We start from the raw sequence: 144,179 nt of genomic DNA on the forward strand, positions 1-144,179 counted from the left end.
ACAGTGTATCAGATGTTTGCCTGCCAGAAAATTGTCACTTTTGCAGCAAGTTCCTAAATTGTAAGGCAATTTAAAATGTGACTCTCCTGTTTACTTACTGAAAGTTCCAGTTTTCCTCTATTCCAGTTAAATAGCAATTACATTTCTTCATATGGTTTATAAAGATCAGAAATACACTTTATGGTAAATGCAAATCCATGTAATCCTGTCTATGCATTTTGTATTTGTGAATTATCAAATTCTGGCCAACAGTGCACTTCATGATGTAACCTGTCATACACTGTGCTTTCCTACCCAAGAACACACACAGCACAATTTCAATTTCTTTTACATTTAATTGGTAACTAGAAACTATTTTCAGTACTTCAAATGCACATTTCTAAGAAAATTATGGTATATAGCAGGATTCCACTTGGATAAAACCACTTAAATTTAAAATCCATAAATAAAACCTAGGAATAGCTATCACTCCTAGTAATTAGTTGAAATACTTCACCATGTGGACAAGTGTATTCCTGGTCCAAGGTCCACCTGTGGAACAGAAACCACAGGACACTGCAGACCTGTTGATGACAGCCAGAAGTGACTGAAGTCACAGACCAAACTGACTGAAAACATCTGCTCAAAGGATTTCAATAACGGTATCAGAAGAAATCTTTGAATGTTTGGCACACCTATTCTAATGGTTCTGTGGCCTTTTAGCATAAAGCAGAGACTAGAATGTCATTCTCTTGTGATTTCATTAACAGCATCACTGTGAATGTGAGACAAGTGTCTATTTGTTTCCAGTTTGATACAGACATTGCAAACAGCCTTGAAGAGAATGTAGGTTTATACTGGGAAGATTGGTGAACAACAGCATGTTTTAGTAGTTGGAGGTCAATCTTCATTATGTTGGTGGGTTTCCTTAGACATCTGAGTTTCATGATAATGTGCTCTGGAATTCCTGTGAAGAAAATGCTTTGGAGCTCTTGAATTGAGAAAGACTTGTGAAGAGAAGATATTGTGCACAGTAATTTTTAATAGCCTATGCCTCTCAGGATGTCTGGTGCTTACTAATCTTTCTGATCATCAGGAATTAATTTCAGGCAGAAAGCAACAAGAAGCATAACTGTGGTATAGCTTCTCTGAGGCATCCTAAATCTCAGAAGGATTTTGCTCTATCTCAAAGTGCACTGAAATACAACATTGACAGAGATAACAAGCAGGGATAAGCAAATTCAAAGAAACCATCTTATTCAGCAGTTGCCTGGAGATACAGGATATAGACCCACCAATCTGAGTTAGTTATTTCAGATAGGGAGAGAACTGCAGCTGGATTCCCAGAGAATTAGGCCATGCTCCCATCTGGAAGGATTTTGGAATTCAAATTTTGAATTGATTTCAGAAACTTAGGGAGCTAAAGTACAGTTCTAAAGGTTAGATGGCTGGCTTGAGTGTCTGGACAACTGTACCTCAGTTCTAATTTGCTTACAAATACTGAAAATTCTTCATGGCCCACAGCCTAGCATGAATTCTCCTCTTTTTAGTGCACTAGGCTACACATCAGGAAGAAGGAGAAGAGATATCAGTGAGAATGCTAAAATGCATGGGATAAAGAGATTTAAAGATGCTAACAATGCTGGGTATTCAGTTACTTCCCTGGGAAAGTCTCAAGCACCACACCAAGTTGGCTAGTTCACACATAAGCAGGGAGGACTTCCTTGGTGCCAATCCTGTTTTACCACTTGCCCTTAGTACCAGTAATATTTGGCAATATAAAGACACACTCAGGATAGTTTTTAGGAAAGAAGTAAACATAAGCCAATAAGTACTCCAGTCATTTAAAAGACATATTGCTGCCACAAAGCCAAATATATTTCACATGCTTCCCTGTTCACATTTTATGCCATCACAGGACATAGAGTTTCAAGATTTTAAGCCCATCAAGACATAGCAAAAGCATGTTAACTCTGAACAGATATTAAGCACTTCAACAGTAATGAATAATGTTAATGAAGAGGATAACTTACCATAAAACATACCTAATATTTAATCAGAAAAAAACACTTGAAACTAAAATCCCAGGAACTAAAACAGCACAACATTTTTTGTGGTGTGATGCTACAAGTGAGAAATGAGACCTAGAATCACAGAATGGGGTGACTTGGAAGGGACCACGAAGATCATCTAGTTCCAACCCCCTGACACAGGCAGGGACACACTCTACTAGACCAGGTCTTAGAGTCCTATCCAACTTGAGCCTGAACACTCCCTGGGATGAGGAGTCCATAACTTCTCTGGCACCCTGTTCTAGTGCCTCATCAGTTTTTCCTAACATCTAACCTAAACCTACCCTCCTTCAGTTTGAGACCATTCCCCCTTGTCCTTCTCCTCAGGGCTCATCTCATTCCATTCTCTGCCCAGCCTGTGTTTGTGCTCAGGATTGCCCCAAACCAGGTCCAAGACCTTCGACTCAGCCTTGTTGAACTTCATGAGGTTCTTGCAGGCCCATCTCTCACACCTGTCCAGGTTCCTCTGGATGGCATCCCTTCCCCCCAGCACACTGACCACACCACACAGCTTGGTGTCACCTGCAAACTTGCTGAGATGCACTCCATCCCACTGTCCATGTCTCCAGCAAGGATGTTAAACTGCACCAGCCCCTGAGGAACCCCATTCCACCCGCCCAATTACAGTTGTCACAAAAATAGGCTTGCAGATTTTAGCACTGCACTGACCTGTAGAATATTAATGTTGCACACACACCCTGCATATACTCTTATTCCTCCATCTAAGAACAAGTTTCAACCCTAAGAAAGATGAATAAAACACTGAACCTGTTAGGGAATGCATTGCTGTGCCACAAACAGAATCAGGCAAATGCCTGATGGAAAGCAGGTATCTCCTCTGTTCCTTAGGGAGCACAGCAAAATAATGGTCTGTCACACTGAAAGAAAATGGAGATTCTTTCCTATCAAAAGACTTCTTCAAATTTAGGATACAGTTTTCTTTATGGGAGAACTTCTGGCAATAACCATGAAGAAAAGTGGTTTTATTCATCTTGATTACTGTCAGGGATTTTTCCACTGTGTAAACAATAACTCATAGGTATTCAGGCACCCAGAGCTTTGAAACAGCTTTGAGAGCAGACAGCAACTGACTTTGCTTGAATCCAAACTCATCATATAAACCTCTTGATAGTTATTATTCTAAGAAGCACATTGCCTGGTTTTGCCTGCATAGACTACAAAGTGCATGAAAAGTACTGAAAGAACCTGAGAAGCTGCTGGGGGAAGGAATGCAAATTTATTCAGACCCTTTTAAAACAGTAGACAAGCACTAGTGCTAATCCTAGAGATGTGCTTGTTTTTCTAAACTGTTGCAAATGTTCTCTTAAGATAGTAATAAAAATTCATCTTTGAATTTACCTAGCATCACACACATATCACATAAAATTAACACTAGTCTGTATACCCTTTGCAACTTCAACTGTTTTCAGATTAAACCAGACAGAGCTTGCTCAAATGAATATTTTTGGGCCATAAAAAGGTACTTTCAAGCCCTTGTTTTCAGGGGAAAACTATGCTTGCTTTGTTTAAACATCATATATGCCCAGTTTTTAGAATTTGGTCCAAAAAAGAAGAGACTCATAACAGAAAAAAGGCAATTTCTTCCCCAAGTATACTTTTTCAACAGCACATAAGATAGGGATGACAACACTAACACTTCAGTAACAATTAGTCATCCTGTCTTAGCAGAACATAATATAACAAAATCTATTTTTCTAGGATTTTTGTTCACCTTTTTTCTTTTTAACATCATGTACTTTACAGTGCCTTTTTATATCAGATATTATTGGTTTCTTACTTCCAGATGCTTAGAGGTTAGGAAACGATTTTCTTTCTTTTGATTCCTCTCCTGGGAAAAAAATTCAGCAGCTTGTTAGTTTCCTCAGTACTCTCTGTATAACAAAAGGTAGCATATATGGAAGCCCTCGTTTTCCTCTTAGCTCTACTGCTCCAGACCAGCAGCTTCGATTAATTTCCTTGGGCACTGAAGATGTTCAGCAGCTCTAGGGATTGAATATACTCAGACCAAACAAATATCAGAATCTCATACTGGAACCATGGACTTAAGGACTGGAGTTCTAAAACAGATAGCAGTGATTTTAGACAGATATAAAAACAAAATATTTCGTCCAAGTGAATGAATATATCAAGAAAGATGAGGCGTGTTAGAAAATTACATAACTTCTCTTTTCTTGAGTGGTCATGTCCACAGGCTTTCATAATATTTCACAAAGTGCATCAGAGTAAAAAGCCATTCCACATCTCAGTCTCATTACTGTCATTATACAATTAATACAAAAATATTTTTTGTTATTCTTATCTTCCATGTGTATCCTCCTTTCTTCTTTCCCCCCTTTTTCTTTACTGCTGTATTTTATTACTTATTTGTTGTCCTTTTTTTCTGTGCGCTAGTAGTTAATTATATTTTACATATGCTAGAAAATTCTAGTAAAAGCACTAGGACTTAGAAAACAAACTTTTTTCTTTTTTAATTGATGGGAGATCTGCAAGTTTAATTAGGCAACCCATTGAGATAAATGCATCAACAAATAAATTTCCCACTCATGAACACAGCACAGCTAAAAAGAAACTGCCTGGGAAGTTTTAATTCATTTGGGTACCAAAGTATTTATACCCAACAGATTTGGGCCAAATAATAGCTTTCCAACACAACCCCAAGATTACAGACTGAACCCCAGCAGGGCAGCTGATTCTTAAGCACTGGGAAATCTCCCACAGGATTAGAGCACACATATTTTACTTTCAGAGTGACAGGCAAGCAAGTGCGCGCCAGGAAAATGCCTGAATGAAGAAGGGGTCGATATAAAACTGTCCTCTGCAGGTAGCCACTACTTAGGCTCTTCTATAAATAAGCTGGTCCTGATGACCAGAAGAAGATGCAGTACAGAGATCCTATTAGCCTATGAGCCTCTGCCACAGCATATGGCACAGCACACGCCACAGTTGAGATGGCCACAACACACAGAGTACCCTCATACAACTTCAGAGGCTTTAAGCATTCACCCCCACAGAGGAACACCATACCCCATCAGAAGGCTTCAGGCACATGCCCATACAGACTGACAACACTCCAGAAGGCTGCAAGCAGCTGCTCTTCTTGTCCTTTAGCCCAACCTTTTATACCCCTGATGTTGATGCAGTGCACCTGTGTGCCCTCTGCTCCCTTTGGTGGTTGCTCAGTGCCCCTGGGCACTCCATGGCTCATTGCTGTCAGTGCTGCTCACCTGCTTTCCACAGCTGCAGCCCACTGGGGATGAGCCTTGGCCCCAGCCCCACTCCCAGTTACCACAAACTGAGTGCCTACAAGCCTCTTGTTTACAGTGCAGGGTTTTTTTCTGTTGATACTCTGCACCATCTGAATCCAGAAAAGAAAAATTGAGCCTAGTCCGAGACTGCTGATGCCAGCCACAAGTAAAAATTGAGGTTATCTTGAGATTAGAAGTTTCAAGAGAAAGAATATACAAGCATAATACCTTAAAAAGAAGAAATATAAATGCTATTTAAAATAATAATCACATTTATAACATAACATTTATAGCTAAGTCAGATGTTCAACATTAATAAATGACATAAGGAAGCAATCATATTTATAAAGGAGATATTTATTTCTGAAGATTCAAAGAAGCATTGCACTTTTTTCTTTTGCATCTGAAAAGCAAACATTTTACTTGAGGAATCAATAAAAAATAGCAGAATAAAAGGGAGGAAACAGCACTACCAGTTCAGAATTTCCAATCTCTTTGCAATTTGCTTCCACTTAAGAACAAGGCTGGTTCTTCAGGGCAATAACTGCATAGCATCTCGGGGACTTCACAGGATCAAATAACTTCACAAGTCCAGACCAGGCAATGTTTTCCTGCAAATGACACATGACTGAAGTGCATAAAAATTTGTTTGACTTATAAGCTAAAATATTGTAATAAGTCCACATTTTGAAATACAAAATTGAAAATAAATAGAATGATCCTAATGCAAAGCAGGAAAACCACTTATATAATAAGAAAATGAGGGAAAGTTTGTGGTGAAAAAAGGACGCCCATAACAGGATCAATTTTAAAGTAATTTAATTCTTTCTGGTGCTATCAAGTGACAGCTTCCCACCTGCTTCATAAATAAAGCTCTGCTTCTTGGTTGAATTAGAGCAAAGAAATTAAGGATCACATCATACTCATTTTATGTTGCACATTCTACTGCTGAAGCTAAGTAACTGACTTTTCAAATGAATCAGGCTGGCTGGATCTGGTCATCATGCTGCATTTGGCTTTTATAACTTTTATTTTTCTTCCTAAACACATTTTGGGAATCATTCAATACAAGATAAAATCCATGCATAAATTACATTTAGAAAAGGTGAATTAGTGCTATATGCAGCACGTTTGATCTCCCACCTTGGAAATCATACATATTTCTATGCAATTTTTGACCAGTTGGCATTTGGGAAAATACATCATTATTTAACTATTTCAAATTGCCTCTCTGTAACAATACCAGTTAGAACAAAGGCATACATTTACTACAATTCAGTTGTTCCAAGTGCACCGTGACAGAGAATAAAGTGAGTTTTCACTTATGATAAAATGGAGTTGTTAAAATGAAAGGTTTATGGGGGAAAACCACAGCTATTCATATGAATGAGTTTAAACTTTATTTTAAAATTTCACTTTGACCATGGCCCAGAACAGAAGCTGGAAGATGCTGCCATTTCCTCTTAGGAAATTATTAGTTGTGTGAAAAATGTTTACTGGCGCAGAAAAAGTATTACCAGTGCTTTCAAGTTAACCAGGCCAAGCTCCAAATCAGTGTTAGAACAGTGTAATAAGGGAAATCATTGTGGAGTAAATGTAGTAGCATTTGCTTATTATATCCCAGATCTATACTTGTAAAATATATCCAGGCTGTATGTTAGTCAAATGTACCTCAGCTGACCCATACAGTTAGAAAAAGCACACTCTCTCTCATTATTGATCTTAATTAAGAAACAGTAAAAGAAAGTCATAAACATTTTGGATCTAATTCAAAATTTTTTTCGAATATGTTCCAAAGCACATTAATTGACAGTTCGAGTATTAACAGCACAGTATTTGTTTAGCATTTCAAAAAAATTTAAATTATTAAATATCTCATTATGGCGTATAAAATGAGATTTGATACATCTTTAATTAATTGATTTTTTACTATCTATTGACTAGTAATTACCATATAATTAAAAGAGCATAAACTTTACTGTTGCTGCTTTGTTGAAAATAAAAACATCTGCTGGGCATATGTTTATACTAAATGGAATGAATGCTTATACTTTTGCAAATATGATGAGAATAATAATTCTGCAACAGAGACTTTTTGTCTGCACAGTAATAAATTGACTGAAATGGCCTCATTTCTGTGATGTAGCCTTTAGGTATCATAAAAGAGAATGCAAAAATACCTGCTCCTTGAGGTAGCAAAGACGATCCAGAAGTATCAAAACTTCTATGCAAGGAGCCAGAACAACCTTCAACTGAGAGAAAGATTAGATGCTACAATCCTTTTGGGAAAGACAGGCAATACACTTCCAAATGGCTACATTTCCTCACAAGAATTCCAGGAAGGTCAGTCATTTTTTAGGGGTTCTGTTGTATAAATGTCACCTTGCTAGTTCTCCCTATGGGATGGCCATCTTCAAAACAGTTTATATTAAAGATCAAAAATACATGGAATGCCATAAAGTCAGGGAACTATGTTATTTAGTTGTTTTTCAGACATTGTCCAACAAGAAAATAATATTAAATGTAGCAGAACAATTTTAAAGAGGGAAATAATGAATTTCAATAAAAAGAGTTTTTTATGAAATAACTGCATGGAGACCAGTCTAGATTTAAAAAGGAGACTGACATTCCATTTTCCAGTGCAATAATCCCTCTTGAAAAAGAATCTACCATGTGTTCACTTTATTACTTTACTTACACCTAATATAGTTCTGGAATAGGATATGCTCCAAAGTATGGAAGGGGGAACTGCTTTGTTTTTTGAGATTGCATACCACAGTGTGAGACAGTCCACCTCCACATAAAACTTAACAGGGTTTTTTTCTAGACTAGAACATATATATGCAAGGTAGAAGTAATAATCCTACAACTTTACCATATTAAATGCTTCAAGCTCATTCATTCTGTCCTTGTACTTTTCATAGTAATCCATTATACAGCTGTCTGGGAGCTGCAAGGGATTAAAAAAGAGATATCAGAGTTATTGTCGTTACTTTTTCAAGGGAACTTCAGAATTAAATATTGTCGCACTACAAAATGAAATCTGTGTTTCATTTTTTAAATTAGCACTTTGCTAATCTTTCTAATAATTTTACAATAGCAGTTTCTCAGTTTTTGTTTAGAGTAACTGTTCTTCACACAGCATTTTCCACTGACATGAAATACTGAGATATATCCATTATTCAGAAAACTCCAGTCATCCTTAAATGAGAATTACACAGTGAAGTGGAGAGTAGCCAGCACTGCTGCTATGACTGTAAATGCCACAGTTTGGGCCTGAATTTCATACACAGACAGTCCAGGAACTTGACCAAGCCTTTCCAGCCCTTGCTGGCCAGTGCAGCAGAGCAGCTGCGACCATGAGTGCTCTTCACAAAGCATGTTCTCTAAAGGGCAGCCAGACCACCACATCTCCTGGCTTTTGAAGGTCATGATGTGTCTGCTCTGCTGGCCACAGTCCTGGACACTGAACAACACACTTGAGCTGGCCAAAGAAGTGGGAGGTAGGATTGCAGCATTATTGCTGATGGAGGCTGCTGGGAAGAGCAGAGCTGGAAGAGCCTGATGCAGTACTGGGAGTTTTGCAGGATGGCTGTTCTGTCATGGCTATGGAATGAGGGAGTCCAAACTTAGCAGAAAAGTAACAGCTCTGACAGACATGGAGATGCACTGAGGGACATGGCTTAGTGGTGGACTTACAGTGCTGAGTTAACAGTTGGAATAGCTGCTCTTAAAAGTCTTTTTCAGCCTAAATGGTTCTATGGCAAAGGACTAGGACAGCTGAAGTGATAATAAATTTTTGCACATTTTGTCAGAAGAATCAGATGATCTGAGAGCATGTAGCTAATACAGTTGTAAAGAAGTAAAATCTTTGTCTAAAATAGGGGAACAAACCAGGAAACATTTAAAAAATATATAAGTTTTCAAATCAGGTGAGTATTATAAACTTTATCCTGGGACAGCCAAGAAGGGATTGAAGTGACCTCAGAACTATTACTCATTGTCACTGAGAAGTTCTCAAAGAGAGTATGTCAGACAGATAGCAGATATATATGTCTATTATAGAGCAGACACTTCAGATCCAATGCACTGATGAAAAAATGGAACGAATAGAGAATTAAACCAGTGAAAGATGAGCAAATGAGTAATAATCAACACAAATTCATCAAGAATAAATCACAAGTCAGTCTACTTCACTTGTAAGGAGGGTAAAAGGATTCATGACAGACAAAAACAACTGGTTCTCATCTATTTTGACTTCAAAAAGATTTTTGATAACATTTCCCATATAATTTTATAGGCAAATTTGGGAAACAAACTTCAGTATAAAGTACAAAAAAGTCAGCAAGACTGTTTGAACGACCATAACCAGAATGTGGCTCTTAATGAGTCTTTGAGCAACTGGAACGACCTGCTGACTGGAGGTCCATTAAGGAATGCAATATTTTCATTAAGAATTCAGACAATAGAACAGAAACCACATTAGCTAAGTCTGCAAATGTGCAACAGGAAGGCATTGCCAGAACTTAAAATAACTTTTGAAAACTGGAGCATTGCTTAGTGCAGAAGTTTGAAATGCTGTGCAGAAAAGCAGAAGGCAGAAATAATCAGCTGTTCAGGATGGGGAGCACCAAAGGACAGTCTGGAAGATAGAGCAGATCATAAGCTGAGTGCGAGTCACAGTTGTGCTACTGCAAAAAAAAAATCCAAAGAAAACCAATCACCATTCTGTGACATGTATGAGAGAACAGCCTGCAAAGTGCAGGAAGTAATCCTTCAACTCTGGCAGTGGAAAAGCTCTAGCTGGAACACTGCATCCATTTTTGGGCATCAGATTTCAAAGAAAGAAATGAACTGTCTGAAAAAGCCCTGAGAGGGAAAATAGATCAGAGATCTAGAAAACATGACCTATGAAAAAAGACTCAGAGAACTAGAACTGATGAGGCTAAATGAGACAAAATTGAGAATGGGGATAATAACAGTTCTTACAAGGCTATCACCAAGAAGTTGGGAACAGTTTGTTCACAGTGTCTGTAGTGGATAGGGCATGAACTAATGGGCTTGGATTGCAGTGAAAAAAACCCCAAACAAACCAGTCAGCCAAAAACATGAAGAAACATTTTCTCTTACAGGTTAATTAAGGACTGACAAGGTTGTCAGTCTCAATCACAAGAAGCTTTTAAAAGATCCAACAAATACTATTTTCAGGAATAATGCATAATTCTAACTCTGCTTTAAAACAAGAGATCAGAAAAAACTTTTGTAGTATTTCAGTCTTATTTTTTTAATTTAGAAATTACATTCTCCCAGTTGCAAAGGCAAGGCTGAGTAGCTTATCCAGCAGTACTAACGTGGACTAACAAGAATTTTTTTGGTCTTGTTGCTATTTTATTTCCTGTGAAGCTGTGCAAATATTTTAGAGTTCTTTTTGTTTTTCTCTTCCCCTCTAAACAGTCAAACCAACTAAAATATACTGGTCATGAAATAAACAAAATAGTTTATTTAACCTCTGCCCTATAAGCTTTTCATTTCAACTGAGTATTAATAGGGTTTTAGTATAATGGATTTTTGAAGTTACAGGCTATTTGGAATTAAAATACAAAGATCTGTATTTGGAAAAATGTGATCTTGGAACCTTTCTGCTTTTGCTTCCTTTATTTTCTCCATTTTTCAAGATGAAGCATTCAAATTAAAAGAAAACAAGCTGTGAAATGTTTGGCAAATAAAAAGTGGGTCAAAAATGTCTCTTGCACACTGCTGTACTCAAGTATGTGCTTTTCCATTCCTTCCCTGCCTACCACACATTCTGACTGAACACATCCTGCTGCATTGGACATAGACTAGGTACTATTCCAAACTGTGCCTCAGATAACAGTTTGGTGAGCAAACCAATTCAATGCAACAGCTCAGCTGGAAAAGAGAGAAAGTGTCCATTGGCTGAAACTGCAACAGCTTTCCACCTGCCTTCGGTAGCTAACACAAACTTCAGCTCTCCTTCTAAGGTGAGGTGGGAGTAGTTTACTCTTGGCATTTTTGAAGAGGAATTGTACTTCCACATGCAAAGCAAGCCCCATTCAGCCACTGAAGTTGTCCAAGCAACTGTTCTCTGTGTTGTCACTCATTTGTGTATCAAAAAAAAATTCTGCATATACATGCATTGAACTTTTTTCTTACATTTTGATGTTGATACTATAAACATGAAAAAACTCAAATATATACATTTATCTTAATAATGACTCTGCACTCAAAGATCTAGCTTTTGTTACTGACACTGAAGTGACCTTCATTTCATTTTGGCCAGTATTTCCTCCCCGATACAGCTACAATGTCTCCTGGTCTTTATCAGGTTGTCAACAAAAGGGCCTCGTCTCTTTGCATTGTGATGGTGGCGCAAGCTTTGTTTGGAACTGATTTCTTTGTGGATTGATGTGGTCACTTCAACAGCCAGAACAAGCAGGACAACCTGGCAAGGTCTCCAGTGACCTACATGTTACAATACCATATAGGTATACCATATATACCTTAAATGCCATGAGGTGCAGATGGCACTAAGCATGAGCCATAGGGCTGACTGATCCTTTGTGAATGCAGTGATCTGTTGTGAAAGCAGCAGAGCTCTGAGAGCATGTGAGATACCACACACCTGAGCACAGCCACCTTGGACTGCAGTCTCACAGGCATGCTGATAGAGCACAGGCTGAAAAGAAGATGTTCAGGCACAAGGTGTGGGGCAATTACTGATACCACACTTCATGTTTGTTCAGAGAGGATTTTTTCAGCTCTGTATCCTTTTCTAGACTAAGAGTATTTTCACTGAATCAAAGTCTCTTTTACTGTCCAATGCTGCACATGTCCTCCAGAGAAGAAACAGCCTAAGGATGCTATTCCACAGTCTGTTAGATGCAATTCCTCTTTGCTACCTCAAAGGGACTGCTTCTTCCTGCACTGACTGCACAATTCCATGCTTCCTCTCTCTACTTGCACCAGCACTATCAGGAACACTAACGAGAGTACAAGAGAGCTGTAAGGCAATCCTTCTAGCAGAGCAGTGACTTAGATCAGTTCAAAACATTTGGGAGAACATACCTAACAGGAAATTGTATAATTTTTCCATGACTAAGGTAGTTAAAAATAACGTAATGTTATATATTGTAAAACAACATAAAACGGATAATGAAATTACTGAAAGACTTAAGTTTATTTAGAACTTTGTTTAAAATGCACTTCAAATGAATGGAATCTATATTATTTATAATTATGCCTAATTGAGATACAAGTCACATCTCTCAGGACTCCTTGTCAGAGTAAAATGCTACAGTGCCACAACTGGGATAATATTTTGTCTATGTGAAAAACAGTTATGCTTAAAAACAGCATTACACTTTATAGAGTGCTATGCAAGTTTAGTACTTCCCTAACTAACAAAGGACACAGGAAGTCTGTGAGATGGAATTCCTTCTGTCCAAGAAAACAGTGAAGAAAGTCAACTCTTCAACAATTGTAAAATGCATTAAGTGTGTAAATCCATGTAGTACTTTCATTTTTTGACTGCTTTGACTGTCTCAGTTAATTGCTGTTTCAGGATGCAGGGGAAAGTGGAGAGCATTGTTTTGGCTTTGGCTCCGTGTTTGCGCAACAGCTGAACACAATAAAACATACCAAATTACAAATATTCTTAGCAAAGACCAACCAGTTTCAGATATTCACTGTCATTTCAAGATATCCACACTGATACTGGTTGTGGGGTAGACATTAAGATAGTAAGAAATCTTAAGCTAAAAGTCCCCATTTCTTGCAAAAATTCTTGTTAGTTCCCACTACAGCTGCATATATTCAGGTTAGCTCATGTCTTAATGTATTACACAATTCCACTACTGACAGTTTCCCAGTCTTAAGTGAGTGGCTTTCCAACACTTTTTAAAGCAAGAGAAAATTAAACCACACAGTAAGCTTCATGCTATCTCCACTTGCAAACTGCATTTCATGATATTCCATGAGTCACTGCTGAGGAGAATTTACAAGTCAAGGACAGCCTGTAGTAAGCTAAGAGTAACCAATCTCCACTTATCAAATGTAAAAAACCCCCAAACTTGTCTGATAAAAAGTAAGCAATTACTGGGAAAAAAAAGTATTTTTGCACAAATTCTTATTTCAATATTGAGCTTTAACACTCAAAATTAAATAGTCTGGAGTTTGTAAAAGCACCAAGTCAATAGATTCCAAAGGCTGTCAGACACATATCCAGGCCTTAGCTTTGTAAGCACTTTCTCCATTTAATCAACTTAAGCTAGTCCCCTTGAAAGATCTTTTCCAAATCTACCCCAGTAAGAACGGGACACCAGGAAACCTAAAGAGTTTTGAGTTTTCTTTCTTAAAAACTCTAGAAGTACATAAATACTTATATGAGGACTTTTTGCCTTGGCAATGCTATTTGTAGCACTTATTGCCTTAAGCAGCAATCAGATCTGTTAATAAAGAGGCTTCATTTTAAATGAATTTTCAAAGCAGCTACAAACAGCTGAAACATGTTCCGATCTGAAGAGTAAGGAATTGCTCTTGTTGCTTGAAAGCAAAAAGGCTAACAAGTATCAGAGGGGCCAGCTACTCTAGGAGAGAGCACAGGGATGAATGTTCCATTCTCCCAAAAGAGAGTTCTCCATTCACATTAATTAGGTAAAACAGTGAACAAAAGGAAAAAGAAATCTTGGGATAGAAAGAATGTCTCCAAAATCTATGTGACCCTTAATGCTTTGTCTGTACAACACAGAGTCTGTAGGAACAGAGTGAACTATGACAAAGAAAACAACCAGGAACAAAACACTGCTTTGGTATGTATCCAATTACTGCAGCCCTGTGCAGACATCCCTAGATATGGCCCTCTACAAGCACAAAGGAGCAGCCTCACTTTCACAAGCCCATGGGGCACTTCAACCACACCAGTATCTGCTGGAGGGACAACACAGCAGGGCATAAGCAACCCAGGAGGTTCCTGGAATGCATTGATAGGTACTTCCTTCCCACAGAAGGAATGGGGAGCCAATGCTCTCAGTTCTCACCAATAAGGAATGCCTGGTGGGGAATGTGAAGCTCAAGGGGAAGCCCTGGCTGCAGTGACCATGAAATGGTGGAATTCAAGGTCCTTGGGGCAGCAAGAAGAGCACACAGTAAACTAAATATCCTGGACTTCAGGAGGCCAAACTTCTGGGATCAGCTTGACAGAGTACCATGGCATAAAGCCCTGGAGGGAAAAGAGGCCCATTAAAGCTGGTTAATACTCCAAGCTTAAAGAGGAAGTAAGGCAAAAATACCTGAGGGCAGCAGGGAGGAACAATGATCTTCTACCCAGACTAAACAGCAAAAGGGAAGGCTATCAAGAGTGGAAGCAAGAGCAAGTAGCTGGGGAGGAACACAGAGATATTGTCCAAGCACCAAGGGATCAGGTTAGGAAAGACAAAGCTCTCATAGAATTAAACTTGACCGACATCAAGAGCAACAAGTAAAGCTTTTATAGGTACATGTGCACACTCTCCAGAACAGGAGACTGGTTACACAGCTTAGGGAGAATGCTGAGATAACAGCCTTTTTTTGACTGAGTCTTCACCAGCAAGACTTTCAGCCGCACCACCTGAGCTTCAGAATACAAAGGCAGGGACTGACTAAATGAAGAACTGCTCACTGTAGGAGAAGATGAGGCTCAAGAACATCTTAGGAGCCTGAAGATGCACAAGTCCATAGGACCTGATGAGATACATCTGTAGGCCCTCAAGGAACTGGCAGAAGTTGCTAAGACACTATCCAGCATATTTGAGAAGTCATGTCAGCCTAGTAAAGTTCCCATGGAAAAAGGGGAACATAATCCATAACTCATTTTCAAAAAGGAAAAAACCGAAGGCCTAGGTAACTACAGGTCAGTCAGTCTCACCTTGATGCCTAAGATCATGCATCAGATCCTCCTGAAAACTGTGCTACGACACATAGAAAATAAAGAGGTGATTGGTGACACCAACATGGTCATTGACAGCAAATTGTGCCTTCAAATCTGGTGGCCTTCTATGAAGGGGTTACAGCATTTGTAGATAAGGAAAGAGCAACTGACATCATTACCTGGACTTGCGCAAAACATTTCCCATTATACCACATGACATCCTCGTCTCTAAACTGGAGACCACTGGGTGGGTAAGGAACTTGCAGAATGGCTGCACTAAAAGAGTTGTGGCCAGCAGGCTAAGAGTGCTGGGGCTGTGCAGCCTGGAGAAATGAAGGCTCCAAGGAGACCTAAAAGCACCTAAAGGGGACCTACAAGATAGGTGGAGAGGCACTTTTCACAAAGGCATGTAGTGACAGGACAAGGAGAAATGCCTTTCAAATGAATGAGGATAGGTTTAGATTACATAAGGAAGAAATTCTTTACTATGGGGGTGCTGAGACATGGCAGAGGTGGTGCAGAGAAGCTGTGGATGCCCCATCTCTGGCAATGTGCAAAGCCAGGCTGGATGGGGCTTTCAGCAACCAGTGAAAGGTGTCCCTGCCCACAGCAGGGGGGTTGGAACTAGATGATCATTAACATCATTTTATGATCCATGGCTCAGACAGCAATTCCATTAATTCTGAAGCTATAAGCAATATAACCATACCTGTGAAGCATCATGCTCACTCTACAAGACCTTTCCCTGCCCTCACAGAATGAGAATGTTTTGTCAGAAATTCAGTAGTCATGGTTTAAACCTCATTTTTACTACTGAAGTGATGTGTGAAGGGAATGGTCCTGTACCAAGACAGAAAAAAGGATTTCATTTGCATCTACGTGTTTAATTGACAGACTCTCCCGCACTAAAAAAGAAACACCATGGATGGAGGAAATTATTTTGGCTCACTTAATAGGAAACTTCAGCCCTTGAACAGTAATTCTTAACAATGAATGGTGCTAGGTTATTGATAAATGCCTTTTTTTTTTGGTAGAGAAACTGTTATACTATGTTGTCTCACTCTAACTCATTTTTGACTGAGACTCTTTATAAAGAGTCTAATTCTTGCTTCACATAAACAAAAACTTCATATCTATTTCACAAAGGAAAGACACAGAGGGTTTTCTTCACATGAATTATTGGCAGGATTCAAGAACTTATCTTTACTTAAAATCAACAGCCAAAAAAACCTTAGTATTTGGATAATTATGCCTGGTGTGTCTTTACCAGTGTAACATTTAGCAAAGGGCACACACTTACAAAAATGAGTATCAAGGCAGGTTAGGTGTTCTATATACTTGCACTCTTTATCCTGCCTCCTCAACTGTCCACACTGGAAAATGACTGGATTGCCCATGGCTACCTTTTGATCAGAAACAAAGGTATTGGTGTGTATAAAGGAAGCAGCTGTGAGGCTTATCATGAACCATTAAGTTTAGAAGAGTGTTTACATCCCACAGTACAGATTCAGCTTCAGTGATAAAAACCATGCAAGATTTTACCATACATGACAAGCTACCAAACGCTGGCAGGGACTCCTAAAAACAGTGCCTCTACTCCTCTATTTTCCTTTCCAGTACTTTTATTATCATACAGAGATGAAATTCTGTTTAATATTCTGATAAGCCTAGTAAAAGACTGGAGACTCACAGTTTCTTGACTTCTGTATTTTAGAAAACATCATTGCACATGTGAAACAGAGACCCATATGGAAACAATTTTTTCTCATAGTTCTCTGGTTGTATTACACAACGTCACTAAGTTTTAGCTGCTTTTTAAATATAACCTAAATACATTTATGCATTAAGAAAATGATTGCCTCCCTTTTTTTTTGGTGAATGACAAGGACATTTTTGATTGTTTTGGAAGTGTGCTTCATATATGCTTGCTCCCACCTTATACTCTTCCCAATGCATTGGTTTTTGTCCACTGCCAGAGACAAAGTACACATTTGGTCTGTGCAGTACAGCTGCTCCTTTGTTCATTTCTAAATAGAGCTAAAAACCCAAATTCCACATAAATTTCTCTTTGATTTTGTTGTCTTTCAGATCAAATGTTTAGGCTTCATCACATTTCTAGCTATGTAAGTATTTTTTTTTTTTCTGAAGAGAGGCATTTAACACATTCTCCAATATTGTGTAGATACAGTGCTGACTCCACCATGAAAACTGCAGGGTCAGAACCAGTGTTAAGGGAGCAGTAACAACTTTCCTCTCAATAGTATCAAAATAGCACTGGTTTTGTGCTGCTGCAGATTTCAATATAGCTGGGAAATAAAAAATAATATTGTTTACATCAGCATAAAATCCAGTCTTCAGTATGCAGCCAGCTGCACATAAAATGAGGAGAAACATGAGCAAAAGTAAGCATTTATTTGAATCAGGTCTTTAGCAACCACATAAATGTGTAGCTTGAAGTAGTGTTGACAGACATCTTTGTCTCAGGGCAACCTGCATTTGTCCAGACCCTTCTTAGCAAAAGGCAACATATCTAAAATCAGACCTCTTGACACAAACTTTCTATGCTTACTGGTTTTAAAGAAAACAGCGAACAAATCTGCAGTAGCAGAGTTCAATCAATGATCTTGTGAACTGATTATTACACAAACAGTCCACTATTGCTTTTGGGTGACTGTACACACATGAAGAAAGACATAATTTTATTTCTAGCTGGGGTGAATGCACCTTGTTAGTACTATTCATACAGAAAAGCAAACAGGTAACTACATTCTCTAGTTGTGATTTGCTAACTACAGAATTAAATATAATCCTTTTAAAATACAGCACACTTCAGGCATAAGTCCTTTTCTTAATGCTGTCAGGATGATTCCAATGTCATTGAATTTACTCGCTTATTTGGTTTTGCCTGTTTCTCCTAGCTCATGCTTTGATGTGCCTGGCAGCTTTTAAGTGATTTGACATTTTGACTGGAGGTTTTAAACCTTACCAGAGACTGCAACAACATTTACCTTAAATATTTTACATGCTTGCCGCTCCCACTTTTCCTTTGATTGTACTTAATTTGTTAACAATCTGTCTAGTACTCTCTAGTGTCTCCTTTGCACAATTTGTTCTCACAACATGGTTGTGATCTTCACACAGTCATATTCTGTGCCTAATGCTATACTGCCATCTGTTGACCAATTGAGCAGTTGTAGGACTAAGAATAAGACAAGATACTCAGGGACATAAATAAAATCTCAAAATTATTTTAAATCTCTACTTCATATTTACTTCTTTTTCTCTAACAAAGTGATTTAAAATCTTCATCTGTTTCCCTAACATTTACTAATTTAAAGGTATTAAGTCTTCAAATATAATGTTCACACAGCAATATATGACATAAATCAACTCAATGGCTCACACACTGCATTGTGGTGCTGACTTAAGAAATTATATGGATATAACAATTTCATACAGTCACTAGTGACTCACCTTTGAATCATCCAGTTCCAGCTTTTTCAGAGAACGTCTAACATAATCTATGAAGGAGGATGATTTGGAGAAGGTTTTTCCAACATGTCGATCACTGCAAACACATTACTGAGGTGTAGGCTTTATACATCCAACAACAAAGTTCAGATATTTTTAACAGGAGAAATGAATCAGTTGGATGGCTACTACTGCCAAGTTAGTAACAACTTTTCTTTTTCCTCCTTCCACTTAAAGCAATCTAGCTAATACTTGAAGTAACTTCTAGACACAGCAACTGTGTAATTGTATTACGGTTATAATACAGTTATTATTTTACCTAAAACTCTGAGAGAGTTGAAGTTTCTTTTTAATTTCTTCACTAACATTTTTTATTTCCTTACATGAATGAGAAAATTATTATTTCCAATGACACATTTCCTTCTATACTTCTAAATTACTTCCATAATCTACCATGATCCTGCTGCAATTTATTTAATAGCAACTACTGAACTGAAAAAATGTCACTTTTGCTTGTTACCCGGTGTTCTTATCCTTTCAATTTTTATTGCACTAAATGATGCCAGAACTCTGTCCTGTTCACAACTCAATAGCTTGCACTTCAAGCCAGACAAAAATGTGTGTTGTTTCAAAAAATACGCTAAAATAATTCACAAAAACTTAAAAAAACATATAGGAAGAACGAATCCTAGCAGACCACTCATATTTGCTCTCTTCTCTGTGCTTAAAATATCTTGGAGAAAAAACACACAAAGTTTTTTTTTTAAGTCTGAATTCACTTTCTTGACTGAGTCTAACATTTCTCTTCTAGAGTAGGGGTGAAATATTCAGGTACAGAATTTTCAGCTACTGAATAACTTAACAAGAAATACACTCTCCCCGCACCCTCTCAGTGAAAAACTGAACAGAAGTATCTTAGTATCTTACTTTTCTCCCTCTTTGTTCTTAGTAAAACCTATCTCCTTACCTAAAACCCAGAACAAACAGCTGAAGCCAATAGAAAGATTTCAAAAGATTTCACTCAGTGGCAGTTCTAATGCTGTTTAGCTGTCAAGGACCCTCATTCATTGAAAAGAATTTTTGCTGTCATATTTAATATTCAAATGCACCTAAACATTTAGGCTGATGAAGACTGAGAATCAGTTAATAATTATGTTGTTACATCATTCCTAGGAAGATGGGCATTAAACATCTTGCTCAGAAAAAAACCCAAAACATGGGGGTGAGACAGGTCTTTCCAAGGTAGCCATTGTGTTCATTACAGACATATAATCTTAATTATTTCCTCCAAATTATACTTCCTTCAAAAATTGAAAAATCTACCACACAGTTTTTCTTTTCTCTGCAATTTAGCAGCCATGACTTTTTTTGTTATATTGTATACAATTTTAAAATAAAGAAGCATTTCTTCTTTCAGGAATTTGACCTTCTGAAGGGTAAGCTGTCTGACTGACTCTACATCCAGCAAAAGTTTTAAGAGTATTTGCATTAGCACTTATTTTAGATCAGGAGTATACTTCTGAAGTGAATTTTCTGTTTTTTCCCACCTCTCATGCCTTGGCTCACACCGTGAAATAGTATCAGAGCTCAAAAAATGGGTTATTTTCAAACTAAATTAAACTGGAAGGTGTGATTCTGGATGTGCTCCAAGTGCTAACAGGCATACATCCCACAGAATAAGATAAAATCTAATCCAACTGCAACCACAGAAGAGTATAATATAGATGTCAGATCCTCAGCAGCAGCTCTCCAAATCCCATTTCTACAAGGAAGCAGCATTTGCCAGTGTAGGCACAGGCAGTGAGTAGCTCTTTAGAGCCATGATGGCCATCAAGCTGTCAGCAGTTTTACTCAGGACAAACAGAAATGCCTTTTTCCATCTGCAGTATCAAAGCTGCCAGGACTTCTGCGTGACAGGGTAGCCCAGGACTGCGCTGACTTTTCAGTGCATTGGCTGAGTGTTCTCAGGTGAAGATGTGCTTTACCTGTGTACCCAATACCAAAGGGGGCCTATTTCAGCTACAGGTAAAGGAAGGGCAATACATTTGTGAGGTGGATCGAGGATGAGCAAATCTATCTTGCATTTTAATACCAATGTGTATATACAACCTGATGAGACTGATTCCTACGTCCTGCTTTCCAAAACATACTTTCTATACAACACAGAGATGGAAGAGAATCAGATCAATCTTTGGTTGGTATTCTGTGAATTCAGAGCTTCCTACCTTTTGGTGACACCATAAATTTCTTCTATAATAACCTGAAGAACAGCTCGATAAAACAATGATTCTGTAGGCAGCTGCAAAAAGTTTTACAACAGCAAGGATTTAAAACTGGCACTGAAATTAGGATCAGAGTAACAAAACCAGTATTGGCTTCCCTAACTATTTATTGAGTTATATACTTTACAACTGGTCATATCAGATTTAAGAGGATAATTTACTAATGTTCTTGCATCCAGTTAAAATGATGTTTTTAAGTCAGATTCAAACATAACCATAAATGCAAGAAAGAAAAAAAAAACACAAACCCAGACTCTCTTGATGGAAAGAAAGACAACAGAGGAAAATGCACAGTTCATGATCTGAATTCTAATATGCAAAATAAACAACAATTATCTACATTGTTTTGAAGACAAAAGAAGTAATTACCTAGCTGAATGATCTGCAATCAGACTGCAGCCTGAACCATGTAGAAAGTACTATGCTAAAAAAAAATAATACTAAGAATTTCATACATTTGTCTATGGAAAATATGTTTGCATAAAACCAGTTAAGGATTGCCAATTAAAAATACACAGAAAAAGACTGCTGGGGTCAGTGGGCTTACTGAATATGGAAAGAAGTCTTTCAGTCTGGCCTTTTAAATACTTGCACAGTTGGTGCCCACCATCCCTTAAGGGTAACTTGCACAACAATAAATCAAAATATTCACAGACAAAAAATATACAGGGATTAAAAATGAGAATGATGATGTTTCTAACAGGTTCAAGCTTTTGTCATAACAATGTCTATTTTTACATTAGTTGATAAAACATTGGGATAGAGTGATCCAAACCAGGAATATAAGAAGGACATTTGCACTGAATTTATGCATTAGCTGAAAGATAGCAAAGGAAGTTAGGAAGGGTAGTTTGATGCCTTAAATTTTAAACTGTGCTTTTTTTTCCTCTGACTCTTAATTGTAAAAAGAAAACAGATTCACTAAGTACAAGCACAGCAATAAAAATGTGATTTTGTGATGACACATGCTATCTATCAGGATTTGACATAGTGTAGGCCAGTATTTCAGATTCCAGATATGCAGAAGTTCAATAAAAGGCCATGGATTAAGAACATTCAAGGGGGAAAAACACATTTTATCTTAGAATGGCTAAAATAAACAGTATTACTTACCATTTGGCCAACTGCAACTCTCTCCAAAGCCTTTAAGAGTCAAGGAATTAAATTGCTGATATGTTTATTCTTTATCATAACATTTTATAAACACATTGTATAAAAGTCAGAGGAGATGACATTTAAAAAGATTAATGGTGTGACATAACATGAGCTTGCACACTTTAAAGTGTTAATACCTTTAGGCACTCATAAGCAGCTACTCCTGTTATTTTACAGGTTTATTTATAGGAGAAGCAATGACATCCAACTGTGTGGAAATATATACATGGAAAATTGGCTTGTTTTTCTTTCTATTGTGCAAGAGTTTCAGAGGATTACTTTCTATGAAAGTGTTAAAAGCAAATGCATTTTTCTTGAATATATTTCTACTGAAGTACAAGTAATACATTTTGCGTATTTAATTCTTTAAAAGTAAATACTAGTTCAATGGATAATATTAGTTTTAATCACTACTACTCAGACTGCTGATATACAGGCAAATAAAGTAACTTCAGAGAGACTGCAGTTTAAAATACTGTGCATTATTTTTCACTAGAGTCTTCATACTGTAAATGCTGACATAGATGTGAGACTACTTGATTTTTTTCATGCATAGTGATAAAGAACAACAGATATTTAGAAGCATGTAATACTCCTTCACAGTTGAAAAGATAGTGTGCCCACAAAATTTTCAACAGAGTTTTAAAGATCATAGCAGAAATGAAGACAAAACCTCAGTATCTGATTATCTGATGCTACATCAAAATAGGTAGCAAACCAAAAATGCCTCATCATTTACAGATTATTATCACCTTTATTCCCAAACTTCACTACAGTAAGTAAGACTGCCTGTTACACAATCACCCACACTTCCTGCTCCTTGTGGTAGAACTGATCTGGTATTTCACACTGCTCTTCAAACAAAGTCCACATAGTTGCAGCTCCTCCATTCACAGCTTTGGCCAGCTATCAGGTTTGCCTTCTGCTGCATAAGCTCTTGCAGCAGCATCCATCTGCTGCTGCTGAGGAGATGGAGATGGCTTCCAAGATATATTATTGTAAGGCTCTGAAGCTGGAAACTCTTGCCCAACACCTCTGGCCCTTGGTAATTCAACCTATTTGAACTCTGAGTGTCATTGCTCAGCAGACTTTCTGCTAACCAGCCATTAGCCCAAGAAATGTGGGTGCTTAGTGGCTCTGTGCTGGCTCCCTTGTACATTCTACATGGCAAGGAAAATCCTAGTCATGAAAAATGCATATGGACAACTACAAACATAACAGGAGAAGTATCTAGTTACACAGGAGAACTCTTTGCCTTTTGTGAATATTCAAACAAAAAGTTTTTAATTGCCAAATTTCTGTGATTTGTTAGAAATCTAAAATAGATATATACAGGAAGATCAGTACTCTCTTGGGGGCCATTTGCTTTTAAAATTTATCTTCCTACCACTGCTGAAAAACAGCCCAACCTTTTTCTTTCCAAAAGAAATGGAATAGGAAACAACTAATGTATCAGCTGAGGAAGGACTGGTATTGTATGACACTGACAAGAAAAAGAGAAAAGGCAAATCCCTTTAGAAAGCACTTCTGCTGAGTTTTACAGCTACATCTCTAAAATGAACAATTCTTTTACTTTGCCAAGGGTAACACATTTAAGCCTTATGGATCCTTAACAACTGTCCTCCTATATTTTCTCCTGACAGCATTTAATTATCATGGTAGTTCAAGTTTACATAACCTCAATACATTAGTCCACACTGAGTCTTTAGTCTATACTCTTCTCTGTAATGGAGGTACAGACCTAGCAGCAGAGCTTAGCTAGAACCTGATGTGATTTATCTGGGTACCATAAATTAAAAATTAATAGAGGGAAGGAATAGTAGTCTTCTAAATGAAACAGTGGTGAAAATTTTCAGTACCTACCTGTTTTTTCAAATTAGACAACAGCTCATCATTCTATCTTGATGAGGCTAAGCCTTTAAAATAGTACTTCTTCTCTTGGTGCAATGTTAAAAAGAAGTTTCCAGACTCTTAAAATACATGGATTTTTAGAGCTCCTCTAGTTTTTGGAACAGGCAGGGTTGTTCATGTTTTAAACAGCTAGAACATTCAATATTGTGAATCATGAAGGCATTGAGGGAGTTACTGATTGCAATCCTTCTAAAATTACCTTGTTTCTCCCTAAGTCCTTGGCCAAGAACTATAATCCTGAGGGGTTACCTTGTTTAGGTTTCAGCAAAGCTTTGGCCTTTCTGTCCACTCTTAAAATACATTTCTATCAATACTCATTTTTTCATGCCTCCAGCAAGTATAAAATTTATAAAGCTGGAAGGTCAATACTATAGTTTTTTAGATATAATTCATCATGCTTACAACATTAATGATGTTATCCTGTAGATTCTTGGAGTAAAGTCATGGCTTCAGGATCAGAAGCCAAAAACAATGAATCCTGTAACATCTGGACAAAGCTCTCAGTAGAAAAAGAAAGGAGGGGGAATCATACCAAGCATGCTGACATCCGAGCATTGCGACCACAGCACCAGCCTTTGTCCTTCAAGTACTGACACATGGGAAATCCCCAGACTTGGTCGTGGCATTCTGCAATATGGAGGAAAAAAACAAAGGCACAGCTTTTCCTCTTTCAGACTACACAATGGATTCAGCAAGATGAACAGTAGGTAATGTAGTAGAAACACTTAACTGCTCTCATCCAGTACCAAAACTTGTGGTGGTGCTACAAAAAACATGTTTTCCCTGCAACAGATGTTTTTGCTTTATGCTGTATTGCTGATAATTTCACATTTTCCAAAACAATTTTAAGTGAATGCCCTTTACAAAAATCCTCTAAAAAAACAGTCAAAGGGACAAGAGAAAAGTCTGCAGATACTCATGGCAACCTACACCATGCCATGAATCACAAGATGTAGGCCAAGCAGTCATTCCATGCAGCAGGGCTTCAGTACCACTTCTCATTGTCTTCTTATTCTATCCCAAACGTCTTTCAAACATCACACAGAACAATATGTATTTGTTTATTCTAGTTCTGAAACAACATTCTGCTGTAAGGCAGAATGTTTGTTTTCCAGAAAAGAGCAGCTGCAAAGACTCTTGCTGTTTCTTCAAAACACCAAGAAGCATTTGCCTCACAATATGTGCTCAGTTTCAGTATCATTTGTATTTTGAGTAACAAGACAATTATTCATGTTTAGCCCTAATGCAAATGTGGGAAAACTGGTACAGAGATTACTTTATAGATGTTCTTAATAGTCACGTCTAAATATACACAAACTCTAAATGTTTAGAGTTTTCATTATTACATTGTCAGCTGATTTTTAGAATAGTGAATAAGATTTACTGCTTTCTTAAAAAAAAAACCCAACACAAATTGGCCTAGATCCTGGCTTTTTAGCACAGGAAGGGAACTGGGGCATATTTCAGAATAAATCATATAATGGGGTTAAAAAGAGGGGACAGCAGAAAATTTACCAACAGTCGGAGATATATAATTCACTCCATAAAAGTCAAGCAAAGAAAAAAAAAAAAAAACCAACTATAAAGAACCCTCCCCACAACTCATGGGAGGGAGGGAAAGCCTTTGGCTTTCTGGCAGTAGTGCCCAGTCTCAGCTGACCATCAGAGAGTAACGGCAGGCAGGCAAGAAACCTCTGCAGGCAACCCCACACTTTGCTCTCCTTTTAACCCTGAGGGATACCAGAGGCTCTTAGGGGCTGAATATTGGTTTGAGAACCATGATTTAGAATAGGATTTTAATTATTAGCATGATTAGCAGAACGAGAAAGAAGACTTTTTAGAAATAAAGATGAAATTTGACCAAACAGATTGTAAGTGGTTTCAGCACTAGAAATGTAATAAGAATTTTTAAGTGCCTCATGACAAGCTCTAAAATATTAATTAACTTCAAGTCTAATTATGGAGTACATGGAATACGTGGATATTTCTACTACAGAGATGTCAGTAAGAACTTATTGAGTGCAAGAAAACAATGACTGACATGGTTCCTATTGTATGTCTTTCCAATATCATTGTTAAAATATTTCAAAATAAAAATTTGCAAACTGAGTTAGAAAGATTAAATCCTTGATCTTTTCAAGCAAATCTCTTCCAATTTATACCCTGTCCTCCAGGCAAATTAATCATTCATTCAAGTTAAAGTTACTACCCTGTCAGCTACAATCTCAGTATCAGTGCACTGTTCATGCATAATTCAGATAATCTTTGGAAAAGATTATCAGTCAAAACATCATCTTCTTTTAAATTATTGAAACTGTAAAGTAGGAGGAAAAGAGAGGGAAACTAATGCTTCAAGTTAGAAATAAATTTTTCCCATATATCAAAAGCTGACCACACATCTACAATATTGCTTTAAGTTCTACTTATTTTTTCACATCCAGTCTGCTCTCAAGCACACTTTAAAAAATTTTAGGATTAAAGTATTGCTATAAAGTTCATATATTTACAAGCTATATTTTAAAAAACTGGAATTTGTTTTAATGCCTGCAATTATTTCAGATATACTTAATACTATATACCTCATATATATTGTGCTTCTATCTATCACAACAGCAGTTCTAAACTGTATAAATCTCAAAAAATATTCAAGAAACATTTTAAGTATATTTTAAGTATTCCATGGAACATTTCACAGGAAACAGCTCAAGTGTCCAACAATGCATGAAGCAACCACATTATAATTCAGTACAGAGTAGCCAATCAGACAGAATTCCTTCTACGAAAATCCTTTTTTCATAAAATCCTTTTCACATTTGCCAACTCTGTATGTGCACAAATGATGACAAGGAAGTTCAAGAGAATGGGACAAGCTTCTCCAATACCTTTAATATTAGTCCATCCATCAATTTGCATTTCTAAGAATAATACTGCAATTTTTAGTGCGCTAATATTCAAATTTTACTTCACAAAGCTTTACAGTAAAATGTGGTCATTATAAAACAACAGGACCAACAAGCTTTAATGTTACTGGAAAAAATAAGCCTGACTTAGGTTCTGTGGGATAAGCCAGATCAGAAAGCTGTGGAGCCAGCAATGCTGGTGCAGCATCGTGTTCCCATTGGCATGCCTTTTCCTGCCCGGGTGTCCCTGGAGCTGTAAGCTTTGTCAGAATCTCTGAATCCCAACCCTAAACCTAATTGCTCTTTTGGCTGATTATGTAATTCAATGGATTGAAATGGCATTTTTTCTTCTGAGATTTTTCAGTGGAAATTAATCTTTATTACCCTCCTCAGTTTTTTTCACATACACCATACTTTGTGTCTTTGTATATATTGTGTACTTCATCAAAGTTGTACTAAAACACAAATAACCTTTTTCAGATCCTCCACAGCCTCTATCTTCCACAACATCTACTTCTGTTATTCCCAAAAAAATAGATAACTACTAACCTGCCTTTTTCCTGCTTGGAAAAGACTAAATCTTCCTTGGCCATGTAATTCACTGTTCCTTGAGTTTGCATTTTTCAAAAAAAGTCCCCTGACTAAGCAGGATTTTGCTAGGAGAAGCAGAGGACAGTGGGGAAGAAAAATGCTCTCTAATTCCAGGAAACAGAATCAGCTGTCACCAAAATAATTTCCAACACCCAAACCTAGAGTATGTTTTAATTATGTGCATTAAAACTTTGGCATTCTCAATTCTAACCTCATACTTTGTACACACTGAGAAAAGTACAAATATAAGATGGTTTCAGGTTTTAATATATTCTTGCTACACTAATTAATGAAAAATACAATAATAACTTCAATAGGTAATACAGTCATTTAACATTTGTAAAGCTTACCTTGTTAGTATTTTTTCAAGTTTCATATTTTTTTCAGAATCAATTTTTATAGAAAACATCTGGGGTTCAGTGACTAGTTAGCTGTGTCACAAATACATGGAAAGGTTCCCTATGCAGCAATATCTAAAAATGCCTTGGGAAGGAAATTAAGCTTTTTGATCTGTTGCTTGGAAGTGTTTTCCTGTGTTGCCATGGTATCAGTGCTAGCTATTTTAAGACATTGGCTGTGGAATATCTTTGAAAATATACCTAGGCTACACATAAATCATCTGTACTCTAATACCCTGAAACAGTGAGTAATCTTTTATATTTGAGTGGAACAGAGTGATACCAAGCCATTATATTTATGTAAGTAATCCTTTAGAAAATTCAGTTTCCTAGTATTTGTCCTCTGAATCCACCTTACTCAAGGCTTTCCCATGTTTCACAAGTCTAATAAAATTCTGTATGTGAATTTTGACTACCCTTTGCAACCCTTTTGGTTCTCTTAATTATGTTCAATAGCTTTTAATAGTCAAAGTTTATTCTGCAAAAGCTTTGCTGACTTCTTTCAGAGTGCCTGATTAAGAAGCTACTTTCCACAGCTTCCTGGAGGGCTTTAGAACTCCTCTACTCAGCAGTGACCCGACTTTGGAAATCCTTACACAATATGGAGTTTGTTTTGTCATACTTAAGCCAACCTCAAAAGAGCTTCTATCAGACAGCTATCACTGAAAGCATCTATACAACTACACCTATCTCTTATTTCAAATTGCAGAATCTAAGAATATGCTGAGTTGGAAGGGACCCAAAGGATCATCAAGATCACCTCTTAGCCCTGCACAGCACCATTCCCAAGGATCACACCATGTGCCTGAGAGCACTGCCCAAACACTTCTTGAACTCTGTCAGGCTTGGTGCTGTGACCACACTTGCTGAGGACTGCACATGATACAAAGTGTGAAAACTTCCCCCCACAGGGGAGGTACCTGGGCATTTCCAACCTGAGCCTATATTAACCCTTGAAGTCTTTGTTTCATGGCTTGCCCCATCCCTGACAGATCAAGATTGTGACCATCACTTCAACCAATGGACATCTGAGGTGCAAAGTGCTCCTGAAGTGCAAAAATGATGGGTGATGGTATCTTTCCTCTCTGCTAGCTACTCTAATAATTTCTTTCTCTTCTTTGTATATTTTCTACAGTGATATTTTCATGCCTTTATAATGTCGTATTACTATAGATAACAACCAAAATGGCTACATTTCTATTGCAACCCAATTGTTCTAAAATATATATATCCACACACCCACACACATACATTTATATATATACCTGTCATTTGTTTCACTTTATTCCGCCCCAAGGGATATATTAAAAAAAATCTCAGTTACCCCATCTCTGTGGTGCGTCTTAACAGTAGCTCCAAAGCAAGAGCAACATTCATGTGTTTTTTCCTCAAAACAGACTGGTACTGATGTATTTGGTGATATGGAGGATGGAAAGAAGAGAATCAGAACACAGAAACCCAAATTCCTTTTCAAGTAAAAAAATCTTTTAAAAAATATGTTAAATTTCAGTTCTTCTCTGTTTAGGGATAATCATAGACCAGCTGGTACATTGCCCCAAAAACATGTTAGCTGAATGTAAGATAAAACAGCTCCCAAAAATCCTAAGACTATCTCCTGAACAGAGACACAGAGTTTGTTTTAACCTAAAAATCATTAGCAAACTGATTTTTTTCCCAGAAAAACTGACATAATGGCTCACTATGTAAATAGGTTTATGTAAAATGTCTCTGATAAATAGTAAAATATTTTCTACTCTGATGTAATTGACTACCCAATGCAGTAACAGAGAAGAAAACCCCCAAAGGAATCAATTATACTAATGGCTACGTATATTTTATCCATACAAGAATCTCTATATAAACAGACAATTCTCCTTAGAGAGAGCCAAAGTAAAACTACTTAGAATTTTCCAAGAGCTGTCATATTATTCCTTATTAACTGAAACTTAGAATTTCATACTGCTTATAACAGCAGTGAAATTTAAAGACAGGTGTTAAAAGACATTGGCTTCAACTTCTTAAAACTGAGTTGAAATTTGATGTTACATAACAGCTCTTGGTTGTTTTAGCCGCTAATAAATCAAAGCAAAGACTTTCATGATCTTAACAGTTCAAAATTATTCCCAGCACAATTGGAAATGTGGTCCCATTACAAAAATTTCCAGCTGAATTCAGCTTATTTAGAGACACACAGAAGGACACTATGTACTGATTGCATTATTATTCAAGATTGTGACTGCTGGCACCTACTTTCATCAGAAATGCTCACAAAGTATTCATAGCAGGTCCAACACCAAACTGAATCAGCCAATCTTGCAATATCTGTACTATTTTTAGAGTGTGTGAGAAATGTAATGCATTATTCCCTGAAGTCATCTCAGAAACAAAAAAAATCCCTAGCTTGTGATAAGCAAGGTAATTCAGTAGTCCAACAAAAACACCATAATAACATTTTGTTGATATTTTGTCAACTCAACACCTCAGACTTATAAACACTATGTTAGGCATCATAACAGGTAAATTTTATTCCTATGAATACCAGTTAATTCCAGTTAATATAAACTGTAATATGAACTGGAAAAGTAATTTTTCATTGACCTCAAACAAGACTGATCTTGGTATTAAATCTTAAGTGCCAAAGAACATACTGTCCAGCCATACCAATTTATGGCAACCAGAAGTCCACTGCAGCTCCTCTGTGAGGTGGCTCCTCTGCTTCAACTGTGCTTACAAGCACAGCCCTCTGAGTTTACATTAAAGAAACAGCAAAGATGGAAAATGTGCTACTTTGGGGGCAAGAGCTTTGAGGCGGACTTGCCACAACCTTGACTTTAACGGTGCACACCTCAAGAAAATAAAAAAGTTTTTAAAGAGAACAAATGACATTTTAAAAACAGATTTTGAAAAACTTCGAGGCTACTCAGTCAAGATAAAAGCAATGTAGAATGCTTTCTAACAGAACTTCCCACTGCATCCTTGCAGGCAAGCCCTTGCTTACTGAACTCATTTCCAATGAGTAAGTAAATTCCTGTATTGCATCAAGTTCTGCCCAATTCTCTGCTTCTTGGGAAGATCTGTCACTGCAGAGATATAGCTCTCAACCTGCTTGTTAACACCCAAACTAGTCTCTCCACACAAAGCATCTGCGTGTCTCTGCCATCTCTGATTGATGGCCTAGAGTAGCCAGTAGCTCTCCTGAGTTCAGTGTCAGAGCCTGGACAAGCAAAGGATTACCTACAGCAGAGATCATACTGGCTGAGGTACCACACAGGCCAACCAGAAACACACAAAATCTGCATGTGGCCACACGGGATGCATTGCAGGACCACGTAACTCACCGGTGTCCCACGAAGGCCATACTCTATAGTCTTTTACAGATCATGCCCATCCTGATTACAGGAAACAGGTGAAAACCACACTCATCTTCCCCTAAATAAGCTCAGATAGTCTCAACAAGTTTATGGAGCACTTTTTCCTGGAAACCATGTCCAGGCCCACGAAGAGTAAGAAGAAGGTTGACACTAGCTGGCAGGAATTCACCAGGCACTGACAAACTACTGCCTTCTGTGAGGCAGTGACCGGCTCCACGAACTAGGGGACAGCAGAGTCATAGTTTATCTTGATCTTATGAAGTCTTTCAGCAAAGTTTCCTTAGTATCTTTATAGACAAAATTGAAAGATATGACTCAAACCTATTCAAACCTCTACCTATTCAAAAATAGGTAGAAAATCAATAGTAATCTGAAGCTTGACAGTGAAGCCTGCAGATTAAGGGATGTGATTATTCTCCCTTTTTAGCACTTGTGTGAGTATCTGGAGCGCTCCTCTGGGCTCTTCAGCCCAGTATAATGACTGAAATGAATTTATTGGTGGCAAAAGCACTAAAGGGCTGCAGCCAAGAAGGGATCTAACTGCTGTTTTCCTAAAGGAAAGACAACAAAAAGGATTAAGCTGGACTATTCTTGGCAGTGCAAAATGAAAAAGACAATAGATAGTGCACAATAACTACAAAGTCTGAATGGATATGAAGGAAAGAAATTCATGGTGAGGCCAAACACTGAAATGGGCCACTGTATCACTGTCCTTGGAGATAGTCAAAACATGACCCTGAGTGAAACAATCTAAGCTGGCCCTGCTTTGTGGCATGATCTGGTCCAGATGACCTTCAGAAGTTACTTGCTACTTAAATGCTATTATTTGGCCCATTCTGGAAGCAGTATTAAAATCCACTTGCTTCTGCTAGCTACAAGAGGAGCTCTTTTACTGCTTGAATTGTTGGACCAATACCATCTGATAAGAGACAGAGTCCCCCAGCATCCTCCAGAATGCTTTGTCAGTTTGAAGTCCATGCACAGGAAATGCAGACACAAGATAGAGTCTGAATTCTTTCCCATTTTCCATTTGAAGAAATCTTAAATCTTAGATATTGTCAGTCCTTGTTCTCTTAGCCCTCCACTGCACATTTAAGAACAAGCCATATGGTAGATGACTTAGTAGGGGAATACAACAGCATTATACATTTTAGAATATGCAGTCTCATAGTAATAGTAAAAAAATAAATTATTTTTGAGCATTATTAAAACAATATATATATTCTTTCCCAAAAAAAGTATACTGTAATTTCCTTTTGTTCTGTCCAAATGTTCTCCTTTGAGAATAATTTTGTCCTTCAAGCAGAGTAAAATCAATTCAACATGCAATTTGACTTCATTTTCATACTGCTATGAAACTGCAGTATCTCTTCTAACCATGTACACATATCTGTTTATTTGAACTTTGAAAGGTTATCATGCCTGATCCTTTGGGGGTGTCTGAGTTTATGCACTGGTCTGCAAAAAGTAATCCTATATAGCTAGCACAGGAAGCTGCGTCCTCTTTGCAATAAGAAAGAACCAAATGTTTCAGACACTCAGACTTAATGAGAAGTACCTGAAAAGTTTTTAATGTCTTAAAACTCTGATGTAAAAGTAATTGTGTATTTTTTCTCTAACTGCTTTTTTGTAGCATAGAAATTTCAATTGTATTTTCTTTTCCTTTGCTTTTGGAGTGAGCTGAAGTATTTTGAAATTACTAAGACTAATACACTGAAAAACCTCTTAAAAGACTTGCAGAGTTAATCAAAATCAACATGAAAAGATTATTAAAGCAAGAAAGCTAGCATGTGTCATGGTCAGTGTGGAGCTGTGCTTGTGACTACTTAAGCAGCTAACTCCTTAAGAGCAATAGCTGAGTCCCACGTGCCTTTGTGTCTGTGAAGTTCCCTGAAAGAGCTGAAGTACACCTTGCCAAGCCAAGCCTTTTTCAGATTTACTGATATGATGATCAGGTTGTAGCATGTCAGCAGATGGTCATTTAGACATATCACCTATGTACCACTTGTCTCAAGAAAGCCAAGTGGTCTCAAGAAAGATTTAAGTTCCTTAAATCTTTTTCATTATACACAATTTCAAGTAAAAATACCAACTTTCTCTCAAAAATGAAACCCCCTCCTTCCATTTGTAGGAAAATATATTCTGGATCCACAAATAATTTTCATGTTATCTTCCCAAGAAAAAATCTTATATATGTACTGTTTTATGATGGGCAAAGACTGGCACAGCACCCAGATGACTGTTTTGTTGAGTATTACCTTACTTTACAAAATCTTAACTCTGCTCATTGTTGTATATATACAAATTAACATAACCGGATGTTGCACACAGATAGCCGAGGATAAAATCTGGTACAAAATATTTCAAAAGGATGGAAACATACTGGACTAAAACAGTCTATACATTTATAGTTCATTTAATGAAAAAAACCAGCTGTAGTTATAATCATATAAAAACACTATGCACTTATGTCCCTAATCTCAGTAAAAATTTTAGGAACCTTGGCATAATGGAAAAGCAACAACGCATCTGGCAGTGAATGACCCTCATAAAACAAATAAAACCAGTACTAAATAAGCCACTGGAAAGGAACAAACACAAGGAGATTATTAATTGAAAGGTATAATACTCTCAACATGCAAACTGGCAGCCACATGTTAAGCTCAGAATTACCTTCTTGGTTTTCAAACTGTTCTGACAGCAGATGGTAGCAGCAGCCCACACTGCAAACGGCTTTGATTTCAGGCTTGGCAGTAAAAATTCGTAGCGTATTTGCAGCAAGATCTCCACATGTATGTAGACCCACCATCATACAGTCCTAAGAAGAAAAAGAAAAAAAAAGGCAACAATAAATCATCTCGTTCATCAGCTGATAGAGCACAAACAAAAACAAACTCCAAAACCTGAATGTGCTGCAAATAGTGAGCTGTAAGGTAGAAATACCCAACTCCACAAGGACTCCTGCTGTTCTATTCTAGAATTTTTCAATGCTAATCAAAGCTCTTCAGTGCTAAGAAAATATGGTGAAAACTGGCCATGATGCAGAAGTTCAAGACTATGAGTAACATAGCTGCAGGGAAGGGAATATCTACATGTTTACTGGGCACATACCATTTTCTCTAGTCTTTCCTAGGTTTCCTGTTCTTGTTATTAGCACCACTGCTACTTTTCTTAGCAAAGATTCCTTGCTGTAAATCTGGCTGCACCTATTTAAGGCATTTCTGCTAGTTTAAGTTGTTGAAATCAAGGCAACTTCCTAAATACAGGTTTAAGGTGAAGAGCAGCTTTGTCATTTCCCAAACACCATCACTGACAGTTTCTCAGTATGCCCGCTGCTATTCAACAACAAATGGGCATTCTCCTTCACAGCACAAAGTAAGAACTTCAGCTTCAGATGCTCTGCTCTTCTGCCCATTCTATTTCCTACTTTCCTGTTTTCCTTTGCTTTTGCCTCCATTTCTCCATGAAAATTCTCTCTCTTCTAACTATTCATAACAAGATATTTCCCTTCTGATATTACCGGTTGGGATCCACACGGCAAACATGGTGTTGCTTTGAATTACAGACAGATTTATTAGTCATAGAACCAAAAAATCATTAGGGTTGGAAAGGACCTTAGAGATCACCTAGTTCCAACCCCCCTGCCCCACAAGACCAGGTTGCTCAAAGCTTCATCTAACCTGGCCTTCAACACTTCTAGTGGCATACACAACCTCTTTGGGCAATTTTTTGTGGGTGTCTCATCACCCTTACAGTAAAGCATTTCCTTTTAGTGTCTACCTAATCTAAATCTATCCTCCTTCATCTTAAGGCTTGTTATATCATTACATGCCCTCTTAAAATTATCTCTCCAGCCTTCTTGTAAGGTCCCATTTAGGTACTATAATGGAATGTGCTATAAAGTCTCCCCAGAGCCTTCACTTTTACAGGTTATCAACAAGAAATTAGGCCAGGGTCACTCAGTTGAGATACCATTCTATAATCATTCTGATTTTATCTGATTATCACACCCAGCTGTATTACATAGTGCATTCATGTCTGAAACAGGAAAACTTCTGCTTTCCTCTTTCATGTTCCCTGACAGTATTTTTTTAATATCAAAAAAGGCAGTGATATAGGATTTCTTCCACCTCCAATATTGTACAAATTACACACTAAGAGGACGCACAATCCAGCTGTGCAAATGTATAGGCATATGCTTCATCAACAAACCCTGCTGCTCAGGGTGTTTTCTGCAGACAGACATGAGTTTGCTCCACATGTTCTCAGATACTCAGCTGCATTTATAGCTCAAGTTATAGGATTGTTAGCACAAACTAATGGTCTTGAATCAGAGATTGTTACACCCTGGAATAAAATAGCTTGATCACTACTGAACACAGAGAAGTTTTTATCATTCAATAAAAGACTGAATGCATCTACTCAATCAATGTATGTTAGTTCAGGCATAGAAACTAAACATACAACCTCAGAGTTTCTAGACTTGTGCCACTGGCAGCTGAACTTGAGCTTGTTTGTCTAAACACAAACCCTGCCAGCTAGTAAATTACTAAATGAAATTAAAGTAATTATGTAAAGTCAAAATATAATAATTCTTAACAAATTCTTCATCTTGAATACTATACACAATAAATTCTCCTATGCCTTCCCAGTGTGAATGAAGGTATAAAAATATGTAACTTGAAAAAGTAACTTTTAGGAGAATTGAAACTCCAATGCTTAATATATGCATCTCCCTGGTAAATAATAACAAATTCATAATAATTAGACTTTATCTATAATGAGAGTTGTAAAATAACTGAATAAGCTGTTAACTTTGCCAGCTGATTATTATCTACCACATAAATTCTAAAGACTGATTCAAGAACATCCCAACACATGTAGCAAAATAGGAATACAATCTTTATATGGTAGACATACTTCTACTATCTGGTTAAAAACCATTATTGGGCCAGAATATTCATTTACACCGGACATAGTACTCTATGTACACTCAGCAAACATACACATATTAAAATGGCAATATAAAGACAACAGACAATCTAAATACAGTAAATATTTAAAGTAAAATAACCTCCAGATCTGTTATGATGTCACTGAGTTCTGTTTCTGCAGTGATGCAAGAGGTCAGTGGAAGATAGAGGTTCGATTCACTTGACTTTCTTGCTTTAGTGTTGAGAGATGTCATTTTTCTTTGCACTTTTTCCTCTTCACAGAGTTCCCCACAGTTACAATGAGATGAAGAAAAATCTTCTACGGCATCAACAGGAAGAACATTTAGAACAGCAAGAACCTCTTCAGAAAGTTTGGTCTCATGAGATTGTGTCCCACTGACTAAATCAGCTTCAGTTTCTGTGTTGGTTTCGAGTGCAGTCATTTCTGTGAAACCACAAGAAGGAACTACATCTTGAATAATCACTTGGCCCTGATTTTGAAGACTATTGGCATTATTTAAGAGCTCTTCATTGATTTTTTTACAATTAAGTTCATGTTCCACTGGCCTGTCATTTGCCATTTCCAAACTCTGGCTTTTGAGGCTTACTTTTCCTCGACTCTGATATGCTCTCCAGTGTTTCTTCAATTTTCTGTTTCTTTCATGAGCACCATTTGTGTTGGAGCTTGAGGAGTCAATGCCATAAACCTTTAAGTTATATTGCATGGACAGAAATGAACTCAGGTAGCCTTTCCCAGAACCTATATCAATCACCTAGATAATGGAGAACAAATAAAGGAAAATTGCTATATTAATGAGCAACAAGGCACACTTTAAGTGTAAAATTATTCCCTAAAAATTTAAGCATGGATTGAATAGTTACCTTATTAGCATCATACTTCTCAATGCACTTAGTTCTTTTGCTTTTTTTGATTTTTTTTCCTGACTTTAAAACACAGAATTAAGTCTTAACTGACGTGCTCCAGAAAATAGACATTGCAATGTTTTTGCAATTCACATGCCCTGCTTCTTGTAAAGACTTTCAGTACATTTTTTGATACAGACCTTTCTTCTGCCAAAAAAAAAAACAAACCATAAACTACCAGCAATTCCACCTGCCCTTGCTGAACTGGGTCAGAGTTAGCAAATATACAGTTCACAGTATTCAGCTTTAGGCACCTAATTCCCACACTGAGGAGGCTACAACCAGTGGGTGTACAGCAAAAAGCATCTCTAGTTTCAGTGCTTAATTTAATCCCTTCAGATCTGACCTAAAGATGAGTGATATTGATACTCTTTTATGCCAGAATGCTTGTTTATTCTGCTTTCCCATTCTGTGAAAACAACCCATACAGTTTTCTTTTTAACATGAGGATGCTTTTCTAATAAACAAAGGGGCTCACAATCCACATGTACTTTCCACTGCCCATTCTGAAGGAAGGAGTGATAGGTACCAGTTTAATTTGTATTACAGCTGATATCGTGCTAGTTCAGTGACTGATGTAACTCAGGAAGAAAATACCCTTAAAAAGCATTAGCAAAAACAAGAGTAACCTGAGACCTTTCAGTACGTAATCACAGCTTTATATAATGTATGCTTTAATATGTAATAAATACATAACACAATATTTTATAAGAATTGGCAGAGTGACAAATCTCTAAGGAAAGAAAATTATAACATTCACTTCTATGCAGTTATCTACTAAAAATAGTATTGACTAGATATAATGACTTCTTTGTAGAAGCTCCTGGAAGTGTTTGATTCAAGAACTTCTATGTTTTGTCCTTGGTCTGTTACATGCTCATAAGAAATCTTACACTGCTACTGCTAAACCTAAATTGCAGTATGCACTACATGGATGCATCTTAAACTCAACTGCATAGTTATTTACCAGGTAAAAATCTTCAATACAGCAGTATTTTTACTCAATGAGAAAGAAAGATTTATTCATTATCTTAATGAAAAGATTTGGACAGCCATGGAATTAGAAAGAAAAATCTGAGACAATGTCACTAAGGACTACGGACAACAGTGGAGAATACTATTAGGTACAAATTGTTTACTCAGTAGCACATGGCATTCTCATGAGTAGTCATCATGTGATATTGATGAATATTTGCAATCTAGACAAGCTACAACCATACCATTTTTTGAAATAAATCTGTACAGGAATGAATTTAGTGAAATGGAATCTATATAACCTAGGCATACTTTTTAAAATGTCATTTGTTTGTCACATTTGTCCTATTGCGCTCTACTGAGGCCCCAGTGAGGCCACACCTGGAGCACTGTGCCCAGTTCTGGGCACCTCAGCACAGGAGAGACTTGGAGCTCCTGGAGCACGTCAAGCAGAGGGCAACAAAGATCATGAGGGGACTGGAGCACCTCTCTTGTGAGGAAAGGCTGAGGGAGCTGGGCCTGTTCAGTTTTGAAGGGAGACAACTGAGAGTACAAGTATGTGAAGGGAGTGTGTCAGAGGAGGTTTCCAGGCTCTTCTCGGTGGTGCCAAGCAATAGGACAAGAGGCAACAGGTGGGAACAGCTGCACAGGAAATTCCACCTGAATATGAGGAAGAATTTCTTTACTGTGCAGGTGACTGAGCACTGGAATATTAAGATATTAAGGAATAATCTGGGCACCATCCTGTGCCACGTGCTCTAGGATGACCCTGCTTGAGCAGGGAGGTTGGACCACGTGAGCCACTGTGGTCCCTTGCAACCTGACCCATTCTGTGTTTCTGTCATTTGAAATGAAAAAGAAGTCTTGAAGGAATAATTTTACCACCCTTTTGTTTAACAGCTATTACAATTGTGTAGAATATGCACACCCTCACTTCAAGTTTTGAATTTTTTCTGTGAAACGCAGCTTTTGGTTACCCAAGAGAGGGGTAGTGAATCATTCCTAAGTGTGACCCCTAGTGGCTGTAGGGACCAGCTGCAGCTCGGGAAAGTTTCTCAAGTAAATAGAAAATAGCAACACATTGTTAAATTAGCACTGGGATTTAGAAACAAAAGGAAAAGTTGACTAAAAATAGCAAGCAACGATCTTGCACTAAACAAATAAACTGAATTAAATTAGTCCCTGCTTTACTTTCCATTGATTACATAGGGAAAGGTAATAAGCAATCCATAGCATATCTGTCAAGCATGAACCTTCAAAATGAAATTTCCACGATATAATAAACTCCAAAGGTCTTGTCCACAGTGAGTTGGGTCCTATGTTTAAACACAGTTTCTGGCACAATCAAGCATTCCAACATTTCCCAGCACGAAATCACAAATGTAATGGATGCTGAATGCAGAATTATATCATCCTTACATTATACACTCCAAGTCTTGCTGCACATGCTGCAATTTCCAAGGAAAACTTTGACCAATACATTAAATAAAACAAATGTGTGCTTAAGCAAAGAGGAGTCAACACTGGCTTCTTTTCAGAGTTTAATCAAGAATTTCTTAAAAAAAAAAAGTTCCACTTATATGATAGGAACAGTGCTTAAAAGGGTCAGCAAACTACTGGAAAAAAAATGCTCTTTAGTTATTTTGCTTTAACGTTTAAATTAAAATCATAAACCTAGAAGTGATTAAAGTGGTAATAAAATTTTTGCTTTTACTCTTATTTTGCTATTTACTATTGTACATTATAAAACACCAACAGAGGGCAATTTCCTCTACCACCCATTATACAACGTGGGTATGGAGGTGAAATGGAGGGCATTTTCCAAGCTGTCAGTGATCTGTAATATCTGAAAGAAACACCCTGAGGACATGTGCTGTTGTAAAACATGTGGTGTGTTTTCATGCTTCTAGATTTTTAAATTAAATTCTACATGTATTTTCTTTTGCAAAAAGGATAGGAAAAAATCAATAAGGAAAAACTCCTAAAAATTTATAATTGCAACTTTTTTTTTTTTAAGTTTAAAGAAAACAAAAACAAAAGGAGTTGCTTTTTAAAGACTAAGAAGGAGGCTTTTCTTTATTTTCTAAAGTAACAGGAAAGCTCTTCTCATATATTAGAGATTTGGAACTTTGCAGAAATAAATATTTTTATAGTGCACAACTAAAATGGAAAAAAGTTATTATAGAGCAGTCAGCATTTCATATTTAGTGATACACTGCAATAATAATTTTCATTTAATGTTATAATTTTTTTAAAAAGTAAATAGAAAATAACCCTATGTATAGAGATACTCCAAGCCACCTGATAAAAGTATTAATCCCTGGATGAAACTGCAGCATTTTGACAAATACTTAGTAAGGACTGGTTTGTGTAACCAGCTACATCGAAACTTTGGTTAAGTTATTAAGATGGCTTTACTTTTTTACTTTCTGAACAGGGTTTTTGCTTTCCTTTCATTCCTGAATCTAACATGAACTATTTAAATCTGAATGAAAACGCTATATGAAACCTCACTTTCCAGCAAATGCAGAGACCACTTACTATTGCACTGTAAGCAAACTATACCCTCCTACAGCTTTTTCAAGTGCATGAAAGGACTGAACAACTAATATTTGCCTGAAACAAAAGGTAAACAAGGCAAAATAACATGCTCATGAGAGAACAAAAGACATTCACAAGTGTGCTGCTGGTGTATTTCTGTTCTCTACAGAGCACCCCCACTTTGGGGCTGTGGAGGGCACCCACCCTTGTCACTGTGGTGGCTCCTCAAGGGCTGCAGGAGAGCCTGCCTTCCATCGCTGTAAGTGACTGCAGATGCCCACAAACTGATTGCGTCTCACCCACAAATGTTTGGCCTTAATTAAAGCTCTCTATTTACTTGACAATCCCAGTTGTAAGAACACTGCCTAAAACTTTGTCTCCATCAGCTGTTCCTCACAAAACAGATGGTCAGGACTGAAAATTTTGATCTCTGTTTCCAAGGATGCCACAAAGGCCTGACCCAAATCTAGCAAGAGTACAGCATCATTTACTTATCTAAATTAAATTCAGCCTGAGCCAAATAACCTCCTAACCAAAGTTCAGCTTCAGCAATTCAGAGCTGAATCCAAGTTTTGGGGTTTTCCCTGTGGTGGGAGCAACAGCAACCTGGGATGCTGCAGGTACATTCATTTAAAACTATACTCATACATATTTACTTACAAGAAAAGAATACTCAGAGAAAATACCCTCATCATAAAATCTGGGCAGGTACCTTATTAACTTTTGGTTTTAAACAAATATAATTTATTCTCCACAAATCTTTCTGGGAATGAATATTAGCCTGGAGGAAATAAGTCTCCATTTATAGTTACAGCCCTTTGCATGGAAAGCAAGCGCAGCTCAGATGTAGAAAGGAATCAAATATCTGTTGAGAGTCCCATGTCACCTCCAGTTTAAAGCAAGGATGAAGCTACATTGGCCAGTTACCAGCATTACAGAGATTAAAATGAATAAACAAACTCAGCTCTCCTGAAAAATTTAGCCTTACCACAACGCAGGCCTAAAGTATGGAATTTAGCATAAGGCTTACCACTGAAAAAGCTTACAAAAAAGCATATGCATGTAAACTGAGGAAATGGTATTGGTGCACTTTGTCTAACAAAATGTGAAACATACTACTCAAAAATGCCAAGTATTGCTGGGGTGCTTGTGTTTTGTCAACAGATACATAAATAAACCTCTACAAGGTTTTACTAAAACAGTGATCTAGTGCACTGTGCAGTCATAGTTACATGTATATTAAAAAAAAGGTTTAAGCTACAATCAAATTTGAGAAAGGAATCCTGCAATTCTTCACCATCCAAAGACAAACCTAGCATCTGATGAACATAACAGCCAACTGAGGCAGTAATTGTTTGGTGATAATGGTGTTGGGTGTCTAGGCCTCAAACATGTTCTACCAAATGTATTTCACACACACATAAATCTCTGCTTAATTTGGTCTCTCTTCAAACTAAAAACATCATAACTAGATTTCCAATTTATAGATCTCAATCCATGTTAAACAAAGGTGAACAGCATTATACAATAGGAAATTATTTAAATCTTGTGTCAGAATAAGAGGAGCTTTCAAAATTGCCCAAGATATTCAGCCTTGTCTCTGTGTGACACTTGTGTGCATGACACAAGGCAGCTCTCCTACTGACACATGTGCAACACTGCCAGCAATATAATACTGACAAACAAGGCAGTACTGCTCCAAAAAGCAGAACAGTTTTTAGCTGCTCAACACATAGAGGATGATCTTAACTTTTTAAAATTACTCATGAGTGATTATGAGTCACTGAAAGGCAGTTCCTTTGGAACAGTACATTTGTAAACAAAACTGTCCTTCAGTTTGGTCCCAACAGCTCTCCTTTAGCTCCAGTTTGGTACAGGAAAAATAAGAACAGCAGTGACAGAATATCAAAGTGGTGTATTGGCACAAAAAAAGGAGAATAACTCAGAAGGTGCCTGGTAACACAAAGTAAGAAATGCTTTCTTACCTGCTTTATCCCACAATAATTTGCTATGCTGTCTACCAGCTCTGACATCACCTGCACTTCATGTGATTTCTTATTATTCATAAACTCATCTGGTTTGATACCTGCATCAGATTAGGAAAATAAATACATATTAACACAACTTGTAATAATAAGGATTCATGATCAATCAGGGAAAAAAAAGCTAATATAGACTTCACTGTTTACATATTTTCAGGGTAGTAATTTTTAATTAAAAACTCACTAAATTATTACAAGAGTAAACTTCTGAACTATGGATGAATTAGCAACATTCAACACTGTGTAAAAGTCAGGTGTTTTTAAGATGTAGCATATTTAATACCTGACCAGGTATTAGACAATGGCTACAACTATAAAATGGTACTATTTCTTCCTTTTTATTGAAAAATATTTATTTTTGTCTAATTTATCACATTTACCTTTTGATAAATGAAATATAAGAGCAGGGACAATAAATAATCACATTGTACAGCTTGTTAATGCTGCAGATTTGCTGACAGTATCAAGAGGGAGACATCTCTACTAAAAGCTATGAGTGACCCTAGGAAGATTCAGAGGAAGATGAACTTTTCTTTATTTACCCTATGGATTGGTTATAGAGCTGTTACACCTCTATGGCAGAAAATCACTCATTTCAGTGTTGCTGGAGAATGTGTTAATGAGATGGAGTCAACCTCCATCATGGGCTAACAGCTTGTGGAAAACATCAAGCACTCCCTTGCCAGCCTCTGTGCAGGAGCTCAGAGTCACTCCCCAGGGAAGAACCCACATGTTTCTCTTAGGGGTCCAATGCTGCAGTGCACTTGGATCCAGTGAAATTGATGGTAAGTCTGAGTGATGGCAGAAGAAACTGGATCATTACTGACGAGCATGCTGCTAGGAAACAGGACTTTTCTACATGACTAGGCAGATTAATATACTTTCCCATTTTCTGCTTCATGCACAGTATGTATTCATCTGTCCAGAAACTAATCATTAGGCAAAAACCATGCTCATTTCTTGAATCAGATCATGCTGGGAGCAGAACCAAGTGTGTTACTTCTTTAAAGAGAGTGGGGAATTGAACTGAGCTCATAAGAAACCCAGTGCTTTCTCTATTTTTCCCAAACCCCAAGGGATCTGTCTATTTTTTAAACATCTGGGGTTTTTATAATAAACTGTTATGACAATACTTAAAATCTAATATAGACTCTATGAACTGACAAAAGGAAAAATAGACTAAAAGACTTAAACAATACAAATAGCAGAAACAAGTGTTTGTCATCTCATTGAAGAATTTCCTTAACTTTAAAATTGTTAAGGTCTATCCAGCATCCTAAAAAGCTCTTAATTTGTAACATATCAGGTTAAAGAAAAACAGACAGGAAAAAATTAAAAAAGAAAAGAAGTATCTCTTTTTGTTTATGTTTCAATATTTTTGTGTCTGGATAGGTTCATCAAAAAAAGAAGCAGAATTGGTATGAGAAGAAACAGACATTTAACTTCTTGACAGAAATAAAAGTTGTTTTTTCTCCAAAGCAGCACTGTCACTTTGGACAATGACCACATACTGCACCTTTACTCTTTTCTCTATTATGAACTCAAAAGACTCAATGGGGTAATGCTAGCTGAAGCACTATGTCAGAGAGTACTTAATCCAAATTAAGCATTTCAAACATGGTAGAAATCCAGAACAATTACCTAACTTACAAAAGCTGAGGTTCCAGATATAAAAGGCATAATTTGTTTATATCTACATATATAGTTTATTTATCACCTTAGCTACGAAAGCTTCTTAAGCACTTTTTGACTTCTTTCCCTACTTCCTGCAGGATAACACACTGTTTATATTTCAGCTCAGGGAAAACTCTATCTTTTGGAGAAAATTATGGTTTTTAACATAAATTTTTCCCTGCTTTTTATGCAAAATTCTGATAGGTTTTTACATTATTCTGAAAAACAAGCACATATTTCAAACTAATGCAAACAAATGTATCTAGGGACTGTTCTATATTGCCTAGACAACTGAAAATCTGAATTAAAAAAAAATATTAGTTTGACTCAAACTGTGTAAATTCTTTCTGCTATCACAAAATTACACATGTACATTATACATGTACATTTCCTGATTATGTATAAAACTGATCCAGGCAGAACAAATACTAATTTCAAAAAACATCAGAAATTTAGAGAACCATCTCCCTTTGTGATGAAAAAAATAGAGTGTGGTTTCAAATGCTTTACAGAAGTAGCTTGGATATGATAGAGAACAGAAAGCTTCGTGTTACCAGTTTTGGTTGGTAATGAAATGCTGCTCATTTCCACTGGGAATCCCTAGCATGAGTACCTGTATTCCATTTGAAGAACTGCTTTAACTCTGTAGCGCTGTTTACAGCTGCACCTTGAGTTGTGAAGCTGAGCAAATTGAGGAGAGACTGTTTTTATATACAGCTAACACAGATGTTTTTAAGATCTCCTATGGCAGGGTACAGGGGTTTTACACCCCAGAGATGTGTGGAAATTCAGATACACCAGATACAGAAGTATAAATCCATAGTCCACACCACAAAACACCATCTATACAGAAGTTTACTATGGTGATCTAACTCCATGATCCAGAGTGAGGAACTGGACTAACCATATACTCAAAAAAACCTATTCTGAGGAGAGTGATATTCCAGCACATGGAATCTGAAGATGGATTCATTAGTATTCACTGCATGGCATGATTATTACCTTGGCCCTGAACACACTGCAAAGGTGGAGTACTCTCAATCCAACCTTCTTTTGTGGGTGGTTGTCACAGACATCTTTTGTGAAAAATCCTTTCTTTAGGATTTTTCCCCTTTCTGAGAAGCTGTGGCCTCAGCAACACAGTGTAAACAATGGTTATCTGCTGCTGTGGAATGCAACAGGTCTGTCCATGATTGGTCTCGGGTGGGTGTTTGGATTTACTGACCACTTACAGCAGAGCTGTTCTTGCTTTCTGCCTGGACACAGAACTTTGTTATTCATTCCTTTTCTATTCTTAGCATAGCAAGCTTCTGAGAACTTTTCTGTCTATTCCTATTAGCATAGTAATAATGTAATATATATCATAAAATAATAAATCAAGCCTTCTGAACACGAGGTCAACGTTCTCGCCTCTCTCTCACCCTGAAAAACCCTTGCAAGCCCTGTAACAGGTGGTTATGAAGCAAAGGGAACACCCTTCAGACTCAGAACTCCATTCTGAGTAGCTGTGTCCACAGCATGCTTAAAATATTTGTGCTTCCCAGTTATTCTCAGGAAGGACAGCAATATATCTACATTAAGATTGCAAAGGAGCTAGAGAACTATGTAAGTATGCAAACTGTGGGAATAGGCTCAAAAGTCTGTTTGACTTGGAGGAAGAAAACAAACTAAAAACATCTGAAACATAAACAGAATTATCCTGATGTATATTTTTCAGAATATAAACAACACCATCATAAAGTTGCCGGTTTTCTCAGATTTACATTTCTTTCAACTTGCAAGCTTTAGCATGTCAGGGAACAAACATATCTTCTGAAATACAGAAATTAGTTCAAAATATCTAAAATACCTCAAGGATCTCAACTTTCATTTGGCAACTTCCACACTATGAATCCCTTAGTTGGTATTTTGCCTCTGCCAAATGATTACCAGGAACTTCAATTAAGTTAATTTAACTGATATTTACTGCCAATTCAGCACAAAGGTTCTGAATTATAATTCTATTGTACACATTTGGAACACATTTTATTTTTCCCAAGAAGTACAACTCAGAAGTACTGCAAAAATAGAAATGCAGGCCCCAGTAACCCAACCAAGCCTCATTCCTGCAACACAGAAATCAAGATATTCAGTAACTCCCTTATTCCTGATGCTCCATTCTGCATGACAAGAAAATGAAAGAATCCTCAAAGTTTTGGCTAAAAAAGGTAATCCAGGTATGAAATCAAGTACAAGAATGTAGAACTAGAGAATTACAGAAAATTAAGAGGAACATAGAGAATGAAATATAGTAAAAATGAAAATAATGAAAAAGCTAGTGGGAAAGAAAAGAAGCATACAGTTGTCAAGGAAGAAAAAACGGTTTCCAATGAACTAAGGGCATAAGGAAAGAAGCCAGAAAGGAAGAGGAGTGCACTACAAATCATTAGGAGTAGCTCAGCAATGGCATTCTAGTACTTCTAAAACAACCTGAGGAGCCAGCCACGAAAAATGGCAAAATTGGAAAGAGATCACTGTAGAAAATGGGAGAGATGCACAACATTTGTGTAATGGTGCTATCACTTAGGATAAGAAATGTCAGTAGTTTTTAATGCATCCCAGAGATAAAAGGCACTAGAAGGCAAAGGCAGAGAGCTGCTCAGTCTGTCTCTTGAAAACTAATGAGAAATTTCAAAATATAGCGAGGCTGAGGACTCCATGAATAGCACATTTGCAGTGAAATGACAGCAGTCCAAGTAAGGATAAATGTTAGTTTATCATCTGATTCAAAAATTATAATCAGGTAAGATTCCCAGTGTCCAACTTGATGTTAATTTAAGAGTGTTTTAATTCAATTTCTTTAACTACAGAAAATGAAATTACTCTTATCACATATAATTGGTGTTAGTCCCAAAAATACAGAATTAGTAAAATCTTTTTTTTGTTCCTAAGACATCATATATTTGTCATATTTTAGGGTGATACTTCTAAGAAAGCCATGAATAGCAACTATGATTCTTGCCACCTGGGGACAAGACACAAAAAGAGAATAACAAGGTATCTCATATAGTGATGTGCCCTCTTCTCTGTCCCATCCCCTTTAAAACTGAATCCCATGATGGGTCTACAGACACCAAATGCTCAAATTTTAGAAAGAGAATGCATTTCATAAACAAAGGCAATAAAGAAACTATCCAAGAACAAATTAAAATGGAGGTGAGGATTATAAATAATGTAGGAAAAAATCCTCAAACAACAAACTACCCTCCAAAAGCAAAACTCTTGTATAGTCCTAGAGTGAATAAGTAAACATTAAAATACAAATGTAAATATACCTGTTGCTCCTTCACTGTCTCCTTTCAGTGCTTCAAGCACATCTTCTAATGGGGTGCACACTCCAAGGTTGGACAAAGAATAATATTTAGCAGCCAGGGCAAACAAATGTACATTGGTAAGCTTCTCAGAGTTCTCACAAAATGCACTGGAAAAGATGTCATCATCTGCACATAAAAGAAAAGGAAAAGATTTTTGTAAGCAGTGCTCAACAGCTCTCTAATACTGCTGACAGAGAATTACAGGTAATAAATACTTAGTATCACACACAACTGGCCATTTATCTTGCTTCCCTAAGTGGGAAAACTCATTTCTTCAGCTGCATTCCCCCTCCAGAACTGAGGTCAAAATTTGCTCTTAGTTGAACCAGTGTAAATGTGACAAAATCTGTTGTTTCAGCAGCCCTACTTCAGTATAACTGACAAGCTAATTCAGTCAACATTATCACTTCTCTTCTGTTTACAGACTTGCTCATTATACATGTCCTAGTCAGCCCAATACATGCTGCGAGATTTTTTTAAAGAAATGCAGCTGCTTAATGTATGAAATGTTTGGATTTACAGTCACTCAATTCGTGTACTTTCCAAGCTGCTTTGTAACTGATGAATACTGGGAGAATTAAATTCATTTTTTATTTCCAACCAGGTGTGGGCCAAAGTTAGATCCCAATGTGTATTTTGTTAGAGTCATGATGAAATACCTAATTTTGGTATTGCTTACTACTGAGTTTCAAAAATGTACATCTATTTTTAAGTGAAACATATTTGTATGAATAATTTATTAATTCTGAGATTGTTTTGAATAGTCTAATTCCTCTCTATTTTGCATGAAACTATTGTGAATTCTACATAGTTTTGCTAATAATTTTTATATATTTGAAATTCTTTTCAACATATAAAAGGCATCCAGTTCAGCAGTCAAACAATTGCAAAACTTTGGAAAAAGTCTCCTGGTTTGTCTTTTGTGTCATAGGTACATTATGAGGAAGTACATACCTAGCACAGTGGCTTTCCTGAATCTGGCATGACAATGGATACAGCTGTTTGGATTGACCTCAACTTGAATGTTCCTAATTTCCTTGCATGACTACAATGAAAGGTCATGCATATATTCCAGTCCACTGAAAACAGTCCCAAATCATGTTAATTTTCATTATATGACACTACAAAGGCACAGGCACAGCAAACAAATTTTGTATCTAAGAAAGCATAAATATTAACATGGTTTCATTGTCTGCACAGCACTTCTCACTCCTCTCTACTACAAAACCTAAAAAGAAAGCCACATTTCTCCATAAACAGCTTCCTTGTCTGAACAAATTTTAGTTAGTACAGGCTTTATGAAGGGTAAGATTGTAACAGGATATTAGAGATGAGAAATAAAGACCGCAGCTTTCAAAAAGAAGGGGCAACTTTGCTTTACAATGTGTCCTCTGTAAGATTTATTACAGAAAGATACGAAAATAGACGTGCTTTCACTTTTTCAGCAGCTGACATAAAGTATAATTACTGTTCTTACAAATCTCACTTAACTGAAATCCAATGCAGCAATGTCCATGTTCTACAACACTCTTTAACTTGGTTAAGAACATGACAGAACTAGCAGACTCTGATATAAGATCACCCATAGTAACACTCACCTAACTTAAATTGTTGTCCCACCTTGGTAACTAAAACAGAGGAACCAACTGCATTAAGACAACTGAAGCCTAACTTCAAGCTGCAGAATGGCAGTTGGTGAACTTTGCATTATTTATGAATATTAAAAATGTTAGGTCTTTGGACACATTTCTGCTTTGGATGCTCACAAGAGGAAATCCAGCTTGTCTTTTAACCAGTCAGTCTATACATTTGCAAACAAATCTTGAGAAGAAAGAAATACATGCCCCAAAGTTGGAATCACAGTACAAACAGTAATTTACAGTAAATTATGAAAATATTTAAACACAGATTTGTCTGTGCCTGCATCCAATTTACAGCAATGACGTAATAAACAAAATGCAATATGGCAAGTGTCAGCTTTTTGATGTATTCAAGCCAGTTTCTGAACCTACAAAGGGATCTTACATTTTTCTGCAGAGTACAAGTGAAAACAAGGGTTCCACCCTTCACATGGTCATTAAAAGGAAATGACTTTGAACAAGGAAGAGTAATTTCTGTTTACACTGGGTTTCAGGATTTCTAATGGTCGTTTTCTGATCCCCAATGTTATTGAATTGCATTAATGCACTCAAGTGAGCTATGATGCTACATTTCTGTCTCTCCTTCCTAATTTTAACACAGGCTAGCAGTGCATTGATTTGAAAATGTAAGTAGACACTTGCAGGTATCTTCACTGAAAAACTCATATTCTACTATGAAGCATTTTCATCACATGACAGGATGGACAGATACCATGCAGTCAAATGAGTAAGGCATGAACCAACAAATCAGCAAGCATATCAGCCCACTCTGCTACAGTGCATTCTGTTAACTAGCATACTAGAATGTTAAAGTCAGAAAAAAGGGGCAATTCTTCCTTTTTTATTTTAATTAGCAGAAACAATTCCTGCAGAAACCAATGAAGAAATTTCATATTTTAGTCACAGCATGAAAGCTTCATACTCTTCAAAAGCAATGCTTGTCTTTTTGTTACAGTAATCTCTGCAGCAGATTCTATAACATGCATTTTGAATGCAGATTATTAAATTATTATCCAATTTTGAAATCTACCAAACAATACTCTGCCTTCCTGATTCTCAGGCTGCTCTACAGGCCACCACTTCAGTGTTTGAATCATTCCATGGACTTTCCCATAGAAACAAGTTTCTTTGCTGTTTTCTTTATGATGACCACATCTGATAATTAGCTTTGTTCCAGCCTCTATTTACATTCAATTTTATGTCCTATTGCTCTGAATCAGTTCTGACTCTGACATTACCTGTCAAGAACATTAAGCCTGTCCTTGCTGCTTCCCAGCACTTTTGCTGGCTGACCAGACCACTGTCTTATTTCCATCTGGCTCTTGAAAGTAATTCATAATCCAGTGTCTTTTCCATACACAAATAAACTCTGTGGGATTTTTCCCAAATAACTCAGCCCTTTAAAAATGAGTCTTACAGTTAATATTTTGAGAGGTCTTCAGCTCCAACTGAGAAATGTTGCTAGTGATGTAGCAATTCACAGCTCTTCAATCTCTTTCTGAGTCCAAATCATTATCTTAGCTGGTGTGCTATGCCAAGAAGCACATGCTACTTTCTGTGGAGCCTCCTCTCACACTGCACACACTTTCCTGCCTCGTGTGCCATTTACCGCAGCATTTCAGAGCTAACGCAATGTGACAGCTATCTACACTCCGTATGCTTTGGCACGACACTGGCTTTTCTCAGCTAAGTGTGCTTCGTCAGAGATTTCACCTTGGATTTGAAAGTGATCTCCCTGCTTGGGCTCAGTCCCCCCGAACACCACAGCTTTCAGATGCTTTATCTTCATTTCGTGCCCTGCCTGAAGCAGCATTACTGCCACGTTCCCCTCCTCCTTGCACTGCAGCACATTCAGCAACACAGCAGCCAAGCTGGCTTCCTCTCCAGTTTCGTGAAAATCACTAAATATATGGAGTGCTTCTTAAACAGATCTCGTCAGAAATAAAGCAGCTGCCTTCCTGTGCCAGACACTGGCTATTACACACACACAGGAAAGCGGCGTTCGAGCCTTTTCCAGCTGTCCTCCGCATCTCCAGTCCCAACACTCTTTTCACTTTTAACGTTACATCTTTGCACTCGTGGAGGTTTCTTGGATGTTTTGTTTGATTTGGAGTTTCTTTTAATTATAATTGAGTTCCTCAGGGCTCAGTCAGAGTGCAGGAATCTGCCAGTTTGGAGTTTCGTTTCCAAACGAACAGGATGAAATTGATGGGACCGTCACGAGCGGCGCTACCGCGAGCCCCGGCAGTGGAATTCCCGGGCCGGCTCCGAGCGCGTCCCGCTCCCCGGCACGGCCGCGCCCCCCGCTGCCCCGGGCCCGGCCCCACTCACCGCACGGAGCCGCCGCGGTGCCCGAGCCCGCCGCCAGGGGGCGCGCCAGCGGCCCGGCCGCGCGCAGCGCCTCGAGCACGGCGTCGGGGGGCGGCGCCACGAGGCGCTGCCAGAGCCCGCGCGTGAAGAACTCCACGGTGTGCGCGCGGCACAGCGGCAGCGCGCGCCCCACGAACCGCGCCACGCACCGCAGCGCCCGCTCCGCCGCCGCCGGGGGCAGCTGCGCCGGGAGCGCGCGCGACGGCCGCGACATGGCCCCGCGCGCGGCCCGTCCGCGCCGCGGTGACGTCATCTCGGTGCGCGGCGCCGGAAGCGCGATGGCGGCGGCGAGGCGCGACGGGCCCGGGCCGGCGGCGGCCAAGGCCAAGGCGGGGGCGGCGCCCCGCGGGCCCGGCCGAAAGCGGCGGTGGAGGCCCGTCCTGCTGAGCAGCGTGGTCGGCAGCGTCCAGGAGGGTGAGTCGGGGCCGCCGGTGGGTATGAGGGGGCGCTGAAGAAGGCCGGAGTCCCTTGCCCAGCTACGAGCTGGCTCGACCCTAGCGTCCCGGCTGGGACCAACCCTGCCGGGCCTGGCGGGGGGTTTGGGCTGGCGGAGCCCGCAGCCCCGCCTCGCCCCCGGTGCTCGTGGCCGTGGGCTCGGGGCTGGGGGCTGCAGGGCTCGCTGGGGCAGCCTGTGGCGGCCTGTGTGGGCTGGAGCTCCCGGGACTCGGGTTGCAGCCCCTGGGACACGTGGCGATGGTCTTCGGCTTGAGGACTCACTTTGAGTTTTCTCCATAAAAAAGCGCACATTTAAACAGAAGCATGTTTGAGGAGAGGTTCAGATTATTGATAGGTAGTTATGCGGATGTAAAAACGAATAGGAAAGAGAGCATGGCCTTCAGCAGCACTTTGCTGAAGTGGCAGCTTTGGAGAAAGAATAAAAGGAGAAGTCGGGACTAATTTGACTTCCCTTTGGAACTTGTTTTGTTAGTGAATGTTGTGCAAGTCAGTAGATCTTAAGATTATTGCAATAAAAAATAAAGCATTAGGATAAAAGCATCTTCAGCTTTGATAAGTTTTCTTTAATGGTTGAGCCTGAAACAGCCAAAGTTTGGGCTTTCCTTTAAGCAGAAATGACTCTGTAATGTAGCTGTAGAAAAGCTCTTCCTAGACATGTGTAGAGAGAAAATAGGAGCAATAAATACTGTTTAAGTGAAAAGACTTAGTGGATCATTAATGTAGAGTGATAGGACGGTTTAGTCACTTTTTTCCTGTGTCACAGCTGCTGCTGCCAGCGTTATTACCAGTGTTTTCTTGAGACCACCTTCAGGAGCTTAGTTTAGAATCTATCTTGATATCTAATTTTAGAATCTATTTTCGTGTTGCTTTAGAAGCTGTCAGAAGTAGGAGTGAAGTGAAATGGTAACACACCTTTTCACTGGATTCAGAAGCATTGGCAGAGGTGCAGTGGTGGGTGGGCATTAAGCAGCAGTGTTTGCAGAGCTCTCCCAGGGCTTTGGGCAGGCATTTTCCGTGAATCTGTGCAAGCTGCAATGCTGCAGTAGGGAACAACCTTATCATCGTGGTTTCTTCCTTGAGCTTATGATTGATCCTTATTGAAATTGTGGCTTTTTTCAGTGTGGGAAGAAGACAGATGGCAAGGGTCCTGAAACTGAAAGCTTTGGTGCTGTTTTAGTGCAGGAGCGTTTCACTGCCTTCTCCTTGCGCCTTCAGGACGGGGATTTGCATTTCGGAGGAAGCAAAAGATTGAACGGCAGTACAGGAAGTTGCTGAAAAAGAGAAGGCAGGTGCATTCCCAGCAGGATGATCAGTTTGCAGATACCTACCCAGAGCACTTGAAGCATCTTTACCTGGCAGAGGAAGAAAAGCTTAAGAAGCGGCGCAGGACTCCAGAGGATTCGGTGTCATCAGAAGAAAAGCTTAATAAAGCAGCAGAGTAAGTTTTCAAAGCATGTCTTTTAAAAAAAGTAGTTTTTTTCATCACTAAAGAAATATTTTAGATCTTAAAAGTTTGCATGGACTTTAGTGAGGTGATTTGCTTTACTAAAAATGCTGTTATGTCTTAAATATTTTTTCCTGCTTGTTAGAAAAATAAATGGCAGCGTAACAGTTTTGTACCTGAGACAGTGAGGTGTCATTGCACAGTATTGCCAGCAGATGGAGGTGAGAATAAAGGAAAAATTTTTCATTGTTTTTCCATAAGAGAGTGATATTGAGTGATATTTCTAAATGAATGTTCTCATCTCTCTGCACTTGCTTCCATGTGTTGGAACTGGATAGAGAGAATGCAGCTCTAAGCTAGTATGTTCAGGTTTTCTAGCTCTGAGGAGCTTGAATGATGGGGAAAACTGATTTAGGCAGTCTTTAAGCTTAAGGAAAATCATCCCTGTGAAGATGCAGCAGATAAGGTGTCTGCATTTCTAACAGTTGTGTGCACTCTGGTCTTTGGTACATTTGGCATTGAAGACATTCAGTTTGTTATGTTTTCTTGCTGACTGCTCGTGTATGGCCTGGCATGGTGTTGGTGTAATGTAAGAGTAGTGCAAAGAATCCATTCAGTGTAGAAGGATGAGTGTTCTGAAACCTGTATTTGTAGTTAACTTCCCTGAGTGTGCAAAAAGCAGTGGAAGGCTGTGCTGTGATTCTGCTGTGGTTATGTCTGCTTGATGATACTCAGTGTCTCAAGGACGTGTACTTTTTCCCCCAGGTCAGTTGGGACTCAAGAGAAGTTTAAAAATAAAACATCCAATCAGAAGGCAAAAGAAGAATATGAGAAAATAAAGGCTGAGCATGCTAGAAAGAAAGAGGTAAATCTTAAGCAGAGTTCTTACTTGATGTTAAACAAAATCCAGAAAAATACCATTCCCACCTCCCTGTCTTCCATCTGAACCCAGGGAAGACCACAGGAGGTATTGGAACTCTTTCAGTCTTTTTCAACTTGACAGTGGTATTCAGGCACATGGGTGTTCAAAGGATCATTCTCTTTGTTCTTAGTATTTTCATCTTGCAGTTGCCTGTAGCAGGATTTTATTATGTCAGTTGGTACATGAAAAAAAGCTTAGAACTTGATCTGCATACCCCAGTGGATTATATTAGACCTCTTAAATTTTGTAGAAGGGGAAGTAATAGCAATACCATCATCTTATGATGAAAAATGAAATACTCATCCTGTTTCTTATGGCATTATCATAATGCAGTCTTCATTTTACTTTTTTATGAACTTTGACCAACAGTGGAACAATTAAATTTAATAGTATTCATAGTTAAAATTTTTAGTCATTCCCTTCGTTTGAATTTAATTGGAATTATTTTATTGAAATTATTACAGGACATATTTTAATATCATCATTGTCGATCAGCTCACTTGAATTATTAATTTGAGTGGTCCTTATTTAGTTTTTTTCTCTCCCAGGACACTGTTCATTGTACTGTAAAATTGCACACAGTGTAACATTGTAGAAGTTGTGTAACTTCCTGATGACATACTAAATTTCAGTAGCTACTGTATAAATATTGAATATATAGCTGTATAAAAGATACTGCTTTTTCAGCTATATTTAGTTTTATGCAAGCTGATATGTGATTCTGGGTGAGTTACATGATTATTCAGCTGATGGCTGCTTTTTTGTGTATTAGCTACAGATTGTGTCAAAAGAAATTAATTTTATGACCAGCTTATTTAGAGAAGATGGGAACAAGCATAATCCCAGCAAGACTGCAGGGAGTTCTTTTTGAGCAGCACATAGGACTTGCCTGAGTGCAGATGTTGGCATTTTTTTTTTGTTAAAGATAGTTAGGCAAAACATGAGCTAAGTGCCCAATAACAGTAATCATTTAGGTGGAGTACTTAGGTGGAACATGATGAAAAAAAAAAAGCTAGTATTCAGTAAAGATCAGAAAATACAACTGTAAATACAACTGTCTAAGTAAGATGGATGTTCTTGCTTTGAAGTAAGCATTTGGTTGGTAGCTTGACTTGGGTGTTGTTTACAAGAATATGCTGAGCAACAGAAAAATTATTAGATACAAAGTGAATTACAGGTAAGTTAGAACTGGTGCTGTTCTGTTTTTTTAAAAAAGAGGGAATAAATTGTCTTAGTCATTATGGTAAAATAAGTCAAGGATTCTGAAGAGGTTATCTGAGAGAGGTTATCTATGCATATTTTTGCATGGGCATATTTATTTGAATGTTTGGAGGTTTTTTTTCTGAGGCTTCTTAGATTTCTGTTTAGAAATCTTTCCTTGAATTATATCCTGTAAATTTTATATCAGAGAGCAATTCTTATTAGTTTTTGTACATCACTGAAGCCATCTATGCTGTGGAAAACAAAAATATGATCCATATATTAGCATCTGTTCAGGCATTCTGCAGAAATGCTTGTCTATGTGATCAGCATGGCATTGCATTTCAAAGAATAAACTGTATGAGAAGAAATTATCCAAATGAACTGAAGCAGTCTTTCAGTCTGCTGTGATGTCTTGCATATTTTGGTAGGACATGAGGTGAGTGAAGTAAGATGTTTATTTAGCTTGTGGATGTTTGCCCAAATTACTGAGTAAAATTACAACGCTGGAAAAAGGGGTGTGAGATGCTGGATAAGATCTGAATGTAACCTTGTGGTGATTATCCATATGGTGTTAATAGTCCATCCATATATAGTTAATGCTCCATTAGTAGTTTGGTTGCATGTGTGCTTTGTGAAAGGTTTACAGGTAAAAATTTGATTAAGGTTTGTGTTTTCATTCCTTCTCTTTGAAAAGGAAAGACAGAGTCTGTGTTGCTTTAAAGAGAGCAGGTCACTAGTAGTTTGGTCTGGGTTAATTTCCCCTAGATAAAGCTGTCCTAGTATCACAAACCTGCCCAATGATAGGTCCCAAATCCTATCGACCTTGCAGAGGTGTCCTGTATCCTAGCACATCTCCTTTGGCAAACTATTCACATGGCAGCTGCTGCATCACCTTTTTCTTTCTTGCACTCAAAAGGAGAAAGTGGGCAATTTTTTGCCAGTTTGTCATTTAAAGAGAGTAGTCAAGGAGCACATTTCACAGAAAGGAAGGAGTATACATTGCAGCAGCAAGCCTTATTGTAGGATGTTCTGCTAAAGAAAGCTTGGTTCTTCTTTTGAAACTTGAGGCTGTATAATTTGTTCTGATTGCAGTATGTGCTGCAAGAACATCCTGATTCAGCTTTAGAGAAATGGTGTTTCTATTGGCAGTACAATACCTAATTGCCAGTACCTATACAAAAATGAACTTTATTGCTTATAAATAGCTTCACAGTCACAGAGGGTTTGTAATTGTTTCATAATATTACGTATTTTTTTAATTTCAGGAAGCAGAAAAAAGAAAACAACAAAGAGAAGAAGCTCAACGGTTGTACAAGAAAAAGAAAATGGAAGCTTTTAAAATACTGAGTAAGAAGACAAAAAAAGGACAGCCAAATCTAAATTTACAAGTAGAATTTCTTCTTCAGAAAATACAGCAAAATACATAACCCCTTATATATTTAAGTTAGCTGTGGACATTTTATTATTATTATTACATTTAATAAATAATGTCTTTTTGCTTCCATATTACTTTTGTTATTGCCTTTATTTATCTCATCAGTCCAGTAATGACATATTCATCCTGAAAATATGAGAGTGAAAGGGAGTTGGTACCTTGAGAATAAATGGTCTGTATTTCTAAACTTAAATTTTATTAGCTGTGTGACATCTTGAATTCAAAATAATAGGCTGTAGTACCATCTGACCATGAATCAAATACTTCCTGCAATTGTGACTACTAAAATTGCACTCACTTGGGAGGATTAAAATGATGTATGTGACGTGTTTGATATCTCAAGAACAGCCAGTTTTAGAAGCATGTTTTGTGTGCTCCTGGATAGGTTTGGCATATGAAAACAGAGTACATATACTATACTTGGATGGCTAGTTTTATTTCTCCTTCTCCACAAAGAATAAGACTTGCCAGAGGTTCAGAAGTGGTTTGGATATAAAAATCTTGGTAAAATAATTGTTGTCCCATTCGTAAAGCTGCTTTGAAACTTGTAACATGTGAATTGCTCTACCTTTTGTGTACAGCTTTGTCATGAAATTTGTTTTCTTCTATGTAGCTTTTAATTAATAGCAATTTGGATTAATATTATCAAGACTGGATTTATGTATTTTCCTGAAAAGAGAGATTTTTCTCTACATTTGTGTCTTTTTTAATATCTTGCCATCAACACAGTTGAGAAAACACAACATTTGTCAGTTGAGAAACTGTAGTTGAGGATCCCACTTTGTGGATATAATTTACACACCCATATCTTCACGTACATACCTGTAAACACTGGTCTGATTTTCAGGCCATATCTTATCATCACTTCTTATTTTAAAACGGTGTCTTGTTGTCCAGGTGGCAGTGATTACTGTTGTCAATGTTATTTTAGAACCAATCTTCTATATATAGATACCATTTTGTGGTAATTTCAGTTGCTGAATGTTCAAGTGTTTGAGCTGCTGCTCCTTGATCCATACAGTGATCTGCTCCGAAGGCGGTGGAGGTACACTGATAAATTGCCTTTGTACTAGGAGCAATAAATCATGCCAAAACTTACAAATGTTTCGTGTTTAACAAATATTTTCTTTGGGAATGCAGACAGAGTACTAAACAGTTAACAACATACTCAGGAGCACCTTCCACTTCTGCATCATACTTTGGATTAGAGCAAGTTATCCAATTTTCACTGCATGAGTGGGGGCAGGGCAGCTCTTCCAGCCCACACCCTTACTGGCTGTATCTGTTCAGAAGAAGCACTCCTAGGAATGGGCTGCACTGTCAGTCAGTGAGGCTTAAGCACATTCTTGGTGTTAATCACATAAAGAGAAACAAAAATGAAAAATAAAAAGCTACCTCATTGTTTCTCTGATGCCTTGTTAGTTTAGTTTTTTTCCCAGAAGTTGCAACCTAAGAGGGTCTGAGGAACTACAGGTCTCACAGTTTGACCTCAGTGCCAGGGAAGGTCATGGAGTAGATTGCCCTGACTGCCATCACACATCAGGTGCAGGACAGCCAGAAGCTAAGGCCCAGCCAGCATGGGAGTATGAGAAGCAAGTGCTGCTTGACCAGCCTCATCTCACTCTGTGTTAAGGTGATGTGCTTAGTGGATAAGGGAAAGTGTGGATGTTAACTACCTCAACTTTAGCAAGACCTTGGACACTCTTTCAGGAGAGACCCTATCCCTCTCTAAGACTGCCTGAGAGGAGGCTGTAGCCAGAGGGAGGTCAGCCTCTTCTCCCAGTGACAGGTACCAAGCGACAGGACAAGAGGAAATCATGTCTCAAGTTGCACCAGGCAGGTTTAGGCTGGATATTAGGGAATAATTCTACACCGAAAGAAATTTTTCACACAAGTTTTAAATTCCAAGTAAATTCTGAATATTGTTCATACCTTCAGCACTCACAACTGAAGAAAGCCTAAGGATTTTGATTAGAAGATGGACCTACATTTCATTCTCGGTATAAAATCCAAATGAATAGTGTTTTCCAAATTCCTTGATTCTGAAAGGCACAGGTATTCTACAAAAGTAAAATATAGTAATAATTTTGGCACTAAGACAATTTTAAAATATTTTTAAGTTTCTGAAGATTCTTGGGTTGTATTGTAAACACTTTCAAAAAAATACAGTTACCTTCCTTGGATTTGGATTCACAAACCAAAAACATTGGTATGGTGAAGTTAGGATATTTACTATTGAAGGAAAAGCTTGTAACTGAAAACCAAGGAAAGGGGAAAAAACAGATCAGAAATGAACTTAACCTGAAACTGTAATGTGTAGGTAAGACTCTCCATTTCCCTAGAATGTCATCTGGCAAATGTGAAATTAAGCTATCTCAGACCTTTAGCAGCTGTAAAAAATCCACAACATTATGAAACAAAAAAACCAATACACTCCCCCCACCAAAAAGCAGAAATAGCTCAAAGCATCTTTGTCTGTCAGTTTGTATTAGGTATCTCTCAAAACAGTGCAGTCTCCTAGAAAATTATGCATTTGATATAGAAATGATTCTTTGACTTATGGTATAAAAAATGTAAGAGCAGAAGATTAGTGTACGACTTCTTTGCAGTTTGAATCATTATCTAATATGTTTGGGCTATTATTTCTACTCCACCAAAATCTAATTTGTACTGAAGATTGCGGATTTTCTTATCTGTTAAAAGCTGCAGATTAATTACAGGCTGAAAAGCTTTTCATTATCTTTTAATTTCATTGTCTTTTAGTTTCAGTTCTATGGTAGTATTAGTAAATTGTAAACAGATCTTTGCAGAGAGTAGTAGAGCTAGTGTATGGGAAAGAGGTTTATTCTGGAATGGATTTGGCATTAGAAGTAAGGAAGATGTCATTAAAGTGGTGGGGGATCATAAAAGTGTATTTTTTATTTCTCAGTCTGGAATGAAGGAAGGGATCTAGTTCTTCTTCATGGCTTGGCATAAAGGCGTTTCCCTAAACTGTGTTTTCTTCTTTGATGTATTAAATGTGCACTTCCTCTTAAGTTTATATTTTTTAATGTGTAGTAACACAGCATAGTTTAGTAGGAGGCCTGACAGAAAAGAAAGAAATTGAAAGAAAAGACAATTGGAGAACTGGTAACAACCATGTGTTTCTTAGTGTAAACAATATTCAGTTTATATGAACTACAGTTTTACAACACCAGTGCATATATCTGAAATACCACATGTAATTTAACCAAGAAGTTGACATCTACAGAACTAATTTTGTTATAAGCTCTTTAGGATATATATCCAGGATAGTTCTTCCAGTTTAAGGCAGAGGTGCCATTGCAAGTCAATAAGTAATCTTATTTGAAAAGAAAAAAATATAGAAAATACTTTTTCTTAGTTTACATATGGAAAATAAGTACTACAAAGTAAAGGGTTATTTATAATCACAAGCCAGTGTTGTAATCTGCTTCTCATTTATTTTAAAAATTAAAACTAATTTCAGATGTTTAGATTAAAAAAAACCCACTCTGAAATTTAAGTTTTTGTCTGGTGACAACTGGATTTGGATGCTTCCCAATTACTGTTTCTATAGCAATGGCAATCATATGATGGAAGCAATATTAAAATGTTTTTAAAGATCTCCCATTTGTGGTTATTTAGCTGCAGAAGGTAATATCAAATACCTGTCTACATTTCAGCTGATCCACTCTGCAGAAAAGATGGAAAGAAATAATTTACACCACCAATGTTGCTGCTGGTGCTGCACAGTGTGTGCATGCACTTTTAGGGTCTCTTTTTGTTCGTGGTTAAGAAAAGCCCACTGGATGGAGGCATGGAGCTAAATTTCATCAGGAGACAGCAATTTGTAGATAAAAAAATGTAAAAAAAGAAAGGGACATTAAAAACAAAACCCAGCAGCCCTGCTTAATGAGGTCTGTAAAACTTGCTAGCTATTTGAAGTTGTGCACATCCTCCTTAAAATTTTGTGACTATAATTTAGAATTGTGGAATTGTGTCTGCATTACAGAATCAATGGAAAACTTTCTTGAACTGCTCAGATGTATCCCTTAGTTTTAATTTTATGCTGTTTCTTAAAATTTTGGCCATATCCTGCCAGTTACACAAACAATATTGTAATGGTGGCATATGTATTTATCCTTGCTGAAATACTTAGATGGAACCCTGGAGTCTTGCAGTGTACAATCTGCTTCAGTAATTTTCTTACTCTTCTCAGAGCTAATTGCCAGTTTATCAACATTTTTCTCTTGGTAGGGGTACCAAAGCTGAGCCAGGCTAACTGTTCTCCAAGCCATTGTGCATTACACAACACCTTGTTTTCTACTTTATTATACTCTTATCCAGTGCTAAGAGTCTTTGTCACAATCCCTCATTTCCCACTTGCTGCCCTGGTAGTAGTATCAGCAAAAAACCCTTCTTACAGCAGAAACTAATCACAATTCCACAGCTTCCCTGGGCTCAGCTTTCTCCTGCAGGTTCTGACAGCCGTGGCTGAGCATTGTGGTGGCCCCCGTGTCACAGGCAGCTCAAATACTTTTAGCCACGTGAGCCTCTGCTTTAGGAGGCCAATCCAAAATGCCACGGGGGATGTGCCTGCATCCCCCTGCAGTGATTCTGCTGGACGAGTTGCTTCTGGGGGGTCTGTGACCTTGCAGTCAGAACCGGGAGTAAAGGGCTATTGTAAATTCAGGCAACCCCGGCAAGGGGAGAGAATGATGAGGAGGACTCCATCTTATCAGAGGGCTAATTTATTACTTTATTATACTATATTATATTAAAGAATACTATACTATACTAAAGAATACAGAAAAGATACTTACTGAATGCTAAAAAGATAATAATGAAAACTCATGACTCTTTGCAGAGTCCCGACACAGCTTTGGCCCTCATTGGCCAATGAGTGAAAACAACTCACACCGGAGTCCAGTCAAGAAATCACCTTGGGTAAACAATCTCCAAACACATTCCACATGAGCACAACTCAGGAGAAGCAAATGAGATAAGAATTGTTTTTCTTGTCTCTGAGGCCTCTCTCTGCCTTTCAGCTTTCCAGGAGAAAAAACCCTGGGCAAAGGACTCATGTTTAGAGAATGTGAATGCCACAAAGGACCAAAATCTGGTTATTGACATCCATTACATATATACACATGGATTGTTAATGGAGCACTGTGAGGTTCTGGGATTTGATAATCTCTGCCTAATCTGCTTTTCTGGGTCTTGGACACAGTTTCAGCCCAGGACTCTATCTGTCAGCCGTAATGGTGATGACATGTCATTGACTGTTCTTCTGTTGATGTCTCTCAAAGCAACTTTGTATAAAGTCTTTTCTGCAGAACTGTGTGGGAAGGAAAAACAAAGTGAAATGAGATCTAGCTAGAGTTGTGACTAATATCCACATAGTCAGTTCTAGTTAGGGGAGGCACAAGTACCACAAGGTCAGGCTTTGTAATTTTGTCTATAGATGCCTATTCTGTACTCCTTGTTCCTGGGAAATGCTTGTGGAGAGTCTCCAGAGGAATTGCAATTACTAAGCAGAGTTTTGGCAAATATTGACCCATCTGTGAGACAAGTCAGTGCCCCAAGGTCAACCCATGTGATGCTGTGCTGCTGCAGTGCTGTTATACTCCCTTTTGGGCTCGTTCACTTGGGCATCTTCAGCCAGGCATGAAGACAGCCTGAAGTCAGGATAGGTGCACCTTTAAAGTAAAGCAGCAAAAATTTATTATTGAACATAAAATAGACACTAGGAATGAGCTTTTAGCCTAAACAACAGTGTGCCCACCACCTCTGATGTGAAAAACCTTGGCAGACAGTCTGGAATCATTCAGAAGGAGGAAGGGTTGGACACCACCATGCATCCTTACCCGTTCAGTATGCTGTCTGCCACCAGCAGCATCAACACTGACAACTCTGCCAGTTTGACCCAATGCTTCACAACTCATTCCAAACTAAAGAGACCATCCCAACTAACCTCCCTGTTTTCCCATTGGGCCTTGGCATATTTTCGTCCTGGTATTTTCTCTCTTGTATCTTTGAGTTACTGTTGATACTGTATCAATAACACTACCCCTCGATGAGACTTTGGTCTCTTCTGTCACTTTACAGACCTTCTCACAGCATTTAGTGGCAGTCTGAGCCCAGGTTACTCTACTGTGTCACATGAGACCTGAGTCTTGCATGACCAGTCCACTGGGGAGAGTGAGGGCAGCCTTCAGGTGGGGTTACAGAATGAAGGTTTCAGCCTTTCACTGACCCAAGGAGAGATGGGCAGGAGTTCCCTCCTCTGCAGAACTAGGTTCCAGCATTACTGGTTCTGTTGCTTTTTACAACACAGTGTAAAGTAGAGAAACACTTGATCATGGAAGCAGTGTTTTCACCCAGGCCAGGATGCCCGACAGTTCAGGAGTGCATCGTGTGACGTGGTGCCAGGTCCTGCTAACCCAAGTCCAGGAGTCCCATTTGTCCTTGCCCATCTTTGCCTGTTCCTCTGGCCTGCCTAGGTCTGAATCCAAGTCCTGCCTTTGCCTTGGAGCATGGCAATTGGTATCCCCAGTTTTGTGCCCATGTTGGTAATAAATAGGTCAGACAAGACAGGACAGACCCTCCTGTTATTCCACTTTTCACTGTCTCCAACCAGCAACCCATGACCCTCTGAGAGCAGTCATGCAGTAAGTTCTTAGCCATCTTGTAACCTGCTAAATAATATTTTTTAAATGGTTGTTATGGTTTGGGCCTGGCAAAGCCAGAGCCCCCATGAGGACACCTTCTCCCCGTTGTCTGCTGCGAGATGTGACCAGGAATAAACAAAGCAGGCTCCAACTTCAACATACAGAAAAGTTTATTAACTAAGCTACATACAAACAATTACTAAACTACACACAAACACTAAACTACACATACACAAAGGAAAAAAAAAAAAAAATCACAAGGAGAATGAAAACTACACAGAAACACTTCCCCCTCCTCCTCCAGATCCCCGTACAATTCATCTCCCAAAATTATCCACACTCCCAAAATTATTCACACTCCGTCTGGCACCACCCTTTAGATTGGTCAAACTTTCAACTCCTCAAGAGGAGAGGGAGTCCTTCCATGTGTCATGGTGGCCTTTTCCGTCCTTGTTCCGGTGCTCTCACCACCAAACAGGGATCAGGGCTGCTTCCAGGGTTATCTTTTTAAGGATGCTATGTCCAGTTCCAGAAAAGCACAGTATCTCACCTTCTCATCCTCTGGGACATCCGTCCCCCCCATATTTTATATACCCCCTGGGGCCGAGGGGTCCACACACTGACTCTTCTTTGGCTCTGGGACATTTCTCCCCCTGGACTCAGTCTCTGTATCTCACGGAAACATAGCTCTGTCCATGACTACACAAAAGAGTCCAGCATTAAATGCCACTCCATCTTCTCCATTCTTTCAACATCTCTCACTCTCTCTCTCTGGTCCAGACCTCCATCGCTCGTTCATTTCCTTCATCCTCCTCCTCTCTTATCACTCGTCTAGGAAGGGTTAATGTTCTGTAAGGCCTTCATTGTCCAAAAAAAGGGTTAAAAAACTCCTCCAGGCGGCTGGACTCCTGGCTGCACCCCCCCCCATCTCCTCAGCTGGGCTGCCTGCTGCCAGGACATATTTACTGAGTTTCAAGGTAACACAGGCAGCACTCTCTCTCTCTCTCTGTCTGTCTCCAAAAGGGGGGGGGGGGGGGAATGGCTGCCCGATGTCTCTTGTTGCTCTCCACCCTTCCATCCTCCAAGGCCTTCTCACTCCCATCTCTGTCCAGGCCCAGGCCTACCGCATGGCTGCCCCTCCCCCGCCCAGCAGCAGCGGCTGGACAGGGGAGAGCTCCGACCTGGGTCCCTCGAAGTCCCAAGAGAGCGTCCCAGGGCCGAAGCTCTGCTTTTAACCCCTGGGTGTTCTCGGAGGTGTGTCCTAAAACCCACTGGTTATCCCAGGTGCCAATATCAAAATCCAAGCACCCATTGGTTTGACCACAACATCCCAGAATTCCCACTTCTTCCTGGTCAAACCACCACAATGGTAAATACACAATTTGTATCCCATTTTCCTTTTCCCCCAAGTACCAAGTAGAAATATTTATTGAAAATTTAGGCCATTTATGATTTTTTAATCAGTTTTTGCCGAAATAGAATTGATAGGGTTCCTTGTGTCCTAAATAGAGCCTAAATTAGTTTTATTTTCCTTACTGTCAGCTATAGAGTTCCCTTGTTATCCTTTAATTTCCTCTATTGATTTTCTACAATTTCGTATTGATATTCATTTCACTATCCTTCTTTGTTTCTGCTCTGTTGAACATAAAAAGGATTTTTTTATTAATCTGTGCAACCCTGTGATGTATATATGTAATAAAAATGAAAATGTAGAAGTACTAATTTATGTGCATAAATTCAGCTCATTTAGTATTATTCAAAAAATGAGCATCATAAAGAGGCAGAGATACTCCATATAAAAATAGCAATAGCTGTTATATTTGTAATGCCTAACAGTCCTGAAGTACAAGAATATTTTCACAAGTATTTTATCCTGTTTTCTAAAATAATCTATATCATCTTGTATGCATAGATTCTAAGGGGAAAAAAAGAAGCCTTTCGCTGAAGATTTTAAACTCAATGTTATCAGCTGTACCAAGATTATTCTAAAAGTCTTACATAATTATTTTGAAAATAACTTCACTCAGATCAGTAATATTTGGTCTTATCCTTCACTCTGACAGATGATGAGTTATCTTACAGAATTATAAATTTTTGTAGTTCAGTTCCCATGACCATGTCTCAATTATATTTCAATTATAGTTGTTATTTACAAATTACATACTGGGGAGTAATACTTGAAAGACCTACTGACCCTGGCATGCACTTCAATTCAGGCATCTCTTTATTCCAGCAAATAATACAATGTTATTACAATATAAGGATGTAAAATAGCTAGACAGCTTCTTTATGATTTTGTATACTTTTGTCTTGTAGATTTATGAGGAACTAAGCCAATTCAAAAATTTACAAGAGAAAGTACCTTTGTGCATTTATGCAGATTTTATCTTGACTGTTACTCACCTGAGACTAAATGTATAATACATACAAGTTGTGGCAACTTACAAATTTGATTTTTCTTGTGAGTTTTATGGGTAAATGGATGTTTTCCAAGTGAAATAATCACCAAGAGCTTGTTTACATAATATGATTGACAAACACCTCAGTACAATTACTCACATACTGTGAAAAAATTCCTGGGGAAAAGCATAACTGAAGGGATTACTTTGTTTGCTGGAGCTCTAGCAGTATTCTAACAACAGCAGTGTATGTACAACAGGGAATGTTTTATGTAACGATAAGTGCTTGTTAAATGTTATGTTTTGTTCCAGATGGCTTTTGGAAACACAGTCCTGACAGACCATTGAATTTGAATTCTACAGATTGAGATTTCTTTGATGCCTGCTCAGGAGAATTGTGCTGGGTAATAATTGTGGCTGGAATCTGGAGGCTAGAGTCACACCTGAGGCAGTAAAGCAGCAATTCATGCAGGGCTGGAGCGAGGCAGGGTGAGAAGGGCACACCCAGCCAGCCACTGTCACGTCTGTCACATGGAGCTTCGAGGGTCGTGTCAGTCAGAACAGGGACAGGTAGCTGACATCTCAGCTCCTTTCTGTAAATCACTCCCTGCTAAACATCTGCTAATATTAAGGTGTGAATGTAACAGGAAGGATGCTGGCTTGGCACCACTCTCTCCTGTGTGGTGCAGAGAATCCTTTTCTCTTTGAGCAGTACCCAGCAGAACCAGTGCACGAGCAGGCATCAGGAGAGAGTGGGGCAGAAAAGTGACTCTGCTCTTTTATATCATTTATTCATCACCATTTATCCAGTGCTTTATGGAAGCACAATTCAGCCTGCACATTATGCACATTTTCTTCCACTTATGGTGCAATAGGATCAGATACAACGTATTTACATTCTGATTCTTCTATCAAAACCTTTTAAATTGGAGGATGATTGAGAAGTAGTAGGTAGTAATGATTTTTTTATTCTTCATTCTGTACCTTCATAAAAAGAATATGAATATTTTAGTATTATCTATAATGTTATCTCTTCCACAGTCTTCAACATCTCTGCAGTTTTGACCTGCAGTGTGAGACTAATAAAAACACTGGTTTTCTGTGCTCATGCCCACATTTATATGTGTGTACATACATACACATGCATGTACATGCTTAAAATGTCAAGATTTTACATACTCAGCATTGCTGCATACTTTCCACTGTCTGGTTTTTACCCTGGATCTATAAACCAGTTTGTTTTAAGAGTGATCAGTTCCAGGTAAGTAATCACGTTCTTTACACAAAGGCATAAAATACAGTTTTAAAACAGACACTAAGAAAACCATGGTACAGTTGAAGCCATAATTGAGAAGTACATGATCCTTCTTTGCCCATCTATTTTGAAGGCTGTTGTTATTTTTCTTGCAGTACTTGATGCTAGTAATATCTAGGTACTTCTCCTCTACACTGGTTATATTATTTCAGCATCTTAAAACTGGAGTAAGATTTCTTCATTTGGGTTTGTCAGAGTCTGCAACTGTTCTACTGCAAGTCAGGAAAACTGATGTTCAAGTCTGAAGATGCTACTTTTTTACACTCACCATCACATGAAGAGCTTTCCTTAGCCTGTCTCAGAGCAAAAGTAACTGTCAAATTAAGTCCCTGGGGAGCAGAAAATGAATAATTCTGTGGGATGTTTCTGGTAGCTCTCTGGAGTGAATAGAGTATACATTCCAAGCCACTACCTTGATTAGTAGAAGAAGCATCTTGTTTTGGGGTTTTACTGTCTTCCAAAGTAAAAAAGAATGAACACAAACATTTTTTTTCCACCACTTTTCTTGTTAATAGTCCTTTGCCATAGAGCTTCACAACAGTATTTTCTCCAGAGAGCCTTAAAACAAAGCATCTCTTCTGAATTGGACAGTTTTCTTTTAGGTTCCTCTTCAAGTCAGCAAAGCTTGCTTTCTTGGCCTCTGTCTTTTTTCAATGTGGAGAAAATGAATGAAGCAGACACATTTGAAAGTAATAATATATTACAATTTTTGCTTTGCAATTTACTGGTGTGCAGCCCAAGCCCTAAAAAAAACCCAAAACCAACAAACCAACCAAAACCAAATAATAATAATACAAAAAAAAAAAAAAAAAAAACACAGAAAACCTCCAACTCTCTGGATCCAATCTCCACTGTTGGATCTTCTGCCAGAGTTCTTCCTTGCAGTTACCTGAATCAAAAGAAGAGTCTGTAGGGCAAATGTCAGTGTAGGATGAGGCCATGACTCATAACAGGTAGATCTCAAACAAAGTAAAAGTCATACTGGGTAGCAATGCCCTGTGGAGTCAGCATCTTGGTATGTTAGCATATGTTAACATTGTATGTTAACATTGTATGTTAACATATCAAGATGCTGACACATTGTATCTTAACATACCATGGCAACTCTGTCTCCCAGAAAATAAAGTAGCAACAAATAATTCAATTGTTTTTAAACTCACCAGAGCTATTCTAATAAGAAAACATCAGATATTAAAAAATTTGTTTCATTAAAAGAGAATCAAATTTCTGTCATAAAATCGTAGAAGTAATAGCTGTAACAGTACTAGTAAAATTATCCAGATACTTTAATATTTAAAAAGGAGGCATGCATTTAAGTGTGATAATTAGTCACAAGTGAAGCAGCTTGTATTAACTTCATTTTATTTAATTGCTTCTTGAAACAAAATTTTGATCTTTTGAAGGCAATCAGATTTTCACCTTGTGTTTTCAACCTCTTTTTCTTTTGTTAACCTTTTTTGCTCCCATTCCAGTCTTTCATTTCTTGAAATGATGGAGTTCAAAGATCTGATTGCAACACTTGATAGATCTTGTGGACCACAGCCCTTTATTTGCTGTGTCAGTAATTTTTAGGCTGTAAAAGCAAGTTCACTAGGCCTTCACATGAACATGTTTTATTTCTTTTTGCTAGTATATGAAGATTGTAACACAAACACAGTGCCTCAAGACCTGGCTGTCTCTGTAATAGGGAACACACAGATTTTTATGAACTCAAAGAAAAATGCAGTTAATTAATGGTGAACTGCTGATTTCTCATTACACCCCTGCTTTTAAAATAGTTACAGCTAGAGACTTCTTCTTGAAAACACCATGTAACAATGCACAGTGAGTATTTCATCTTATAACTAGCATAAGTCACCTTCCCTCTGGTGTTGAGAAACAAATGCATCACCTCAGATGTGCACCCAGGGTCATGTCTTTGAAAGGCAAAACTGTTTGGTGATTTGGCAATGGCTCAGCAAAACATTCTGTAGAACCTGCAGCTTTCATGAAGCACAGAGAGGGCATTTCAGGGCATTTCAGAAACTCCTAGTTTTGATGCCCTCAGTTCACTTTAAAGGAAGATGAATGAAACTTTCTGTATCCTTCACAAAAGAAAAGGAACAATCTTAACAGAAATTGTATCATTCAAGATTTCCTTTGTGTATCCCAAACAACATTTTCTTGAGAGAAAGCCAAACTGTCATTTCAAAGCAGTGTTAACAAATGTGTAGTCTGAATAAACATGTGTTTCTCCATTCAACCACTAGGTCAATAAAACATTTACAAAACTCAGTTCTAAAAACAAATTGCACACTTCTACAAAGGAAGCTCAGTCCTTCTGTAGTTACTAATTTTACTTCATGGATTTAAATTCACCAGTGGATTTCGTGCTAGTGTAAAATGAAGTGTAAGTTCAGTCAAAAATAATGAAATGTCTAGGTTATTTATACACTGTAATATAATCCATTTTTACTGCCCACAATCCTGCTACAGCCTACAGTTGCATTATGCTGGAGTGTGAGGTGTGTGTCACTGTGTCCAGTCGTGGATGGCAATAAATTTTCCAATGATGGCATTGAACGCTTTGGAAAAGAAACCCCAAAACAGGCAAACAGATTGCTGCAGGACAATATATGGCCTTTGGGTTTCTTGAGAAATATTTTGTTACCTCGCGACATGTAGTTCATGGAACCTTATGAGTGTGTGGATCACAAGCTATAAAGCTTTCCTAACTGTTGGAAAATGCGATTTATGACTGGGGTCTGGAAGCTAAAGTCAAACCAGAAACAGTGGAGCATTGAAAAGAGCAGCTACAGATCACATTCAGAAACAAGGGAAAATAAAGTTACATCAGTATATCAAATCTTTAGTTATATCTTTTGAACAGAAGTCTTTCTTTCTGATGGTTCCCTTTTAAATTAATTTTTTCTTAAGATTAATTTCTTTTCTTAATGTAGTGATTCCATAGAAGCAGAACTGGAGTCCTTTGCCACATCAGAAAATCAGCTGGGAATTTAGGGATTGCTTGCAGGTAAGCATTATCATTTTGGGACTTTTTCTTGGTGAAGGGTAAGAGTCAGTTCCCTCACGCATTCCTTTGCTGCTGCTTTACTTATGACCCTTCTGCCATTTGCATGCACCATTTCACTTTACTAAATTTTTGGAGTTTTTTTGTTAGTTTTGTTGGTTTGGTTTGGTTCTGGTAGTTTGGCTTTTGTTGAAAGACTTTGCTGTGTCACTCTAAGATATTTGAGATAATTTCTCTGTGGTGAAGCTCTTGAATTTTTTTTTTCTGTTGTCTAGCTAAAACTTCTGGATTCCAAGAAACTTGTATAGTACCAGGAAACACAAGTTGTGGATGAATACAGGTTTGACAGACCTGAAATTCTATGCAGCTCATCTCGTTTGATGCTACATTAGAAAATGCAGGCAACATTTCAAGCAACACATTTACTGCTTAACAACAGTGTCTGGCTTTCAGCATTTCTAAAGTTGTCAGAAGAAACCTAACTTCATGCCATAAAACACTGCTCAGTAATGATATGCTGGGACTGTGAAGAAAATCACAATTTCCTACAAGATCTGATTCCATCAGGACCAATGCTAGTGTGACCTTTTAAATAAAACCCATGGAAGAATTTGGACCCAAATACTGAAACTGGATAGTCATATATTATGGTATTGTACTTTAAATGGGGATAATAGCAAGAAATGCTTCTTCTTAAAGGATTTTCTGCTTACATTTCATGATTTAAATGTTCATGTTGGTTTATATTTCCTCTTGTCTTGCCTGCATGTGGAACATTTAGAGAACTAGTGAAAAATATGCATACCATATTCTTCCCTACACCAGTGCCCTTTCTAAAAGGATATTTTTCTAGTGACAGAGCTAGGTCATTGGTAAAGACGTTTTCATACTGCCTGTAAATTTATAGGAAGCCTGATTTGTGCCTTCTTCAGCAAATTGCTTTTCTATTGGTGGATTTCTCAAACATAACATATAAAAACAAACAAGTCTTAAAAAAATTAGTAGCAGACCATGGGATCATGCTTAGTTGCATTTTCAAGAGGTATTTCCTAACATAATGAGAGTTCATACATGGCTAAGATCAACAGTTCTTTCATCCACTTACTGGGGAACTGCAGAGTTCTGGATGCTGTTCTTAAGGGTGAAAAAAAAAGGAAAACAATCTCTTCCTCACCTTACAAGTATTTTTTTCTTAGTGAGAGTTCAAATTATGTCAAATTTTGTCTCAGAAAACCAAGAGAGTTATATTGCTATATTGGTAACATAAGTCAGCGAGTTGGGAGTCCAATATGAGTCTCAGTAAGTGTTCTTCACAAGATATACCAGGTACCCAAAGAGAGGCTTCACTTCAATTACTTTTTCCTTCAGATTTCATCCACCGAATTATGAATTTCATACAAGAGACTTTACAAAAAAAAAAAAAAAAGTGTCTCTCCTCTCCAGAGAAAACAGCAATCTGTCTCAAATCATGAGCTGCTGAATTTGAGGAATTGCTGCCTCCTTTGTTGTCATGGAAACCAAAGTTATGAAAAATTGAATGAAAGAAGATGATGAAGCCTCCTGTAATTTTTCTGTAACTCCTGGAGTTGCTAATGTTCCTCAACACAGGTAATTATTTGTAAATACTTTGAAACAAATGATGGAACAATATGGAGTTTTATTGAAGAATATCTGAATATTTATGGGCATAGCTCCAGATGCTAATGCTTGTTAATACCCAATGGATGAATATTAAAATGTCAGTAAGTTAGTTAGGCCAACTTTACCAATAAAAGCAGAAGGAACAGAATTTGATTCAAGTGACCTGGAATTATTGTCCTACATTCTTGGGAGTTTCCACCTTTGGGAATTAATGTCTTTCTAAAGGTTAATGACAGGTATTCTAGGACTAGAATATTCTTCAACTGTTATTTCCACAAGGTTAGTGTGCAAGAATCTTTAGGAAAACCCCACAACAAAACCAAAAAAACGAAACCAAAAACAAACAAAAAAATCCACTGTCTCTTACAACATTAATTGTTGTAGACATATTTTTGTGAAAATACTTTCTTAGGATTTTTCCTCCTGAAGCTGTGAGGTTTCAGCAACAAAATGTAAACAATGAATATCTGCTGCTGTAGAATGCAACAGGTGCATCTGTGATTGGCCCATCTTAGATGTTTATAATTAATGGCCAATCAAGGACTGAGCTATCTTGGACAGAGTCTGAGAGAGCTGCCTTTTGTTATCATTCTTTTCTATTCTATTCTTAGCTAGCTTCTGAAAAGAAACCTTTCCTTCTATTCTTTTTAGTATAGTTAAAATGTAATATATATTAAAAAAAATAATAAATCAAGCCTTCTGAACATAGAGTCAACATTCTCGTCCCTTGCCTTATCCAAGAATCCCTGTGAGCACTGTCACAATTAATTACGTGAACAAAATCAAGCAAGTGTTTTGTTGAAAAGAACTATCTTGTGGGATCAGTCCTGTAAAAGCCTCTGGGTCAATATAAAGCCAGTTTATATGTATGGTCTTCATTATATTTATTACTGGCTTCTGAGAAAAATCCTGAGCCCTTAAGGTTCATTAATATGGACATGTTGCTTTAGTAATCAACCAGATCAACCTCTATTAAGAAGTCTATATTTTAGATCATCAGGGAAGCATCCAAATCAGAGCTACTTTGCACCTGAAATGCTGAGCATCAACTCAAATCCTAACTCTGGTTCATCTTTTCTTATTGATTCTGCAAGTAATTATTGTGTTTTATTGGTGACGGGAAACTTTGTAAACAAATACTGAACATCCCTGATCTGTTTCCCCTAAATCATGTCTTTTAAAGTCTCCTCATTTAATCACATTGCTTTTCCAGAACCAGCCCCTGGATTTTTGTGGGTAAGTAAGAGCTTCAGATGCAAGTTTTCTGTTTGTCTTCTCTATTAAGCATTCTGTCTTTATAGAAATAGATAAAAACCAGAAAATACATTCCAGAACACACATTCCAGAAAACAAATAAAAATAACCTCACAGGGTTCTTTCTATAGCTGTTTTTGTAACCCAGTGTCTTTGAGGTTATATCATCAGTGATACAGGATCAAAATTCCAAGACACTTGTAGCAAACAATGACATTTTTCAAGACACATAATTTTGTTTCAGTGAAAGGAAACAAAAATATTCTCTAGTCTTGCATATGAATGTGTTTTTTTCATTATAAAAGCAAGGAAACAAGAAGAACGAAGACTGAGAAGTGCTGTCTTAGTTTACATCCTTTATATAATTTGCATTTTTCAGACTATTTATGAAGGTAGCAAATTTTAAAAGATATTCTTTTACCTTAGGCAATCTGTCTATCCACAAACCAGAATGTGTTTGATATATCACCAGTTATAGATCTTTTTTACAGAATAGTAATATTGCCAATATCAATAATTTAATAGCCAGAAGTTGGATGGCATGGAAATACTGTATTTTTTTTTTAGAGATAAAAGGAGCAAAGGGGTTTTTAAACACTAACATATTTGTTAGGACAATTTCATGCACTACATTAAAATATAATCCCCACAAGGCTAGGCTGCTTCTACTCCCCTGTGTTTCTTCTTTCATTGGAATAACTGTTTCCATTATTCTGGAATGAAATTAAGTTAAACATATATACATAAATATATTTTGTCAATCTCAGCATATCTCAGACATGACAAGGAAGCTAAATTTTACGACTGAAATGTTTTACAAAAGCTTCTTCTCCACCAGTGTAAGTTTCCAGAAGAACTGGTCACAGAATTCTTATCCCCTTATGCATCTTTATCTTATATATATATGTAATATATTTTTCAATACCTGTGATTCTGATTAATTACTAATTAACATTTTGAATTCAAGGTTTTTTTTTTTTTCTAAAATGTACACTCTCACCCCAGTACTAGTATGAGACATGAAGGAGTACATAATTAATTTCTGTGGACTGTTGGTGCCATTCTGAAAATTGTAGAGGATTAATCTCACCCAACTTTGAATTCTTAAGTTTAAGCACCTTGTTTAAGTTAATTGTTTAGGAATCATCTATATCCCATAAAGAAAATCAGTAGTGCTAGGGATGGAGTCATCCTGCTTTAAGACAGATGTCTAAGGCAGGAGAAACAGTGTGGTCATACCTCGATGAGAAGCATGAAGCAGATGATGCCTAAATTTCTATTAGAAAAATTCATTTTGTGATGGAGTGCTCATCACCATAGTTTTTCAACACCAGGAAATTCAGATTCTTGGCAGTGTCTCTGTGTGCTGTACCCCAGCACTAGCACCAGCACTTTACTGAGCTCCACAGCTCCTGTCTGCTGCTGCTGCTCCCAGCTCCACCTTCGTGGTGGCTTTTGGGGCCACGCCTGCCTCTGCCTGGTGCCAAGACAGAAACTCACTGCACCAATGGAGCAACTTGCTGCACTGAGGGGTGGGCTAAAAAATTCATCTTCTAAGCAGATAATTGTAGCCCCAAAGAGGGGAGGAGAAATTATGGAAAGGCCAAGAGAAAACTTGAAGGACAATAGGACTGAAGGGGAGTAAAGAAAGAGGAAAATGATAGGTGTAGCAGAAGAAAAAAAATGTGGGACTTATTTGTGTATGCTTAAAACCAAGGTGATAGATAAAGAACCACAAAGGAAGGGGCTGTTGAACAAATGAAGAAGCATAATTCAGATTTTACGATGGACTTGGGTCGTCTTTGAGCAGCCTGGCTCATGAATAGTTAAACTGAATCTCTTGAATAACCTATAGAGTGACATTTGTTTCCATAAATTATTCACTGAATACCTACAAATAACAAACTCATTTGTTGTAACTGGCTTTCAAGCAAAAAAAGGGTGAATTTTTCAATACATTATTCAAACAGCTGGAGTTCAGATATGTTTTTATGTATGCCAGCCACAAATACACTTGACGTGTTATTAGATGGCAAGTGTGATAAACTGGGCATTTCCTTTGCATCAAATGCCATTGATTGTGAGCCCAGAGAGCCATTGTCTGCTGGAAACAGGGAGTATTTGAGCTTCTGCCAGTTTCTTGTTGCTGAGCAACGGCATTTGTCCCTTCCAGTTTCTTGCGTGTCTATAGCTTGTACATATGGATTAAATGGGATGTGGAACAAAAACTACCTTAACTATTTAGTGCATCCATAAAATATCTCCTCCATTTTCAAAAGGCAGTAAATTTTCCTGGTTCTCCTGTGCAGTTTGGGTTAGAGGGAGGACACAGCTGCCAGGGAGCAGCCAGAGCAGGTGCAGGGATGGGGATCCCAGGGGACCCGGGGCCGGATGGGCAGGGCTCTGAGCCCGGGCTCAGCCCCCCAGGACCTGACAGTAGTGTTGGCTAACATCTCTAGTCAGAGCCACATGTTCCCACTGCTGTGTCTGGGTTATTTCATAATACATCATTTCTGGAAAAAGGTGTAAAGACCTTTTACTGCATTTTATGCCACATCTGCACTTTTTTTTCCATTGCATTATAACTGTGCAAACAAAAAAAAAGAGTAATCATTAGCAAAGAATGTGTTCTCCAAAGCTTGGACTGTCTGCAGCATCTCACCATCATGGAAAATGGGAGCATCTTAGTGAGATCCAAAGATAGGAAAAAGTGGAATTCACATAACAGTGCTAAAGATTACTTCGACCTTTTCATCAGTCACTTTGAAATGTCAGAGATTTTCAACTGACTCCATGGAACGCCTTTAGCTCCATTAAGCACATGTTTTCTATCTGATATTTTAAATTTTATTAATGAGTTCAAATAGCTGCATGTTAATTAACACAAATAAAGTGATTTCCATTGCATTTCCAAATAGAAAATGTATAGGTAAGTTCAAGTTAATTTATTTTCAAGTATGAAGTCATCACTGAACTTAGTTTCCAAATCTTTTAGCTCCTATGAGGTCAACAGTACTTAATTAGAGCCTTTTTTGGACCCACTGATAAAGACCAACAGCAAATGTTAAGTATGGTAAGCAGCAGTAACACAGGACTGAGTTACTCATATCTGAAGGTGCTTTGGTCCTACTCTAACTCTTACCTTTTTTCTAGCAGTTCTAACTGAGTTTTAACTCCTGTCAGCAATGTAAGTTTTGCCTGCCAGCTGAAAAAGCAACCAGTAGTGGTAGAGCAGCTGGAGACTTTTCTAGAAGATATTGGATTTGATAACTACAGGGAAATATTGCCTTAAGCTGAAGTTCTGAAGAGCTATTACAGATTCCCACTAAGAGGTAAGGTCATCCCAGGAAGCCCTGGCCATCATTTTCTCTCTGCATTCAGGGCTGTCTACATCAGTGCCAAACTGGTGTTTGCTGTCTCCTTCAAGAACAGTGTAATGTGTACAGGAGATGGAGTCTTACAGGATGACTCTCACAATAAGATAAGTAAGAGAAGTTTGATGAGCTGCAAATTTTTCTCCTGAAAATGCCTTTTCAGGATCATAGCAAGAAACTGCAAAGGATATGTGAAAATCCCTGTTTAAGCAAATGAAGAACCCTTATTTTTTAATTTCAGGAAACATACAAGTCTTCTGTTCTTCCATATTGCCTCCATACTGAGTAAATAAAAAAAAATATATGAAAGGGTTTTTCATATGCAGTTCATGCATGAAAATTATTTCTATATGAAAGGTCACAGAAACTTATAACAAATAATTATTCATTATGTACATCTGAATTGCTCAGCCTCTCTTGACACAAACATATTTTATTCAGAGCACCCCAAATATTTGAACTGTTTCAGACTTTCATGCTTTTTGTAGATCTTCCTTCCCCCTCTTCAAGCCCAGAGCCAAGAACAGGCAAGATTTAGATCTGCATCTTTTATCATTTTCTCTGAGATGAAGAAAGCACAACCAGAGTAGCTTTCCAGCAAGGCTGATAATTGAAGGTAGAGATTCCAAGTATGTTATAAAACAGATTAGGAAATTATGCTCTGGCTTTTTATCTTATTTGCAGATGTATTCTATCATGAATTTACCTGTTGTGTTAGATCAAGGTTTTGTATAGTTTAATTTGGATTTACCTAAAAAATTAATGGGATGTACATCTTCCCTCCAGTCCCTCATAGTCATAATTTTTTAATGAATTTCATATATCTCCTGGACATATGACATAAAGCTCCTTTAAAGCACCACAGGACTTGTTGTAAAGGTGATGTTTAAATTGTAAGGGCATCATCAATTATGCAAGTGGAGCTGCAGTGCCACTTACCTGACACAGTCCCTACTTGGAACCAAAGTCATTTTAGTTTGCCTAAGCTGCTCCCCAGAATTTGTGCTAAAGAAATAGATTATGAGATGGTCTAAGCTGTATGTTCAGAAAGGCATCCATTTAATGATCTTATGAAACAAATATTCAGATATTTGCAAAGCCAACTGTTTTGTGGCAGTATAAATAGGAGTATGATCAGTGGTGAATATTTTGGTACAGTGCAGGCATAATTTTACTTAGGTTTTGGAGACAATATAATAAAATTCTCTTTGTAAACAGAGAAGACTCCAAGTTTGAAAATCCTGAAGCTTCATGACTCCAATTACAGCTGTAGAAAGGCTATTTCACAAATGTACTTCTGCTGACAGGCCCTCTAAATTCCAACCGAAATTTATTCATGGCCAGTTTGTTTCTACTTGTTTTTATGCCAACATCATCCCTTAGATTAAATAGTTCTTATTCCTCTCCCTTGTTTATCCCCCAAGTGTTTATAGAGAGTGACTATATCTCTCTCAGCTTTTGTTTTGCTAGGCTAAACAAGGCACGCTCTGTTGACAGATGGCTGGCCAGAACCCAGCCAGGCAAAGCTAACACACCAGCTTTGGAAAGCCGGGAGCAATCACTCTTTGGAGGTTACCTCCAGACTCCAATGCAACTCATCAGAGATCTGAGAGCAAATAAATATTCTCTTGGGCTCTAGCTGTGTCACTCCTTTCCATTCCCCAGTTACTAATACCCCATGAACTAATTGCTTTTTTTTTTTTTAATATTTGTCAGTCAGAAGCTCAAATCTTTTCATAGAAATAGGAATTGTAGTTGTAGCCTGAGTTGAAATAACTGAACTGCTTTTGATCTAATTAATTTGTACACTGAAAGAAAAGAAAGATGAGGAGTCTGGTGATAGAACAATAAAAAGCCATCATGGATTTTGAGTTCTTGCTTTACAACTTGAGATATGGTAAAGTCCTTGCTATCAGTGCTCTTGCTTCCTCTGTTCAAAAGAAATTTTCCCATATATACCTGTGTGGCAGTCATACTGATGGCTGTGTGTACACATTTTCCCCTAGTCCTGAAAAAGAGCTCTCTGAATGCTTTTGGAAACTGTAGGTGTTAAAATTATTGATAAATCCTGGATATTTCCCCCTCTTGTTGTTATAATATGGAGCTGGCAAAAAGATTGATTCTCTTCCCCATCTTAAAAATATTTTGCAGTCATGAAGTGGCTCCTTACCAACAGTGCTGGCTGCATGTCAACACGGCTGAGGTAATCCCTGCATATAGCGCTCAATCTTAGGAACTGGCTAATCTCCAAACTGTAAAAATGACTACGTTGGGCTGCTGAAATAGGCTTTGAAATCTTGTTTCTGTAAATCTTACACAGGAAAAATATGAACTCTGCCACCTATGGATAGTTTTACAATTAAAAATCTGGGCAGGAATTGCCCTGCGTACATGTTTTGCTTTTAAAGAAGACAAAACAAAATGCAATATTTATCAGTACCAGTGATCCACAATTGGCTGTTTCCCTCCCTACCTGCTGTTGGTTCCTGCCATATTCTTTCTCCTCTCCTCTCCTCTCCTCTCCTCTCCTCTCCTCTCCTCTCCTCTCCTCTCCTCTCCTCTCCTCTCCTCTCCTCTCCTCTCCTCTCCTCTCCTCTCCTCTCCTCTCCTCTCCTCTCCTCTCCTCTCCTCTCCTCTCCTCTCCTCTCCTCTCCTCTCCTCTCCTCTCCTCTCCTCTCCTCTCCTCTCCTCTCCTCTCCTCTCCTCTCCTCTCCTTTCTCCTCTTACTCAGGTTTCTCTATTTTATCACCCTTTTCTGCTGCTTAGATGTTCAAATGAATCAGAGGCATAATTCTAGTGCCCTTATAAATAAGCCCAGTAGCACATTTTTTTTATTTATTAGGATAAATACGACCTGATTATTTTACGCTAAAATTTTCTGAGTTTTATCAAACTTGTTATTTTACAACTTATTTTTCCTTACTTCCTAATTCTTCCTATTTTTCTTTGTTTTCTTGTTCAAACTGCATTTAAAGGAATTTGACAATTACGAGAATTGAGCAAATATATCCCATTTGACACTACCGACACTTTGCTTATATGTAATGTCATTTTCCCATATTTCATCCTTTGTCTGAGTGGACATGATTAAATCCTTCAGCAGGAGCTGAAGGTTTGTTAGTTGTGGATGGACTTTTGGCTTTTGGATGCCATTTTAATAAAAATAATGTTCATTCACTGCCTTCAACAGAGAATGCTGATTCACAGGAAAAGAACCTTTATCTTCCACAGGTTCCCTATCCTGCTAACTGGGATTTTTCAGCTGTATGATGTTCCATTGCAATAAAGATAGCTGCAAGGACTGTACCCAAATATGTATCACATATTCTATCCAATATCTCCAATCTGACAGTATTAGCCATTCTTCAGTTAAAATGCTGCAGTTTTCATCAATAAAATTCATGTTCATGGTATTAAAACAACAGTCTTTGTGAAGATTTCAATATGTGCAGGTGTAATTTTAAAATAAACGTCAATTTTATTTGTACAGTGACTGCATAGAGAAGAACTGCAAAATATCTAACCAGTTCACTTTGAAAGATAAAAATTTTAAAGTATAACATTATAGATATTGAGCATTATCACATGCACAATACATTCATTAAAACACGTTTGCTTGAAATCCTTCAAATCTTTAGTGCCTATGTGAGTGTGGGGGTGGAGACTAGATAAAGGGTACTGCAGGAAAGGCAGCTGCTACTAGTGGAAAGAAAGTGAAGAAAGGGAAAAAATAAGATAGGAGGAAAGGAAGACAAAATATCCCCATTAAGCAACCTTCCATCAGTGCCTCCAGAGCAGTGATATTGAATAGCCTGAGGTGAGTGCCACAAGAACCCGGGACTTGACAGATGTACAAAAAAAAAAAAATCCATTAAATGTAAGAGCAGTGCTAAAACCTGTGTACTCGTTGGCATGGACAGCAAGAGACCCAAAATGACTCCTTACAGAGAGGCATTCATAGTGCCACTGTATCCTTATTATTCCTTCTCTAACGTTCCTCTTTGCCTGACTGGATTTCCATATGTTGTACTCCACCTTAGTGCCATATGGTGCAATGAAATGTAACAGCTTCTACATAAAGTTGTAATCAAAGCATTCCTTAACAGCTGAAGGATCACACTGCAGTCTTTTCGTTGGAATTAGTCCTGTCAGTTTCTGGATGATCGTCTCATATGATTTTTATTCCATTTACTTTGGTAGCAAACATGTATTGCATACTGACACTATTTTCTTCCCATTTGTATTTTGAGTGGTTCCTTGAAAATGTTTAGCTCTCAAAAGGATTCTTCTGCTTTGATTTTCTTTCTTGGCTGTTGCTGCTCATGACTGCTTTGTAGTTATTAGAAATTTTAATATTGGTTCTTCACAATAAAAATGTTAACAGTTTACTAAAGTATTTCAGTGTTTAATGTTCTCCAGTGAAGATTTTTTAGAATTCTAGTTACTGATTCTTGATTATTAGCTTTTACACAAACATTTTTTAAAATGAATGAAATTCCAGGAAAATAATTAACAAGTTACTGATTAAATGGATCAATCTATGTTTTGGGGGGGTAGGATGGGGGGTGTTGTATTTTTCTTGCTTTAAAGTTTGCTCACAGCTCTGTACACTTTTACCACACATTTTATCATGCATATATGTGTTATTTCTATAACTTCCTCAAACAGGATGGTGAGCCATGCTGTGCCTGGAATGTATCTGCCATACAGGCAGGGGTAGATTACATTCATTCTTGAACAGATAACTGCCAGAGGCAGCATTATTTCCAGGGGCTACCTGAAGGGGATGTAAACCTGTTCAACAGTGGGTTAAGTGTTTCTTTATGCAAGAATACAAACTCCTGTTCTTGTGCACTAAGCTGACTCTTGAATGCAGCCATAGACAAAAGCGACTCATTGGCACCAAGACCTCACTGTCAACTTAATTCTGTTTTCATAGGTAAAAGCCCATGAATACATTTGTTACTGTATTAATTCAAGCAGCAGATACCACAGTAAAACAATTAGCTCCCTGTGTCACATGCAAGCTCATGTAACCACTGAAAGGTTCGAAATTCTGAAATGTTTATTTTAAATCCCAAACCCAAACTAATGGTTTTCCTGTCAACAATGAGTTTTCAGCACATAGATAGGAATGTTTCCTTGGATTTCAGAACCAATTACAAACAAATCTGTCTTTTAATAGCAAGCACTGAAATCAGAACTCTTTTTGCTCCAATAAATCTGTTTATATCACAAAAAAGTCCCTTGAGAAAACTGGAATTAAGCAACAGGTGCGCAGGAGAAAAAGACAGAGTTCTAAGGAGTAAATCTATACTGAACATTCAAGAAATGAGATGTACCAGCTATGTTTAAGGATGATAAAAGGGTAACATCCACTATTGCAACTGTGTTGAGGGCTGCTCAATATGAAAAAACCCTAAGTCAATAAAGAAGATTAAATTAATTACACTGTTGGGGGATATATTTTTTGTTGGTTGGTTTTAAGTCTGATTTTCCATATTTTACAAGTCAATGACATTTTCTAGGTACCAAAGACTTTTCACCAAGTTGTAAATACTTGGACATCCAATCTTGTATTTATTAGTACTAGAACTTTTAAGAGGCATGGTTATCTGTAGTTGCAAAAATCTGCTAAAATATGTACTTGCAAATAATAGAGAATTTATATTCAGTACTGCCTCCACTTCTATTAAATGAGGGAGAGCATTGTAGAAATTGCTTGCCAGTTACCTGTTTGCAGTTTTTAACTGTTTATTTTGTGTGTAACAATGAATGTGAAGATGCTGGATTCATTTCCCAGAAGTGGACAAGTATATCTTGAGGAAGACAGGAAAAATATGAAGAGAGCTTTGCAGCATATTCCTTAGCAGATGTTGCTGTGTGATAGACATTGGTCCACAGGGAAAGCCCCCGAAATCTGTGCACCTAAACAATGCTTTATGAGAGACAAAAATGTTCCTGCTGAGCAATAGATACAATCCAAATTATATTGTGTGTATGGAAACCTGGTTCTCACAGATAAATACATAATTAACAAGAAATAAAAGGTTGTACCGATGACTTAACTTGAGAACATATTGCTCCTGAAATCGAAAATCAACATGCTCTCTAAGACACAAAGCCCTGTTACATTGCTGCTAAGCACAAGTTCTCTGGAAGGAGCTGTTCTAATGATTGGATCTGGCATTTGGTTTAAAGCCTTTCATGCTTTTTGAATTATCTGGTCCATAAAGTACACACACTGGCTTTTAAAAGTTATACTGACAAAGAGAGAAGCTGCTGAACCCCTTGAAATACTCAGCTTTGATAATATTTGCTAAAATATTCTAAATGGAGAACTTGAAGTAGATATACTAAAATATTTTAGTGGAAGTTGTAAAAGGGAAGGAAAGGGCTTAGATTATTTTAGCTGCTTTCAAGTAGGCAATTTTTGTGTGTGCATCCAAGCTGCAACGTCTCAGAATTCACAATTAATTTTGAAAGTAATGCTGTCATTGAAAATTCACAAAGCAAATGCATTAAACAAGTTTTAATATTTTCTGCATTGTGATTTTTTTATCATTAGTTCTTTGATAGCCATACTAGCCAGGGGAGTCACAATCAATTTATTTGAGGTAATATTTCTTTGTTTTAACAGTGAAAGAACCAGAAATTCCTGGGACCTTGTGCTGAGCACTCTCTTGTAGACAATATCTACATTTAATATAGAATTTCATGTGTATCTTGAAGGAAGTATCTTGAAGGAAGGAGAGAGCTAATTGTCTTGAGAGCCTTGGTTTTTATTTTTCTAAGCTCAGAAGGCACAAAATTAACTGTGCACTTAGGTATATGTAAGCTGAAAAAATTGCAAAGATACATATGTCTAAATTAAATATTCAAAATCATAAGGTTGAGGTTAAAGATTAATGTTTGTTATAATTCTTTAAATCTAGAGCAAGAACTGAAATGAAAATTGGCTCCTCAATAATAATTTACATTCTATTGAAGGGGTTGTTTTTCTACAGCAATTAATATTCTTTTAAATTTTTTTCTCTTTGTTATTGCTGTAAAATGTCTTTTCCTATGAACATGAAGTACAGCTAGTAAGTGTGACTCCTTCTGCTTTTGAGTACAGAGCACAGGTCTCAATTGATGCTTTATATTTTGACATTGAATTTAGCCCTTGGAACTCATTTGGTAGCTGCTTATCACTAACCCACCTGGGATCACTCATTCCAGCCAGTTTCACCTCTGAAGAGAGGGCAAACTGCTCTCTTCTTCCTAATGTAGCATTCTAAGCAAGCCACTAAGACCATTACATTGGAACACAGTCCTTCAAGCCTATACCCCTAGGACTCAAAAAAATTTTTACAGCTGATGAAGAACAGCTTCACTGTGTTATTTTCATTCTGCTTGGATGTGTTCAATTCCCTGATTTAGTGTTTTTAGAGTTCTGTTTACTTTGCACTCTCTACTGCTCAGACACTTAATGCTATTAATTAGCAATAATGCATATAAACATGCACGTTAAAGCCAGATAAATGTCTTCTACCATTTTAATGAGACACAAAGGAAAGACAGACCTATTTATTTAACAGCTGAAAGACAAAACATTTGTCTGATGGCCATATATAACTTTTGTATCTGTTGATAGTAACAAATTACACAGCTAAAACAGGCTGTCAAAACCAAATGCCTATCATGAGATTTTTTTGTACTAAAAATTCAATGAATTGTATTTATTTGTTTCGGTTTAGTTCATTAGCCACAAAGATTTTTCTCAATATGCAGCAAGTTCGATTTTTCTTAAGTAGTTTGCTTTACAGTGCTCCAATCAGAATGAAATGAGGAATGTTTAGATAGCTTTTTCTTTTTGTCAAATATTTCACGGCTAGACAGAATGTAGCCTGTTTATCTCATTGTTAAATCTCAGTTTCCTAGGCTTAAAGAAGTCTTTCACACTTTAGGTTTGTTAAATTCCAAAATATAATACCTGTCATAATAAAGCTCAATACTAATTTAACCAGGGATTTTGCTTAAAATAACCCTTTTTTTTCTGGGTAATATATTAACTATTTGTTATTTTAACTATTGCTCGTAAACATTAAAAATTTCTCAAGCTCCTTTTCAATTTTTTCTATCTAAATATGTGCCATAACTTGGCTTGTGTTCTGCTGATTAAGGACATGCTCAGGGGAGGAACACTGAAAGGTGGAGAAGCTTTGGGGCTCATTGAGTCCTAAACACATACCCATATCTGAGCAGAGCAAGTGGAGCTGTGAATGAGCTGATTGCTGTCTGTCTTTGAGGCACTGCCACATTATTGCTGTTTGAGAGACAGGAAAGCATCAGCACCATATCTTGAGAAGAGAATGGTTTGTTGGGAGGCTGAGCTTACACAGCTCTTGTATATTGTAGAGACACTCCTCAACATGCACAGCTTCAAGGAACTGAGTAAATTTAGATCATCTCAGCAAGAGTTTGAGTCGACCACAAACCTGATGGCAGTCACACTTGTGCCACCAAGGCATGGCATCACACAGAGGAGATGGAAACTTGGCAAAGAATGAGCACACTTGTCAGCCTGAAGGCACCAGTGTAGTTGTACAGCTTACTGCCCAACAACTAAGCTGCTTAACCCACAGGAAATTAATGAAAGCTGAGCAGAAGCTATTGCTCTGTCTGGGTAACATTCACTGGTAATGAACTTGCACAGAAAATAAAGGTTAAAACCCAGCACACTCATAATTACTTGACTGCTTTTACCAGGAAAAGTTGCATCTATTAAGGCCATTTTTCAAACCAGGATGCTTCTCAAAGGTTAAAAACAGTTGTTCGACATCCTCTGAAATTGAAATAATTTCAGTTTCAGCAAGTAGTGAGTGGTGGGTGGGGGAAGGACTGGTTAGCAGGACAATAATACTACTAATAGCAATGATAATCCTGAGATACCCAGCAAGATCATACTACAGAGACAATCAGGGCTTGTGCCAGCAGACAGTGGAGCAGGCACCCACATCTCTGGAACAACTCATGGAGCTCAGAATGGCCTGAGAATCTACCCCTACCAGTGGTTTAAAAAGAGAATAAGAGGAGCAAGACGGTGGTGCTTAGGCACCACAGCAGGAATGTCAGAGAGAGCACAAAAAGGCATGAAGCCCAGTGCTGGAGGAGATAGCTGTGCAAAGGGCAGCCAGCCAAACAGGGAACTATGCAGAGCCAGTCCCTGCACCTTATCGCCCCTCACCTTATCCCTTTGATTCCAACCAGGCCATACTTCCCTGCAATACTTAACAACAGAAACCAGCAGCTGTAGTAGTTGCTTTCCCAGGGGAAGAAGAGCATAATTTTTACATAGTTATCTTTCAGGAGTTGTAACCCTGCTTATCTACTTTTAAGTGTGCTATCCCTGCAATACATGTTTAAGTTATTCTATGTAGTACAATCATATGTTCATAGGTAATCAGTATTTGAATATGGAAGTGGATGAGAACAAGGATTTACTGCCTAAAAAATTATAGAAATTTCTATGAAACAAAAAGTAAAAAAAAATTAAAACTTCTTACATGTATTTTATTTGTGATTTTGAAATTTAGAAATATTTCAGTTAAATTATTTTAACTTTTGAAAGCCAATTTGGAAATAAAAACCTCCAAACTTTAAATTCAGAAATGGTCTGTGGTGGATTTATCCTGTCTGGAAACTAGGTGCCCAGCAAGCCACTCCATCACTTCACACCTCAGCTGGATAGTGGGGAAAAAACATGAGCAGGGTTGCATGGCTCAAGATAAGGACAGGGAGAGAATACTCACCCACCACTATTATAGGCAAAACAGACTTGACCTGGGGAAATTTGTGCAATTTATTGCCAATCAATTCATAGTAGAGTAATGAGAAATAAAATAAGTTTTTAAAAACACCTTCCACCCACCCTTCCTTTTTTTCTCTGACTCAACTTCACTCCTGATTTTCCTTACGTCCCCTCTGTCAGCTCACAGGGGGACAGGGAATGGGGACTGTGTTTAGTTCATCATGTGTCATCTCTTCCATGCCTTTCTCCTCAGGGGGGAGGACTCCTCATACTCTCCCCCTGCTCCAACGAGGGGTCCCTGCTATGGGACACATTCCTCCACAACATTCTCCAAAGTGAGTCCTTCCCACAGGCTGCAGCTCTTACTGAATTGCTCCAGCATGGTCCCTCCCTCAGGGTGCAGTCCTTCAGGAGCACACTGCTTTGGTGTGGATCCTCCATGGGGTCACCAGTCCTGCCAGCAAACCTGCTCACTGTGGGCTTTGTCCCCCACGGGGCCACAGCTCCTGCTGGGAGCCTGCTCCAGCACAGGAGCAGGAGCACTCCTATGGTGTCACAGCCTCCTGTGAGCATCCACCTGATCTGGCATGCAGTCCTCCCCAGGCTGCAGGTGGATCTCTGTTCCTCCATGGGCCTCCATGGGCTGCAGGGTCCCATCCTGCCTCACCCTGGGCCGCACCACGGGCTGCAGGGGAATCTCTGCTCCAGTGCCAGGGGCATCTCCTCCCCTCCTCCTGCCCTGCCCGCAGTGCCAGCACGGCTGCTCCTCTCACCTATTCTCACTTCTCTTTCCCAGTTGTCCAGCAGTATTTGCCCTTTTTAAATCAGTTATCCCAGAGGTGCTGCCACCTCTGGGATGGCTCGACCCTGGTCAGCACTGCGTCCATCCAGGGGCTGTCTGGAATTGGCTCTGAGGGACATGGGAGAGGCTTCTGGCAGCTTCTCACAGAAGCCACCTCAGTTGCCCTTGTACTAGCAAAGCATTGCCACATAAATCCAATACACACTTAAAAATATGACATAGTATACAAATGAAGTTTTGCATTTTTTAAAACCAGATGCTATTTTTCAGTCATATATTTTTAAGTGTTTTTTTTTCTTTGTAATAGCTACTGAAGTTGTCCTTAAAAAAGAAAATATAATCTATAGTTAAGTAAACCAACCCAATTCAAAGTGTGAATTGATATGTGATGTTTCATATGCTAGGTTACAGAAGACATCAGAATAAGAAATTCATGGTCTCATGTTTTCATCACTAATATTTATGTTACATACACCTCCTGTTACTAGTGCAGCTGATCATTAAAAATTGCAACAGATTAGGAAAAAATCAGGCTATTAAGTAGGCTAGACAATAATTCTGACCACATACTATTGTTAAAAGCTAAACAGAACATTTCACTCAATGGTTATTTATGCTGACTTTGAAAATATTTTTGCACTATTAAAAACAGATGAAAATGACACCTTCTAGTTAGTAATTTTGTCTTTGCTTGTTCATAAGGAGATAAAAAAATTTAGTGAGCAGTGTATTAGTTTCAGAAGGATAATGCAATTTTGTGATCACTGGGGATTTTTGATTCTCTTACAAATCAACAGTATTTTTTGGTATAGAGAAGTTGCTGCTGTCAGCTGCTGAAAATTGCTATAACCCATCAAAGTCAGTGGAAACATGGCCACATATACTAGCTGACAGCAGGATCAGAAGATTCAGCTTCAGAACAATTTGAAAGAATTGGAACTGCCTACGTGAAATAGCTACCAAAATAGAGCACAATGTAAACAATGCTTTGCCATGAGATGTAACAACCTCAGACAAAAAAATACATAGAGATGTGTGGATATAATTAGAATCCTTTGAAAAATATCAAGAAAAATAACAATGAGAAACGCAGCAGTTGAACCAAAATAGAATTTAAAGGCAAAAGTAAATTCTGGGTTAATCTTACAGCAACCAAACAGTAAATGTGACAAGCAGCAAGTAGGTCTGTGCCATGAAGGCTCCAGCACTCAGAACAGTGCCTGAGACATGAGAGTCTCCTTCCTTTTACACAGGCACCAAATAATTTGCTCTGATGCCTATCTTAACCATATCCATTATTTATCCTTCTGTATTTGTTTCCAAGAAACTTAAAGTAATAACTCTTATTTGAAACATTTGTACTTTCTAATTCTAATTTCTTAACTTAATCAATATATTAGTTGCAATGGGTTTTTGTAGTCTATCGTCTTCAGCCCTCATGCATTTTCTCTTGCAGGCCTTGCTGGCACTTGAAAATTAACTCCTCTTTCCCACTTTTCCATTACTTGTGGAATTGCACTTTTGTGTGATAGATTTTCAATATTAATCTCTTTTAAAACTCCTTCTATTCTGCTTGCATAATTTTAGGCTCCTGGTTTTAACATATAACAAATCCAGTTAGTTAAACAAATTTTACTTTTGAGCTAGCAAGGGAAGGTCCAGGCTAAGTAACTGAGAGATTGCATTAATTCCAGCTGAGTTAATGAAGCTAGTGCGCTTGTTAGCAGAAAATTACTATTAATTTGACTAAGGGTCAACCCCCAAAAAGGAAAAGAAGAGATTACCTAAAATGGAAACCAGTTAAAAGATAGGATTCAGCACTAATAAACTAGCACTGAAGTCTGAGACAGGCATTCCAACCCTCATTTGCAGGTTTCAGGTATTTTGACAGATGAAGAGTCTGGATGAAGTCCACTGAATCTATAAATATAAAATTTTACTTGATCCAATGCTGCTTAATTCTGAAGTATTGCAGGCTTAAGTGACATTGCATGAAGTAATTCCTATTTCAATGGATTCCTGAGCCTGTGCTGAACCCTCTGAAGTGAATGTCTGGGATTTTTTTTCCTTCAGATCCCCTGCTGTGTAGGTACTTTTCACAGCTGCAAGTGCATTAGCTACAGTACACTTCGGATTTATAACTTTGAACAGAAGTGAAAGAGGACCACATGTAATTTCAGCCATCTAAAAAGTCAGGGTTTCAGCCCACCTTGCCTATCTATGTTTTTTCTATTACAAGTAAGACAAAAGTGCACCATCACCTGATAACCACCAGTTAATTTTTAAGGAATATGTCTTAGGATCTGGTGAATCTTAAGAATAAATTTGGTTTGCCCAAGCTGCTTTATTTTGTGTGGGGGAGTTTTTTTTAAAATGTGAGAGATGCTCTTCCTGTAGACATGTTGTATACAGCCACATTAAACTCCACCAGTGTAAGAGACATTGCTATGGCTAGACCAGAAGAGGTGGAATTCTCTTCAAGAAGGAAAAAGGTAGCTGAAATATATTAAGCTGCAAGTACAGAAGAGTAAGGTAATATTTGGTGATTGATAGATTAAAATTCAGATCTTCCTAGGTAAAAAAACCTTGAAAATCCATCTCTATGGAGGAAGATTCTTCACTGAGAAGGTGGCTGAGCACTGCCACAGGCTTCCCTGGAAAATGGTCGCAGCACCAAACCTGACAGAGTACAAAAAGCATTTGGACAATGCTCTAGGGCACATGTGTGACTCTCAAGGATGTCCTGGGCCAGGAGTGGACTCGATGCTCCTGAGGGGTCCTTCCTACTCTACTCTACTCTACTCTACTCTACTCTACTCTACTCTACTCTACTCTACTCTACCCTACCCTACCCTACTCTACCCTACTCTTGCACCTATTACAGATGAAAGCTAAAGAAATACAGTGACAAACACCCTGAACCAGTTTAGCCCTCTTGGGTGAGCAGATGCAGGTGAGACTAAAGATTTCGAAATTTTCTTTCTCCAAAGAAAAATAGAGAAGAAGGCACCACAGATAAGAAAGATTTTCAGATTAACCTGTCTGAAATGCTAATAAAACTTAGGCAGATATTCCAATTGCTGCCTATACATTTGGTTATTTCTGATTTTAATTGCTTTTGGGCCTTAGAAGAACTGCAAGGGTATGAAATACACAGCAGATAAAGAAGAGCTTATCAAGTTAGAAGGCTAGTTTTATCAATTATACTGATTGAAAAGAGGAAACAGTGAGAGGAAGTCTACATTGATTGAATATTGCGAAGACACAGTGCTGGCTCCAGCTAATGGAGTTATTTAGGAAACTTTGTGTTCTACTCCCAAAAGTTCTCATAATTAATTTATTGTATTGTATTTCTTCTGCAACCCATTAAGCAAGAACATTATCACATGAAAGCTTAAATGTTGTCTCTTAAACGATGACTACGATGCTATTCCTAACAACAAAGGAATTTTTTTGAAAATTAAATGAGATCGGACCAAGGCTAAACATAAAATAATATTGTATAAACAATTTTAGTATAAAAGTAGAGAGACAGGAAAATGCCACTGGAAAGCTTTTCTGCATTTTTGCCCAAAAAAGACATAATAGGTATTGGGGGAAATAATGGAAATTTTTTATATCCATACATGATTGAATGTTTTAAACTGGACATGTAAAGGGGTTTGTATATATATCATATGCTGAAATATATAACTAGTCTATATCAGGTCACAAACCAGTGAGGTCATAAACCAAACAGTGAGGCTGGAGAAAAGCACATCTATTCACAGTACAAAGTACATTCAAATAGTCAAAAAGAATAATTTCAAAAATCATCTTTTTATTCCATGTATTCTATTATATTCTCAAATTCTGCTGAGTCAGAAATTCTCTAGCCAGTTGAATCAATATTTTTTTCCTTAAATATCTCCTAGCCCAGAATTCAAGATTTCAAGACATATATCTGGTATCTCACAACATTTGAAATTACTATGTATATAAGTATGTGGATTAAGAGTTCTGAAAATTATCCAAACTCATAAACTTCATCACTCAGAAATCAATTGACTTCTAGAAGATAAGGAAGATAATTTTTAATAGCACTGGATAAAGTATAACACAACATTGACTCTGTTTAGTGTAGCACTATGAACAGAAATAGTTTCTAATATAGTACCAGCAGATAATTAACACAGTTTGTATTACATGGATGTTGATGAATTTGATGTTAGTTTATTGTATTTATGGGGTCCCCTGTGGCAGGAAGGAATGATGAATCTGACTCCATGTTCTTAGAAGGGTAATTTATTATTTTATTATACTATTTTATATTAAAGAATACTAAACTCAACTATACAAAAGAATACAGAAAGGAAACTTACAGAAGGCTAAAAAGATAATGAAAACCTGTGACTCTCTCCAGAGCCACAACACAGCTTGGCTGTAATTGGCCAATAAGTCAAAACAATTCGCATGAAACCAATGAAACCATCACCTGTTGGTAAGCAATCTCCAGATGCATTCCAAAGCAGCAAAACACAGGAGAAGCAAATCAGATAATTATTGTCTTCCTTTTTCCCTGAGGCTTCTCACCTTCCCAGGAGAAGAATCTTCGGCAAAGGGATTTTTCCAGAAAATATGACTGCCCCATTAGTTTCCTTAACAAGAGAAACGAAGTAGTTCAAAGTTGTCAAATAGAAGAAGGAATTGTTTAACTTCAGGCATTCATCTTTGACATCAATAATGGACGACCACACAGAAATATTTTTCATGATTAAACATTCTTGTCTAAACATAGGAGCCAGAGTAATTTTTCTGACTAACAGTACAGTGCCTTTTCAATGTAGTTCAATTACTTATGTCAGTCAGGAGAGAACATGCTTTATTTCACACAGATTTATAATCCTCCACAGAAGACAGGCAAAATCTTATAGCTGTGATGATGGCAGACTTCTTTCTCTCAATCCTGTGGCACTTTGTAACTCATTGTGGCCCAAGCAGACCTGTTTGTCCCGTGCCTTCTGGAAGACTGCAGGGCTCTCCAGGGCTCCAGGAGCCATGTCTGTGCATGAGCAGCAGACCAGAAGATCAACGCTTCACTGGGTACTTCACTGTCCCAGCATGCTCTTGAGACTATGGATCACTCCTGTTTCTCTCCTGCTCCGCTCCAATCCCAGGGCAGGCATCAAACAATGCTGTGCTGCACCAGCCACTCAGAGAGGTGCCAGGGAATCTGGAGAGAGTCCCTGCTCATCACAGGGATGTGAGGATGTTGTGCACATCTGTAATTGGTGACCCAGGGGCCAACATCCTCCGTAATGACAGAGCAGCTGATGGAGGATGATGCAGTTTCTTGACACCATGTAAATGTCAAGCTGGACACCATGTAAATGCCAGTGGGGCATAGGGGACACGTCACATAGATCTGTGGAGCAGGTATTCCTGAAAGATTACTCTCACAGAAACCTTCACATTGCATTGCATAGGAAGTGGCCAAAATGAGCACTGTAGATACAGGATGATCAGACTTTTCCCCAGTGTGTCCAGCAAAGTCAGCATGACAAGCAAAATCTCACCTCATCAGGTTCAAGTACAGCTTCACAGCTTTATGTCTAATATGAAAATCGCAGCAGAACTCGTGTTTTTCTCTCTTCTGTTGATCTTGCTAAACTAAAAAATACTACACTTCCTACGTAAATTTCAAGCTGATCAAGATACTATGAGACTGCTTGATGGGTCTTTTCTTTAAATTGCAGATATCATGTTTAATATACTCGGTGCAAATGACAATATTTTATTAATTTTGTGCATCAGTAAACATATCCATGTTTGAAGGATTAGTGTAAAACTGTGTATTTCAAAGCTCTTGCAAATACAATTTTGAAAGAAGGGTTTTGTTGCAGAAATAGAGATATATTTTATATTGGCAATTTTTATTTTCATTGTAACTGAACAGTGAACTGAGCATGAATATAGGGAATATTCAATATGTATGCTGTACTTTTAACAGAGACACAAATTTTCACTACAAGTCTAACATATGCCAGCTTCTATGGAACAAAGGTTGACTCCATAATATGAGGGTAGAACTCCAAGCTAGCCATCAAAGTCAAACTTTGCCAGGAAATGAAACACGGATCTAAAACCATCTGAAATGGACAGGAAATGTCTGTCCATTTGGTTACACTAAGACTAAAATTCTTGAGTGCCACATACTTCCATTACCAAAAGAAGGCAGATTTTTGTAAAGGTACTTAATAACCTGAAAACATCAGTGGATTCCTAGTGGCATTTTGCAAAGTTTTCTTCTAGCTGCCCAGATGTCCCTAAGGGTGGGTCCTTAGCTGTGCATGTCAGCTTTTGAGTACAGTAATGTAGTTCCACATGCAATTTTTCAGTGACAGCACTGTCTAAAATAATTTCAGTACCCCCCCTGCTTTCCAATAACTAATTTCCACGGCCAAAATATAACCAAGGGAAATTAGGATTTTTCTTTTTATAAGCTATACAGTTTATAAATTGTCTGGTTTGATTTAAAGTTGAACATCACTTGGCTAAGAGCCCAGCCCCTTAAACTCTTGTGCTGGGGGCTCTGAGGGAGCAGCATCCTAAAACACACATGGCAGGTAGGGAGGGTCAACAATGCCTTAAAACTATTGCCAAATATGAACCTTTGTCTTTAGGCCTTATTCTCTTTTGTGCTTTCAAAAATGTCTCTCTAAGCTCTCCTGGTTGTTGTATAAAAGCTTTGTATTCATCTTGTGGTGTGGGGATGTCTCTGTGCATGTGGAAAGAAGAATTTAGGACTGAGCAAGGAAACTTTCAGAGCTGTTTAATTCAGGGTAGAGGTAGTTTTTAAATTTTTTTTTATTATTACATGTTGCATTTTCTTTTTCAAAGCAGTGCTTCATGGCAGCATGGCTAATTTTCTAATACATGTTTTCTAATATACATAAAAGTATGGATATTCTGTGTACATTAAGAGATTAATGTCAAACACATAATACAAGGCACTTTGTTTTTCAGTGAATCATTGTGTCATTCTGTAAATCATTATAATACAGTTTGTACAATTCATTTAAGCTTGGAAAGGTAAATTTTTATAACATTGGGTCTGAATGAGATTTTCCAGGACCCATTGCAAAATCTAGAATGTATGCAATAATTCTTCATTAAGGAGAGATTATCAATGATAGTTTAACCTATTATCACTGATACTAAGTATGCAATTCAACAGAAGTTGTTTTCTTGCTATTTAGAAGGAAAAAAATTTGATTAAAGCTATAGATTAAATGATTAAAACTATTATATTGCTTCTTGCAACGACTTCTGTTTACATCCTCAGGAAATTAGGGTGATGTCTGCACTATTTTTGCATTTAGACTTCGCAGGCTCACTAGTCATTGCCCTGACAATTCTGCCTGGTCACATCAGTCAGTTCGTGCGAGGACATAACTGGGTGTGGTACATCACACAGAGGTAAAATGTCAGACTTCAGAGAATGAAAAATAACCTTGAGGGACTCTCAGATGTAGTTTCACATGAGCTACGTCCTGTAAAGAAAAATAAAAGAAAAATTTGAGGGCACTTGTTGAATCTGGTTTGTGCTTAGTGTACAATGGAGAGCTTAGTGTACAGGGAAATTTTTTTTCAGCTGCAGCCTGCATCACATTTTTGAAAGCAAATGTAGCAACACCATGTTAGATTCCAATCAATCTTACTTCTTTTGATGTGCAAGGAAACTGTCATGTGCTCGGAATAAAGAAATAGGTTGATACTTTATACAGGAATTTGGGATTTTAAGGTGACCCATGCACAAGGTCATTGAGCTAGTTTGTTTTTAAATAGACTTAGTTTAAAACAATGCAATCCCCAGCTCAGACACTTTGAACAGGTTACACTGCATAATTCTAAGCACATAATTTGCCCCCAAGCAGGATAGTCAAAATAACACAATGTGAATCTTTGCTAAATCTTTAGATTTAGATTGCATCAATTTATAAAAACTTGTGTATAGCCATGATGAAAGCAAGGAGGACTATATTGTGTATATTGTTATAGTTAATCCAAGGTGCCCTGTGTATATTATGATACTGAAAATAATTATATTATAATACTGAAATTCAATGAGTAGGCAGCACAGAAAGGACTGGAAGAGATGCAGAACAACATAAACCAACTGCTGACAAACAGATGATGCTACTTCCTCTCTATAATAGACTTAGACAGTAACTCTTGGTCTACCTGACTGCATATTTGTACCTGAAACTCCTATATTCTATTTACTTTCCAGCATCAGACATAGTGGTTTTGTCAACAGACTGGGAATACTCATCCTTCACACCCCATCAGAAGCTCACAAAATAAATCGTCAATAAATGTACTGTCTCCTTAGCAGTTTTGCAGCTCAAACAGTATTACTGTGCTATCAAAAAAATTCATATGCAATTGCACTGAATTCAGACATACCTAAAGGCTTATCTTTGGCATATTTTTAGCTGAATATATATCTCACTGCATAAATGTTGTAAAGCTTAAGATTTAGAAAATTTAGGAAGAGATTTTCAAAAGAAAAAGAGATTTTCCTGTATAGAAATTGACTTTGAAAATAAAACTCTAGTTATAAAATACTAAACTAACTGTCTTTTATAAACCCTGAAAACAGTTTCTCATTATAATATTACATGTATTTTCCTATTCATCTTATGTATAGGAACTCCAAAAATTATTAATGCAAGGAGCAAATACATATTCTGGGCAAAACAGTGGAATCAGGCTTTTCATGAGACAAAAAAATCCATTAGAAGGCTCTCATCAGGGAGAGAAAATGATGTTGAAAAATAGCATGACAGCTTGTTATTCTCTGGTTTTCATTGTAAGTTAGTTGTTGAAAAATACAAATTCCCTGTCCTATGGCAGACATCTGCAGGTGCCTTGGCTGTCACAATGCACAGTTTAGGGTATCCTCCTGCCAGCCTCACTGTCAGTGCTTTGCAGTCCTTCCTGGTAACTTTAGATTGCTGGGGGGTTTCCAAGTTTGGAAAATGACGGACACTTAGATCCTGCAGTGATTCATCTGAGGTTCCCTTTAAAAGATATTGCACATATTTGCTTGGTCTAAAATTTCATTTACACATGTATAATACATATATATGTGCACACATACCCTATGCATGTATGACTTCAAAATTAAGAAGGAGTCATTATATGAGTCACAGCAGAATGCAAGATCAGAAGCATATCTAGAGATGTGTATTTGTAATTCCTTGTACTATTGATGGCATATTTAGCCTCCAAATATGTCAGGTTAAAAGATTATTTTATGCCTTTTAATAATAAAAGGTTTCTTTTCATGTCAGTTGGGGCACTGAGGGGCATACTTCAGAAAAAAGGTGCTGTATAACTTATCAGTGTGCATAACTATATATTTGCCAACAAATTGTGGTGTTATTTATGCTTGTACATACTTACAATGATCTACTTAAAAAACTTACTGTTTTGCCCTACAGAACGTCTAAAAATAGAAACAACAAATATATGACTTTAAAAAATCTGTTGTTATTCCTTATAATAGGATATTACTTGGTTTGTGTGTTGATATGTATTATAAAAAATAAGAAATTGTTGACTTTGGTTTCTGTATGTAAAAAGATTATTCCATGTGGAAAAAGACATTAAGTAAATGATCCTAAACACATTTAATTTTATCTGAATATTTTCCAAATCATAAATAAAATAATCTAAATCAAAATAGGCACTTAAAGCATGAAATGAAACTTATTATGTCTTACTGAAGATAGACAAGGTGAAGGATCTTACAGAAATCTATAGTTTTATTATTGTAATAAGGATTTTTCATTTAAGTACAGTAAGATCAGAAAATTGGACCATTTTGAAAGAGGATTGTAATATCTGTCTCAGGGGAGCAATTATCTTTAACGTACTGATAACATTTCCCTGAACTGGAAGTCTTCTAGATGGGACAAGGCCAAAGTGCTAAAATGTGAATTGTAACCATCAGGTTTTTAAGGCTTCCACTTCTCAGTGGCACTGTGAAACTTCACACTTATATTTCCTATCCCTTCTGCTATGAAGTTCCCCAGGGTCTACCTGGAAATGCTGAGAAGGGTAAAGAACCCTATAATGCCTCTGTGAATTTTGGCACTAACCAAAGAAATTGCTTCCGGAGACTTCAAATATTTAATGATTTCTATTTCATGCAGGACTCATATTTCAGAATAATATTTCCTTTATTTTACTGAACATGTTTAATATGAAATCAATAATTAAACTTTATTCATGTGTCAAATTTTATAGTCTTTACATACATACCTACATACACCGTGTATAATATGAAAATTGCATATACCTTGAAAAAAAGGAATGTATTGAAAAAAAGAATCACTAAATTGTTTCAGAAGTTAAGTAAAAAAGTATTAATGAGATGGTACCAGGAATGTAGCTCCATATTACTCTGTCTTCTATGTCAGTACTTAATGGAGTATTGTTGGGTTAATAGGAAGAAGGAATGGCTGGAACTGGTTAATTTTGGTAAGGCTTTATCTGCTCATGGCTTCTAGATAGCTCCAGTACCCCTTCAGAGAATGTTCCCCTGACACAGTAATAAGGTCCTGAATATTTTACCAATGTTAATTAAAAGTAAATCTGTACTTGAAAATGTCAATCACTATTGAACTTACAAGAAAATTACTTCAGATCTTTACAGATTAGAGGACTTCCATAATTTCCATTAGTATTTATTTCAGCTGTGTTGGAGCAGCCCCTTCAGCTATTTCTGCAGGCATGGTAAGAAAATTTTAGCATGAATAGGACTTAAACTGCTTTGAAATGAAATAACAGCTATATCGGAAGCTGTTAGTTGTGGTTTTCACTCTTGTCAAATTTTCTGGGTTTTTTAAATTGTATAGAATTAAAATAAATTCCCATCACTACTGCCATTTTTATTGTAATATCAGAAGAGTTTGCAGCAGAAAGAATTTTTTTTTTTTTTAAATCTTGTCATAAGTTATGGAAAAAATTTACTTTGTGTGTAGATGATTGTAGACAAAGAAGAGTTCATGAGATTCATGAATTGCAGTCTGGTGCTCTGCTCTCCCCCAGAAAATAGAAAAATGGCTGGTTTTCAAAGATGAATATGGGGGGAATCCACACATTAACAGGCACACCCAAACCTATTCAAACCACTGGCAAGGTTTTTGCTGCAGTTTTTAAAGTACTGTGGGGACAGAACTTAGGTTGAAAATATTATTTCAAAGTTGCTAATGCTATTATTCCTCTGTTTTTAGACCTTGTTCTTGATCTATAAAGAAGGTAAATTTCCAGTCATTTAACATTAGACAAGTCATCCCATCACCCAAAGACTATTTGCATTACTGACTCTTCCACTTTCACTCATGTGCCCATAAGCAATTTGATTCCTGAATTATGATTAGCTAAATGCATTCTCCATTGGACCATCTCCATTAGTGTGATGAATCTTTCATTTTGTATGCTAATGTGACATACAGCAAAATGCAATCTTTTCAAGAATACTCTTCTGGGTCAGTCTCAACAACATCACCAATGGATCTCTCAAGATGATTTCAAATTTTATTGCATTTAATACAAACAATAGGTATATGACTATTAAAACAGGATTTCAAAACATGTTGGAGGATGCTCATGCTTCATCAAGCCAAAACTGCTTCAATTCATTTTCCAGTAGTTTGTGAAATAGGAAAAAAATGTTGCAGTGAAGCAGAAAGACATAGGGTAATGCCTTACATATGTTAGGACAAGTGAATTGTTCCTGAAAAGTGCTTATTCCTCTCCATTTACTATGTAGGAAACTGGAAAACCTAGATATACCATGGTTTTTAATAATTATGCTTTCGGATTATTATCATTATGGAAGATTAATTCCATGTTAGCGTTTTATAAAGAAATTCAGAAGTCCAATGAGGTTCGATGGGATTAGATATCGTCCAAAATTCAATGCTTACTCAGAAAGTTAGGACATTAAGTTAGAGTTATTATTTATTTTGCATTGTGTTCTGCATCTGCAGTAGTTTTATTAGGGTACAGAACTGACACAAAACTGTCAGCATTTGTTTTAAGTGACTGGATAGCTTTTGCTTGGTTTCCCTCTGACATGTATTTTAAAAATTATAAAAAAATGAGAAGATTATACCATTAGTTTCACTCTTTCAATCACCGGACAAAAATGAAGGGATCTTAGCCTTCAAACCAGAAAGCTCAGGGACAGGGTTTTTTTTTTACCCAGGACTTGCAGGATTCTGGTGTTATAGGCAGATTTGCTGACAGGCTGCTAAATGAGTGGGTATATCAAATGGCAACAGCTCAGGACAGGCTAAGAAAGTTGTATAGCAGTCACACTCCTTCAGGTACAGACTGTGTCTGGCCAAAAGCCTTCACTCAGCTGTGGTCACCATGTCTTCCAGTGCCAGCTGACACAACTTAGAAAAACTGGTCACAAGCATTTGTTAAAGACAGTTATAGTTTACAGTCCTAGGCTAAGCTCTTCATGAATAAACAGTGTCTTTTCTGAGAGGTAGAGCTGATATTTTGAATTAAGATCTCTAAAAACCTTCAGAAACTGAAATACATTTTGTGTCACTAAAGCAAAGTGTATTTGCAAAAAAAGATCTCATTATTTTTCCCCCCAGACTGAAAACATACAGAATTTTATCTTATTTAATCATAACCATTCTGGTCTTAGCCTTTACCTCAATGTGTTTGATTAAACTCTGTTTGCTTAAACATACTTCAAACTACTGGCAGCTATAAGGAATGATTAGTCATTCATTTGAATCAGAATATTGTCAATTCACACTTCAATTTGGGAAGCAAAAACTACAAATGGTTTCAAATAATTTATGAAATTAAAATTTTGTTCCTTGCTTTCAAGTATAAGTTGGGGGTGGAGGAGCTGGGCTACTTCTCAAGTGTTTCTTATTAACATAATGAGTAATTAGTAACCAAAATCAGAAGTTGCCCCATGTTTACATTAAATCTATTTTTATGATTTGCAAAAAGTACAAGAAAAGCTTTGGATAATTGCTCAGTTTGGTTCACAGGGATTAAACACATCAGCTTCTCACATTAAAAGATCACAGAAGTGAATGTATTATAGGATTAATGTTTTGAGTCACTTTTAGATATTTAAAATATTTAACTAATATGAGGCAATGTTATAGTCACACTTCAAAGATATTTTTAAATTAGTTACCCAGCCAGGACTAATCCAGTTAAAAAGAGAAACGGAGTAAAGAGAGGCTTTTTTAACATCAAACTAACAGTGATATGAAATTTTTATTAGTATCAAGAATCCATGTTTTCTCTATCTTCCAGAAATGGGTAATGCAAGTTGAAAGGTTTGTAAATAGAGGATAGATTATTAAATGCTCCAGTGCTGCTCTTGTTTTACTAATAAAAAATTAAAGTCCAGCTTGAAGAAATAACATCTTAAAACATCCTTAACAGAAAACCTGGAGTTGAGCCAATTTTCTTTAGAGAGGAGTCTAAAAGGGAACCTGGCTGGACTAAAGACAGGGAAGCAAAATGCAGATGCAGTACAGCTGTGCAGAAAATGAAAGGCCTGCTTATTCCTGTGTGATGCTCCTTGTTTGACAGGTTGCTTGCACTTGGCACAGCATTTGTGTTAAAACAAACTCTGGAATACATTCAGAAGAACAAAACCTTGACCAGAATCTGATGTTGACTTTAGCATTTTCTGCAAAATAACAATGAGTATTGACCTTGAAAAAAGCATAATGGAATGTTTTAAAGCTCTTAGCTGCACTTCAGCGCAATGAATTGCTCTTCAGAATGTTTATTCCAATCATGTTTACATGTAAAATATAAAGGGGGTCCTAATTGTGGTAGAAAACCTATTCCTCTCCCTGACAGAAATGAAATATTTGTGAAATTCACGATGCTGAATTCTGCAAGGTATGTCTTGCAGATAAATGACAAACATTAGTCTTCATGCTGCTTGCCTACATTCTTTCATATTTTTATAGCACTGTAGAAATGTCTCGTGAAGCAGATTTTACAGTTAAAATGCCTTTCAGGGCTGTAGCCATTTCAGATATTCTGTGATGTGAAATTCTGTCAAAAATGGGTCAACCATGAACTGAAGGTTGGTTCAACGGAAGATAAAGGATGTCATCACACAGAAAATGAGAGATTCCTTTCACAATGTGGTTGTTTCACTGTAGTAACAGTGTTCACCCTCTTCCACAGATCGATGTTTTTCTTCTTGCCATTAAAAGGGTTCTGTATAGTTAAATGCAAGAATGGAAAATAAAAACAGTTCATTATATCACTAAATCCATTACTTTCTCTTTTGGAATGACAGTTATATTTTTGCATGAATAGTACATGAACCTTATAACTCACAGAAAGCAAGAATGTATGCATGTACATATAAACATACATACATATTTGTATATATGCCTCTATGAATGTATATGCATGATCATAATCTGTATACTTGTATTCATATACTTGTATTGTATGTGGCATAATTCTCATTTCACTCCATTTACTGCCTTTTTTCCTGCATATATCAAGTCTTCTAATCAAAGGTTGAATGTTTAAGGTTTGTGGGGAATTTCCTCCAAGGTTATTCATTTTCCTGAGACCTACAGTCTTGATAACTACATAAAAATTACTATTAGTTGTATGGCAGAATTAAAAAGCTGGAAACCTATAAATAATCCAAGACAGATTTATGAAAGGAGCATGGTGACAGCTGCACACAAGCTCTTTTTTAATGAAAACAATCACCTAGATCCTTAATTTAGAAATCTAATAGCGTGAGTATGAGTACTAAGGATACCCATGAGTGCTCCTTACATTAACAAGTTTATAACCTGTGCTTATACCTTCATATGTGCTTGAGACTTTAAATATCAAATTATGTGCACAGTAATTATCAATTTACTTCCCTCCCAAAATGTCTGTGTTCTTGAATTATTGGGTTGTGGTTTGTAACCAATATGATGGTAATTCATATTTAGGACAAACAGGCTGAGAACCCACAATTTGTAACGGTGTACACTTCATGGTACTGTAAAACAGAATCTGGATATACTAATACACTCTTTCACAATTGTTCTTTTTATACTTAATGATGCATATACTCTTATACAAATCTTTACTGATGTGATATTTAAAACACATTATGGACTTTCTGAATAAGTGGAAAGTAATAAGGAAGTCATAAAGGTGTCATTTGGAAGATGGCACAGAGTCATTTAATATCCATACAGTCTCACAAGAATCCTCTTTAACTCCAAAGATAAATTTGTATAAAGGAGTAAGGCTCAGAGCTAAGGTCTAGCCTAAAGAATTTTACCAAAAATTATATGTGTGACATTTGATTCACTCTTCTTTTCCACAGCCAAGTAAATTAATCTTTGTAATTTTCCAAATCGGGGCACTTTAGGTTTTGATGCCTCTGCTAATCGTACATGACAAATTTCCCACATCCCAGGAGATGTGCCTCTCCCTAGACTCCACGCAAGGCAGTGCAAGTATAGCAACACAGCTGTGGGCACAAAAATATCCTGATATTAATGGGGTGGAAGGGAGGAGGGTGCTGAGCTTGCTTTCCTCCCTGTCCTCCTCTCCCCAGTTCTCACTGGGCACACAGCTGGGGCCGGGTTTTTCTGGGTGCAAGGTGGGCACTTCTCCTGGTGGGGGTCTTATGTGTCCTCTTCATCCCCCCTCTTCCCCTGCTGCATTTGGCCCCCATTTCCATCTCCAGAGCCCTTGTGCAGCTTTTCTCTGGCTCTGTTAATCTAGCAAATAAGGCCTGGGAGTCGGAGCAAAACTGCAGTTCTGCAAATATGAGTAGCACACGAGTCTCGTGGGAAGGACCAGCAAATGGGCTCATCTCATTCTTTTTATTTCTTGTCTGTAATTACTGTGCTCTAGAGGCTGCAGCAGCATGCACTAGAAGGAAGTTCAGATTTTATAACTTCTAAGCTTCAAAATTTGGATCCCTGTTTTCCATTTCTGATAAAGTGCCATAACCAGCAGATGAACCAGGCAGGGTAAGGTTGTTTGAGCCTCCTCATGCAAAAATGGTCTCACATCAAAAGAAAAATGCCTTGTTAAGCCAGAAGAAGAAGAGGAAGCATGACTCCTTCAATCCAAACAGGAAAGGAAAGTGCATTTGGCACCCAGGACTACTCTCCATTTTCACATTAAGGAGCTGCTAGCCATGAGTCCCTGCTAGCCATGAACACTGGGTGAAGTGCAGATAAACTCAAGCTGGGGGGCCTAAAGCTGGTTACATAAAGCAGATTATAAAACTCATATAAAAAACAAACTTGGAAAGTAAACAATGAGTCAGACTTACCAATATTTATGTTATTATTCTACATACATATTTTCAGTTAAAAGGCACCATTTTTCTCTCAGGTGAGGATCTTGTCAGTGATCCTGAGTTGTACTCTGGTATGTGGAAATAACAATCCCAATCCTTCTTGTCTGTGTCCACTGTACTGGGCTGAGGAAATTTTGTCTTTTATGTTTTTAATTCAATATTTAAGCGTCAGTCAGTTAAAGGTCAAAACATACAGGCACACTTTAAATGAAAAAATACATTTAGACAAGTATTTCAAATGCTTGTATCTCAAGAGAGCTTTCCATTCTGTAGATTCTCAGGAAATTCTCTTTTATTTGTTAACCTGCAAGTGAAATTATCATAAGATGTAGATAGAGAATATGTAATGAACCATATAGTGAATTTGTGAATTAAAATTATTCTGATTTAAAAATAAATTTACATCACCTATATGGTTGATGATATACAAGAATTATACTCTTATTTATTTTATACAGATTTCTTTTTTACAGGATGTCTCTTTAAAGGTTGCTTATTTTTAAAGATGATGCAATGATTTTTAGAAATTTTTTTTCATATTTTTTTCTATTTCTAATTGTCTGAAGGAAAAGAAATTTTCTAGTGGAAAGTGGTACCTTCTCCACTGGTGCTTTGTACACCACACTTATTCTACCCCAATGATTTTCACATTTTAGGATCTTCTTAAGTATCCTTACAATGATTTCATGGACAATTCCCACATATTCTTTCATCCAGCACTTAGTCAAGCCCAGGTACATTTTTAGACTGAAGGCAGAATGTTATCAGTTTTACTCCTCCATGGATTATTCTGTTTTGCATATTTTTTAAAGAAATGCAATCAAGTGGCTGGATGCTAAGGTGGCATTTGACTCTTAGCAGAGTACCCTTGGGTACCTGCATATCTTTAGAGTGTAACAAAGACTGAAATTAATCAGCAGTCAGGTAATATGGGCAACTCAGGTATACCAGCTGTTGTGTAACCATAGGAAGAGCATAGAGGTTTTGGAAAGATGCCATCCTACAGTTCATAGAGCTAAAATACTGGGTTTATCCTTAATTCTTGCTGTGTTGTGTCCTAAATTAACACTGCAGGGGCAGGTAACCAGAACAATCCAATGTCACTAACACCACTTTAGATCAAACATTTAGATACAATTAGTTCTAATGCTTGAAAGACAAAATTTACATAAATAGCAGTATGGTACAAGACACCAAAGTGATATGAAGGAAAGGAACATCTGCACAGCTCATCTGGGTTTTTTTCTGTCTTGTTATTTGGTTTACTTAAGGCTACTGGTGCAGTAGATGTCCTGAGTCTCAGTTTATAAAGGGAGCAATGTCCTCTACATCATGTAAATAGATGCCAGAGAAGTCAGTTCCTGCAATATATGAAAATATAAATAATAAACCCATTGCTGTTTTCTTCACATACGTTTTCACTCTGGTTTAAATGGTAGAATCTTTTTGACCCTTGCATCTAGAATTTCTCCATCACCGTTGTTATTTTTCCTTCTTTTAAAATTTCAATGATTATTATTTCTGAGTTACAATGACCAGAACTGAACTGAATTATAAAAGTGACAGTTAGATTTACTGACTGGTTGAGGTGAGGAAAAAAACCTCTGGAATGCATCTGATCCAATCCCCCTGCTCAGTTAGGGCCATCTAGGACCAGTTGCCCTGGACCATGTTCAGATGACTTTTGAATATCTCCAAGGGTTGAGACTGCACAACTTCTCTGGGCAGTGTGTGCCAGCTTTTCCTGATGTTTAGAGGAAACCTTTCATGTTTCCTGGTGTTTATAGGGAAGCTCTCATATTTCATTTTGTGCCCATGGCCTCTGGCTCTGGCACTGGGCACCACTCTCCATCATCTGTATTCTGTTAAAAGTTCTTAATAAATGTAATTCTAAATCTAAAGCCAACATTTATGCAAGGAAGAAATTATATCAATGCTTGATAAAGCATCTGAGTTCCATAAATATTCCATGTAATGACAGCATATAATATCTTAAATCAATTATTCATGTCTGTTGTAGATAGTTACAAAATAGATTTAATTAATTTAATGAAAGAGTTTAGAAATATTTTCCCCATGCTGATGTTAATCCATATCAGAGTAAGTAACAACTGTGCACTTAAGAGTAATTTTACTTCCGAGATTTGGGGTTTCCTAATGCTACCTTTCACGTAGTTACAACATATCTGTCATATTCTTTAACCTATTAATTACAAAAATGCACTTTCAGTCTTAAATTAGTTTTAACTGAGAATATTCTCTGTGGTACACCATATGATTTTTTGGTTTGTCTTCAAAAAATTTAAAGTTACAGACCCGAAAGAATGATCTTAAAGAACATGGAGATTCCAGTTTAAAGGTTTTATGTCTATGGAAAAAAAATTTGCTTTTATTTCACTAACATTTATAAACTGCATTGTAGAAAACAGCTGACAGTTTTTCTGCCAAAATCCCTTGGGTTTTTAGGAGCTCAAGGCAGCAATGCTATAGGGTGACATCCCCGTGCAGATGTCCATACAAATGTGCAACCTTTCAGGAGCAGTCAGTGATAGAAGCAAGAACTTCATGCTTTAATAGTACATTCTCCTGCAACCCAACAGGATTATTGCTGTACAGTAGCACTGTAGCGCTCTCAAAATTGCTAACATGAATTCCTGTTGATGAATATAACTCTTACACGAGGAACCCTATCTTAAAAGAAGGTTATCAGGAGTAGAGAATAAAACACCTAAAAGTTCCAAAATGCCAGAGATATTTTGCAAAGGGGAAAAGCCATACCTATTATTAGCTTAGACAACTGGAATAAACAGGCAAGGTTTCATGCACATAAACCAGTGATTGAAAGACTAGCAGGCAACTTCAAAGTAAATAAACTAAGAATGTGTGCAAGAAGGAAGCTTTAGCTACTTAAGGTCAGGATGAAAATAAATGAAGATATATCATGCAACTTTCATGTCCCCTGGATTCATGGTGTTACACAGGCCTTGGCTTCCAGCCCTAGCTTTTGAAACAAATTAGTAAAATTGAACATTTTAAAAATTGAATATAGTATGTCCTGGGGTTTGTCCTGTTTGTATGTCTGGTTTATAACTTATTTAGAAGTAAAACATAGAAGAAATGAAAGAAATTTTATGGTCCATTCAGTACATGGAAACAGATCCTCTATTTTCTCTAAAAGACTTTAAGATAAGAAAAATCTCAGCTCAGATGAATTTATGGAAGTAAACATAATCAGCATGGGATGGAAATTTAGTAAACTAGACACAAGGAGCTCCAGATAGGGGATTTTTAATACACCCTTTGGATTTGGTTCCTGAGCCACCTTATTCTATTACATATTTTGTCTGCTTTTTCACCTGAGTATAAGAAAAAAGCTTCAGGATACTGTATGTGTTTTTTTTTTTTTTTTTTTTAATATAGGTTTTACAGACCTATTCTGAACCTCACCAGAGTACCAATTTAAAAAAAAAAACATCTTAAAACCATACTTTTGTGCAAGGTTTGCCTTAATATTTCTGCTGGAGGAGAAATACTCTTGGTGTTAACGAAAAGCCTTACTTCCCATTGAATTTTGTTTTCCATTTTATCTTCTTTGCCTCAAGCTTATGCTTTTCTCAGCTGTCAGGAAGCAAGAATTTTCCTTGTTCCTAATCCATCTGTTTAGTTTATCTGGTTACCTTTTTCTTTTCATTTTGTGCATTTGGAGTAATGTCATGTAAGCCAGCTCATCATCCTATAGTGGATTTTTTAGAGCTCGCATCTGTTTCCAATGTTACTGGCTTGACAGATGTCTATGGCTCATATTAAAACTAAATTAGCTTCCCAAGGCAGTCTATACCTCATACAACTGTTATGGATTTTGCCACACTCTGCTATACCACTTCTAGGCTGCTTTTTACTAAAGACAAAATGCAATTTTCCAATTTCACATGTGTTAGCTTTACATTGTCAACATACTGGCATCCATCCACTGGTTCCCATTCCCCTTAGGTTTGAACAGAGGAAATTTGTAACAATGCAGCAGACTTTGCCCAGATAGCACATCAGCTTCAGTAAAGTCTCACCCACTTATTACCAAGACAGTGGTCCTGCCTGGGTGCTGAATATTGGCCCTAGGCCTGCTACTGATACTGCTTTATGGATCTCTTGTTTGTCCACATCAGGTCCTAATAATCAGTGTTTCACTCATTGTGGTGTGGGATTACAGTATGGAAGAGACAGAGCTCATTTTTTGACTTATTTGCGTGCACTTTTTTCATTTAAATGATGTTTGTTCTATTAAAGGAGACTTGTAAGAGTCTGAATTCCCTTCAGCAAGACCAGATGTACTCTTTTGCAGATGTCTATAATAATGCCAGACAGCTGAGTAATTTTGTGGAGGAGCAGCATAATCCTAGCATTCTTCCCTAGGGATGTGGTGTATTTACCCCATTACAGACCTGAAGAAGCTAGTTTGGGAAATCATGATGACAGTTTATGCTATCCCTCACCAAACTGAAGGTGGGAAAAAAGAGGCCTCTTTTTAAGGGCATGGTAAACCTAGTGAAACATCAAGAAAAAGCCATTCTTCATTTACTGCATTTTGTTTCATTTTTACAGAACTTGGTTTCTGTATGTTTAATTTTTTTTAGACATTTCAGCATCTGAGTATTTCTCTAGCTTAGAATTCTGGTATGTTCTTTATGAATCCGCTTAGTTACTTCACAGATAGACTTCCAGTTCTGTGGAGAACCAGGAAAAATATGCAATTCCCTTTTAGGACAGATTGAGCTGGAGATACGTTTATCTCTACATTCAACTCTTAGCTATATATTTTTCTAGTTTATATATGTAACAGAAAGCATATTACAGGAAAAATAGTTAAAAGATTAAATAGCAGGACTGGAAAGAAACATTTTTTTTGCTTCCATTCTCCACTCCCATCCTCTGAATGAGGTAACTGAGATTCATTCTGCTGGACATGCAGTGCAATTTTCCTTCCCAATGTTTTGCAAATCCCACATTAAGGGCCATGCCATAATTTAAGAAGTTCTTACATAAGGAGCTGCAAAACTACACCTGAGAGACCTGTCCAACACTGGATGGCCTCTCAGTGCTGTCCTGTAGTAGCTCCTTTGACTTTGTGACTTTGGGAGGGATCATGTCAACAAACAAAACAGTCAGGGGCCAAGGGCATAAATGAAAACTGATATACATCTCAGTCTTGACAGTGAGATCTGAGATGTGTTCCTACCCAGAGCAACATGGAGCTCCACCTTGGCCTTGCTGCTGGGGTTTGGGCCATATGTAGGGCTGCTCGTCCACTTTTCATGAGTGGAACTGAAAAACAATTGACACAGCTCTGAATGATGGACAAATCTCTCACTGATTTTTCTTGACTGATGTCTAGTGAAGGGTATCTTTAGTGAATATATGTAATTTTATGACTTGATAAATTATGGACAACTTATGAACGCTCAAAAGAAACCTGTCCTCTGTGTATGACTGTGGTACTTAGGGACATGATTTAGTGAGGACCTGGCAGTGCTGTGTCAATGGCTGGACTCAGTAATCTAAGAGGTCTTTTCCAATGCTAAATAGTCTATGACTCCAAGCTATGCATGGAATATGGAGAGCTTGTAAGCAATTTTTTTTCTCAGCTCAAAACTTTTCTGGAAGAGTCTTGTCTCTATAGTGAAAATGTTGGTATATACATATATATACATATATACACACACTGATATATAAACATGGACACCTTCTGTCTGTATGGAATTCTGTCTTATAACTGGTGAAAGAAAAACTCTGCAGGATTCCTCAGTGGCTGTATGTTTATAATACATCTGGCTCAGACATATGACAGATGCTCAAAACACACTTATTTGATCAACAAAGGTTTTCACATGTTGCAACTTGGATGTTTTACCTCTTGTCTTACCACTATTCTATCTTTGAGAAGAATTTCACTCTGTCTGCTTTTCACCCTACCATCAAGCAACAGAAGACAGCAGTGAGGTCTCCTTTACCCTTGTCTTGCCAAGGATGAAAAGACCCAGCTCTATAAGCATCTCTTTGTACTTCATCTGCTCCAGCTCTTTGTCGTTGTTCATTGTGAAATTAAGCCTTCCCAAACAGGGTACTGTGAACTGTATGTTTTGATACTGTGACAGAAAGACTTGTCACCCGTATGCCTGTATATAGTAAAAAAAAAAATCTAAATAAATAAATAACAGCAGTCTCATCTAGCAGGTGAAAGCAACACAAGGTTTAGAGTATACTGGAGAAGAGGTGACTTCTTATCTTTTTTTGTTTTTAAAAGCATATCAGATGTCTCTCTATAGCATAGCCAAATATTAGCATTAGGTTCAATACAGGCTAAATAAGAGAAGTGTCTGCACTATAGAGTCTGGAATATGTTATTTTCACTCTTTAGTGGCATTTCTGGAAGGTCTGTAAGCCTTGAGTACAAACCAGATTTGCATAAATCATCCAATAGTTCTTTCTCGCCTCTCTAAAGTTTTTATTTATATGAAAATCCTTACAGGTTTGAAACCACAGATATGCATCCAGTCTTTTCTGTAGCTGCAACTGAGCAGGGCAGCTCAGTTACCAGCCAGGTTTTGAGTGGGCAAATGTGGTACCAGCCACAGCTGGCACAGGGTGCAGCAGGAGAATCAATAGCCAAAGTGGAAGTCAGTGTTCCAGCTGATCCAGGGCCCAGCTTGTAATGCCTAAATCCATGCATCTGCAGACCCAGATCACAGCAACTATGGAATAACAGGAGAAGAAAGAGAAGAAAGAATAGTTATGAGAAGCAACTTACTGAGACAGGAGATTCTATTACTGCAGTACTTCAGCAAAAAGAAAGGAAATTAATAAAACAGCGAAGGGAAATCATCCGAAGGAAATGGAAACTCTGCAATCAAGCTGATGGAAGGCAGTAGCAAGGAGTGGAAGAAGGCAAATAAGATCTTAATTATCTCAGAGCAGGGAGAAGAGTGAGTCTCTACTATGAAACATATTCCTAGCCAGGAATCCAGGCCAAAAAGCTACAGTGTGGGATGAGAGGTCGTGCCAGGGGAGACAAGAGACAAAAAAGACTGATGGAAGAGATATAAAACATTGACTAGTACAAAAATCCATGGAAAACAGAGCAAGAGTGAAATGAAGCATCAATGAATGTGAGAAATGCAAGAGAAAAAGGATGCAAGTAAAGATCTGGGTCTGGAATGTACTTCTGAAGTTGCTAATTTCTCTGCCCTTATAGATGACACAGGCTGTATAGAAAGAAATATCAAGATGTGCAATCTGACAAAAAATTAAATTAGTTTAAAAAATCAGATGGTATAACTGGAAATAATTTCTTGAGGGACTATTCTGTTGTCAACACACATATTAGACTCAGTAGCTGCGTACTAGCACAAGGTCCATGCTAGAGAATGGCTTGCAAACTGCCTGTGGCCAACTGAGAGTGGTCCCTGCCCCATTCCAGCTGCTGAGCTGTGGCAAGGGAAGACTTTGGATAGCATTGACTGGTTTTGGCAAATTCCTGCCCAAGAATTCTCTGATTACTGCTCTAAATAATCATCCTCAAGTGAGAAACAATGTTTCCAGGCTTACATGAATTTACAAAAATAGAAGTGAATTCAGAAAAATATATAAATAGAATGAGAAGTGGAGCTTCACTTCAACCATAAGAGCAAATCCAGCCATGGAGAAAGGGCAGCTGAAGATGCTCTAAGGGAGGATTGTCTAATGGAGAGATGGAAGGGACCAAGGACAATCCAACCCTGGTACAGACCTCCTGCTACAATTTTAGATGAGTGACAATGAAACTGACAGGGAATGGTCAAAGCAGGAAAGAAAGGTGAGATTATAGATCAAGATCTCAGCTTTAGCAAAGAAGGAATTTGAAGTTTCCACACTCATCCACCAGCAGCATTCGCACTGCACTGCTACACGCAGTTTAATAAGTGATAAGAAATGTTGCTATTAAAAATTAGACACCATTTCTCAACACTGAACTTCTGGCGTGTTTTAAAAGGTTCCATTTTTCTCTGCAGGAATCATCATTTCACTGGTATGTTAGCTTCAGGGTCCAAACCCTTTCAGGACATTCATGGCTTCTAAAGCAGAACACAAGTTGGTTCTACTCAGCAGCAGCATGAACATGGCCTTTATTTAATATTCTGTGGGCATATTCTTAAAACGTCAGTGGATATTTTAGACATTTCACTGCACTTCTGTGCGTCACTTCATGTTTTTAGTTTCTGTTATGAAGTGCAAATACATGAGACACCACTGAAAAACCTTCAATTGCCATTATACTGTCTGTGCAGCTCCTTTTGATCCATCATAATAGCTCATCATGGGAACTGTTGCTCGGTACACTTATGTGTGTACTGCTCAGGGAAAGTTCTTTGGCAAGAGATATATATCCCTTCAAGGGAAGCAAATACTTTGTTCATCTCTTGTCCCGCAAGATCAGGTGTAAACAAGGCCTGCACAGGAAATGATCCTGTGTGTTGGCAGTTGATCCCTCCAAAGTTGTTACTGCCAAGCTGCATAGCACGCTGCCTATCCTGGTTGGTATAATATATTGAATAAAAAAATAAATTTCAGAATATTTATTTTTCCCACAAATTCATTAAAAGTAAACAGAAATGCTTTTAAAAAAGAACTAAATAATACTGATTTAAAGTGTTGATTCCTTTCAATGCAAGTGCAGTGTTTTGATGACAAGTAAATACAATTTTGCATCTTATGAAATAGAAGCTGTAGTCAAAGTTCTGTGATTTATTTTTTAAATCAGAAGTACCAAAAATAGTATTGAAAAAGCAACTTCCTACAATGCCTTGAGCTGTGTGAGATTCTGTAGAAAAAACAATGAACTTTGAGCTAAAATCCTGTAAGACAGATCTGCTTCTTTTTTCAAGTATACAGTTTTATTTTCTTGAATTACAGGTGAACATTGATAGCAAGAGTAGCTCAGGTATGTCATTTTGGAGGTATGCACATTATTTTCAGGATATGTGTTTTTCATTCTGTGACAAACTGTTGTATTTTCTTCTGTAATACAGAATCTGTTTACAGAATTTTATGATCAGTTATATATGAAACATTGTGTTCACGCACCAGATTTTATTAAGCCTCTCTGCAATAAAGGAAAATATTTGCTTATTTTTGATTTGTTGCCTTCCTTTTTGCTGTACTAAAATAGGGAATAAAATTGTGAATTGCACATATTACACACCACTTGGGCATGTCATTCATTTGTTTTATTGGTAGGTGAATATTTGGAACACAACTTGAGAGTTGTTATGGATTATTTAGCCTTTCATTTTTGCGGAAGAGTAGTTCTTCATCTGTGTGGGAGGCTACATGGACCAGAAGACCAGGGTTGGGACTGCAAGCAAGATTTCTGGGTGCTATTTCTGGTTCAGCCAGTGGCTTGCCAGATGACTACAGGCATTTGCTCCTGGCCTCAGTTTCCTAACAGATAAAGTAGAAGTGACAACACCAGATATCCTTTGCAAACTGCCTTGAAAACTAGGAAAGGAAAAAAAAGGGGAAGGATCATGAAAGACGTGTCATTGTAAATTGCAAAAAAATAATATAATTAGGGAGGGAGGTATATGCATGCTAGACAGAAACTAGCAAGCCCAGGCACTGGAAAAGCAATGCTGAGACAGTACAGAGCTCAGCATGAATTGCAAAACCAGCCCAGGACCTGAGTAAATATTCTGTTGGCTAACTTTTACAGAAGGTGAAGTCAGCACATCAATACCATGAAGAAGGATTAAAGGTGCATATCTGGGGTGAGCTGCAGATCCACGTCTGAATGTAAAAGAAGATTTCCATCAGGAATTTAAATACACAAGACTTAATAGAAAGTTATTAATGAGGGGTTGACAGTGGGATACATTTCAATACTCTTAGGAGTGAAATCCTGAAAATCAGATGAGTCCTGAAATATTCAGAACAAATTTGAATGCAAGTCTGCCTGCATGTGAGATACCCACACCAGCTCCTCTGGCACGTCCGTATACATGTTCTACATAAAGATCTTCTAAATTCAAAGCGCAGCACCCATCTCCAATTCCCTCCTTCCACGTGAGGTATTGCTGCTTGCCTTACCTGCCATCTGCTTGGCAAGCAGCTTGTCACGGTGTATTGGAGAGAAAAGCAGCTGTAGCACTGCCCTGCCATGAAGTGATGGGCTTTCTACCAGTTTATGATCAAGGAGAGCCCACACAGAGCTCCAGCCTGGCACTCTGCCTTGCCCCCATATTTTGACTTTGTGTTAGAGCTCAGAAATATGTCAGGTTTCTTACACAGTAAAAAAACAGAGACTTGTTCAATACAGTGTGCTCAGAACTGAAGCTTTAAAGACAGGGTGTTTTAACAGTACTTGATAGGCCTTCAAATAATTAGGAGTGAGCATAAATCTGGGGAAAGGCTTGGCCTCATTTTCCAGCAACTGAATAGAAGATTCAGCCACAGCTACCCAGATGTAAAACATACAGTATAAAGGAGCTTAAAATTGTCAAGTAGTTCCTGAATAAATGAGGGGCTGTGCATGAAGTGATTGGAAACGGATAATATTAGCATATAATCTTTGCCAAAGTATGGCACTGAATATCTGGTTATTACTACAGATCCTTAGCATTAATTCAGGCATGATTTCTCTACAAAATTTCTACTTGGCTGTGTGACATAGCAGCTTGTGGTCAACCAAAAAAAAGGAATTATGCAATCAAGAGAAAATTAAAATCTAACTAGAAATATCTGTGCTTTGTGATGATGGATGTCATTATGAAACACAAGTTCAAGAAAAGCAAACAGAGATGATGCAGAACAGATTACATTGCAAAACTTTATGCAACTTCACATAGATTTTCTTTCAGCTTCCGAAGGGTACAGATTCCCATGTGAACACAGTCAGACAGCTGACTGCCTGGAAAGCATGATAGCTGTCACGTTGCTCTTTTTATGGATCTTTTTATATATCTTCCTTTAATACAAATACACTGCAGAAAGCATTGCTCTGTATCTCTGCCTCATCAACTCAATTTTCAAATTTCAGCTGAAAAATGTGTCTTTTATTTCCCTGCCTACTCACCCACCCAAATTCTTTCTTCTCTGTACTTATATTTTTTTGTTTTTACCTTGTTATTTATTACTAGAAATTATTTAGAGACCTGAAAGATGTTATATGAAATTAAACTGTAGTCAGTAATATCCATCCTGCAAAAAAAATAATGTATGCCCAAGCCCATACTGTTTAAGAACTACATTCATAAATGTTTGGATTAATACAGCAAACTGACATTGAGGTGATTATTCAAAACCTCTTCAGACACCTTTCATTATTTCATCCTTTCTTCCTGTCTCAGCCTTCTGCTGTCCCTGGTTGTTGGGAGGGGAGAGCCATGCTGGGAGCTTCACATTGAGGGGAGCTCAGCTCTGTGTGCAGCAGCAGCAGCAGCAGGGACGCCTGGGGAAGGCAGCGCAGAGCGATGGGGATGGCAGCAGAGCACAGCTCAGCCAGCTGCCTTCTGCAGGGCCATGCCTGGCGCTGCTCAGGGCTCTGGCTGCCCCACAGGGCCTGGGAAGGAACGAAAGAGGGAAACCAGAGGCCCTGCCTTGGAGCTGAAATGAAACGTTGCCTCTCCTCTGTAACACAGAATTGTCTGGTGCAAACCTGCTTGAGAACAATCACACTTGACTTTTGAAATTTTCCTTTTAGAGATTACTCTCTTCAGTTTGTTTTTGGTTTGGTAGTAGTTGTTGTTTGTTTGTTTGTTTGTCTGTTTGTGCTTTTGTTTCTTCATTTTGTTTTCTATAGACAACAAGCTTTCATTGAACATAAAGGATAATCAGGTTTTCCCTTTGCTCTCATCTGACTAGTTTCATATTGGGTTAAATGCACTCTCCTGCACTTTATCAGGGGAAATATTTTCCAGAATCAAGGAGTCACACAGCCCATACACTCCCTGAAGCACAGGACACCCTGATTACGTACCTGACCCTCCTTCAGAAGAGCTCATGGTAAGACTTTTGCTGGCCTGGAGACTGGCTGAGCCTCTCTGTGTGCTCACAGTCTGGCTTCCCCCAGTGGAGGTCTTCTCCATAGAGAAGGCATTGACAGTCGGAACAGTCCCTAACAGGTCCTGTCAAAAGCTGCTGAGTTTTGTGTTCATTCCAATTTAACTGACTGTTGGGTTTTATTATTATCATTATTTTATGTATTTCCAAATGCCATTTCCCAATGGCAGTGCTACAGAGATGCCCTTTGCTGGGAACACTTTGGAACAAACCTGTGCATTGCTGACAACCCAGCCCAGTGTTGCATTTCCTGCTGCAGGCTCCCCAGTCAGCTGTCTCTCTCTATTCCTTCCCGGAGCCACTGATCTTATCTAAAATTTCTCTGCTTCACATCCGGATATGACATTTGTCTAGTCTGTCAGAGAGTAATTAAAGTGTCTCATTACCGTTGTGTTTCCTGCTTCTGTATCTCTTTCAGCAGATCCCAGTCAGCGCTGCTCTCCTAGCTGAGTCACTGGTAATACAGATCCCATACAATATTTTTATTGTTTGAGCTGAAACACCAATTCAGATGTAACCTTCTCTCTGGGTCACTTTCATTGGATTTTTACCTTGCACAGAGAGAATCTATATGTAATTTAAGAGAAAGCCATTATTAATCAGCTATTGCATACACTAGGGAAACAAAGACTAACAAGCTACTAGGCTAAGCATTTATATATATTCACTCCCACTTCACTGAAGCGGCAGTAGAGCCTTTCCTCACCAGACTACTGCCAGAAAGAAGGAAAGGTTTATTTCTGGTTGCTCCTTGAGCTTCACCTCTCCTCTGTCCTGTTGCTTGCTAAAGATTCTCTATACCCTGTGTGTTTTCAGTTTTTTGTCTTTCATGGTTTAGCTCTCATACTTTCTTTTACCTTCATAAGAGTTTCCTGAGTAGGAGATAACAAATAATGTGTTGTAGCAGCCTAGGCACTGGATCATATACAGCTGAGTCTTAGGGTTGAGAGCCATTTAAAGAGACTTCTGTAACTCACTGAGATGCTTTGCTCATTAATATTTAATATTTAATCTTAATATTTGAGCCTTCTGTATGATCAGTGTTATTTATTCTACCTTTCTTGCATATTATTTTTTTTTTAGCATAGCAATGACCCAATAAACAATAAAAAAAGCTAGGAAAATAATTCCTTATTTAGGGGTAGATCTCACTCTAGTTCTGTACCTTGCTCCTTAGTTTGCTGGCACTGCAGCAGAAGCAGATGCTGCTGCTCTGGTTCCCTTTTGTGAGTTTCAATCTGATCCACACTGTGTGTGTTTGATTACCCCTGACACAATATGCTAAACACTCACATTTTCAAATCTGAAAAATAGACATTTCTTTGACCAACGGGAAATTGAACCTGAAAAACACCTCCTGCTGCCTTTCCAACATCTTTCCTTGATTTCTCTTCTATCACTCCAGCCACCTCACCTGTGTTCCATGACATGGCTGGGAGGAGGGACGTTCATACCCTGTGTCCTATGTATTTACCCACAGCTCAACTACATTTGTCTTATTACTAAAAGTCTGCTCCTCTGTTCTTTTCCCTCTGTTTCATTTCTAATCTTGGTAACACTCCCTCAAAACTTGCTGTCTTCTCACTGTCCACCCCTAGCCAAGGGACCACATGCTGGTTACTCTTTGAGCAGGATACATGCCTGTTGAATCCCTCTCTAGGGTGACCTGCCCCATTCTCACTACACTACATTTAGCTCAAGCTGTCACTTTGGAAACTCTCTTTTGCAATAAATTCAAGGCTTTTGTTCTTTATTTCCATATTACTACAAAATCAGCCCTGCCTCCAAATCAACTTACAATTTTTAAAAAGAACTTTCCTCCTCATCTGCTTTTTGCAGCTGGCTTCCCCTCCCTTCCCTTCTGTGTTTTTCCCTGTACCTCTGCTGGGTTTCTCCATTTTTCCTCTGTCATGAATGACACCAGAGACCATCCATGGTGGGCTGGGAGAGCAGATACCCAGCTCTACACCAACTCACGAAGCCACAGCCCCTGCTCATGCACAGGCTGCTGCCACCACAGGCACCTGCAGCATGCCCCAAGCATCTGTGACTCCACGCACCTGCATGCTGCTCCTCTGGTTTTATAACTTGGCTGCTCCAATATCCAACTTGACTGACCAAACCCAGCCTATGCCAGCTGCCATATTAACCCATTCCACTGGGACTTGAAGGAATTTCTCTATCTTTAGCTCTTGCATCTGTCGAAATGTCAGTTTCTTTTGGTTTTATTAGATGACTAGAACACTATAATCAACTTTTTGATAAGAGTTTTTAAAATTAAAACCACGTCACATATGTACATACTTCATATGGACACAGACAAAAATACATGAAATAAAAAGTTATGTGTAACCACCCTTTATACATGGAGATTCTGCAAAAGAAATTAGGGATTGTTATCAAAAACAGTTGTCATTCCATTCCTGTGACATGCTTAAGCAGTGAGCCATTACAGCATGGGAGTGTAAAGAATAACAACTAAAGAAAAGCAATGTCTTATATTTTTATTGATTTGTAATAAGTATATTTTTTTTTCCTTTGAGTGACTGTGGGATTGATACCAAATTATTATTGGTCATGTTTTAGCTACCAGTTTGAGGTCCTTGTCAGATTTTGTAATGAATTCTCAGTTCAGCACTTGTTTTTGGGTAATGGGATGTCTGCCAAGTTCTGGAATTTGATTTAAAGCTTTTAGCTAATTGTACTTATTTTCTATTAGTTTCATTTAACTAAATTGTTGCAGAGAAGCTGCAGTTTATGACCTTTTTCTTCTTCTAAACCAGAATGAATTGCTATAACATTTCACAGCAGGGAAACAACAATTTTGGCAGTAAAGCTTACACCCCTTCAAAATATTAAATCAGGATTTTTTAAAGATAAAAATTGCAGTGCACTGTCAGAACTAAACAAATATATAAAGTGCTGAGATTTTTTCTATTTTTTTACTGAAATTAAACTTCACAGGAAACTTGTCACAAGAGTTTTTTGGACGTTCTAATAGTTTTAGGGAATAGTGAATTTCAACACATGAGGATATTGGCACATCTTCCTTCTTTGCTTGGACTAATAAACTTTCCTGATTAATTCCTGCTGATCACTGACTACATTCAAAACAATAATAATCCATTGTGGAAAAACTGACATTAAAGATGAGAAATCAAGGGGAAGTATATTACAGCACCTGTGTGGGTTGCTGCTGGTGAGAGAGAGACGGTGAATCTTGTTTCTAGATCAGAAGGCTGATTTATTGAGATATCATATATAATACATTATAACTAAGCTAAAAAGAATATAGAGAGAGGTTGCTGAGCTGCTAGGCTAAACTAGGAATCAATAGAAAGAAATCTACAACAAAGTTGTGCCCAAGGACTCAGTCCCCTGGCTTGCACTTTGTGATTGGCCCTTAATTATAAACAAGAAGCATGAGCCAATCAAGAAACCCCTGTTACATTCCACAGCATCTGATAATAATTGTTTACCTTTTCTTCTGAGGCCTTTTGCCCTCCAGAAGACGCAGAAATCCGAAAGGAAGGATTTATGTGAAGAAATGTCTGCGACAGAAGTATGAGTAGAAATATGAGTAGGTCAGGATCAGCTCAGCCTCTTGGAAATTCCTGGGACCATCAAGCGGAATTTTGCCAAGACACAGAGGACTCTCCACTGTGTGTGCAGTGAGTCTGATATTACTGGAGGAGTGCTGGAGAGTCCTCTCTGCACCCAAGGAATGGTCAGTGTGATGGGCGCCTTGTCACTGGTGTGGTTAATCTGACCCTTAGAGTTAATTTTGGAAAAAAAGTCACACTTTCATGTATTAATGTGCCTGGGAACTATTTATCAGTAAAGGCAACTAAGGAATTGTTAATTAATCCATTAATGCATTACATATTGCACACTACTTATTTTTTCCTTCCATGAAAGAAAATTGAACGTTTTATTGTTTTTTATTTTTTACCAGGTAAAACTTACAGAGCAGCTAGCTTCCCACTTTTCCAACATTCCTTTATGCTTTCCACTTACTAGGGTTTAAACAAGTGGGAATTTGACAAATGTGTTAAAGGCTTCCCACTGTAACTATCACACAAAGCACCAAATTCAAGGTCTCCTCTCTCAGGTTGGTAACTTCTTGCTTTCATTTTTGCAAACTGTCCCCACCAGGCTGAAGCCATACCAGACACACCCATCAGAAAAATAATGGGCTTATTTTACAGAAATATGATCTAAGTAGAACATACCTTTTATGGACAACAATAAACTATCTCAATTGTAACATTCCTTTACCAGTTAAAATCAATTGTAACTGCTGGCTCTTACCAATTACTTACTTGTCTATGTGAGATGTTAAAATATGCTCATATTCAGAGGGGCTAAACAGGATTGAAAAATGCAACTTGTTTTTTGGGTCCTTCTTCAAAAAATGCAACTTTGTATTCTCATTCATATATTGTCAAACTCTGCAGGTTCTCACATCAATGATTTCATTTCTTTTAGAGCAATTGTTTGTCTCTGCTGTGCTAATTATGTTTTAACTGAATAAATACTTAAATCAGTCAATTGTACTGAATAGAAATGATTGAACAGATACTTAAATAATTTACATTATCAAGCAGCAATTGGAAGGAAAATGTACGTCTTTGATAAGCAAAGACAGAACCATGAAAGGCTGGACTGGGGGCAGAAAAACACTGTTTGCTTTCATTTCGAGCAAACATTTAGTCTAAGGTGTTTGCTCTTCTCCAACAATACCAAATATGTGTTAAACCCACCCCAAATCTTCATGGTCAAAAATTACTATGCCTGCTATTAGGAGGTAAGACTTAGTCAACAGTTTTAATCACTTCATGAACAGAGATAACTCAGATAAGGAAGAAGAGTTGGCTCATTTATTTGAAGGGAGAAAACACCATTAAAAGCCATTTTAATCCATTTTAATCATTTTAACTGCCTACTTTGGCATCTTTTAAGCATACACAAATTTGATTTTAGTAATTCTTTTGGCTAAAAGCCTTTTTTCTTCCACAGGGAAAACAAATTTTATTAAGACACCCCAGGACAAAGTGGGAACAATTCTGTAGTATTAAAATTTAATGCACAGTTAATATGCTGGTTTTATATAAGTATTACCATACAAAAGTTAAGAATAAATGGTATTTATTTAAATGCCATTGTCTTTTTTAAGTTTTGATCTAACTTTTCAAGGGATGGAAATGGTGCTGGAGTTCATTAAAAGTTAAGGGTCCACTATCCCAAAGTGCTTCACTGTTGTCTGGTCTATCAAGAGCAGGCAGTTACCAATTTGTATGCTTACATCATGTCTGATTGAGTTGTCTGGTTGATAGTGGTCAATGAAACATTCCTCTCTGTTCCAAATCAGTGCCAGAGGCAAAAGTGAGGGATTTGGACTTCAAAGATTGGAAGAGGAAATTGTTTCTAACAGTCACAGTTATCAGGCAAAAAGGGAAGCAGGTACTAAAAATAAATTAAACCCTGGGTATTCTTTTGGGAAGAAAAATGAAAGTAGGATGAATGAGGGGAAAAAAGATATTTTTAATGTATCTACCAAGAGTCAATTAAAGATAGTGAATCGTGATAATTATGTGAATGCATTTGTCTTTGTTTTCATGTCTGCTCTTCTATACAACTGTGATAATATATTATGTTCTGAATGCTAAAAATAGCCTGCATTTTATTTTGCTAACTTTGCTTGAGCTAGGTAATTTTAAGTAACAGGATTACCTAAAAATATTATTTATTCAAGATATGGTAGGGTTGCCTTGGAGAAATTCTCAGTTAGAAGTTTGGGTACACTAATTCCGTCAGTAAAAAAAACCCAACTCTTTACTCCAAAAGCAAGCAATTTTAAGGACTAGATTTAAATAATGAAATGCAACTATAGGAAATTTTCATGTCTTTATTTAAAATATTTTAGTTTTGCTAAATTTGAGGCAGTGGAATTTTCATTGTCCAGGTGACAATCTTTTGTTTACAGATCAGCACCGAAAATTAGGGTAACCACCTTGCTGAGGGCTCTGTTTGGGAAAGAGCAATTTTGTCTCTTCTCCTTCTTGAAGAGGAAACAAATAACCCCGTGATAACCAACTGCATTATCATTTATTTTGTGCATATACTTCATTTAATTATATACTTCAGAAAAATACCATTTTAATCCAGGGCACTTTATGTATCACCAAAGTTCAGGAAGAAGTCCCACAGACTCACTCTCACATTAGTTTTGTTGTGGAAGAAATTGTCATGCAGCAGCTGGAGGTAACATTATTGTCCTTTGGTTTATTTAGAATTTAACTTTGAAGCAATCCCATAATTTCACTGCTGGTGGGTAATCTACAGGAGTGAAATATCAAAATTTTAGTCTCCGAATAATTTCATATTCACATATGCAGCCAGGGAAAAAATATATGTTCCACAGCAATGCATTGTTTTTCCAGATTTACAAAACTAACCTAACAGTAAAAGACCTAAAGTTGTGGTGGTCATGCTGGTAGCACAGTTGACATCCCATATAATATAAAAATAGTGAATTTCAAAACAACATGATCTAAATTTTCCAAAGTTGCGTTAACCTAGGAATTTGATAGGGATGAATGGAAGCAGCCTTGTGTGAGCTGTGCACGGCAGAGCAGTCAGGGGAAACAATTATCATTCAAATACACTATAACATTCAACTTCAGTTTCTGCTCAAAATAAATCTTATAGGGTTCTAGATCTATGATTTAAGTAGGTGCTATAGAAATGCACATTGCTGAAACAAACAGTCAAAAAGAGAGTAGGAGCTTGGGATCCTCCTGCTTCCATGGTGATGCTCCTTCCAACACAGTAAAGCTCCAGTCTATGACAACAGCTCCTAAATGAAACAGTAATATAAGCAACAGGAAAGGCATTGTATCTTGAATAAATGACCATAATAATTTTTATGCACTAGCAGCTTTTTCAAAATGATATGCTTTGCAAGGCTCCCAGGAAAATGATATTTTGGAAACACTGAATATATAGCGTTGTTTGCGAGGAACACCCTCTGAAATTATTTACTTTAATTGTCTAATTATTCAGAAGTGATTTAAGTTAGGCAAAAAAAACTCATGATAGACTGATTTTTATTTTTTTAATTAAAAAATATATGTAGCCTTTCTTTCTTTACACTCATACATTTCACTGTGAAAGTACATTGCCTCTGTTGTGCTTCGTTCAGTCAATTACCTGATCATAATCACATTTTTGATAGCATTGGTACAATTTGATCCCTTTCAAGAGGAAAGTGTGAGCATCATGAATTGCTGTAGCATTACCAGAAAACACTCTCAGTTATTTTCTAATTTAAGGACTTTATTCCTTGGTTCTTTTTTCTGCGCAGGACTTTGGCTATTCCAGCTGTTGCCTTGGCAACTTCTTGGTCATTTATGTTGATAACACTGTTTGTTAGCTAGAAAGAGGTTTTTGAGGAGAGAAAACTAATATTAAATAATAATTTTTTTTTTAGCCTTTCTATTTCTGCAGTCTTGCACTACTTCATGATAGTAAGCCTTGGGGACCCTACCAGAGCTTGAATTTCTGCTAGGAGATAGGAAGGGAAGGGGTAGGAGAGGGGCAGAGAAATGTCTGTGCAGATTATTTCTGTGGTGCTAGCAAGCTGCTAAGAAAAAAAGAAAAATAAAAGAATGCATACAACAAAGAAAAATATTGAATGCATACAACAAAGAAAAATATTGAATGCATACAACTTTGAAGCTCTTGTAAGAAAGGAACATCGTCATTTAAAGAGTCCCTAAAAATCCCTAAACCAGAAATTAAAATGATAAAATAATATAGTAATGATTGATAGACAGTACTAGAACTCAGAGAGAAGAGACCTACAACAGGGTACAGGCTGTTGCTTATTGTGAACTGCAGCCTGGTATAGAAATATAACTCTGCTTCAGCCACTGAAATGTCACAGCTGTCCACTGGCAGTTCTGCTCTGTTCTTTAGCAGGTTCTTTAGCCAGGGACCACACAGTAATAATTTTGACTCCAATTGAAGAATACATGAAAGTTGGTTTCAACATGAAAGATCAATATTAAACTGAACAATCTCTCCAACACAATAGCATCACAGATGCTGCAATAAGAGCAGCAGATTATCAGGGAATTGCACTATTAAGGTGAAGATACATAGAATTATAGGAAAAAAACCAAAACCAACAACCAAACAAACAGACAAAACCAAAACCAAACCAAATAAAAAAAAAAAAAAAAAACACCAAAATCCCACACACCCCAAAAGGAAAAAAATGTAACTAGGAAGCAAATGAAATGGATAACAGCAGGAAAAATCTGAAGAAAATACTGAAAGTAATGATAGTGAAATACTGCATCAATTCCCATTTCTAAGTACATGGTACACAAAAAATAATAGTTTCTAGGAAGAATAAACAAAGAAAAACCCCTCTCTATAGTGATAATGAAAAGAAGAAAGAGTATAACAAAATGTTTCCAAGATCAATTTGTAACATTTGATTAACATCAAATAAACTATTGTAATGGAAATTAAACATCTTATAAATGTTTCTCACATCACAAAGAAATGATACATGCAGAAAGAGACTGATATCATGCAAATCTGTAGGTAAATGTAAGTCAGTGGGGCATTTGTGGTGATGAACTCCTCACTAAAATATTTAATCTTTTTTATGAATTAATAAAAGCTCTCCAAAATGCCATTATGGACTAAGTATCAAAGAAGAGTGATTAAAGTTACTTCAGTAGTTACTGAGATATTTTTTTTCTTTTGGTGATAACTGTTTACCACAGCACCACATTAACCAGCAAAAGGACAACAAGTGGGTGAAGGTAAGAAGCTGGGATTTTGGCCTGAAAGGTTACACATTCACCAGATTTTCAAAATTAGCATAGTTGTCAAAAAGAACAATAGATTTTAAAAAGCCTCTAAAACACCTTTGATATGCAACTTTTGGATTTCAGCTGAGTATTTGACATTCCATACTACAATTCACCCTGGAACATCTTGAAGTATAACGTCTACCAACAAAAATAATTATCTTTGAAGAGGTTTCCCAGTATGATTAAGGTCAAACTGCACAAGTCTATACTAACAGAAAATCACGTCAGTGAGAATTTGTTCTCTTACAACTGCCTGTCTTGCTCTTGATTTCAGGATAATAAAAAGCAGAGACAGATATCATATAGAAAGTGCTTGATTCAAAAACCATTTTCTAGAGTCAGATTTTATAAATGAAGCTATTCTTTGAAGAAGTGAAATTTAAAATGAAATCTATAAGAAGAAATTACATGAGTTTGTTCTTTTAAAGAGTGACAGGGAAACATGCCAGCAGAGAGTATTTCTTCCAGCATTGCACAAATAGGTTAAATAATTAATTGCATAAAGCAAAACAGTTCTCAGTTCAGGCATTATGGTAGAAGGCAAGAACATACAGCACTGGACCATTCATTTTCTTCACAGGTAACTGTGAATTCTGATAATAGCCAAAGGTCCGAATTGCCAAAGCAGTAGTTTCAGTTGATCATCCAAAATCTACAACTGAAAAAACTAAAAATAACTTATGAAGGTGTCTGTAGTGAAATTGTTTTAATGCCATAAAAGATACATAATAATATCATAGAGCTGAAAACACTATGCAGTTAGTGTGAGGTATTTAAAAATGCATCCCTCATCGTTAAAATGCCAAATCTTTTTTCCTCTATTTTTTTCTGGAAGCTAGAAATAACTAGGTGTACCTGAAAAACGAATCAGCAGAATCTCTAGGACAGACATGTGCTAGAGGAGGAACACACAAAAATGGGCACACACAATTTGGTGTAGAAGAATGACAAAGGCTGTCCTAGGATAGACAACAGCAGTGGAGCTTGTTTTGTGCTCTGTCTCATTGGATGGCACAGAAACAAACCAATCTCAACATAAAACAAGTCACTTGATCACCAGGGTATCAGACTACATGGCTTACTCTGAATCTGGAATTGTGGCTCTTCATGTAGTGCCATATCAAGTTCAGAATTTACTATCAATGATTTGCAAAATTACACCCCTCATTGATCATCTATGTTTTTTATTGCACCTACGTGCAAACAGCTTCATGTTTTCTTCACAGTACTTTTGATCATTCCTTGCACACCATGCACTTGCAATTTATAACTTCTTCCCAGATGATCAAGATTTTTATTCATTAAAGGCGTAAATTCAGCAAGCTTTTAAAGCAAATTCATATATTTAGACAAGTATTTAGTTCTATTAAGTCAATACTTCAAAGAGATCTTCAAATGAAGCTCATACCCTAAGGGGTATTTTTGAACCAGAGCTACAAATCCTGTCAGAAATCCATGTCTTGCATGCAGACTTTGTTCCATTGTGTTTCAAATTGAACCAAACTCATATTATGTCTAAGCTGCATAGTGTATGCTCAGTTGACAGAATTGCCTAGCATGCACACGTCAGCTACACACTAGAAATGTGTGTGCGAAGAAAAGAGCAGCAAGTTTCTTAGGTCAGGAAGCTTACTTCCCTTCTGTTCAACTGCAGGAAATACAAGAAATAAAATCATTCATTCATTTGAAAAGAAAAAATGGAAAGGGAAAAAAAAGAAAGGAAAAAAAAGAAGGGAAAAATTTTCAATTTTCTGCCATGAAGGTAAATGTCTGTGTTTTAAAAGGGATGTACATGCTAGAGACATTCAATTCCTCCTTGAAACCTTAGGAATAACATGTGTTATCTCCCTTTTGAGGTTTAAGTAAAACCAGTAAAACTTGTTGTCTGATCCAGAGTTTTAAACTGTGACTTGGGGAGCCAAGGCTACTCTTGGAAAAAATCAGGGATCTATTTTCTGTACTAATATTTATGATAAGACTTGAAAAGTCATTTACCTTTTTGATGTTAGTCCAATGTAAATTCGTCTCCACATTTTTTACTTAACAGATTAAGCTTTCCCAAAAAAAAAAAAAAAAAAAAAAGTAGGTAATGGGCACTGATTTGTCAGGATTAGGTTTTTCTACTGGAGCCACAGTACTGATTGTCTCTAGCACCAAAACCGCACAAATTCGTTATCTAACGAGATAATAAAACCAAATATGTTGAAATAACTTGAGATAGCTAGGTTTGCAAAATTCTGTGCATATTTCAGCTGGCTGATGGGAGTAGACATCATATGATCAGCCACATTTTTTTCTGGGCTGACAGACAAAAAATAACTCTTTCTGGGTGTAGTTCACTGGAATTTAGAAATTCTATTTTTGCATCTTAGGAAACCCAAATATAAAACCACGTTCCTAAGATTTCTACTTGTTTTTCAGTAAATGAGAAAGAAATCCATAAAAAAAAGCTGCGTCTAGTTGCAAAATAAACTTTCTGGTCAAAAGAGAATTTTTCTTTTTACCTAAAAGTCTCCTCAGCAATATTTTTGGTGTGTCACAGAAATCTTCAGTGCAGTAAGAGTTGTTGGTCAGTTGCTCCCTTAAACCCTCAGACTAATACCACCTAATGCACTGATACCTTCATTGTTCTGCAGTGCTGAATTGGATATGCTAACAGAGCACCTCCTTCCCTTGCAGTTTTAACCTATGCCCTCTGTATTTGGGACCCACCTGAAAGAGGCAGTGACAACAAGACCATGAGCACTCGTATCTGAGCTGCATTTCTAGATTCCCACAAAGAAATAAATTTTTAATGTCTCTTAACCCCATTTGGGAAGGATAGAGGACAGGTTTATATGGTTTCTTCTGCACTGGAAGCATTTATTATTGGAAGCTGGGATGGTGCCATGTTAATGTAATTATTTTGTGCTATTTCTGACCCACTCTTAAACTGTGAGGTCTAGTGGCATCAGGAACAACCTTTTCTTTATGCATGTAGGCTGTGACCTCTACAATTTCAGACTTGCTTTCAGCTCAGCCAACAGCCTCCCATTTCATTAGCACATTATTTCAGACAAAACAGCACCTGGAAACCAGGATTTTATAGATTAGCATCCCTCATCTCTGTACAGAATATCAGCAATTCACTGCTGATGGAAAATACTCTGACAACTTGCCCGTGAGGATTTTATTTACTTGCTGCTGAAAAATTTGCTGCATGTCTGTTTGGTTTTCTGTTGCTTTACCCACAAGCCCCTCCAATACCTGCCCATTTTAACTTCATTTCCATCACAACTGCCTTCTCTATGCTTTGGGTAAAATTACATTTCAGAGGCTACCCATGCTTTCCCACTTTTTGTAAATTACTGCATTTTGCTTTCACCCTTTTTTCCCCAACAGCAGCACCTTTGGTGTTATTTCTTTGGCCTTGAACCAGTTTCTATCTCCTGCCAAGTGCCGTAGATCCACAAAGTGCTTGTTCTGCAGTTGTAATTTTGCAGCTTCATATAAAACAGCAGAGCCTGCTCTGGAGCCCTTGCTATAAATAGAACAGAATTTTTCTTAGGTCTCCTACTGATTTGCCAGATTGATTGTATCTCTGCTAATCTGAATAATGCATTTGCATTCTCCTTTTCTCTTAAAATCATGCTGTATAAATATTTTGCTTGATACTTCCACAATGTTATTTATATTGTTTTAAAGAGAAGACTATCTTTATTATGCCTGAATGTCTTAACCCTTAATTTTCTGCCAATACATCATTATATGTACAAGTCACCTGTATGCATATCGTAGACCTATTTCAAGGTTAATTTTGATACGGTGACCTTAAACTAAATTTTGTACACTTTTCTCATCTTTTCCATCCTTCTAAAGGCCAGTCTTCAGAACAAGTCAATAAAACCAGGAAGTTATTTATCGTGCACTTAAATCCTTTCTCTCTTCCCCTGCCACTCGCCTATGAATACCTTGAAAATGTTTTAAATTATGGATTAATACCCTGAAAACTTTAAGCAATAAAAAAAAAACCACATTAGGTATTGCAGAGTGGAAAGGGAGAGAAATTTGGTTAATAAGTATTTTTAAAATATGTATTATTAAAAATCCAAGTCATTAAGAGAATAATAAGGAGTTGAGCATTCATATGGTAGTTTCACTGTTGGGAAAAGAGGAAATCAATAGGTTTATTTCAAAAAGTGACTGTCAATATAGCCTTAAATGTATGCATAGTTTACAAGTTCACATTTAAATAGAGTGTAGTCTAATGTCTTTTGGAAGAAAGTACCTGCAAATGCAAAGTTTGCTGTGGGAAAAAATGAAATATAGCTGAAGTTGGCTATCCACATAGGATCCAATTAAATTCAAAAGAAAGTGCCTTTACCTGTAGTGAGCTGTTTTAGTTAGCTGTTTTAGACAGTGAAACTTCGGGTAATTGTCCAACAGAGTACAATAATTAGGAAAATAGCCCATGAATAGGACACTGAATTCTCATTCATGCCTCCATGCATTTAAGATGGCTTTTGAAATTCTTATGAACGTTTAAGAAATATTACAGTCTCTTTGGAGAGCAAAGAGGAGAGTAAGTATATTTTTGAGAGCGCAACAGGTACTTGCTGTTGTGCTGATGTCTCACAACAACCAGAAACATTCCACCACAGTTCTGCCAGCACAGTCATAGCTGACTGTGACACACTCAGTGGCAAACCTATTGCCAATACAAACAGAAAGCAAACACATCAATATATGCTTGTATCCGGAATTTAGATGCTATTAACAGAAATATTTCCTCCATTTTGGTCCAACTGTCGGGTCCTCAGAAATTCCAAGAGTATTGAGCAAAAAACAAGAAGAGAACATGGGCAGGAAAAAGCATTTCACACGCTTTGACCAAAGGAGGCTCAGCACTAACCCAATATTTATTTATACAGGTATGTGTATTCAATTATATTCCCTATGAATTATGAGGAGCAGAGGGCATCCTGAATAGCGTAAGAAAAAATACTTTTGTTGAACTAAGAAGGGAAGTTAATATTTCTCTTTCAGGCAAGCACCAAAAAGGTCAATCACAGGGTGAGTACATTGTTTGAGTCATTACAAAAGGTCAGTCATTAAAAAAACATTCACCGCCATGACCATCTTACTGCAATAATTACGATTATTTTGACATGTTTAGAAAGTTTTAGCTTTCTTTGCATTCACCCTGATTTGAGATGGGAATTCAGATAGATGTCGATATAGTGCTGCCACTAAAAGTGAGACATGGAAAATATTTCTGCAGTTTTACACAGGCAGGCAAAACAGAAAGGATACGGATTTGCTAATTTTACAAAGTGTATCATTAATATAGAAAAGAATAGGAACAAGAGGCAATGATACAGGGTCCTCTGTGTTAGTAGATTTAAAGTTCTGTCTTTCCCAATGCACTCAAAACCAGTTGTAGATGAACTTTGTTTTATGAGAAATATTGTTCATACTCCAGCTTCTGTGAATTTGCCTGTGTAGCTGCTTATAAACACAAACAAGAAGAACTAAATATTAAGGCAGGATGCACTTAAGTTCCAAGCTCTGGAGAGTCAGAACTTCACTTTACATTGTTCAGAGAATTGTTGGATATTAATCACATTAGATTTTACCTCTTGTGTGTTTACCAGCAAAATTAAATGTACATCTGGTACATGAAGCAAGTAATACTGCTTAAACCACTGCAATATGCAATCACTCAACTGCAAATTACAATACATCTTTTGTATGTCCAATAGGAGTTTACTGGAAAAAAGAGTCCTATGTAATGTAGATCTCACCTTATGCAAAAAATAAGTGAATATTAAATATATATGCATGAAGAAACACTGATGGTTTAAAATATAGTTACAGAGTTAAAGACACTTGTGGGACAATGTCATGTTTGAACACAATCTGAATACACCCGCTAGTATGTATAGAAGAATAGTCTAGTATAGACACTTGCATCTGTACAAACAAGGCCTAGGATAAAGTCTTAGTTTAAAAGATGTCTCACTGAAGTTTAAGGATGTCAGCTTGAATAAAGGATTCAGAATCCATCCAATAGTAATTAACTCAGGAGCATATGAAAAGGATAACAACATACTATTTAAATATGATTTGGTAAGCAAATAATCTTTATATATTCACAGAAATATGTATCCACTGAAAAATACAGTGTTTAATTACATTTTTAAGAGTGTGATTCTATTTTCCCTAGTTAAATTGTCACACTGTACCAATTATTATTTCTACCACAGTCAAAGCCAGGTAAAATATTTCTTGAATTTACAGAAATTGCATGAATTCTGGAGATGACTAAGCTTGTGATGTTAATGTCCTACATCTAGATATGTCATTGAACATCCCAACTGCAGTGCTGCCAAATGGTCAGGTACAAAACTGGCACTTACTAGTGACATTCTTTAGTTGACTTTGCTAGAAGGAAATGACTAATTAGCCACTTCCAGAATACAGCTTACATTGAGCTTTCTTACCCACTGCAGTGATGGCCATAAGGTAGGCACCTGAGAAAAAAAGTATTGTTGATTCTAACAAATTATTTCTGGGCTATAAGAAAACACAGGACAAGAATAGAAGGAATAAATTGAGAAGTGAAAACAGATATTGATGTGGATGAAAAGAGACACAATATTTTGAAGGACAGCTCAAATTTCCAGCAGAGATATGAAGGAAAAATCAGAAAGAGTCAAGAAATTGAGATAGCCTGGGCTGGGAGAAGTTTTAGACCAGACATTTAGATGATCATCTCTTGGAGATAGAAAGGAAGCAGGATTTTATACTTGCAGACTGAGTAGAATATTGAACACTCATTATATGGTTAGCGCACCTGCTCTTACTATTTAGGGTGAGATGCAGAGCAGAGCAGCAACACACATGGAATGCTTTTCTTGGGTAAAACCACAGTCATTTTGCACATAGTAGTACAGATTCTGTGTCACCCATCAGGGCAACACCACTGGCAGAACCACAACTGCCTTTTCATGATCTATACTGTCTGGTCATATTTATTCAGGGGATTTTTGCAATTGCTACCGTCCAAGAACATAGTGTGACTACACTGCCTCTGGAACTGCAAGATTACTTTCTCAGGGCTTTTTTATGGCCTCCATGGATTATATATTTTATTCCTACCTAATTTAGCCACCATAGATGGAGTTATTTTGAGGTTCTGTCCTACAGAGCTTCTGAGTGTACCCAGATAGATACAGCATTTGTCATGTGCATTCTCCTTTCCATTGATCAGAATGCAGAATCCATCTCTTATACCAATTTACCAAATGCATTTTCTTGGAGTTCCATTTAGAAGAAAATACTCTTGCTGCATTAGGAAAATGAGGAAGGGGAAGGAATACATTTAAGGAACAAATTAGGTGTTTGTTTCATCTCAGGTGCAAAGAATAAGGTGTTTGGATACACAGAAATGCTGAGATTAGAGCTGGAATAAGAGTTCATTTTCCATGAGTGGAACTGATGATGAATTTATTGATAGTTAGCTCCCAAGGACAGTCTGGATGATATGAGTAAAGGACCATGTCAGTGGTATTGCCATGGAAAAAAAAAGATGATATTATTGTGGATAAAAAAATCTTACAGCAACTATCAGTAGGATATTAAAAAAAAATTAGTGCAGTGACTAGATTTGAAGAAAGCAATTCAGCCTGCCTAAAAATAGATGCCTGATTGTTGGTTGAATGATTCTTTTTACTCCATCTACGGTATCAAATGCCCATACTGATCTCCCTTGCCTGAAACAACACATCTTGCTCATGCTTAGTCTTAATCTGAGACTGAATCCCACTCATGAACTCTACACATCTGAAATGATGAAGGGGCCATCTGGTCTCCACTGGATTAGATATAGGTCTCCAGCCTGCTGAGACTGATGTTGGAGCTCTCACTCAGAGGAGAGACCTCATAGCATGATAGGTGAAAAAGTAGCTTAAACTGTGCGTTGATAGGTGACAGATAACTGTGAGAAAGTACTGAATGTCCAGGTACTGAACTTTTGTGTGGAGAGGTTGTAAATTTTAAAAATACTCCAATCAGTCTTCCAATGTATAAAGTAGCATCAGCCAGAAATACCAGTTAGGACACTGGTTGCTCGTTGTTCTTCTGTGCACACACTATTTAGATTTGGAGAAAGGAGATTTGGGTTGCTGAAAAGAAAGGGTCAAAAAGAAATGTTCACGCCAAGAAGAAAGGATTTCAGAAATAAGAAGGGAATCTGGAAAGAAAATCCTACCTGGAGGGAAGACCTTGGAAGTCAGGAGATGTCCTGATTCCAGAAGGCTGGAGATTAGGGAAATGCACAGAGATAAGTGCTGGATGATACTCAGGGACCTTGGCCCAGTAACAGCTGAGACAGAACTGTGAGTAGTGGCACCACAGAAAACAGAATGGCATTGTGCCCAGCCTTCCCAGACCAGCTGTGATATCCCCAAGAAAGCCAAGAACTAGTGAATCTGACACTATGAGGGAAACAAGTGAGTGTACAACATAAGGAAGTAGAGTATGGTCTTTAATGGTTTTGGTTCCTAGATAAAGTATCTGGTTCCACTGCAGGCCATTGTTCAGTTTATCTCACTGTTATCAGCTGCTCTTATCACAGCCAAGCACAATTTCCCAGTTCAGCATGGCTTGAGTGACCTGCCACATCCTAATACATCTGTAAATTATATTTGTTGTTAATGGATCCCAGTACAGGTCTCTAGGCTTCAATGAACTTTTTATCTGCATCTTGATGTTTCCTAATTAGAGGCTCATTCAAGACAGAGGATAAATACCCTCTTACCATCTTTTTCTGGGACCATCAGTACAGGTGGACTGGGTTTGCATTAATACATGAACTGATTTACATCAACACCTGCTGTAAACATAGACCCAGAAAAATATTGCTCTTCATTCTGCAGCAGAGGTTTTTTTTTTTTTGAAAATTATTTATTTCAGGCCAGAAGTGGATGTAAAACAGTTATAGTCAATATTTATAATGGGGCATCTTGGACCCAAGAGCAAATCAGGAGCACTGAAAATACACTACAACAGTGAATAAGCCCATTTAATATGGTACTTTAGGAATCAGGGTCAGCAACTGTGGTCCCAGTACAGATACAGTGATTTTCTCAAGGTGCCAGCATTCGTGTGGCAGCACTTAGCCCTACTGTCCTGTGATTAGCCAGGAGCTACATGGAAAGAAAAGAGCTTAATACAAAGGTTTGGCCCCCATTTTTTTCAGAACTCCTCAGGCAGAGGAGTGCATTGTAGTAATCAAAAAGGAAGAAATTGTTTGAAGTGCAGCCTGCCAAAGCAGCAAAGGCAGTAGGCAGGGATTGAGACCTGCTCTGTGATAGGCACCAGAAACAGCAACAGCAGGAGTTGCACTGCCACCCACACAAGAGCAGCTTGCTGCCCTCCAGGCAGAGTGGTTCTCACCACAAGGTGTGCAGGTGCCGTGGGTGTTGTGCACACAGGACAGGGGTCTTGGGGCTCTGAATGTGCTCATGTGGGGTTTTGTTAACATTTGCAGTGTGCCAGCGCCACTGTCTAGATCTGCTCTGGTTTGATCTCCTGTGTCTTATGGGCTTTTTTAAGTTTATGCACTTTCTCAGCAACATCCCTACTTTGATTTTTTATACTTCCCTGTGTATTGCTATCCTAATCAGATGCTGGTGCCACTGTGATCTTTTAATCAAGGTCAATTTGAACATTTATTAGTTTATTATGTATATGGTCACATAAAGATATTAAAAGTCTCATTTTCATTCTCCATTATACTGATTGTTCTACAAATATATCTGGCTGATATTTCAATTTAGAGGTAGCCACATTTCATTTAAAACAAACCAAAAAAAAGCTGTCTCAGGTATGTGTCTGCAAGCTAGGAGACACTTGAATATATCAAGCACACTCATTACAAGTGTAAGTGAATATCATTCACAAGGTAAGAGAAAATCATTGTGACCTGATAGTGCAAACATCCACACAATAAAAAAAGCCTTGGATAAGATATCATTAAAGACCATCTCACAGAAACAAAAACCTGCACGTATTCACCTTCCAGCCTCAGTTTTTGCCATGGGTACCTAAAACGAAGCAGTCACACCAGTTTTTATTCTGTCGCAGCTTTTCCTGGGCAGTGCGGACTATCTCACGCTGGTCCTTTTGCAGAGGTTTGCCAAGACACTCTGTTTGGAAAGAGCTGGATGAAAGTCTCTGGGGCAAAATGCCTCATCAGGTAGTGGTAAAATAAACAGCAGGAGAATAAGTTAGATTATAGCTTGATATTTTCAACTTCATAATTTTATCTTGGAAAAAAACATCAAAGTCTGAAGTCTTTAGATAATCTTTTCTTCAGATAAGGAAAGGAATCTCTTTCCAACTCTTTTGTCTGCTGTACTAATGAAACAAGGGGAGCTACGGGTACAACTGCAAACCTCCTGAAGTACAGAATCTGAGACCTCATCACTGCTGCAGTCCTTCCCTGCTGCCTGTATTTTAATGAACTGCACTGAGCTGATATTTTTCTTAACAACCTAAATACAAGGACTGAGAGAATGTGACAGCAACTTGGTTTCTATATTTGAAAATTTCTCCTGTTTTTCCCATCATATCCTTCATTCCCAAAGGAAAAACCCAGTTTCATAAATTTAAATACCACCAAGTCAGATACAGAATGGATGTTAAACTGTGTAGCTGTCAGCCTTAAATTTTGCTTCCAAATTTTGTGCACTGGCATAGCAATGATCAAAGAGGCTGTGACATCTCCAGGTGCAATGAGAAAGACTTCATCCTCACCTTTGTGCCAGAGTTGCTTATAGAAAAAGTAGTACTGAGCACTCTTTGGAATAATCCTGTTCAAATCTCTCTTCAGACTGGCTTTCAGTTCCTCTTGCACTCAGTTCCACCTCCAGATGTCCAACCTTTGCTCTTCTCCCTTGCGTGGGGAATGGCAGTGGGGAACACCCACACTAAGAACAACCAACCCAGATTCCAAGTGCTTTGTACCCTTTTTGTCTTTCATTGAACACAACAAAATGCAGCCATATGTAAAACCTATATAAATCATAAGGCTGCCTGAGGCTAGTTTTTTACTTTCCCTTTTTTTCCCAATTTATCTTGCTTTACAATGAACATGCACACTTCAAGGGATACCTCAGGAAAGAAAGAATAATTTTTTTCCCATTATTTCTTTGAACCACGCTGCACTATCTTCACTTCTCAGCTTTACTCTTTAGTGGGCAAAATGGATAAAGTCTAAATTTATGAGGAGAGCAGATTAATAGCAAAGATATTTGGTCTCCATAGTAATACTGTGTCTTTGTTACTAGAGATGAAAAATCACAGGTAAATAATGCAGAAAAGACAAAAACCGAGACTCTTGTCAATAATAATTCTTAACTCCTTCCCCACCTCTTTGTTTGGTTTCTTTGAAAAGAAAATCCTGCACTGTTCAAACAATTAAATATTGCTAACACATTTGTGAGAGACTCTTGATATCTAATTAATGGGTTGGCTAATTACAATAAAATAGAGCCCTGTAGTCATTTAGACTAATTTTTTAAAAGATCATTCCCTGGCAGAGCAGAACATTTGAGATGAAAATGTAAGCTTAACATATGTTATTTTGGGAAAAAAAAAAAAGCAGCAACAATACCCTCTCTGTCTTTTGATATTTATTATCGACGCATTACAATCTGCCCACTTATGCACATTTGCCACTGTTGTCCAAGTAGTATTTTATTTTAAAAAAAAGAGTCAGAAGGTAGCTTTTTATCTCATAGAGAGAAAAAAAAAACAAACCCAAGAAAAACCTGGAAGAATGAGCAGAATAAAAGGAATAAAATTCAATTATTCATTCACATTCACGTTTGTTGAAGATACGCTTTTCCGTGCCACAAGTAAAAAGAGAAAATTCACACAAAAGGAAGATACATTTTCCTTAGATTTCTGAATTCCTTCCAACCAGGTGCCACAGCCATGTGCACTTTCATAACACTACAATACACATAAGCATGTAAGGGTTTGGTGGGAAGATGTGAAATAATTATGCATTTCACCATGAAAGCACACTCAACAGCTCATCTCCTGAGGATTCGTCTCAGGCCATTGTTCAGTTTGCTCACAGAACAAAGAGTCAATGGCATCAACGCCAGGCTACATGTGAGGCCCTGACTTCACATTTTCTGATAATGGAAATTTATAATTTCTTGAAATCAACAATTGCAGCAGTTCCTACAGGTTCCGTTTTAAGAACACATGGGTTTCTGAAAGACTGTGTATCTATTTGCTTTTTACCCTTTGGTTTAACACTAATATAAATGAGACGATATTAAATAAATATAAAAATTCTTAAAAAGAGAGAAAAAAGGAAGTATGACATATAATGGTATCTCCTACATAAAAATTTCCTTTTTGATTTTTTAAAAATAGTCTCCTTTTAAAAAGCATGCATGTTTTTCATCTTTCTGGGGCTTTATTCTTCTTTCCTGCAGTATTTTGTTGTGGGCTGAGGACTCCATTACAATAATAAACATTATGAAAGTTATCCCTCATTAAACAGCTGCATGTTGAGAAGCAAACAAATATTAAAGCAATTGATCATAAAATAAGTTGCTTATTTTGAAGCACAGCATGGTAAAACAATTTTTTGGCTGTTTCTTATTTTTGTCCACATTCCTCTGATGATTTTAAAATACCTCCATAAAGTTGTATTTTCTTACTGCTTTCTCCCATCCCTGGGAAATAAGTTCTTAGGTATAACGTCTTGTTTTTTTTCTTTATTTCTCTTATTATCTGGCATTCTAAGCTGTTGTTTTCATTCCTCTTCAGCCTAGAGGCTGACATACACCTAAATACTCTCATTTCACATTAGGGAATATTTACCTTCTCTTAGGACAATATTGTTCCCAGTAAATGTTTGATGAGTTTGGGCTTAAAAGAAAAAATAAAGTGCCTGCATTTTATACTACCAGTATTTAATCTTTATAGTAGGACACAAAATAAAATCCTACAATCAAGGTATTCTGGTAATAGTTGATTTATATGTAGTGTATTTTATAGTGTGCAGTGGCTATTTGCATGAAAATGCAAAATGAGAAAGGACTTGCTATGTTGTTACACTATTTCTAAATATTTTACTTTAAATTTGCTTGTGAAATCCAGCTATTGCTTTCAAACTTTGATTCATGTACATAGTTATACAATCCCTAAACAAATAAAATAATTAATACCGATTTAGTGTTTAGAGGTCTCTTTGAAATGGCTATTCTCAGACAAAAAGAATGACAGCTAGCTACAAACTTTAGAGAAGAGAAATTTAATAATTTTTAGTTTTATGGATACACATACATGCAATTACCACATATACATACAAATAAATATTATCATATTGAGCAGGACTTTAAAACCTCAGCATGTCAATAATTCTGTCTTCTCTCAGATGGAAATAGGTTTCTCTTATGATACTACCTTCCATATTCTTTTGCCTTTATTTCTGAATTGTTATGAATTTTTACTGTAAAGAGAAATAAACAGAAATTTTCTGATAAAGTTTTTTTGCTTGAAAGAAGCAGTTAGAAATAAAACTTCAAATTCAAATTTTGTCAATTTCTTTGGGAAATTTCTCTGAGATCCAAGATCACATCTAGGCAAATGTATGGCCATGTGAGTGTGACAGACTGATTATAAGGATTTGTTATTTAACCTTTAGCTATACAGCAGATAATTTTCTATTTTTAGAGGAATATACTGTAAAGTCATTCTGGACTATCTGTGAAACCTGTTGGTGCTAAAAGACCACTGAGTGGTTTTTTCAGTCAATATAGTCCACAAAATTTACTCATTCTTATTTGCCTTGTGAGGGCTTTTCAGTTACTTGAATTTGATGTGGAACTTGCCCAAATCTCATGATTAATAAACACAGTAGCTTTATATTAATAAAAAAATGACAGGATATTAAACTTTCTGGATAATATGAAATGTTATTTATGTTCTTCTGAAGCAGCATTCTGTTTCTAAAGTGATGCTAGGTAAGTTCAGTTTGTTCATCTGCTTAACTCAGATGAATTGCTTTGATGAGTAATTAACCTTACAGGCATTTGTCAGCAATAGCCACTATTTTTCATTCTATCTGATGTGATGGAATATTCTGTTAAGTACTATTTTTCATTTCCTTCACCAACACTTCTGTATTGAACACAACTGAAAGCATTTAAGTTCAACAATCTATGTAAAATAGCTTTCCACAAATCCTTGTGTTGGAACACATTTTTCGTGCAAAAAGCTGGAAAGGAAGGCAGAGCTGGAGCATCATGCAGGGAAACCAAGGGGCACTAAGCAGGTAGTGGGCCAAAACCAAAGGCTTGTAAGGCCTGACACTGCTAAATAGGGCTGAACATTTCTTCACCCCATCATCCAACATCCACACAAAGGAGAAGCACATGGCAGCAGCCCAGGCCATGTGGGTGTCTGCAGGAACTCCAGCAAAGATCACAGCAAAGGCAGCAAGCGCACTGTCAGCAGGGCATGGGCGCGTCTGCCAAGAGCTGATGGGCTTTGCATCACGAGAGCAGGCACAGAAACCTTTCTGTCTCACCACCTTCTCATTAGTACACTCTGACACTACCAAGTCAGAAAGTTCAGCATTTAAATTCCTGGAAAAAAACACAGTATTTCACAAAGTAAGCCACCTGTACTGATCTTTTGCAGGGATGCACATGAGTCCAAACACTGAGTTTTTGCAGAAGGCACAAAATCTGTGCACCAACAGTAGGGAATCTGTCTAAAACTGGAGCCTGTCTATTACTAACCCTATTTGACAATGCAATAGTGACTTTTGCAGATATGTTTTTTCCCCTGTGTAAATTGGTTATGAAGCTGGTTCAAGCAGCCTTTGTGATAAGGGCTCAAGAGGGGGACACAAAGGAGCAGGTGACTCTGGGTGACATACCACCACAGACCCTTTCAGCATCTGGGCTCACATTTGGAACACAGGAAAGAAGGAACTGAAAGTTTGGAGAGCCATGTAGCATCTTGGTGGGAGGAAACAGTACCTGAATGACAGACAGGTTTATCTACCCCAGTTCTGGGCCAACAGCTCAATCAGACAGCTATGAGGAAGCTGTCATCTGGGAAAGACATGTCTGCTTGAGATAACACTATCACATAAGACTCAGGTATGTTGTATATGCTTTTCATTTTTATTTATTGTCTTTTGGCTTCCAAAGGAATTATTATTCTGTACCTTATCCTGTAGTAGGTTTTACATATGGAAATAATATGTCAAAGTTTCACTTGAAAACAAAATCAATGATATTGTGAATTGAATTTTCAGATTAATTGCTTGATGAGGTTATGCAGCATAAGTGAATTCATGACTTGTCAAGAAACTCCTACACAATACTGTCAATGATAAAAAATACAACTGCAATTTTCATCTATTGCTGTTGAATTAAATACTTCCTTTTTTCTGTAAACAAAATTCAAAAGATTTTTCAGCATAATTAAGTGCCTCTCCATTTTGTTGCATTTAGTCATGGGTATAGTCCTAAAGACCTAAAAAATGTCAGTAGTATAGAATTATTCTGTACCTTAGCAGGATAGGATTTTATTGCAGATAATTGAATGTGTGCTTTCATACATTTTGAAAATAAATACCAGTCCTGGATGTGCTCAACACTTTTACACATGCCATTTTTTGGGAATATCTTAAATATTTTTATAGATTTTTGAAAAAAATTAACACTTTGCTTTTTTAAAAAAATTAATTGGCTTAGCTTCTCTAAATTACTTTTTTATTCCTGTGGAGAATTCCTGTCGCAGACATTTCTTCACAGAAATCCTTTCTTTCAGATTTCTGCGTCTTCTGGAGGGCAAAAGGCCTCAGAAGACAAGGTAAACAATTATTATCAGCTGCTGTGACATGTAATGGGATGCACCTTGATTGGCTCATTTTCTATGTTTATAATTAAGGGCCAATCACCAGTGCAAGCTAGGGGACTGAGTCCCTGGAGATAACTTTGTTGTAGATTCTCTTTCTATCTATTTCTAGCCTGTCCTAGCAGCTCTGCAAACCTCTCTTTATTCTATTTTAGTATAGTTATAATGTATTATATTTAATATATCAATAAATAAGCCTTCTGATCAAGAAACAAGATTCACCGTCTCCTCTCTCACCACCAGCGCCCACTCAGGCGCTGTAATAAATTCCAATTCTTGTTTGATCATATTCACTGATTTTTGAATTAGTCAAGGTGAACCCACGATACAATTTTAAAAGTTGTCACTCTATGTGCATGAAGGATGGTTTGTTTTATTAAATTTTTCAACCAGACTGCATGCATCTTTAAATAGTATCACTTAGCAGTAGTGGTTTGCAAGGCTCATCTTGCAAAGGAAAAAGGGACACTAATGAAAAACAGATAGTAATGAAAAATAAAATGGCTGTAGAAACTGCGTATAAAATATAATACGCTTTTATCGTCTATATGTGTATCAATACAATTTACCTAAGTCTTAACACTTCCTATGAAACACAGAATAGTAGTTTATGATCCCCTGTTTTGCTATATACACACACAGCCCAATGTTTTTAGGAAGAAAGACTAGCTCTCTCACACTAATCCCTGGGATTTACTCATGACACAGAGAGGCTAAGTCCCATATGCCTCCTGTCTTTTCCTGCCAGCTTGCTTTTTTCAAGCCAGTAGCATCTTGTGTCCGATAGCATCAAGAACTTGAAGTGAAAATCCTGTTCATGCATGCCCCTTCACCCTTTACCCAAAGGCAAAACACTCTGTACTCCAGAAGTGATAATGATTTTCATGAGTATAGGAACTCTGTTTTGAGAATGCTTGTGGATCTCTTTAAAGGTATTTAAGGTGAAATGTGGGCTGCTCAGCAAAGTGATGAGAAAGCAGAATATTGTGGGGCTGCAGTCCTGGGTGCATTGCAAATGACAGCAGAACACAGCAGCTCATGGCTCAGGTCCTCCCTAGGAAGAGCTGCTCTGTCCCACCTCTTGTCCCAGCAAAAGCTGCAGTAAAACATCCAGTACGATGGACTGGACTGGAAAAAGCGTGTAGGGACTTTTCCGAAGCAGGCATTCAAAGGTTGTATGATTTTAGGAACCTAAATCTGCTTAGAGCTTTGACATCCTCTAAAGGATCATGAGCATCCCCTGAAATGTCTTTTCTGACAATGAATAAACTACTCAAAATAAACAATGTGCAATAACGTTGTTTACACAGCAGATCAAAAGGATAGATTTTTGCTGTAGCAAATGAGAACATGGTATTAGGCAAAGACTTTTCACAGTGACACTTTCTAAGCTTTCACAGTCATTGTCACAAGTGGATAGTTTTGCCAGATGGAAAGGAAGCTATTTACATCATTTTCTTGGGCCTGTAGAAGTAAGATAGTTTTGCCAGAGATTTGGGTATAGTTTTATAAAGTCCAGGTCAGTAATACTCCCCCCATGGACTTACTTTGCATATAGACTTAATGCTTTCTACAGTACTAAATCAAGAATGTTTTTTTGGTTTTTTTGTTTGACAGGTGATAGATCTTCTCTGAGATGAGCTATAAGACAATTTTCAAATGTCTGTGGAATAAAAGCTTGTCTTGGTATCATTCTTTCATGTATGACAAAATGATTGATTAAATTTAAATATTAGCTCAGCATATAAAATAGCAAGGCAGTATTTCATTATCATGTATAAGTCCTTTCTCTATACAAACCAAGTGTAGAAAAAAAAAGCTAGTAGGATTTTTGGAAAAGTATTACACAACTACATGGTGCTAACACAATAAGGCATCTAATGATTCCTATTCTTGGCTAAGTAAAGCCCAACTCTGAGTATACAAAGCATAAGGAAGATCAATTAGTTGTAAATAAACCACCATATATAAACTGGTAGTGATTCAAATTCAGTTTAATATAATGCAACTTTCAGAAGACAGCAATAAGCACTTGCCTGGGTAACTTGTAGATACAACTATGGTTTTTCCCAGTGATCATCAACCGGTGTTAAGTAATGTGCTCTGTTATCATTTGGAAGAAAGTGAAAAAATACCTTGTCTGCATCACTCCTACCTTTTGCTGTGATTAAAGAGGGAATTCTTTCTAGAAAGACTGGATGACATGCAGAAATTTCTGTGACAGATGATGCCATTAACATATACCCTTTTACCAAAATCTCTGCAACTGTTCTGACTGCATAGCAAGAAGTCTTCAGAAAGGAGGGAAGTGGTGATGGAGCTGCCAGGAGGAGGCCAATTCAGCAATGTAAGTAAAGAGAAATAGAAAGTACTCTTTATTACAGTCCAGGAGGGCTGTAGTGGGATGACTGGGGGTGAAATCAGAGAAAACTGGGAAGTTATATTCACATTCTAAGAGATGCTTCGACAGTGAGGAAATTAGGGACTGAAATGCAGTTGCTGCTTCCAGGATGGAATGTATGCAGGAAATCTATTCCATGATAATTTGCCACACACAGAGCCTGCAACCTTAAGCACAATCTAAGAAGGATGAAATAGAGGGTGGAGCAAAGTGGAGACACCTTTGCCAGGCTCTGTTGAAATCCTTGCAGGGATGTGAACTCAGTGGTGCCACGCAGCCAAAAAACTGCACAGCAGCTGCCACCCATGGGAGAGAGGAGAAGATGTTTTGCTGCTGAACCAGCAGCTGAGGAGAAATTTCTCTCCTTGGGTGAACTTGATCCTTTATAATATAATTGCAATAGCAACACGCATCCAGCCAAAATTACCCAACTCCCAGGTATGATCACCCCACTGGGCATGCACCCCACATTTTATTGGCTGTGTTTTTGAGAGTGAAGCAAGAGCATTTTACACCAATCAATAATAAAAGTATGTGTGACCAGAGCCACTAAAGCTCCATCTAAATGTAAGGACACAGGGTAAAAGTGAGTTAGGGACAGGGAGAAGTTAGGGAGGACTCCACTGTAACTCTGGGGATCAGTTGATTGGTTGAACTTTTCTTCTACACTGGGACACCTGTTGGGTAAGAACCATATTCTATGGGTGCTAAATTATTATCCTGATCTAGATTTCTGTAATGATTAGAATTTGTCTGTATGTTGTTTTAAATTTTCTTTGCAGTCCATCACTATTACTGTCAATCTTTAAAACTTAACTTATCCCAATTTCCTATTATCGGTGTGTTTATTAATAAATTGTGTAATTTTGTGAAGTGTTTAGTGTGAGTCCTTCTAGGGTACCAGCTCTTGCTGGCAGTGGAGAGCATACCTGACTAAGAGTGGGGAGATGCAGGAGGGCTCTCTCTTTG

The 144,179-nt window shown here is 37.5% G+C and overlaps 2 protein-coding genes across 4 annotated transcripts; one reads left to right on the forward strand and one right to left on the reverse strand.

Annotated features, from left to right (window-relative positions):
* Positions 1-5,656: 5,656 nt before the first annotated feature.
* On the reverse strand, positions 5,657-51,988 carry METTL25 (methyltransferase like 25). 3 transcript variants are annotated; one of them, XM_058023011.1, is made up of 12 exons: positions 51,736-51,988; positions 47,726-47,890; positions 42,681-42,781; positions 36,396-37,028; positions 33,995-34,139; positions 24,594-24,688; positions 22,109-22,138; positions 20,939-21,012; positions 18,717-18,810; positions 8,193-8,267; positions 7,498-7,569; positions 5,657-5,928 (listed from the first exon to the last, which is right to left on the reverse strand). In XM_058023011.1, the coding sequence occupies exons 1-12, from the start codon at positions 51,986-51,988 to the stop codon at positions 5,830-5,832; spliced, it is 1,836 nt and encodes a 611-aa protein (XP_057878994.1). In that variant the 3' UTR covers positions 5,657-5,829. The 3 variants fall into 3 exon arrangements, with proteins under 3 accessions (XP_057878994.1, XP_057878995.1, XP_057878996.1); XM_058023012.1 differs by lacking the exon at positions 51,736-51,988 and adding an exon at positions 51,118-51,666; XM_058023013.1 differs by lacking the exon at positions 51,736-51,988 and adding an exon at positions 50,643-51,665.
* Positions 51,989-52,052: 64 nt separating this feature from the next.
* Positions 52,053-57,305, forward strand: CCDC59 (coiled-coil domain containing 59). The gene is made up of 4 exons (XM_058022446.1): positions 52,053-52,188; positions 53,446-53,668; positions 54,440-54,539; positions 57,065-57,305. The coding sequence occupies exons 1-4, from the start codon at positions 52,053-52,055 to the stop codon at positions 57,224-57,226; spliced, it is 621 nt and encodes a 206-aa protein (XP_057878429.1). The 3' UTR covers positions 57,227-57,305.
* The last annotated feature ends 86,874 nt before the right edge of the window (positions 57,306-144,179 follow it).

Source organism: Melospiza georgiana, chromosome 4 (assembly GCF_028018845.1).
Source record: "Melospiza georgiana isolate bMelGeo1 chromosome 4, bMelGeo1.pri, whole genome shotgun sequence".
Lineage (NCBI taxonomy): Eukaryota > Metazoa > Chordata > Aves > Passeriformes > Passerellidae > Melospiza > Melospiza georgiana.

What these genes read in the sequence shown, in the direction of transcription:
- METTL25 (XM_058023011.1), bottom strand. Translation starts at nt 51,988, where the DNA reads ATGTCGCGGCCGTCGCGCGCGCTCCCGGCGCAGCTGCCCCCGGCGGCG. An exon ending in GAGTTGCAGTTGGCCAAATG is followed by an intron (nt 21,013 to 22,108) that starts GTAAGTAATACT and finishes AACTTTTTGCAG; the next exon opens with CTGCCTACAGAATCATTGTT. An exon ending in AGCTTGAAGCATTTAATATG is followed by an intron (nt 7,570 to 8,192) that starts GTAAAGTTGTAG and finishes TCTTTCTCTCAG; the next exon opens with TTGAAGGTTGTTCTGGCTCC.
- CCDC59 (XM_058022446.1), top strand. Translation starts at nt 52,053, where the DNA reads ATGGCGGCGGCGAGGCGCGACGGGCCCGGGCCGGCGGCGGCCAAGGCC. An exon ending in GGTCGGCAGCGTCCAGGAGG is followed by an intron (nt 52,189 to 53,445) that starts GTGAGTCGGGGC and finishes TTGCGCCTTCAG; the next exon opens with GACGGGGATTTGCATTTCGG. An exon ending in AGCATGCTAGAAAGAAAGAG is followed by an intron (nt 54,540 to 57,064) that starts GTAAATCTTAAG and finishes TTTTAATTTCAG; the next exon opens with GAAGCAGAAAAAAGAAAACA.